Source organism: Muntiacus reevesi, chromosome 12, assembly GCF_963930625.1.
Source record: "Muntiacus reevesi chromosome 12, mMunRee1.1, whole genome shotgun sequence".
Lineage (NCBI taxonomy): Eukaryota > Metazoa > Chordata > Mammalia > Artiodactyla > Cervidae > Muntiacus > Muntiacus reevesi.
The window spans coordinates 25,017,677-25,161,855 of record NC_089260.1 but is presented as its reverse complement, the minus strand read 5'-3'; the positions used below and the strand labels follow the sequence as shown (position 1 = coordinate 25,161,855).

The 144,179-nt window shown below is 40.0% G+C and overlaps 1 protein-coding gene across 1 annotated transcript; it reads right to left on the bottom strand.

Moving 5' to 3' along the window:
* Positions 1-67,828: 67,828 nt before the first annotated feature.
* TRHR (thyrotropin releasing hormone receptor) lies at positions 67,829-117,807 on the bottom strand. Its single transcript, XM_065903640.1, has 2 exons — positions 117,019-117,807; positions 67,829-68,236 (listed from the first exon to the last, which is right to left on the bottom strand). Exons 1-2 carry the CDS (start codon positions 117,805-117,807, stop codon positions 67,829-67,831), a joined length of 1,197 nt encoding a protein of 398 aa, XP_065759712.1.
* Positions 117,808-144,179: the final 26,372 nt, after the last annotated feature.

The window sequence follows — 144,179 nt, the reverse complement described above, 5'->3', positions numbered from 1 at the left end:
AATAATCAACACACTCCTGAATAAAAATGGGAGCTGAATATTGGATTCTTAAATGTTCACAATTTATATCATATACTGAAAACAAAAATTAAAAATCTAGTGAAGAGGCTAGACTCTTAAAAATACTATATTAAAAACAAAAACCAAAACACACAAAAAAATTTTTAGGAATATATATGAAGTTCGGTTTAAAAATAGGGCTTCTCTTCTTTTTTTTTTTCCTGTAAGGTTATAGTGTATTGAAAATGAAAATTAAGGAGTAGTAAGAGGAGTACTAGAGGACTTTAAAAGAAATAAGAGAAAAAGAAAAATAGAAAATAGAAGAGAAGAAGAAAAAAGAAAAGAAAAAAAAAGAAGAAAAAGAAAAAAAAAAGAAAGAAAAAAATTGTTTTACCTAATTAAAAAAATCATAAAAAAGAGAAAATAGAAAAAAATATTTTTTTTTCTTATTAAAAAAAAAAAAAGAAAAGAAAAAAAAAGTAAAAATATATCTAGGAATTTCTCTGGAGCTGTTGCGGTCAGTGTGGGTTCGGCTCAGTTTCAGATAGCTCCTCGTTCCAGCTTACACTTCTCGATATCTACAAGCCCTTCCGGTGTAGTCGGTGTTTTCTTTGGGCATTTTAATCTGTTGCACTGGTCCCTTCTGAAGTGGTTCCCTTTGTTTATTTGGCTTCTGTTGCTTTTCTCTTCAGGGCCTCATTTCCGCCCTGACACAGGCGGGCGGAGGTGGATTCTTATTCAGGTAGCTAGTTCTGTCGGGTTGCGGGGAGGGGTTGGCGCTATTTTCTCCGTCTGGGCTGCTCAGGCTCCCGGCTGCTCTGCATGGAGCGCGCCCCACGCTGCGCGTGGTTCCAGCCCTCGGGTGATTCACAAAAGCGCGGAACACAAAGCTGCGCCTGCGTTTTGTCCCTACGCTGCTGGAGTGGCTCAGGCAGCCAGGCGCTTGACGGGCGCTCTCTCCCCAGGTGCGGCGTGTCTTCTGCCCTCCGCGTCCCCAGCCCCAGTCCCCGCCCGCGCCGGTCAGGTGCGTGTGCCCTGTGTCTAGCCGCGACCCTCCCTGTGGATGTCAACCATCCAGAACCTCGGGAGGTCTTTTATTAGAAGGTGGAGGCCTGTTTGCAGTGCGGCAGGGGATGCGGTCCTTGGGGCAGAGCCTGCCCCCTTCCCCTCCCCCCTGCCTCCTGCCTCCGGCGGGGCTGGGCCAGTCCGCAGCCTGCGAGCTCTTCTCAGGACTTTCTCGGTCCCTTTGTTCTGCGAACGGCCGGCAGTGTGTTCGGGCCGGTTAATTTCCTCTCTCTCTTTTGCTCTCCCACAGTTCAAGTTGGGAACTCATGAAAGCTCCCTCCGATTGTCCTCAGGGCACTCAGGCCTGGACCCTGCCCCAAGCAATGCCGCCCGCTCCTCTCCGTTCCGCCCCCACTTGCTGGTTGCGGATGCGGGCGTCTGGGGTACTTTTCTGCTGGGAGTTGCTTTTAGGCTCGTAGTCTGTGGGTTTTATTTATTGTTTCCCTCCCAGTCAGATTCAAACTCCGAGATTCAAACACTTTCCCCAGGCCCGCCAGTGCGGGGGTTTCCCGGTCTCTGGAAACGTCCTCTATTAAGACCCTTCCTGGGACGGATCTCTGTCCTTAGCTGTTTTGTCTCACTTTTTATCTTTTATATTTTGTCCTACCTCCTTTCGAAGACAATGGGCTGCTTTTCTGGGAGCCTGATGACCTCAGCTAGCGATCAGAAGTTGTTTTGTGAAGTTTGCTCTGCATTCAGTTATACTTTTGATGAATTTCTAGGAGAGAAAGTGGTCTCCCTGTCCTACTCCTCCGCCATCTTGGTTCCTCCCCCCAGGTTTTAATTTCTTAAGCAAAGACCAACCTTCTAGTCCCTAAGTAGTAACTGTGTGGAGACAATAATTTTGTTTATTGAGTTGTATATTTACTATTTATAATCTGAGATTTCTGTGCACAGATTTAAAATTCCTCATTCCCAATATTGATTTAGTAGTGTGTCTTGTTCTGTTGGGGAAGTGTTTGAAAAAAGATTCCATTTTAGGAGAAAAGCAGTGAAATTCTCCAAGTTTCAAAGAAATGCCATTTTCCCCCTAGAATAAAGGTGGCAGAAGTTGCCCAACTGGCAGTTTGAAGTCTCATGTGGGCTTTCGTAGGCTTGCCTATTTTATCACTTCTTCTTATCAAAGGAAACAAGATGGTTGAACTAACTTTAAAAATGTCTATTTTTATATCTGAGATAATTTGTTAATGTCATAGGTTGCAAGCAATCAATTTAAGACATAAACAGAACGCTCTCTGACATAAATTGCAGTATGATCTCTTTGATCCACCTTCTAATCAGTTCAGTTCAGTCGCTCAGTCGTGTCTGACTCTTTGCGACCCCATGGCCTGCAGCATGCCAGGCTTTCCTGTCCATCACCAACACCCACAGCTTACTCAAACTCATGTCCATCAAGTCAGTGATGCCACCCAACCATCTCATCTTCTGTTGTCCCCTTCTCCTCCCACCTTCAATCTTTCCCAGCATCAGGATCTTTTCCAATTAGTCAGCTCTTCGAATCAGGTGACCAAAGTATTGGAGCTTCAGCATCAGTCTTTCCAATGAATATTCAGGACTGATTTCCTTTAGGATGGACTGGTTGGATGTCCTTGCATTCCAAGGGACTCTCAAGAGTCTTTTCCAACACCACAGTTCAAAAGCATCAATTCTTCGGCTCTATCTTTATAGTCCATCTCTCACATCCATACATGACTACTGGAAAAACCACAGCCTTGACTAGACGGACCTTTGTTGACAAAGTAATGTCTCTGCTTCTTAATATGCTGTCTCGGTTGGTCATAACTTTTCTTCCAAGGAGTAAGCATTTTTTAATTTCATGGCTGCATTCCCCATCTGCAGTGATTTTGGAGCCCCCAAAATAAAGTCTGACACTGTTTCCACTGTTTCCCCATCTATTTGCCATGAAGTGATGGGGCCAGATCCCATGATCTTAGTTTTCTGAATATTGAGCTTTAAGCCAACATTTTCACCCTCCTCTTTCACTTTCATCAAGAGGCTCTTTAGTTTTTCTTTTACTTTCTGCCATAAGGGTGGTGTCATCTGCATATCTGAGGTTATTGATATTTCTCCCTGCAATCTTGATTCCAGTTTGTGCTTCGTTGAACCAGCATTTCACTGAAGCTGCATATAAGTTAAATAAGCAGGGTGACAATACACAGTCTTGACATACTGAGAGTAAAAACAGAAATAAGCAAAGGGGACCTAATTAAACTTTCCACAGCAAAGGAAATCATAAATAAGATGAAAAGACAACCCTCAGAATGGAAGAAAATATTTTCAAATGAAGCAACTGACAAAGAATATCCAAATAATCTCCAAAATATACAAACAGCTTAAGTAGCTCAATATTAAAAGAAATAAAAATTTTAAAAAATGTGTGGCAGATCTGCTCCTTCTGTGTTCTGCTTTGATTTCTCTAACATACAGTGTCTGCTTCTAAATAGACATTTCTCCAAAGATGGTATACAGATGGCCAACAAACACATGAAAAGATGCTCAACATCATGAAATATTAGAGAAATACGCATCAAAATTACAATGAGATATTACCTCATATTGGTTACAATGACTGTCATCACAAAATCTATAAACAACAAATGCTAGAGAGTGTGTGGAGCAAAGGGGGCCCTCTTGTTGGTGGGGATATAATTAATAAAGCCATGATGGAGAACAGTATGGAGGTTCCTTAAAAAACTAAATATAGAACTACCATATAACTCAGCAATCCCATATGGCATATACCCAGAGAAAATTGCAATTCAAAAAGACTCATGCACCCCAATGTTCACTGCAGCACTATTTACAACAGCTAGGACATGGAAACAAACTAAATGTCCATCAACAAAGGAATGGATAAAGAAGATGTGGTACATATATACAAAGGAATACCACACAGCCATAAAAAGGAATGAAATTGGGTCATTTGTAGAGACGTGGATGGATCTAGAGAGTATCTACAGAGAAAAGTAAATTGTAAAGGGAAAAACAAATATTGTATATTAACACATGTATATGGAATCTTAAAAGATTCATACAGGCAATCTTATTTATTAAGCAGAAATAGAGACACAGATGTAGAGAATAAAGGTATGGATACCAAGGGGGAAGGGGAGGGTATGGGATGAATTGGCAGATTGGGATTGACATGTATATACCATTGATACTATGTATAAAATAGATAACTAATGAGAACCTATTACTGTATAGTTTAGGGAATTCTACTCAATGCTCTGTGGTGAACTCAATGGGAAGGAAATCGAAAAACAAGGGGATATATATACATGTAACTGATTCACTCTGTTATACAGTAGAAACTAACATGATATTATAAAGCAACTATACTCCAATAAATTTTTTTAAATATTAAAAATAATTTAAAGTCATACTTAAAAGATGCATGAAAAGATGGTACACAATCAATCAGTCAATCAAACAAATTAACCATAGATTTTTGCTAATGGTTTTGTGTTTAGTGGGGTACCAGAAGATGAAGTTGCAATAGAAGTTCTAATGATCATAGTAAACAGATCCTTGATATAGCAAAAGCTAACTTCATTATAAATGCATTTCATTTCTAGAGGATTTATTGTTGTTGCTACTCAGGAAATTCTTCTGGCCAGACTCATTTGTCTCCTTTGATCAGGTAGAGAATCGATAATGGCCTAGAATCTTTAATATCAGTAAATCCAATGAATCCTATGCTTTGACACATTCCTAGACCAATGAAAATTTATGGTCGCAGTGATGACCCTGATGAATTCAAATTCCCTATGTGTCTTTTGAATTAGCAAAGGAAAATTAAATGGTATGCCTTATGCTTTCTCAGATGTAAGGAGTTTGAGATTTTATAGTTCTTCAAAAATTATCAATCCATGTATGCAGTACATAATCATTCCAGAATGAACAGTTGAATAACCAGATCATTTCATTTTGGTACCATAATATATACCAAGTTTACTGTAAAAACAAGAGGATTAAAAATGAGAGGTTTCTCATACTATCATTATAACAGAAAGTGGAAATGTCCTTTAATAAGATCTAAAATTGAGGGGTTTTAGAGAAAATCTTTTTTAGGGGAAGTGTTATTCTTTTTCTTGTACTCATTACCCCTGTCAACAATTTATTTTCATGTACATTTATCTGAGCCTCAAAAGTGAAAGAAACCAGTTGAAAAAAAGGATGAAGCCTACTGTGCTCTGGCATTTAATCTACTGGACACACAAGGGATATCTACAAAGTAAAACATTTTTTTCCCTTGAAGAGCTCTTTCTTTCTTCTTGCTTCTCTAACCTTATGTAAATAATTTCTAATCAGCAGTTGGTTCTGATTTCTCTCCTGGGCCAAAGAACTCTATTTCCAACTAACCAGTGAAACTTTGGCCATATTAAACAATGACCATATTAAAGCTCAGATGTTTTCAGTTGAATCCCCAAACTTCTAACCTACTGTTTCAATGGTATCATTCTTCAGCTTACCTTGACACAAACCTGCAAATTCACCCCTGAATTCTTCCTATTTCTTCTCACCTCTATCCATTAGTCAGCTGACTCTGCTGCTTCTTTAAGAAGTCTTTGCTTCTTGTTCATGCTGCCTTCATTCTAGCTTCAGCTCTTACCTTGCATGTGAAGAGAGACAATGATTCCCCATCTGACCTCCTGTAGTATGTGTTTTCCTCCTCCAGCCTATTGTATTACTTCCACCACAATTAATATCCTAAAATAATCAGGGGCTGGGCAGGGAGCAGGGGGAGTGGTGGAATGTAGGCAGTTTGAGATCAATCAGGACAAATCAGGATCAGAAAGGGTCTGGCAGATTCAGTGTTGCATACAGTCAGTGAGAGACCAAGTTCAAAGAGGCATAGACTGGGTAGAAAGATCAGTGGGTTTATCTCTGGGCTTTCTATTCTGTTCCATTGATTTATATTTCTGTCTTTGTGCAAGTACCATACTCTCTTGATGACTGTGGCTTTGTAGTATAGTCTGAAGTCAGGCAGGTTTATTCCCCCAGTTCCATTCTTCCTTCTCAAGATTACTTTGGCTATTCGAGGTTTTTTGTATTTCCATACAAATTGTGAAATTATTTGTTCTAGTTCTGTGAAAAATACCGTTGGTAGCTTAACAGGGATTGCACTGAATCTATAGATTGCTTTGGGTAGTATAATCATTTTGACAATATTGATTCTTCCAATCCATGAACACAGTATATTTCTCCATCTGTTTGTGTCCTCTTTGATTTCTTTCATCAGTGTTTTATAGTTTTCTATGTATAGGTCTTTTGTTTCTTTAGGTAGATATACTCCTAAGTATTTTATTCTTTTTGTTGCAATGGTGAATGGTATTGTTTCCTTAATTTCTCTTTCTGTTTTCTCATGGTTAGTGTATAGGAATGCAAGGGATTTCTGTGTGTTAATTTTATATCCTGCAACTTTAATATATTCATTGATGAGCTCTAGTAATTTTCTGGTAGAGTCTTCAGGGTTTCCTATGTAGAGGATCATGTCATCTGCAAACAATGAGAGTTTCACTTCTTTTCCTATCTGGATTCCTTTTACTTCTTTTTCTGCTCTGATTGCTGTGGCCAAAACTTCCAAAACTATGGACACCTTATCTTCGACAAAGGAGGCAATGATATACAATGGAAAAAAGACAACCTCTTTAACAAGTGGTGCTGGGAAAACTGGTCAACCACTTGTAAAAGAATGAAACTAGAACACTTTCTAACACCATACACAAAAATGAACTCAAAATGGATTAAAGATCTAAATGTAAGACCAGAAACTATAAAACTCCTAGAGGAGAACATGGGCAAAACACTCTCCGACATAAATCACAGCAGGATCCTCTATGACCCACCTCCCAGAATAATGGAAATAAAAGCAAAAATAAACAAATGGGACCTAATGAAAATTAAAAGCTTTTGCACAACAAAGGAAACTATAAGCAAGGTGAAAAAACAGCCCTCAGATTGGGAGAAAATAATAGCAAATGAAGCAACAGACAAAGGATTAATCTCAAAAATATACAAGCAACTCCTGAAGCTCAATTCCAGAAAAATAAATGACACAATCCAATAATGGGCCAAAGAACTAAACAGACATTTCTCCAAAGAAGACATACAGACGGCTAACAAACACATGAAAAGTTGCTCAGCATCACTCATTATCAGAGAAATGCAAATCAAAACCACAATGAGGTACCATTACATGCCAGTCAGGATGGCTGCTATCCAAAAGTCTACAAGCAATAAATGCTGGAGAGGGTGTGGAGAAAAGGGAATCCTCTTACACTGTTGGTGGGAATGCAAACTAGTACAGCCACTATGGAAAACAGTGTGGAGATTTCTTAAAAAACTGGAAATAGAACTACCATATGACCCAGCAATACCACTTCTGGGCATACACACCGAGGAAACCAGATCTGAAAGAGATACGTGCACTCTAATGTTCATTGTAGCACTGTTTATAATAACCAGGACATGGAAGCAACCTAGATGCCCATCAGCAGACGAATGGATAAGGAAGCCATGGTACATATACACCATAGAATATTACTCAGCCACTAAAAAGAATTCATTTGAATCAGTTCTAATGAGATGGATGAAACTGGAGCCCGTTATAAAGAGTGAAGTAAGCCAGAAAGATAAAGACAAATACAGTATACTAATGCATATATATGGAATTTAGAAAGATGATAACGATAACCCTATATGCAAAACAGAAAAAGAGACACAGATGTACAGAACAGACTTTTGAACTCTGTGGGAGAAGGTGAGGGTGGGATGTTTTGAGAGAACAGCTTTGAAACATGTATATTATCTATGGTGAAACAGATCACCAGCCCAGGTTGGATGCATGAGACAAGTGCTCGGGGCTGGTGCACTGGGAAGACCCAGAGGGATGGGGTGGGGAGGGAGGTGGGAGGGGGGATCAGGATGGGGAATACATGTAAATCCATGGCTGATTCATGTCAATGTATGGCAAAAACCACTACAATATCGTAAAGTAATTAGCCTCCTACTAATAAAAAGAAAGAAAGAAAGAAAGAAAGATCAGTGGGTTTTATGCTCTGCTCTGCTTAGTCACTCAGCTGCGTCCAACTCTTTGCTACCCCATAGACTTTTCTGTCCATGGGGATTCTCCAGGCAAGAATACTGGAGTGGGTTGCCATGCCCTCCTCCAGGGGATCTTCCCAACCTGCACTGCAGGTGGATTTTTTTACCATTTGAGACCACGGAAGTCCAAGAATACCGGAGTGGGTAACCTATCCCTTCTCCAAAGGATCTTCCCAAATCAGGAATCAAACTGAGGTCTCCTTCATTGCAGGTGGATTCTTTACCAGCTGAGCTACCAGGGAAGCCCTGTGGGTTTTACAGGTTAAGCAGGAAAGAAGTTGAAGTTCAAGAGTTTTCTGAGAAATAATCAGGTGGTCAAGTACAGTTAAGTCAAGAAAAGGAGGATTTTGAGTCTCAAAGTAAAATATGGTACAGGTGACCAGGGAGAAGAGCTGCTGTATCCATAGTAGATGGCCAGTTCCCTTATGGCTTGAACTATTTGCTAAAGATCTTGACACCGTCCTCTCTTATCTAGAGCATGACTCATATACATATAGGGCTGTCTTCCCATGGCAGAAGGTGTTTGTCTCAGCCCTGTTCACTTCTCCCAGCTGCTGCTGGATGCCCTGGACCTACTGCTGATAACCATAACCAGAGTAGTGAGAGAATTAGGCATGAACTCTGACCTTAAACAGATTAAATTTACTAGTTTTACCTAGAGATCACCCTCTCCATGGTAATTCCTAACTGACACCTTTCATTCGTTCTGACTCCAACCTAATTCTCTAGTTCCATCCTGCTATCAGTCTTTATGTCTAAACTCTCTGCTACTCTACTGTCAAAGCTTATCATGGTTATCTGGAGTCAGACTGCATGATTTGTTTTACCATTATCTAGCTGTGTGATGGGCTTTCCTGATAGCTCAACTGGTAAAGAATCTGCTGTGTGATATGACAAAAATCACTTAGCCTAAGTTGTAATTTCTTCATTGACCCTGGGTTAACACTGTTTGAAATGCACAGGTCCACTTATATGTGGTTCCCCCCCACACACACACTAAATACATACTACAATACTACACAATCTGAGGTGGGCAGAATGCCCAGACACAGAACTGTGGAAATAGAAGTCTGACCATAAGGTCATATGTAGATTTTCCACTAAGGGAATCCTTGCTTTGTTCAAGGGTTAACTATCATGATAAGAGGACCTACTTCATAGGGGGTTTGTATGCATTAAATGAGACAATATTTATCTGATATTGAATATTGGATCTGAGGAGGTCTGGGGTCACAAGCAGGTAGGTCAGACTCATCTGCTTCTATTGTTTGCTGCCTCTCTTTCAGCTCCTATCTTTGGCCTCAGAGAATTCCCAGGACTCACTCATGAAGGAGGAAAAAATGTGGGCCTGAGTCACTGATATATCTACTTGGGATATTAGCACCAGGCAGGGTTGGATATCACTGCACTACAGCTGCACTTAATGATGGGAGGCTCCAAGAGACAGTGGTGAAAGTGTATTGATATCAAACCAATAGGCATAACTGTAGGTGAAGCTGGTTGCTCACTTTGTCTGGAAAGAGACTCTACATCATAGATCCAAACTGATGTATGGGCAGGAGCCAACGGGCTGGCCAGGGAATCAGGCACTGGGAGACCCAATTGGAAAAGTGAAGAGAAGGAAATCTCTGTATATAGATCACTTGGAAGGGCTTCTTTCTCTTTCTGGTGTGTCCTTTCCCAGGATCTTACCATGATTTCTCATCCGCAAGATGAGAAGGACTGTGTTTAGAACCCTGGCAATTCCCTGGCAATGCCCATTAGCATTCCTTTGTTAGTAGTTCTGCTCAGTGGAAAACAGCAACAACCCCAAATGACAAAACCACCAAGTACTCAGATTCTGAAGGTTATCCTTCCACATAAAAATCCCTTTGAAGTTGAGGTGCTTTCAGGGGTAAAAGAAATGCGAACTGTGAGGGGGCAGAAGGCAATGTAGGCCTCTTGACCAACTCTAGGAATGGGGACTGAAGTAGCTGTCTGATGTTTGTTAATAATTTTATGATCTCTTTTTCATTCTACTCTCTTACATGAAAACTAGGGTTTTAGATTTCAGGTAGTAGGAAAATTGAATTGATATCAACTTACAATGGACGTTTACTCACCTAGGCTGAAGATACAAACTTTTCAACTAGCTGAATGTCAAAAGTAGAAGAGCAGCTTTTGATGCCCAGCACCCAGCATTTTGATGGGCAGCATCAGTTTTGCTTTTCCAGATCTACGCCTTTATGCCCCTGTTCTATATCCTAAGAGGCTGACCTGTCTGGGTTACATCCTCAGCCACAGTTTTAAGTGTCAGAGTCCAAAACCCAGCCTTTTATTCACCATATCATACAGGGTTGTATCTGCATGAAGATGGCTTTGTGTTCTTAGATGAAGGGTAAGAGACCTAAGTGATTTGGATGGAAGCTGAGGCGCTCAGGGTCGCTGTCCAGAAGCAGTGGTGTGGCAGCGATGGTCAAGTTCTGTGCTGGTATCCGGGCAGCCCTGGTGTGTAGCTGTCTGTTGGTGATGGCCTGGATCCTTATTCCTGATGCTTAGTGTTCACAGCCTCTGGGATCCAACCTAACTCCCCAGTCTGCTCCTCCAGCTTTCTATCAATTCTCCAAGCCACTAAATGCCTTTGAAATTGGAATCAATAAATCAATTATTTTTTCTAGGTTTCCGGATACACTTTACATTTCAGTGGGTTGAAGGGTGGGGCCAATAAACAAATAAGTAAGCAAAAGAATTATAATTGTATACAGAGACTGAAATAGGTTTACTGAGAGGTTATTTTACATCAGGTGTCCTGGGAAGACCTCACTGTGGAGATGACACTTATGAGGAGATCTGAAAGATAAGAAGGAACAAAATTCCATATGGAGGAAGTGGCCTCAAGGGCCTCAAGGTGGGGAATGAAACCAGCAAGTTTGAGGAAGCAAAGATAGAGTACCAGGGTCAGAGGAATGAGAAAGGGTGGGGAAGGCAGGATTAATATGGCTTGGGGACCATGGTGAGGAGGTTTTTCTAAAGCATGATGGGAAACCATTGGGGGGGTTTAAGAGGGCTGTGATGTGACTGCATTTGTATTTTAAGAATGACCACTTGGGCTACTGTGTGAAGAATGATTGAAGGGGGCTAAGAGTAGAAACAAGGAGATGATATGAATTAACATCATAGCCTTGTGATCTCTACTCGGAAGGTTCAAGAAACTATAAAGGCATTATTTGTAGAGAAAAGGGGAGATTCAAGGGTTCCACATTTCAGCTGTTCAAGAAGAATTAAGATTTCTGGCTGCAACTCAAGTATTGATTTATCACATTTAATCATAATTGTATTAGTATGCTTGTGTTACTAGTTGATGAAGGGCAGAGACTGGGTCTTATTTATCATTTTTTATCCAGTTGCTATCCCATTGTCAGAGTGGACACAGTAGGAATGGAATAAGTGCTGTCAAATGATCCTGCGCTGACTTTGAATAACAACACACAAGTACTCTTTTCTAGTTATAGAGGCAAGTAAGAGAGACCATTCGAACACCACTTTCTTTTATTCTCATTGATGTTTTCTCCTTTTTCTTTACTTTCATCTGTGTCATTTTGTAAGATGCAAAATAATTAAATGTAACAGGAGAGAAGAGAGTCAGATGTTAGATGGAGGAGAAGAAGCTTTCTTTTATCCTTGGCAGGACATCTTGGTTTTGTTATTTTGCTTTTTTCTTTAGACTGAGAAGAAAACAAAAAGAAAAATATGGGCATGGAGAGAGAGAAAGGAGCAGTGGGCTTGAAGTATAAACTACAGTGAAGAAGGGCATAGAGGGGAGAAGCGTGAGAAGGGAAAAGGGAAACTGGGATGAAGAGATGAGGACACGAGTAAAAACAACCCAAGAAGCTGTAGGAACAGGAACACCAGATAACAGGTCCCTTCTTCTTCCCACGACTCCACTCACACTGCTGGTCTACACCCACACCCATCACACAAACAATGTCCACCTAACACAGCAAGAACCTCTTCGGTGTGTGCAGGTGGTCTATCTGGATGAAATGACTAAGTTAGAATTAAGAGTCTTTCCATTTTGGTTTCATAGCTTTAATTTAAATGCTCCTGCTGTGCTTTATGAGGTCTAAATAGAGCCAGCATATCTGCTCCATAACTTCTCAGCTATTAAGTGTAGATTTATCTCCCTGAGGCTATGCTACCAACTGTCTCCCTTGGGCACCCCGAGGAGGGTAATATTCATATATGTGGGAATGGAAAGAGTCACCCAAGACTGGTAGAGGCGTGAAGGTCACACACAACTTGAGCTTCTGTGGACCAGAGAGGAATCCTTTTCTCCCTACCCTGACGCTTTTGTTCCACTGGGGGGAAAAAAAGAAGCAAAAAGATATTTACAACCCAGGTAACAATGTAAATGGCTGTGTGTTGTTTGACGTTCATTTGTGTGCTCTGCTAAGTCACTTAAGTGTATCCAACTCTTTGCGATCCCATGGACCGTAGCCCAGCAGGCTCCTCTGTCTGTGGGATTCTCCAGGAAGGAATACTGGAGTGGGTTGCCATTTCCTCCTCCAGGGGACCTTCCCAACTCAGGATTGAACCCTGGTCTCTTCTGTCTCCTCTATTGGCAGATGGGTTCTTTACCACTAGCACCAATTCAGTTGTTGGGGAAAAAAAATTCTATCCCAGGTATATATCTAGAATCTGCTCTGGCTAAAAGATTATGTAGAAAAGTATTTATTCTAGGGCATCAAATGGCTTACACAACTGTTGGGTGGGATGAAGCAACAGATTCTATGTTGGGTTTTCAGGAATGAATCCCAAAGTCACATGCAAAACTGGGCTTTTAAAAATGCAGCTGGCTTGTCTGTGGTCAGTAAGCTGTTGGTTTCAGTCCAGCCGCCATTTCTGCAGTCAGGACAGCCTACAATCAGAAAGGTGTTGGCTACTGCCACCAAAGGTGGACCACCAGCAGCATCCTTCAATTTTTCTTTTTTGGTCATACCATACAGCATGGGAATCTTAGTTCCCTGACCAGGGACAGAACCCAAGCCCTCTGCAGTGGAAGCATGGGGTCTTAGCCACTGGACCACCAGAGAAGTCCCCAATGCCACTTCTTAAAATCTGTACCTGTACCTGGGAAATGGACACCCAGTATGTACCAAACAGGAAGGTAATGACTGCACACTGGAACCTTCTCTAACATAGCCAACAGAAAAACAAATGACTCTACAATCTTTGGTGACAGAAAAAACAAAAGCAACAGTAGGAACAGAGTAGGAAAGTAGGGTGACATGCTTCTCACTTTTGACTTCCAATTTTAGGCAAGTTCACTTTATTTCTAAAATTAAACCACCTCCAGGTCTTAGCAATAATTTATTCAGTATGACACCAAAAATACAGACGATAAAACTGAAAATAGACAAGTAGGATTATATCAAACCAAAAAGCATAGTAAAGGAAATGATCCACAGAGTAAAAAGGCAATGAATGGAATGGGAGAAAACATAAGAGGTTAATATTTAAAAAAAAAAATCAGAAACGATTATAATTCAACAAAAACCAAAACAACAAACAAAAAACACTAAAATAACCCAGTTTAAAAATGGGCAAAGAACTTGACTGTGTCCCCCTGGAGATTTTAACTCTCAGACTTGTCCATTCCCACAGTTCTGGTTTTCCTACCCTGGCACTGGCTCCAAGAAGGTAAAACAGCTCCTGTGTTTCTGCTAAGTTGTGATTCTCTGTATTTGCCTGTTGGCTTCAGTGATTTTGGAGGCAGCAGTTTGTCCTGTGATCTCACTTTTCTTACAGATCTAAGGAGAGTTGCTGATTTTTCAGTTTGTTCAATTTTTTACTTGTTATAAAGGAATGGTGATTTCTAAGTTCCTTTCATGCAGAACTAGAAACTGGAAGCTATGTGTTACTTTTTTATTGTTTAATTTCTACTAATGCAAAGTGGCACAGTGGTAAAAAAAAAATCCGCCTACCAATTCTGCAGCACAAGAGACTAGGTTCAGTCCCTGGGTTGGGAAGATCCCCTGGAGGAGGGAATGGCAATCCACTCTGATATTCTTGCCTGTCCCCATGGACAGAAGAGTCTGGCAGGCTACAGTCTGTGGGGTCGCAGAGTCAGATATGACTGAGAGACTGAACATGCAAGCAATGTGATGGATAGCTAAGATAAGTAGTCAAGAGGAGTATAATAAATCAAACATAATGTGTTTTTAAATTAAATGGGTTTTTAAGTCTATATTGTGTAAGTTTCAATACAGTGTTAAATAAAGAATTATATATAAATATTCAGAATTCTTAATTTTTGGATATTATGGTAGCATTTTTCTAGGTACCTTATGGAAGAAGAATATTTTTATTGCTAAATTTACCTGGCAATTGATATATAATTTCTTATTATATAATAGGGGATAGAAAGATATTAACCTCTTTATAAGATTAACTAATGTATAATTAGAATAAGTATTTTATGGTCTGATTTGATAATCTGTACTTTAATGTATCTCATTGAATATTGCACATTAAAAGAAATTATAAAACCTTTATTTGTAGATGTACTTTCCATTATAACTAAAAACAATGAATAGTCTTGGAAAGTATTCCAGTTACTCTTAAAAGACAGCATCACTGAGCTATACTACTTTGGCAAGAAGGTGCTTTTCTTCTATAAATATTATGGTATCTGAAAATATAAAGGCAATTTTTAGCTTTTAATGTTTCTTAACAATGCTCTCTTTACTTTGCTTTCAGCTCTGTCTCAGGGAGTGATGCATGTTTTGAAGAGAGTCTACAAAAGGGAAGCAGTGAAGACTGTCTACTCTTATTATATAAGGAATCGAGGAACATTCCTAGAAGGCCCAACATAGCACTCTATTTCTAATGCCATATACTTTAGTCTTATCAGATGTGTGTCATTCAAAGGAAGACAGGAAGATAGTGTCTTGATTAGTCAACAAAGGATATTCTCTACACTATTTCAGTTATCTTTGGCAGGTACCCCAGATGTTTTTACACCCTAGAACAATGACACAGATTCAGGATGAGTCATGGGGATGTCTGTCTTATGTAACATGGGAGAGAGAAGGGCGATTATAAAAAGGGAAGTTGGGGAAGGGAGTCTACTTGATGACAGGAAAAACTGGCCCTGAAAACTGATGATTTGAAAATAGATTCCCTCAAAATCAGACCCCAATTGAAGATCGCATCTTACGTCTCTCCTCTGGGTTACAAATGCAACCCCACCTTTGTCTGTCCCACCGAAATTCTGTTATCTTGACTTTGCCTTCTTGGTATGATACTCCAAACCTGCCCCCATATCTTGCTCTGTATATTTTAGCTTCATATTTGAAAAACAAGGAACAAGAGACCTAGCTTATAGTCACATTCTTCCTCAACAGATAATGTCCAGTACCTCATATTCAAGGTCTCTAGCAACATTGCTATTCTTTCTAGTTGTGCAACAGGCTGGCCCCTCAAGAGCACCCCAGTAGCAACTGGAAGTTGCAATAGGACCAAATCAGAGTACCACAATAATGGCTACAGATTGAGTACTTCTTGTTTTAAAAAATCATAAAATACACACACATATTAGCAAAATGAAAAAATATGAAAAGAAGGGATATATACTGCTACCCAGAAATAACTGAATATTTTGAATATTTGGGTTTTCCTGGTAGCTCAGTGGTAAAGAACCCACCTACAAATACAGGCGATGTGGGTTCAATCCCTGGGTCAAGAAAATCCCCTGGAGAAGGAAATGGCAACCCACTCCAGTAGTCTTGCCTGGAGAATCCCATGGACAGAGGAGCCTGGCGTGCTACAGTCCCTGGGCTCACAAATAGTCGGCCATGACTTAGCAACTAAACAACATCATCCCTATCTATATAATAAAACAAATAAATAAATCTTTGAAATTATGTAATACAAAATTTTTTGAATGTAAGATTTAACTTTTCAGCTCATTAAGAACACCTTTCCACTTTAATAAATTCACCTGTACAACATAATCTTTAATGGCTGCAGAATGTCCAACTGAATCACAATTTAATCAGTCAATATCATATAGCTGGATATTCAAGTTGCTTCTAATTTTTCACAATTACAAACAGTAAGTATGTGATGAACATCTTTGTAGCTTAATATTCTCCTACTTTGTTAGTTACTTCCTTGGAAGTTACTCCTAGAAGAGATAGTTCTGGGTCAATATTTAAGTCTTTTATACATAACCTCCAGAAAGGTCCTATCAATATACACTCCCACAAGGAACATATGAGTCTCCTTACAAGATTACGTGCTTCACTTGAGGAATGCTAACACACCAAGTTTTGGTAAAGAGTCTGTGTTAGAGTTAAGAGTGTGTGTAAATTACATATTGATTCGTGTACATGTAAATAATCTTTCTCTGGATGGAAAATTATAGAGACCTATGGTTTTTCTGCCTTGCTTAGTAGTTTTTTCATGGCTCCTCTATTCACAGGCTTTATAAACAGAGCTTTAAATATCTACTGATTTGTGGCAAACCAGGCAAGATATTTATTCCACCACATATGAAGGCATGTTTTGTTCTCAGCGTCTAGATTGTCTGAGGCTTTGATTAGCTACCCAAGCTGCCGAGTCCTGAAGTTTGGCTTATTTTCTTATTTGAAAAAAGTCTACCAACCAACTTGAATGTCGGAAAGTAGCAAAGCAGATTTATAAAGACAAACTATTTACACATTTCAGAGGAAAACTTGGTTTGTATCCTTTGTTTAAAATCATTATGAGGTCAAAGCACCAACGTTCCCAGTGAATCCAATAAATTATTATTGCCTGAAAACAATTACTAACAAAGTTGATAATAGATAGGCTACTGAGAGAGATTGTGAAATTTCCTTTTCCTAAAAAGGCACTGAATGATGACTTGAACTGTCGTTAATACAGTTTATTTCTTCCAATATTATAAGTATGTGAAAAGGGCACTGTGAACCAATCAATATGAATTGGTAAAAAGACTGTCTAATGACAGAGCAAGATCTGAGAGGTATTTATGGTGTAGAAGAAGATAATTGGACTTATATTTGAACTTGTTTTCCATCCATTTAACAAATATTTGTTGAGTATTTGGGCTTCCATGGTGGCTCAGATGGTAAAGAATCTGATTGCAATGCAGGAGACCTGGGTTTGATCCCTGGGTTGAGAAGATCCCTTGGAGAAGAGAACAGCAACCCACTCCAGTACTCTTGCCTGGAGAATTTCATGGACAGAGGAGCCTGGTTGGCTACAGTCCATGGGGTTGCAAAGAGTTGGACATGACTGAGTGACTAACACACAACACACATTTGGACCGGAAGTTGAAATTGGTGCTTAAATATAATGGTGAGCAACACTGACACAATCTTTTTCTTTCAGACATGCAGAAAGTGGACATTAAAAAGTGAATATAAGGACTTCCCTGGTGACCCAGAGGCTAAAACTTCTTGCTCCCAATGCAGGGGGCCTGGGCTTGATTCCTGGTCAGGGAACTAGATCCCACATACCAGGACTAAAGATCTGCATGATGTAACAAATATAGAAGATCCTGCAAGTCACAACTAAGACCTGGGACAGTCAAATAAATAAACAATTTTTAAAAAGTAAATATATTTTTAGCTCCAACAAAAAAGAACTTGACAGTCTTCACTCCAATCACTACAACAAGAAAAAGCTGAATAAACTGAACATGAATAACGTTTCTTGAATCTATCAGAGAAGCGAAGCCACAGGGCTAGGTGTCATGCTGAAATATGGAGAGACGGGTGAATTTGGAGAGCCACTGCTAAAATTTACTTACTGATGCAGAAGTTAACTGGTGTGAATGTCTATAATGGTGATTTTGACAATGTATTAAGATGCATGAAAATCTAAAGAAATCATTTAGGAGGTCAGCAGATCCCAGCATATAATGCAAACTCTAATTTGTAATATATGAAACAATTTCACTGAAAGGATTGGGGGGAAATGCTGATCTAAGCAGCACGGAAAATGAGTGCAATCTGAAAGATTGAAGGCAAAAACAACTGAACATAAGCACTGTACTCCAGTTGATAAAGTTGCTTCCCACAGGGGCCTGAATTAATAATTTTGATACCACTATACATGCCTATTGGAATTGAACACTTAGGTAAATGGATGGCAGATGGGGGGGGGATCCAGGTTCCTCACTGTTGGAGTGGAGTTTATAGATGAGCAAGCAGAATAGACTAGAATGATCCATGTGGTAATGGATTAGAGTTAGAAACATCACTATGAACTCATGTTTAGTTGCATATAGATACAGAAGGCTATATGTGTGTGTGTGCGCATGTGTGTGTACATAAGCTAGTAGATATGCAATTATACCGACTTACATTTTCTTATTCTTTCAACTGAGATTGCCTAGAAGCAATGATACCCCAATATCATAAGAACATCTAGCATCCAAGTCTTGGGTTTCTAATACAAATTTCCAATAAAAAGGAAAGGACTCCTTAGAGAAATGGCTGGCTCTTGACTAGGGCAGGAAATATACATAGTAAGCCTGAAATTTCTTTTGATGTCAGAAATAAGGAAATTCTGAGAACTCCTGTCTTTCCCTAAAACACACATTGGAAAATCATTGAAGGTTTGTAACCAAGACAATGACATCCACTTTTTGAAAATATCCCTGGCTGAAGTATCAGTTCAGTTCAGTCACTCAGTCATGTCTGACTCTTTGTGACCCCCTAGGCTGCAGCACGCCAGGCCTCCCTGTCCATCTCCAACTCCCGGAGTTTACTCAAACTCATGCCCATTGAGTCAGTGATGCCATCCAGCCATCTCATCCTCTGTCAACCCCTTCTCCTCCTGCCTTCAATCTTTCCCAGCATCAGGGGCTTTTCTAATGAGTTAGTTCTTCACATCAGGTGGCCAAAGTATTGGAGTTTCAGCTTTGGCATCACTCCTTCCAGTGATTATTCAGAACTGATTTCCTTTAGGATGGACTGGTTAGATCTGTTTGAAGTCGAAGGGACTCTCAAGAGTCTTCTCCAACACCACAGTTCAAAAGCATCAATTTTTCGGCGCTCAGCTTTCTTTATAATCCAACTCTCACGTCCATATACAACTACTGGAAAAAACATAGCTTTGACTAGGTGGACCTTTCTTGGCAAAGTAATGTCTCTGTTTTTTTAATATACTATCTATGATGGTCATAACTTTTCTTCTAAGAAGTAAGCATCTTTTAATTTCATGGTTGCAGTCACCATCTTCAGTGATTTCGGAGGTCCCCCAAAATAAAGTCTCTCACTGTTTCCATTGTTTCCCCACCTATTTGCCATGAAGTGATGGGGCCAGATGCCTTGATCTTAGTTTTTTGAATGTTGAGTTTTAAGCCAACTTTTTGACTCTCCTCTTTCACTTTCCTCAAGAGGCTCTTTAGTTCTTCTTCACTTTCTGCCATAAGGGTGGTGTCATCTGCATATCTGAGGTTATTGATATTTTTCCTGGAAATCTTGATTCCAGCTTGTGCTTCATCCAGCCCAGCATTTCTCATGATGTACTCTGCATATAAGTTAAATAAGCAGGGTGACAATATACAACCTTGACGTATTCCTTTCCCTATTTGGAACCAGACTGTTGCTCCACGTCCAGTTCTAACTGTTGCTTCCTGACCTGCATACAGATTTCTCAAGAGGCAGGTCAGGTGGTCTGGTATTCCCATCTCTTTAAGAATTTAAGAGGTGGCAAGAATACACAGAAGAACTGTACAAAAAAGATCTTCAAGACCCAGATAATCATGATGGTGTGATCACTCACCTAGAACCAGACATCCTGGAATGTGAAGTCAAGTGGGCCTTAGGAAGCACCACTAAGAACAAAGCTAGTGGAGGTGATGGAATTCCAGTTGAGCTATTTCAAATCCTAAAAGATGATGCTGTAAAAGTGCTGCACTCAATATACCAGCAAATTTGGAAAACTCAGCAGTGGCCACAGGCTGAAGTATGGAGTGTGAATTAAAGGAGGGCAAGAAGATATGTAGTGAGGGTTTCGGATTAGAGGATGTAAACTATTTTAGACTGGATAAACAACAAGGTCCCACTGTGTAACACAAGAAACTAGATTCAATACCTTATAATCAATCATAATGGAATGTAATATATACATATAAAAGAATGTCTTTGTGTGTATAACTGAGTCACTTCCTGGAGCACAAAGATTGGTATGACGTTGTAAATCAAGTATCCTTCAGTTAAAAAAAAAAAAAAAAAGAATGCATGTGGGGTAGAACAGTGAAGAGGTCCAGATGAGGGATGACCTGTTTTAGCCTAAAGGTGGGAGCAGGTGAGAGAAGAAGATGGAGTTGGAATTCCAGCTCCGACACTAACGGGCATGACAGGGCAGTCTGGATGTGAGTAAGCCACGACATTTCCTGCCTCTTAATTTCCTCTCTTGCTTCCTCTCCTGTTAGAGATGTGATATTTACAACAGGATCCAATTCATAGTTATCTCTTAAAAATATTAAATTTCTGTAAATTATCAGTGTTTGTTGTTTCAGAAAATAACATTGTTGGTTATGTCATAAAAATTTGAGGAGTAATTTTCATACTGACTAAAGCTTCATGTTCTGTTTTGATTTTCACATTTTAAGAGAAGCTTTTAGTGCTGAGAATAAAAAACAATGAGATCTTAGATAGGACCAGTGAGGAAAGGTTAAGTGAACTGAAATCATTTAGCTTACGCAAAAAAGATTCAGTGGTGATTTGATGACAATTTTCCAGTGAAAGAAACATTACAGAAAAAGACATAGCTAATTATTCTCTCCTTTTGTAAGGATTTTAATGAGAAGAAGTGGCTTAAATTGCTAGGAAGGGGCTAGGAAGTACTGTTGACTGTCTCTGTGAGATGTACTAGCATGAATTATAAACTTTCCATGACTAAATCTATAAAACTAGGTCAGGCAATGATTTGCCATAAGTATTGTGAATTTTCCTTCATAAAGACAGGTGGTTGGACCAGAAAGGCCCTGGAGGTCTCTTCCAACCCTTTCATTCCACCAGAGAAGGGATTAATATCTGTTGATTCTTGCTTGGTGACAGCCGCTTTCATGATGTCCATTAATCCTTCCAATAATACTATGAATTGGGATAATTACTCCTGCTTTAGAGAAATAGACACTTCCTTCTCCTTCTTTCTTTCCGACACCTTGGAAGAAGCATCTTTTTGCATGCAAAGGAAATAATAACTGGGCCCTCAAACTGGGCATCTTTTCATGTACTGAAGTTAGACAGTTTATAGTCACAGAGTAAGGGGTACAGGAAATGAAATTGCATTCCTCATTTCTGCTTGGTGGTGAAAAGCATCCTTTTCCAGGCTGAAGAGATTCAGTCATTCCCACTTAATGCTCAGCCTCTCTTGTCTCCTCCTCCCCATCTGAGATTAAGTAAAGTCACTCAGTCATGTCCAACTCTTTGTGACCCCATGGACTGTAGCCTACCAGGCTCCTGTGTCCATGGGATTTTCTAGGCAAGAATACTGGAGTGGGTTGCCATTTCCTTAGGGCCTGTGTAATGCCATGGAGCAGGGTGATGTGGGGATTTCATGATCATCTTCTGACCTTGCTCTTCCGTCCTGATGGGTTTCTGGACCCAGCAGGATCCATGGGGGTCCAACATCTGTTCCTGCTGCCTCGGCTGATGGCGTTATTTCCTCCACAGGCCTCAGTTATCTGGCCACCACCATCTGGGTTAGCCTATGTCAGTCATGAGCTTTCTTCAGTTTACTATTAATTTTTATGCTTTCTCGGACCAAGGGCCTGTTCGATGCTCTGCCTTGTGGCTTTAGATCTGGAAGAGTTTCAGGGGGATGTATCAGGCCCCCTTTCTATACTACACCCATTGCTCCTCCACTGCCTGGTACTGTTTGGATCCGGGGCTTCTCTCAGAGACGGGCAGTCTCTCAGGGCTGAGCCCTGGACAGAAAGGCCATACCCCTTGTACTGCAGAGTTCCTCTAACCTGTCTGCCATCTGGGACTGGAAGAGGTGGAGTGTGGCAGAGGCGTGGGTGTTTCAAGGGCACATCTAACTCTTTTGCTCTCCTTTTTTGAGTTCTTGCCAAATTCCCCTTCCACCTTGGCCCATAACAGGTTCTAAGCTCCTGTCTGAGTGTTTGGAAATCTGCTCTTTTCATTGTATATTCTTTCCTGCTCCATATTTTGACTTTCCCAGGTTTTGCTTTTAATCAATAAAAATATGCTTTTAAAATTTCCCCCAATCCACCAGCAACTTCCCACAGAAAAACCAAGCCACAACAAACTATTTTCTCTTTCAATGTTCTGGCTCTTGTGATGGAAAATCGTCACTTTCAAGACTAATTTGGGATTTTTGCTCCAGAATTGACACTTCCCCCCACCACTCGATTGCTTTATCTCATTTCTTCTAGGACAATAAACCTCAGCTTTACAGTCTATGTTTTCTGTTTCAAGTAATTTTGAAACAAACATAGAGAAGAGTGCAAAAAAACAAAACAAAGTACAGCTTATTGGTTTACTACAAAGTGATTACTGTGGATACCACCACCTATATCCAGATACCAAGAATTGCCAGCACCCTGGGAACTCAGCCCTTCTGAGAGACTATTCTATTCTACCTTCAAAGGTCACCATTGATCCAACTTCTAATACTATAGGTTAATTTTGTGTGCTTTCAAATTTTATAGAAATGAAATCATAGATGATGTGTAAATTATGTCTGACTTGTTTAGTTCAAACTTATATTTGTGAGAATCCTTCCTATTGCTCTGAAGCGCAGCCCTTCGTCCCCTCTCACTGCTGAATACTCCACATTGCACGTATATCCCATGCTATGTTTATCCATTCCATGACTGTTGGAGATTTAGGTTGTTTCCAGATTTTTGGCTATCGAAAACACTTTTCAAATCACGCTTGAAAATTTCAGGTGGCACGTGATCTGCATGTCTGTTGCAAAAATTCTTTGAAGTAGCAGTCTTTACCTTTTAACTGGAGTTTTTAGTCCAACTACATGATTATTATTTTAGCAGCTTCTTATCCTGTCTTCCTTTAATGCCTTTTCTATTCTGTATTCTGTCTAAAAATTCACAAGCTCCTGTCATTCAGATTTTTAAACCACTTCATGTGTGAGCTATTGCTCTGGGAATAAATTACAGACTCTACATGGTCTGTAGGATCTCCTATCACGTGGTTCTGCGTCCTGCACCTTTAGCTCTGCTCTTGCCAAACCTGTCCACCTTTCCTAATTGTGCTCTTTCATGAGCTATTTCCTCTGCTTTACGCATTCCTTGTCCATCTCCCTTTCCACCCCTGACCGTGATTTCACCTGGCCAACTCGCACTTATTTCTGAAGTCCCAACCTACCATTTCTAAGACAACACTGAAGGTTGAATTGTCACATTCAGAGCACAAAATACTCAAGTGAAATATGCGATAGTCTGACTCCATCAACAAAACTACTCAAGTCTGTTCTTCCCAATTCAGATGTATATTACAGCATGCAAAATTCTCAACGGTGCTTGGTGGATATGCACAAAAGAGCCATTTCAGTTCTGAAACAGCTCCTTTATACACCCCATTAATATCCAGCTTACATGACATTTTCTAGTAAAGTTTAGTGACAATAAGGAAACTAGATAGACCATCTCTTAGAAATGACTCCTCTACTCCCCCCTGGAAAATACCAGGAGGTCTCCTGTTTACAAAGGGATTTGACAGTGGTAACTGTTGCTAGGCATCTTGAGGAGGAACAGAGATTTCAGACTTGGGGCTAGTCCTCTCCTTTCCAACTTCCTCATGTAAGCGTTTCCGTCCCTCTCCATCTGGACAAGTGTATCAATGCTTTCGCGGTTTCTTGTGTTTCTCCCATCTAAGTGATTTCTGATGCAATGCCTGCAAGCCCTTCAACACTGTGAACTCCATTAAAATGGGAATTATACATATTTTATTCACTGTTGTATGTCTGATACCTGGCACCATTGCTGGGACATAGTAGGGTCTCACCAACGTTTACAAATTGTTAAATTGTTTAAATGTATCTGCTCGTTTAAAATAAAGTTTTTCTGTTTACTCAGTTTGACACTGTTGGTTTTTAAGCTTGTTTGAATAAAGTTTATACATAGTTAACTCTGATGAATGATTCTGACATAGCAGGAAGAAAGATTCATGGGTTTCTTGTACAAAACTTGTCATAATAATTAGATTATATATTTTCATTGAATATAAAGCATAATATGGCTCTGACCTTTCCAGAGATGTATTATTTATTTCCAGATACATTTCTGCTGACTTGCTCTGTTTTATTGTCTTCTTTCTTTTTGTCAATTTGAAATTTCTTCTCCATTTTTCTATTTCCATCCTCATCTGTTTGTAATTCATATTTCCTTTTTGTCTTTCTTTAAAATCCATTCCCTTTCCTTAACTTTTGTCACCTCAGAGAATTTAAAAAATTAAGTTTCCCTTGTATTTGAATTTAAGGTTGAAATGTAAGTGTCTCCTTTGGAGAGCTAGTGGTTTTGATCTACCTGTGTTTCACAAAGGATGACCTCTGGTTGACTGGTAAGGTTATGCTAAGACTGAAAAGATTATGGGTTCTGGCTGCTTCTAAGCTATGTCAAAGCATCTCAATGAAAAGGGATATATCCATGCATTTACCTGAATTCAAATACCTCACTCTAGTGTAATTCATAATAATAATATTGTGTTTATGTGAAAACTGGTCTTTTCCTAAAGCTAAGGCAGCCTTTGTGAAGGGACTACTATACTGGCTTAAGTTCTTTTGAATTCGGCCCATGTGTTCTTTCTTGTGTCATGGAACAGTTCACCTGTTTTCATCCTTTGCTCTAGCACATTTCTCTATTCAAACTACTGCTAACTCTCTATCCAAATAGCACTTATAACTTATCCTGGTCTTTGCTGAATAAGAACGCATCATTTATGCATTTACTCCTCTGCTGTTAGCCCATTGCATGCTAAGTCGCTTCAGTCATGTCCTACTCTTTGTGATTCTATGGACTGTAGCCCGCCAGGCTTCTCTGTCCATGGGATTCTTCAGGCAAGAATACTGGAGTGGGTAGCCTTTCCCTTCTCCAGGGGATCTTCCCAACCCAGGGATCAAACCCAGGTCTCCAGCATTGCTGGCAGATTCTTTACCATCTGAGCCACCAAGGAAGTATGTGCCAGATACCCTGTCAAAAGCTGGAGATACAAAAATAAATAGAACTCGGTGCCTGCTCTTCTGTAATTCATGGTCTACGGTGTGGCCTTCATGTATCAAATGACTGCAGGGCCGTGAGATAAATAATAAGATACAGTGGTGACACATACAGCCTGTGCTGAAGAGTGAGGGGGAACATATGTTTTCATCTGAGAGAGTGGTATGAACCGAGCTCCCTCTCAACAAATCCATTTAAGTGTGTGCTATAGAATGATGAAAAAGAGCCATGCTGAGGAGTCTCCCTGAGGACTAAGTTGAACGTATTGATCCCTGGGATGAGCATATGGCTGAGATCTTCCTTTCATTTTCAGAGCTGGGCGCATCAAGTCAGTGAAGGCTTGAGGGCTTTTGACTCCCTTTTTGAGCGTTATCAGTGAAATTTTATACAAGTTATTCTCCTGTCTGTGTATATTCATGTCTCTGTATATTCTGGCCAGTGTATGCATAACATAAAGGCAAAACAGAATGCAAGAGGCCAAACAAAATAAGCAAAGACATATTCAGCTGTCTCAGGGAAATAAGTTAGGTGGTATGACTTCTGGGGCATGAGTCTGTTTTCAGTCTCATGATTTCCTTTTTCTTTAGGACTGGGGGCATGTTGGCAATTATAAAAGAAATAACTACTCTCTCAAAGAGCTGCAGTGCAGGGTGATGATTCATAGCGCGGGGTCCAGAATCTATAGGGTCTGGTCTCAACCCAGCCAGGGCCACTGACCACTTCAGGGATGCCAGGTACAATATTTAACTCAGGAAAGCCTTAGTTTGCTCATCTGAACAATGGGGTCATAAATGCAATTGTTTTTTTTTCTCTTCATAGTATTATTGTGAGAATGACGTGATGCTTGCTAATGGCTTAATGTGTGTGATGACAGTAATGACGATGAAAAGCCGACCATGTTACAGGAGTGGGGTCTGGCCAGGGGAACCCCTTGGTCCAATGTTGTCAAAGTTTTTAGCATATTAGCTGTCAAAGTTTGTAGCATATTAGCATCATGTAGGGCAGGCTTCATGGATGTGTCCCTGTATGAGGCTGTTCCCAAAGAGGAGGCTCCGCTTGGAGTAGTGCTCCGCTGTTGTCATATTAACACTCTCAAATTTAAATAAGTCCTGTATTTTAATTTGAAAATGGACCTTGCAAATGACATAGCTGGTCCTCACTGGGCAGCGTTTAAAAATCCCAATGCCTGAGCTCTACCCTACATCAATGAAGTCAGAATCTCAGAAGCTGGGATCAGAGATTCTTCTCATCTTTTAAAGTTCCACAGAGGAGTCTTCTACGTAGCAAAGTTGAGGAAACAGTGCCTTGATTTTCTAGCTGATTGCTGGCAGTCCAAGGCGGTTTTTGCTTCCATGGCATATGTCACCATACTGGGGAAAACTGTTTTAGGTATAAATTTCTAATTCAAGAGAATTCACATATATTCCTTATCTTTGAATCATATCTATATCACACTGCACACGCCCATCCATATAGCTGAGTGATGCCTGGCCCTGCAGTCAGATCACAGGAAACTTACTCGCTTTAATTTGTTAAGTGGGCCTAAAATAACACATCAGGATTTCCCTGGTGGTCCAGTGGCTAAGCCTCTATGCTCCCAATGCAAACCTGCTCCCAGGTTTGATCCCTGGGCCTGGCTTTGATCCCTGGGTCAGAAAGATTCCCCTGGAGAAGGGAATGGCTACCCACTCCAGTATTCTTGTCTGGAGAATTCCATGCACAGAGGAGCCTCGTGGGCTATGTTAATGGGATCACGCAGAGCTGAACACAACTGAGAGATTAACACTTTCACTTTCTTCAGGGAACTAGATATCACATGCTGCAACTAAGAATTCACATTTTGCAACTGCAACTAAAGATCTCTTACGCCACAGCTTACGGCCTGGTACAGCCAAATAAATAAAGAAAAAAAAAACACATCACGCAATTGTTATGAGAATTAAGTGAGACAATTCATATTAAGTTCCTACTAGAAAGCCTGACACAAAATAGGCATTCAATATATGTGAGCTATTCTTCATGTTACAATGCCTACAGGCTGTTTTGGCTTGATCATTAACAGGAAACTTTGATGACCTGAAAGACTCCTGTCATGAGAACATCCCTAAGGTACTTGTTTCCAAGTCCATGGTTTGTTATTCTTTAGAGCGTACAAGGCATTTAGTCTGAGGAAGTACAGAGGCTTGAGGCAAGCCTTGTCACAGTGTATAAAGGCAAGCTGTGAATAATTTACTCATCCTGCCAAGCTGTCAAGTCTGAAGACTTTTCCAAAGCACCATCTGACCCAAAATCTCAGACCTCTGCACCTTCAAGAAGACATGGCTAACTGGAAGAGAAAAAACATTCACAACCCACATGGCCTGAGCACGTCAAAACATGCCATCTGTCACTCCGATGCTCTTAGTCATCACCCCAGCCAACAAAAATCTATCCATCATCAATGAACTTATATTTGTTTGTTGATTACTGATCATTATTTTCTGTTTATTCTGATAGCTTTCATTTTTGGTATAAAGATGAGAGAATGGTTGCTGCAATACATTTTTAGAGCCCCAAGTATGCAATGATGCACATGGATAGGTTTTAAGCCTTAGAGGGAATGAGGACAAAATGAAATAGAGATGATGTTTGAAGGCATAAACAAACCATGCACTTACAGCCTTAATTTTGCAGTTTGCAATTTTAATTTCCTATTTTCCTCCTTGTGAGGGATTACTTGGCATGTTGCTAGTATCACAGAGGGCAAAAATTATGATTGCCTTTTGGTAGAGAATTGCAAAGAACTGTGTAAATACTAATTTAATTAGAATTCAGCATGAAAGCCAAAAGCCAGAACTTATTTATCTGCCTGACACCTGGTTGACATGCTTACTTGGCATGGTGGTTCTCAACCTGGCAGTACTTCAGGATTGCTTGGTGAGCCTCAGTGAAATCACCCCAAAACTCTGGCCCTGTTTTTGACCAGTTAAATTTGAATCACTGGGGATGGGGTCTGGGAATCATTTTTTTGCCTTTTAAGTAGACAATGTAAAAAAAAAAAAAAGTAGACAATGTTTCTTTTTTGGTGCCTGTGTTAGTTGCTTAGTCTTGTCCAGCTCTTTGAAATCCCAGGGACTGTGGCTCCCCAGGATCCTCTGTCCATAGGGTTCTCCAGGGAAGAATACTGGAATGGGTTGCCATTCTCTCCTCCAGGGAATCTTCTCAACCCAGGGCCTGAACTTGGGTCTCCCATATTGCAGGCAGATCCTTTACCATCTGAGCCAACAGTTTCAGGCTCACAGAAAAACTGAGTAGAAAGTACGGAGTTCCCAGCCAAGCCCTGCCCTGCTACAGCCACCCCCGCTAGCAACATCCGGTACCACCGTGGGACAGACATGTGTTTTCATTGATGAGCCTATACTAGCACATCATTATCACTCGAGGTCCACAGTTTACATGACAGCTCACTCCTAGTGTTATACATTCTATGATGTGGACAGATGTCTAATGACATGCATCCAACACTGCAGAATCATACATCACTGTCCTAAGTGTAGTCAGTGCTCTGATTAGTAACCCCTTTCTCACCCTCTAACCCCTGGCAATCACTGATCTGCTTACTGTCTCCATAGTTTTGCCTTTTCCAAATGTCATATAGTTGGAAGCATATTATAAATTGCCTTTTCAGATTGGTTTCTTTCACTGAGTAATATGCATTTAAGTTTCCTCTATGTATTTTCAGAGCTTGATAACTCTTTTTAGCACTGTATACTATTTCCATTGTCCAGATGTACTACAGGTACTTATCTTTTCACCACCTGAAGGGCGTCTTAATTGTTCCAAGTTTTGGCAATTATGAAGAAAGTTACTGTGAACATCTGTGTATGGGCTTTTGTATGGATGTAAATTTTCAACTCATTTGGGCAAATATCAAGATGCAGATTGCTGGATTGTGTGATGAGTGTGTTGAGTTTTGTAGCTGTCTGGCCATCTTGAAAAGTGGTTGTACCATTTTGCATTTCCACCAGCAATGAGTGAAAGTTCCTGCTGCTCCACGTTCTTACCATCACTTGGAGTTGCCAGTGTTCTGGGTTTTAGCCATTCTAACAGGTGTGTCACAACATCTTATTATTCTTTTAATTTGTATTTCCTGATGAAATCCAGTGTGAAGCATCTTTTTTAGATGCTTATTTGCATTTGTATATCTTCTTTGTTGAGGTGTCTGTTTGTGTTCAACTGTTTGTGACCCTATGGACTGTGGTCCACCAGGCTCTTCTGTTCATGGGATTCTCCAGGCAAGAATACTGGAATGGGTTGCCATTCCCTTCTCCAGGGGAATCTTCCTGACCCAGAGATCAAACCCAGGTTTCCTGCATTGCAGGTAGATTCTTTACCACTGAGCCAGTAGCCTGTTTGGGTATTTTGCCTATTTTTAAATAGGCAGCTTGTTCATTTTCTTACTGCTTAGTTTTAAGAGTTCTTTGTATATTTTGTATAATAGTCCTTTATCAGATATGTCTTTTGCAAATATTGTCTCCCAGTGTGTGGTTTGCCTTCTCTTTCTCTTGATGGAGCATCATTTTTAAAAAATCTCCTTTGGTGATTCTACTATGTAGCAGAGTTAAGAATATGGAGCCCCAGGAGAAATGTGAGGGATCCTTATAGAACCCTCAAGCGCTGCATGCTTTAGGAGTTGAGAAGGCACAAAAGCAGTTGAAAAACAAAAAAACACCACCACCCTATTTGATTCTGGTTGGACTGTACCTGTAAGCAAACAATAATGTTGATGTATCGTTTAAAAAGAAAAGCGCACACAAACATACCTTCACCACAGTAGGAATAAGGATTTTTTCATGCTAAAAGCAACTTTAGTGCTGGTAGTTCTCTGGCCCTGAGGGCATCATGGCAGCAGAATAAAATCAGTGCAAAACACAGCGTGGCTTTTCTCTTTAGCTGCCTCTCACTTTTAGGTTTTCTACACTTAGGCATTCCCCTGGCATACCACAGTTAGACCTGAGCCTCCCTGACAGGCAGCCACACGAGCTGTCCACATTACCCAACGGAGCACAGGGAGTGTTTCTCACTGTGGTCTCTGCAATACAGCCCACCCTCCTCACTATTGTGTTCAGGTTCCTGAGGAAGCAGATACTGCGCCCCGCAATGAATGCCATTCCACTTCTGAAAGACTTCTGTCTTGAATTTCTGCCTTTACAGAAGTTCCCACATAATACAGAAGGAACTGCAAAAGGTCTCCTTTACTCCGGGGCTTCCCTGGCGGCTCAGATGGTAGAGAATCCACCTGCGATGCAGGAGACCCGGGTTTGATCCCTGGGTTGGGAAGATTCCCTGGAGGAGGACATGGCAACTCAATCCAGTATTGTTGCCTGGAGGATCCCCATGGGGATTCCCCACCAGGCAGAGGAGCCTGGTGGGCTACGCTCCATGGGGTCTCAAAGAGTCGGACATGACTGAGCACACACAGAGCTATACTCCTTTGCTGTAATGCCTAAAAGCCTACATTAGTCCAGGACCCGCCTGCCTCCTCTGGGGCCCTGACTCCTGTTTGATTCTGAAACCAAAGGGTCCCCTAAACTACAAAGGCCGCTCTTCTATGCTGACTCTATATAGAGAGGAACTCTACAAAGAGACAGAGGGAAGGGGAAAGGATAGAAGTAGAGAGCATTTAGTTATCTGATAACCAGTCAGAGTGAGCTGCCCAATATAAACGATCTGTATTAAGCTGTGTGAAGTCTCTTCTTCACCAAGGAGCCAGTGATCCTTAGTTATACAAGTCAGATCATGTCACCCCTCTTAGGAATCTCTCATGGTCTCTCAACTCACTAAGAAGAAAGTCCAAAGTCCTTATCATGGTCTCCAAGGCTCTATGGGGTCTGCACCCCACTGGGCTCTGTAGCCCTGCCTCCTGTAGCTCAGAGCTTCCATTGCATGGGCCTCCTGGCTGTTCTTAGGATGCACCAAGCCCCTCAGCATGTAATAGCTATTTTCTCGGTCAACTAGGTTCTTCTCAGGAGGTTGGCATGATCCCTCCCCTCCTTACAGGAGATATAAGCTGACCCTTTTATTTAAGACACCACCCCTCTCCACCTCTGTCACTCTCTCTCCTCTTACCCTGCGCTTTGTATTCCTTCTCATTATTTATATCCACTTGACACACCATGGAGTTTTTGCTTATTGTCTGTCTTCTCCTGCTAGAATGCGGGGGCTTCCCTGATAGCTCAGTTGGTAAAAAATCTGCCTGCAATGCAACAGACCCCCATTCAATTCCTGGGTCGGGAAGATCCGCTGGAGAAGGGATAAGCTACCCACTCCAATATTCTTGGGCTTCTCTGGTGGTTCAGCTGGAAAAGAATCCTCCTGCAATGCGGGAGACCTGGGTTCAATCCTTGAGTTAGGAAGATCCCCTGGAGAAAGGAAAGGCTTCCCATGCCACTATTCTGGCCTGGAGAATTCCATAGACTGACAGTCCATGGGGACGCATGGGATCACAAAGAGTCAGACACGAATGAGTGACTTTCATGTTAACTTTCCCACTAGAAATCAACCTCCCTGAGGGCAGAGTCTTTGTCTTGTCCACAGCTGCATTCCCAGCGCCGAGGTTGGTGATTGTTAGACCTGCACTGGTGTCTAGTAAAGTGTACTTGACATTTGAAAGAGGGATCTTTTTTTTGTAAATTTATTTTTATTAGTTGGAGGCTAATTACTTTAAAATATTGTAGTGGTTTTTGCCATACACTGACATGAATCAGCCATGGATTTACATGTGTTCTCCATCCTGATCCCCCCTCCCGCCTACCTCTCCATCCCATCCCTCTGGGTCTTCCCAGTGCACCAGCCCTGAGCACTTGTCTCACGCATCCAACCTGGGCTGGTGATCTGTTTCACCCTTGATAGTACACTTGTTTCAATGCTATTCTCTCAGAACATCCCACCCTCGCCTTCTCCCACTGAGTCCCAAAGTCTGTTCTGTATATCCATGTCTTTTTTTCTGTTTTGCATATAGGGTTATCGTTACCATCTTTCTAAATTCCGTATATATGTGTTAGTATGCTGTAATGTTCTTTATCTTTCGGGCTTACTTCACTCTGTATAATGGGCTCCAGTTTCATCCATCTCATTAGAACTGATTCAAATGAATTCTTTTTAACGGCTGAGTAATATTCCATGGTGTATATGTACCACAGCTTCCTTATCCATTTGTCTGCTGATGGGCATCTAGGTTGCTTCCATGTCCTGGCTATTATAAACAGTGCTGTGATGAACATTGGGGTGCACGTGTCGAAAGAGGGATCTTTCAATAACACCCCTTAGCAGAGGTCTTTCTCCAGAATGCTAAGGACAGCTGTCCAACATTTCCATTGAACATCTCAGCATGTTAGAAAACTGTAAGCCGCAGCACAACAAGGACTCTATTGTTTGTCCAGCAATTTCTCCCCAGCACCCAAGACAATGTGGGGCTACAGCCTGTGCTCAAAGTGTATTTATGAATGTTCAGAACTGAATACTGTCCCACAAGCCTAGCCGTAAACCTGGGAGACAACACTGACATCTCCCCATTCTTCATCTCGCACATCAAGTCACATGTCAGTCTTTGTGGATTGTATCCTATTTACATCTGTGAAATACCATAGATCTCTCTAATCCTATGGCCATTACTCTGGGCTTTGTAAGTTTCTCATTTGCATTATTACAGTAGTTTCCTACCTAATATTTCTATCCTTAACCTAGATTCCCTCTAATTCATTCTTTAGTTGACAGGCTAAAAGAGAACTTGTCTCTTATTTTAGGCTTAAACCTTGTTAATGATTTCACATTGTGCTCAAGATACAGTGCAAATTCTTTAATATGACTGCCACGGAGTATATGATCAGATCCTTGCTTTTCTCTTTCAAATCAGACTCTACACTCCAGACACAATGGCCCAGGGCCCTGTCTGAGCTCTGGACCTCTGCCCAAGGTGGGGGGCGGGTTGTGTTCTCACTGCCTGAAGAGCCTTATTCCCTTCTCTCCATTCATACAACTCACTCCTACGACTGTCTTCATCCCCCTTCAAGAGGGGATTACGTATCTTGGTTGAAGCACCTCCTCAAACACGTGCACTCGTTTGTACCCCCCCGTTCCCCATTGTGTCACCAGCACCTAAGCCATCCTGGGTTAAGATGACTTAGTAGAGATTTAGCAAATGTCTCTTGATCAGCTAAATCCTGTGACAGTGTAGTGATTAGGGTGTGGGGGGGCCAGAGAGCATACTGTGTTAAGTTTAAGCATCTAGTATTTAGAGCAAGCCCTGTATCTTCACAATTGTTGGTGTCTTCATATGGATGGTGGGAAACACCTGGAGATGGTGAGGGGCCGGGAAGCCTGCTGTCCTGTAGTCCGTGGGGTCGCAGAGGGTCTGATGTGACCTGGGGTTGAACAACAGCATGCACTGTGCAGGGCTCACATAGGGATCTCCGGGGCCTAACACTACGCCTGGCATCTTGTGAATAAACACTCGGGAAATGTTTGCAAAATGAAGGTTGCATATAGTATTGCAGCAGAGTTAAAAAAAAAGATACACTGTAGCTCAACTCTGGTAAAAAGGCAGGATAGCTCAGTTGGTAAAGAATCCACCTGCAATGCAGAAGACCTCGGTTTGATTTCTGGGTCGGGAAAATCCACTGGGGAAGGCATAGGTTACCCACTCCAGTATTCTTGGGCTTCCCTTGTGTCTCAGCTGGTAAAGAATCTGCCTGCAATGCTGGAGAACTGGGTTTGATCCCGGGGTTGGGAAGATCCCCTGGAGAAGGGAAAGGCTACCCACTCCAGTATTCTGGCCTGGAGAATTCCATGGACTGTATAGTTTCACTTCACTTTGGTGACAAGAATGAGAACTTAAAAATTCAAATAATTTTGGTTGCTTTAATGTGAACCACTCCTGCTTGTAGTAGAAAGGGTCTTAATGCCAACCACCAAATAATGTCCAATTTTACCAAATTTTTCTAAGATATTTGAACTGTTTTTAAGGGACATGCAAGATAAGTGTGAATGTGATGTTCATGGAATAACAATACACACACACACACACACACACATCTTGACTCTGAAGGAGGTAATGTTATAGTGGTTTCAGCTTGTCATTCATGTGTCATCCACAGATTTGGAAACTAATATAAATTAATCTCCCAAGTCTCAGTTTATTAGATTATAAAATGGGAATAATATGTAATTTTAAAATGATGTATTGAGATAAATACTGTATACAGCACTTGATGTAGCAAGCATAAACTATTTTAGAAATTGTATCTGATTATTATTGCTAAGTATTATTAAAGTTAATCCAGTCACCCATCACGTAATCGAATTCCTATTGAGCAGTAGTTCATCCTTTGACCCAACTCTGCCCTGAAGCTCTCTAGTCATCCTTTCATCATCCCTAACCTGTCATAATTCCACCTACATCAGGTCTAGTAATTTAAGGAGGCAAACGTGAAGGATGGGCCTACAATATCCCTAATCTACAGAATTTATGATACAAAAGTAGTCAAAGATTATGCATTCTGGAAAGAGAACTAGGAAAACTCTAAGGAGATATGTCTAATGGAAATAGTATTTAAAATTTTAATATTGGGGACATTATGGTGGGAGTTTCAGCTATTTTAACAAAAGCCATAGATGCAGACTTGTTTAGGGGCAAGGTAGATATTTTATGAACACTCCCTCAAAAGACAAGTATTGAGGACTGACCAGGGGACACATGTGTGCGAGTGACAGGATACAACATGCCATCCTGAACTTTTAGCCTATTGAGAAAACTAGGCAAAAAAACTACCAAAATTCTCCACATAAAACAGGTGTTAAATTTTCTTAATCTTAACAGCAGACAGCAAAGAAGCAGACTTACCAAAAGGTTTTCTCTAACTTTCCAGTAACGAGTGATTTAGAAAAAAGACATTTGTTGCATCTAGAAATGAACTATTGGGACCAAAACCATTCACTAGAAAACAGAATTTGAACCTACGTTGCAAGCAATTTAACAAACAGTTTCCAAGACTAAAAATAAAAGAGAGAATTTGATTCAACTCTCATGCCTACCAAGCCAATATTCTGTTGAATCATGCCAATTTTATTGTTTTTGTTCTATTATGAGTGCTGATCTTTAAAATCCTCCTGAGACAGAGTGCAATTCTGAATGTCATTCTCATTTGATTATGTGTCATCCATAAATGTTCTCTAAACTTGGTGTACTCATGTATTTGTTCTTCTAAATTGTAGTTCCTTTGAAAATTAGAAGACCGACCTGTCCAAGATGGAGTCTCAGTGGCATTATCATGTGATGAAAAGATAGTAGTAGGCTTTGTCATCAGGTCTATTTTGAATCCTGGCTCAGCCACTGATGAGGTGTGCGAATCTGGAGTTACTTCCCTTCTACTGAATGGAGTTGCCTCATATGTAACATGGAAAACATAATATCTTCCTTGTAGATTTGTTGTAAAGAATACATAAGTATTCGATGTGCTCATTACAGAATAGTGCTAAATGTTTTCCCTTCTAGCTTCCCAAACTGTGGGTTAACTCTAATACAGCCTCCTTATAAATATTCTAAAATGCTGCAGAGGGATAAACCATGTTGCTGATGGAAAGGGAAATTTAATTAGTCCTTGGAGTCCAAGGGAGACACTGTCAAATTCTGTTCTATGATGAAAGGTGTATCAGAAGAGATCTAGTGTACCTGATGATTAATTAACCCTTTGTTTGACAGCTGATGGGCTTCCCCTGTGGCTCAGCTGGTAAAGAATCCACCTGCAACGCAGGAGACCTGGGCTCGATCCCTGGGTTGGGAAGATCCCCTGGAGAAGGCAAAGGCTACCCACTCCCGTATTCTGGCCTGGAGAATTTCATGGAGTCCTTGGGGTTGCAAAGAGTTGGACATGGCTGAGCGACTTTCACTTTGACATTTGATGGTTCATAGAAAACCGAATGATAATCAAGTACTAATATGCCAGTTGCTTACTGACTGACTTCTATGACTGGCACTTCTTATACAATATTTCATTTAAACCTTAAAACAACTGGATTTAGTTTGCATTTTGATCACCCCTAATTAAAGAGGGAAGCCCTGAGATGCAGAGTTGTACTCACTGAAAGTGGAAAATTCAGTGTTTGAGTCTAAAAACTGGGCATTTTCATTTCATCACTCTGCCCCCCTCCCCGAATCATAGCATTTTTGAAATGTGTTAGTGGTTGAAGGTACAGTATTACTTTACACACTATGCTCAGTATATTCATATTGCAGTTTTAAGAATTTGCTTTCCTTTGCTCCCTTCTATGTTCATTTCTAACAATTATAAATTTTGTTACTTTAAAAATTTGATTTCAACCTGATAGCCTAAGTAACCCAAACTTACACATCTAAATTGTATTTCTCCCTGCATTCCTGCCTTTCTCCTTTGCCCCTTCCCCACCTTTTCCTCTCCTTCCTTTTGTCATGTCACCCATTTAAATATTACACATGCATGTACAAGTATACACATATAGAAATATATCAAAGAACTGCAGACGTCCAGTCAGAAAATAATGCTATGACCAATATGGCCGGCTTCCCAGTTTTATCTGTTACTAGTTCTGGGCATTCCACAGTCACCTGTAAACTACAGACATGCGTCTCTGATCTTGGACCATATTTCTTCCACAGCTTGCCCATGGTTAAAGTATGTCTGGTCTAGGTCAGGAGTAAAAACTCCTTCAATTTTAGATTTATACACTCTAAATGAAAGAAATGCTGTCCAGTACATTGATGAGCAGCTCTTTACTGCCTTTCTTTCTGTGCAAGCAGATTATTAATTAATTTTCTTATATCTGGAAATGTTTCACTAACCATTGAACCAAAGCCTTTGATCTATCAATAACGTACCACATCCAGACTTGGAAAACACTCTGGCTTGGGTCACCATAAAGGCCCAGAGGTGCAGACAGTTGTGGAATGGAAAAGAATGAAGAGTCAACATATATACAAATTAATTGTCCAGAAGTGATATGAAATGGAACTCCAATGAAAAATGGATTCCCATGGATATACATACATATTTTAGAACAAAGGAAACTAACAACCCTTTATAATGATACATAATTAAGGAAACTTTAAAATAAAAACTTGAAGAAATTACATTGCTAGTTAAAGGAATTTTCTCTTGCCCTTTTCCATGAGAATTTTTGCTTAAAGTGATTTAGTTGGCTTACTGTTTCCAAAGCTTCTTCATTTGCGTCTGGTTAGAGATCTCCTAAAATGATACACGAAAGAATATGTGTGCTATAAAAGTATTTACCTCAAAGTGAATATTAAAGAATATTATAAAGGACAGGTCCTCATGAAGATAATGCTTTAATTCATAGCATCAACTTATCCTAAAAATGATGGCAGTCATATATGTAATTAAGAGTAAAATCCTCAGATGCCATGACACATGTACAATGCCCATATTTCAGAAACAGTCCTCAATCTCTCCTATTCTGCTACCATATCAGATACCACATACATGTTATAAGTCATGTCTCAAGGTTTGGATATGCAAATAATACCAAAGCACACGTGGATAAAACAAGAGCTAAAACAACAACCACAACAAAATCCAGCCATTTCTTGTTTACAAGGGACTTACTCAAAGGAAAGAAAATCAGGACACAGAAAAACTGAAAATAACAAGATGACCAGAAGTACTAGGAAAATAACAACAAAGTAAAAGAAAGTATGGCAGTACTAATACAGAAAAACTATATGTCTATGAATTACTATACCGTGTCTTTCTGGGATGAGAGTATTAGATGAGACAAAGAGATACTGCATATATTAAAGGTAAAAGATACTTTATAGTAGACAAGTAGATATGGCTTATATACATCTAAGTGCATAGCTATAAAATATATAAGGCAAAATATTAGAAACACAAAAAGAAAGATGCATATCTACAATTGTAAAAAATTAACACATATTTCTCAGAAATTAAGTGATAAATAAAGGATAAAGCAGATTTGAATAATATAATTACAAACTATATCTAATAAACATATAGAGAACTTTTATAGCAAGGAACTGAAAATATATAGTCATTTTTTTAAATATATGGATGTGGAAAGTCTCACTAAGGAATTGCTAGCCTACTATTTTAGTATTAGTATGCATGCTTGCGTGCTAAGTCGCTTCAGTCATGTCTGACTCTGTGTGACCCTGTGGACTGCAGCCTGCCAGCCTACTAATTCACTAGCCCACTAATGAGTCTAAGGAAATATCAGCCCATTATACTAGTCCACTAACTAAATATAAAAAAATATTAAAATTAGTGAAATAAGGAGTATTGATCATAATATAATCAAATTAAATAACAGAAATTTATAGGAAAACTAATCACTTAGAAACGTAATCTTTCCTGAATTTTGGCTTGAAAAGGAAATCAAAAGAGAAATTAAAATTTATGTTATAAGCAAAGACAAATGAAAATATGATTTATATATAACTGTCTTATCAAGGCCATACAGCACATAGGCATACACATATACAAACCACAGAGTGCTAGACCCTAACAGAGAAAATGCATTTCTGTATTTAAAGATGATAGGATTGGAAAAGTCAAAAACAACAAAACTGTTAGTTGTCTAGATTCAGTGTCAACATACAAAATTGGCATCATTTCTATACATCCAGAAAAGGCAATTTAAGAAGTCAATAGAAAAGAATCTCATTCACAGTAACAAAAATCTTAAAGTTCTTAGAAAAAAATTAACATTATGTAAAAGTTGGCTTAAAGCTCAACATTCAGAAAACTAAGATCATAGCATCTGATCCCATCACTTTATGGCAAATAGATGGGGAAATAGTGGAAACAGTGGCAGACTTTATTTGTTCGGGCTTCAAAATCACTGCAGATGGTAACTGCAGCCATGAAATTAAAAGATGCTTACTCCTTGGAAGGAAAGTATGACCAACCTGGACAGCATATTAAAAAGCAAAGACATTACTTTGCCAATAAAGGTCCATCTAGTCAAGGCTATGGTTTTTCCAATAGTCATGTATGGATGTGAGAGCTGGACTATAAAGAAAGCTGAGCACTGAAGAATTGATGCTTTTGAACTGTGGTGTTGGAAAAGACTCTTGAGAGTCCCTTGGAGTGCAAGGAGATCCAACCAGTCCATCCTAAAGGAGTTTAGCCCCGAGTGTTCATTGGAAGGACTGATATTGAAGCTGAAACCAATACTTTGGCCACCTGATGTGAAGAACTGACTCACTGGAAAAGACCTTGATGCTGGGAAGGATTGAAGGCGGGAGGAGAATGGGACGGAGGATGAGATGGTTGAATGGCATCACCGACTCAATGAACATGAGTTTGAGTTAATTCTGGGAGTTGGTGATGGACAGGGAGGCTTGGTGTGCTGCAGTCCATGGGGTCACAAAGAGTCGGACACAACTGAGTGACAGAACTGAACTGATTCAAATCCTATCTGAACTAAGCTACATTACTTTAATGAAAGGCAGAAAGGGAGACTTGTATGAATGTAAAAGAATATGAGGGCTTCTCTCATAGTTCAGTTGGTAAATCATCTGCCTGCAGTGCAGGAGACCTGGGTTCGATTTCCAGGTTGGGAAGATCCCTTGGAGAAGGGAAGGGCAACCCAGTCCAGTACTCTTGCCTGGAGAGTCTCATGGACAGAGGAGCCTAGAAGGCACAGTCCAGGGATCGCAAGAGTCAGACTTAGTGACTAAACCATTACCACAAAAGAATATCATGGGGAGATTCAGCATTGGAAAAATTCACAATTTCATGATTTGATTCCTTTTCAATTAAAATCACAGTAGAAAATTTCATGGAATTTGAGATCCAGATCCTAAAATTTTTCTATAGGAGAATAGGTATAGAAAATTTGGTAAAATAAAAACAAGAGGAAAAAGTAGTAACCAATTTCAAAGTAAGCCATAAACCTAAGTACGGTAATTAAGGTAAAGTGGTGTTAGGGCAAGAAAGAGAGGAATGAAGATGGCAAATCCAGAGCCCATCCTGTATATCAAGGAATGTTTTAGATATTAGAGTGTCAATCCAATGAATTCTCCCTCAAAGTGCTCTGGGAGAGGCGTTGTCTGATTTCCTCAAAGTAGCACTAGAGAAACACACAGAGAAGCATTTTTACTGCCTTCACGTGGGCAAGACCTTCCTAAGCAAAGCAGAAAACACAGAAATTATAAAGGAAAAGGTTAACAAGATTTCCAACAGATGAGATAAAATATATTGTACAATAGAAGATATCATAAAACACAAATGACCAAAAGGGAGGAAATATTTGTTACAAATGTAACAAAGAACATTCAAAATATACAAAGAACTCTTATAAAGCAGTAATAAGTCAATAAATTTTTAAAAATGACAAAGACCATGGAAAAGCAACTTATAGAAGTAAATAATAGAAACAGATACAGAAAGAGAATGTTCAAATTTTTAGTAATAAGAAAACTGTAATTTAAAATAGTGTGAGTTTTGGGGGGACTTCCCTGGATGTCCAGTGGTTAGGACTCTGAGCCTCTAATGAGGGGGTGGGGGTGTGTGAGTTCAATCTCTAGTCCCTGCCGGGTCGTGCAGTCAAATTTTTTTTTTTTTTTAATTTTTTGGGGGGGATCATCAGTTTAGGAAAATCTTTAAGATTGATGCATTTAATGTGGGTGAAAGTGTAGAGGACTGATTATCTCCTGTATTGTTGATTGGAGTGTAACTAGGTTGAATCTTTTTGAAGGTCAATTTAGGAATATATTTCAAGTGTATGATATATATGCTCTTTGAGTCAGTAAATACTTTTTAGGGCATATGTCCTAGAATACTTCTGGAAGTTATGTGTAAAAACATCTTCATGATGGTGCTCTTTGAAGTGTTGTTTGTGACAGAAAAATGTTAGGAACAACAGAGATGTCATTGATAGACTGATGTAATTAAATCATGGTACGGATATATACAGCAATCATATGCAGCTCATCAGTGTTCTCCAACTGGAATCATATATGGATTTTTCCTAAAGGGATTTTTAAAAATTAATTACCAAGGTAGCATGAGGAATACAAGTACAGACTTTAAATATATAAAATTATCTTAAATGGAAAAGAATCAGCTTATGCAATTATATGTTTAAAACAACATTTTTTAAGAAAATAAATTCAAGCTATATATTTGTTCTCTCTCTGAATGCATAGAAAAGATGAAAAATACATGCCCAACTGTTAATATTGGTTGCTTTTAGGATTTGAATTGAGATGAAGAAGCATTTAGCAATATTTTAAAAAACTCCACATGACTGATGTGTTTTGCTTATATTTCAATCAGATTGTGTTATTTTTTTTAAAGTACAGAAAATGAAGAAAACACTATTATTCTAGGATTTACTTTAATCTTAAGCAATTTACCCTGGGATGGGAGTTATGGGATTTAAGAAGCAGACCAAGACACACTTAATCCAAATATATCAATGTAAAATGAATTTTTCATTAGTGATCTCTGAAACCAAGTAGTCAAAGCATTACATTCATGAGAAAAGTCAAACACTCCTTGTTAGTTTTTTGAAGTGCTATTTGTAACTCTCCCTGAAATATTCAGGTACTAATCTGCCTTATCCCCTGTCCTGCTGTGGACAGAAAACGTTTAACATTCATTTTATCACATAGGAATGTGCTCCATGAGAGAGTTTAATAGTATGAGCCACGGCACCTCAAAATCCACTACAGTTGAAGGACCAGGAACAAATCAAGAGAGAAGACAAGGAGGGTTACTCCATATAAGTCTACCTTCTGTTCTAATATAAACATTTCACACCTGGGTATATATTTGCAAAAAGGGAAAACACTAATTGGAAAAGATACACGCACCCTAATGTTCACAGACGCATTACTGACAATTGCCAAGACACAGAAGCAACCTAAGCGTCCATCAACAGATGAGTGAATAAAGACGACATGACACACACACACACACACACACACACACATATATATTCATACAATGGAATACTACTTAGTCATAAAAAAGATTGCATATTTCCCATTTGCAACGACATGGATGGATTTGGAGGGTACCATGCTAAGTTAAATAAGTCAGAGGAAGACAAACACTGAAAGATATCTCTTACATGTGGAATCTAAAAAACAACAACAAACTAGTAAATATAAAAAAATAGAAACAGATTCATAGATATTAAGAACAAACTAGTAGTTACCAGTGGGAAGAAAGAAAGAGGGAGGGAATTCGGTTCAGTTGCTCAGTTGTGTCCGACTCTTTGCAACTCCATGAACAGCAGCATGCCAGGCCTCCCTGTCCATCACCAACTCCCAGAGTTGACTCAAACTCATGTCCATTGAGTTGGTGATGCCATCCAACCATCTCATCCTCTGTCATACCCTTCTCCTCCTGCCCTCTATCTTTCCCAAAATCCAGGTCTTTTCTAATGAGTCAGTTCTTCACATCAGGTGGTCAAAGTATTGAAGTTTCAGCTTCAGCATCAGTCCTTCCAATGAATCTTCAGAACTGATTTCCTTTAGGATGGACTAGATGGATCTCCTTGCACTCCTAGAGACTCTCCAGAGTCTTCTCCAACACCACAGTTCAAAAGCATCAATTCTTCAGTGCTCAGCTTTCTTTATGGTACAACTCTCTCATCCATACATGACTACTGGAAAAACCAGAGCTTTGACTAGACAAACCTTTGTTGGCAAAGTAATGTCTCTGCTTTTTAATATGCTGTCTAGGTTGATCATAACTTTTCTTTCAAGGAGCAAGTGTCTTTTAATTTCATGGCTGCAATCACGATCTACAGTGATTTTGGAAACCAAAAAAGTAAAGTCTCTCACTGTTTCCATTGTTTCCCCATCTATTTGCCATGAAGTGATGGGACCAGATGCCATGATCTTAGTTTTCTGAATGTTGAGTTTTAAGCCAACATTTTCACTCTCCTCTTTGAATTTCATCAAGAGGCTCTTTAGTTCTTCTTCGCTTTCTGCCATAAGGGTGGCATCATCTACATATCTGAGGTTATTGATATTTCTCCCGGCAATCTTGATTCCAGCTTGTGCTTCATCCAGTTCAGCATTTCTCACGATATACTCTGCATATAAGTTAAATAAACAGGGTGAAAGTATACAGCCTTCACATACTCCTTCCCTAACTTGGAACCAGTCTGTGGTTCCATGTCCAGTTCTAACTGTTGCTTCCTGACCTGCATACAGAGTTCTCAAGAGGCAGGTCAGGAGGTTTGGTATTCTCATCTCTTTAAGAATTTTCCACAATTTGTTGTGATCCACACAATCAAAGGCTTTGGCATAGTCAATAAAGCAGAAATAGATGTTTTCTGGAAGTCTCTTGCTTTTTCAAATAATTCAATTGATGTTGGGAATTTGATCTCTGGTTCCCCTGCCTTTTCTAAATCCAGCATGAACATTTGGAATTTCACAGATCACGTATTGCTGAAGCCTGGCTTGGAAAATTTTGAGCATTACTTTGCTAGTGTGTGAGATGAGTGCAACTGTGCAGTAGTTTGAGCATTCTGTGGCATTGCCTTTCTTTGGGATTGGAATGGAAACTGACCTTTTCCAATCTTGTGGCCATTGCTGAGTTTTCCAAATTTGCTGGCACATTGAGTGCAGCACTTTCACAGCATCACCTTTCAAGATTTAAAATAGTTCAACTGGAACTCCATCACCTCCACTAGCTTTGCTCTTAGTGATGCTTTCTAATGTCCACTTATCTTCACATTCCAGGATGTCTGGCTCTAGGTGAGTGATCACACCATCATGATTTTCTGGGTCATGAAGATCTTTTTTGTACAGTTCTTCTGTGTATTCTTGCCACCCATTCTTAATATTTTCTGCTTCTGTTAGGTCCATACCATTTCTGCCCTTTATTGTGCCCATCTTTGCATGATATCTTCCCTTGGTATCTCTAATTTTCTTGAAGAGATCTCTAGTCTTTCCCATTCTATTGTTTTCCTCTATTTCTTTGCATTGATCACTGAGGAAGGCTTTCTTATCTCTCCTTGCTAATCTTTGAAACTCTGCATTCAAATGGGTATATCTTTTCTTTTCTCCTTTGCCTTTCACTTCTCTTCTTTTCACAGCTATTTGTAAGGCCTCCTCAGACAACCATTTTGCCTTTTTGCATTTCTTTTTCTTGGGGATGGTCTTGATCTCTGCTTCCTGTACAATGTCAGGAACCTCTGTCCATAGTTCTTCATGCAGTCTATCAGATCTAATCCCTTGAATCTATTTGTCACTTCCACTGTATAATCGTAAGGGATTTGATTTAGGTCATACCTGAATGGTCTAGTGGTTTTTCCCTACTTTCTTCAATTTAACACAAAATATATATAAATTCCTAACTTGCAGTGAGAAATTAATATCTCCATTTTATGGCTGAAACTGAAATTTAGAGGACTTTAGTGCATTAATGAACTGAGTTGCTTATCCCACCAAATAACATATTAGTTTATGGTTTCTTATTGGTGCCAAAAAGCAGGAATCAAGGGAAGGAGTGCAATGTATTGAAAAAGAGTGCTTTTGCTGGTCTGAAAAACATTCAGTTCAAACTAATGGAATAGCAATTCATATAGTAAGAATCAGGTTGTATCAAGGAGTCAGTCAATTTTTCAGGGCAGGCATGGTTAACATTGGTAGTGCTGGGGTGGGCATCTATCAACATACTATGACAGATGGGAAACCAAAGATCTTCCTGCCCAAAGAGTCTTCTCCCATCCTTTCTGAAAATTTCTCTTGGAGTCACTTGTATTGTCATTGTCTCCAAGTGGATCTGGCAAGTGAAATAATGGTTCATTGGATTGTGTGATACCTTAAACTCCTTTGCAAAGTAACAGTTTATTTTGATTTGAGGTCTGTCTGGTGGATCTAGAACAGGGGGTCTCCCTGCTACAGCATGATCCTCTGGTAAAGCAGTTAAGGTATATTAATAATCATAATCTACAGATAATTAAAGGTTAAGTGGCAAAATAAGGGGTCAAACCTGTGTCTTATAATCTTGGTCCTGTCCTTTATGGATTCTTACATCACTTATCCACTCTCAACTGAAATCATCTTGGCAATTTTTCAGCCTGTTAATATTCTTTGACATTTTGGAGGAGCGAACTAAGATGGCAGAGGAATAGCATGGGGAGACCACTTTCTCCCCTACAAATTCATCAAAAGATCATTTGAAGGCTGAGCAAACTCCACAAAACAACTTCTGATCGCTAGCAGAGGACATCAGACACCCAGAAAAGGAGCCCATTGTCTTCAAAAGGAGGTAAGACAAAACATAAAAGATAAAAAGAGAGACAATAGAGTTAGGAATGGAGATCCATCCAGGAAGGGAGTCTTAATAGAGGAAGTTTCCAAACACCAGGAAACTCTCACCGGCGGGTCTGGGGGAAGTTTTCAAATCTCGGAGGGCAACCTAACTGGGAGGAAAAATAAATAAAACCCACAGATTACATGCCTACAAGCAACTCCCAGCAGAAAAGTACCCCAGACGCTTGCATCCGCCACCAGCAAGTGGGGGCGGAATGGAGAGGAGCAGGCGGCATTGCTTAGGGTAAGGACCGGGACTGAATGCCCTGAGGGCAATCAGAGGGAGCTAACCTGAGATAGCAACTTAAACTGTGGGAGAGCAAGAGAGAGAATTAACCTGGGAAAACTTAGGCACTACCCGCCCCATTCCCAGAACGAAGGACTGAGCGAATACCAGAGAAGAGCTAGCTGGCTGCTAGCTAGAGGCAGGAGGCAGGGGAAAGGGGCAAACTCGGCCCTAGAGACAGCACCCCCTACCAAACTGCAAACAGGCTTCCAGTCTCTAACCAAAGACTTCCTGAGATTCTGGATGGTTGACATCTGCAGGGAGGGTCGCAGCTAGAAATCAGCTCCCCAGAACAGATACAAGGCGTACCCGACTAGCGCGCCTGGAAACTGATGCTGGGGCCGCGGACGGGAGAAGGCGCACTGCACCAGGGGAGAGTGCGCCCGTCAAGCTCCCGGCGGCCTGAGCAATTCAGGCCAGGAAGGCACAAAACGCAGGCCCAACCGAGTCTGCACTTTTGTGGAGTACCTAAAAACCTGAATCTGAGCGCCTTAGGCCTGGGAACTGCACGCAACTCAGGGCCCACTCCCTATAGAGCAGCCTGGAGCCTGCGCAGTGTAGACGGGGCCAACCCAGTGTGGCCGGAACACTGCGAGTGCTCCCCATGCGCCAGTGACATTTGTCTGCAGCGCCCCTCCTCCCCGCAGCATGACCGAACAAGCAAACCTAAACAAGAGACCACCTCCGCTCATCTGTGTCAGGGCGGAAATTAGACACTTGAAGAGACCAGCAAACAGAAGCCAAAGAAACAAAGGGAAAGTTATACTTTTCTAAGAATTTGTCCATTTCATCCAAGTTGTCCATTTTATTGGCATAGAGCTGCTGGTAGTAGTCTCTTATGATCCTTTGGATTTCAGTGTTGTCTGTTGTGATCTCTCCATTTTCATTTCTAATTTTGTTAATTTGGTTCTTCTCTCTTTGTTTCTTAATGAGTCTTGCTAATGGTTTGTCAATTTTGTTTATTTTTTCAAAAAACCAGCTTTTAGCTTTGTTGATTTTTGCTATGGTCTCTTTAGTTTCTTTTGCATTTATTTCTGCCCTAATTTTTAAGATTTCTTTCCTTCTGCTAACCCTGGGGTTCTTCACGTCTTCCTTCTCTAATTGCTTTAGGTGTAGAATTAGGTTATTTATTTGGCTTTTTTTCTTGTTTCTTGATGTAAGCCTGTAATGCTATGAACCTTCCCCTTAGCACTGCTTTTACAGTGTCCCATAGGTTTGGGTTGTTGTGTTTTCATTTTCATTCATTTCTATACATATTTTGATTTCTTTTTTTATTTCTTCTATGATTTGTTGGTTATTCAGAAGCGTGTTATTTAGCCTCCATATGCTTGAATTTTTAACAATTTTTTTCCTGTAATTGAGATCTAATCTTACTGCACTGTGGTCAGAAAAGATGACTGGAATGATTTCAATTTTTTTGAATTTTCCAAGGCTAGCTTTATGGCCCAGGATGTGATCTATTCTGGAAAAGGTTCCGTGTGCACTTGAGAAAAAGGTGAAGTTGATTGTTTTGGGGTGAAATGTCCTATAGATATCAATTAGGTCTAGCTGGTCCATTGTGTCATTTCAGGTATGTGTTTCCTTGTTAATTTTCTGTTTAGTTGATCTATCCATAGTTGTGAGTGGGGTATTAAAGTCTCCCACTATTATTGTGTTACTATTAATTTCCTCTTTCATACTCGTTAGCGTTTGCCGTACATATTGAGGTGCTTCTATGTTGGGTGCATATATATTTGTCATTGTTGTATCTTCTTTTTGGATTGATCCCTTGATCATTATGTAGTGTCCTTCTTTGTCTCTTTTCACATCCTTTATTTGAAAGTCTATTTTATCTGATATGAGTATTGCGACTCCTGCTTTCTTTTGGTCTCCGTTTGCATGAACTTTCCAAAACTGAACCAGGAAGAAATAGAAGATCTTAACAGAACCATCACAAGCAAGGAAATCGAAACTGTAATCAAAAATCTTCCAGCAAACAAAAGCCCAGGACCAGATGGCTTCACAGCTGAATTCTACCAAAAATTTAGAGAAGAGCTAACACCTATCTTACTCAAACTCTTCCAGAAAATTGCAGATGAAGGTAAACTTCCAAACTCATTCTATGAGGCCACCATCACACTAATTCCAAAACCAGACAAAGATGCCACAAAAAAAGAAAACTACAGGCCAATATCACTGATGAACATAGATGCAAAAATCCTTAACAAAATTCTAGCAAACAGAATCCAACAACATATTAAAAAAATCATACACCATGACCAAGTGGGCTTTATCCCAGGAATGCAAAGATTCTTTAATATTCACAAATCAATCAACGTAATACACCACATTAACAAATTGGAAGACAAAAACCATATGATTATCTCAATAGATGCAGAGAAAGCCTTTGACAAAATTCAACACTCATTTATGATTAAAACTCTCCAGAAAGCAGGAATAGAAGGAACATACCTCAACATAATAAAAGCTATATATGACAAACCCACAGCAAGCATCACCCTCAATGGTGAAAAATTGAAAGCATTTCCTCTGAAATCAGGAACAAGACAAGGATGCCCACTCTCACCAGTACTTTTCAACATAGTGTTGGAAGTTTTGGCCACAGCAATAAGAGCAGAAAAAGAAATAAAAGGAATCCAGATAGGAAAAGAAGAAGTGAAACTCTGTTTGCAGATGACATGATTCTCTACATAGAAAACCCTAAAGACTCTTCCAGAAAATTACTAGAGCTAATCAATGAATATAGTAAAGTTGCAGGATATAAAATTAACACACAGAAATCCCTTGCATTCCTATATACTAACAATGAAAAAACAGAAAGAGAAATTAAGGAAACAATACCATTCACCATTGCAACAAAAAGAATAAAATACTTAGGAGTATATCTACCTAAAGAAACGAAAGACCTATACATAGAAAACTATAAAACACTGATGAAAGAAATCAAAGAGGACACAAACAGATGGAGAAACATACCGTGTTCATAGATTGGAAGAATCAATATTGCCAAAATGGCTATTCTACCCAAAGCAATCTATAGATTCAATGCAATCCCTATCAAGCTACCAATGGTATTTTTCACAGAACTAGAACAAATAATTTCACAATTCGTATGGAAATACAAAAAACCTCGAATAGCCAAAGTAATCTTGAGAAAGAAGAATGGAACTGGAGGAATCAACCTGCTTGACTTCAGGCTCTACTACAAAGCCACAGTCATCAAGACAGTATGGTACCGGCACAAAGACAGAAATATAGATCAATGGAACAGAATAGAAAGCCCAGAGATAAATCCACGAACCTATGGACACCTTATCTTTGACAAAGGAGGCAAGGATATACAATGGAAAAAAGACAATCTCTTTAACAAGTGGTGCTGGGAAAACTGGTCAACTACTTGTAAAAGAATGAAACTAGAACACTTTATAACACCATACACAAAAATAAACTCAAAATGGATTAAAGATCTAAATGTAAGACCAGAAACTATAAAACTCCTAGAGGAGAACAGAGGCAAAACACTCTCCGACATAAATCTCAGCAGGATCCTCTATGACTCACCTACCAGAATAGTGGAAATAAAAGCAAAAATAAATAAATGGGACCTAATTATACCTAAAAGCTTTTGCACAACAAAGGAAACTATAAGCAAGGTGAAAAGACAGCCTTCAGAATGGGATAATAGCAAGTGAAGCAACAGACAAAGGATTAATCTCAAAAATATACAAGCAACTCCTGAAGCTCAATTCCAGAAAAATAAATGACCCAATCAAAAAATGGGCCAAAGAACTAAACAGACATTTCTCCAAAGACAGACAGACAGATGGCTAACAAACACATGAAAAGATGCTCAACATCACTCAGTATCAGAGAAATGCAAATCAAAACCTCAATGAGGTACCATTACACACCAGTCAGGATGGCTGCTATCCAAAAGTCTACAAGCAATAAATGCTGGAGAGGGTGTGGAGAAAAGGGAACTCTCTTACACTGTTGGTGGGAATGCAAACTAGTACAGCCACTATGGAGAACAGTGTGGAGATTCCTTAAAAAACTGGAAATAGAACTGCCATATGTCTCATCAATCCCACTCCTAGGCATATACACCAAGGAAACCAGAATTGAAAGAGACATGTGTACCCCAATGTTCATTGCAGCACTGTTTATAATAACCAGGACAAGGAAGCAACCTAGATGTCCATTACCAGACGAATGGATAAGAAAGCTGTGATACACATACACAATAGAATATTACTCAGCCACTAAAAAGAGTACATTTGAATCAGTTCTAATGAGGTGGATGAAACTGGAGCCTATTATACAGAGTGAAGTAAGCCAGAAAGAAAAACACCAATACAGTATACTAACACATATATATGGAATTTAGAAAGATGGTAACCATAACCCTGTATGCAAGACAGCAAAAGAGGCACAGATGTATAGAACAGTCTTTTGGACTCTGTGGGAGAGGGTAAGGGCAGGGTGATATGGGAGAATGGCATTGAAACATGTATATTATCACATGTGAAATGAATCACCAGTCCAGGTTCGATGCATGATACAGGGTGCTCGGGGCTGGTGCACTGGGATGACCCTGAGGGATGGGATGGGAGGGAGGTGGGAGGGGCGTTCCGGATGGGAACACATGTACACCTGTCATGGATTCATGTCAATGTATGGCAAAACAACTCCAATATTGTAAAATAATTAGCCTCCAATTAAAATAAATAAATTTATATTAAAAAAAAAAAGAATTTACCACTTATTCCATGTGATTCCAAAATAGTTTGCAGATCTCTAGGTTAAATAGTTTCTCATTGTAGCTGTACATATGTCAATTCACAGTTGAGAATGGGGGTTACATTGACCTTTCACAGGGCACACTGTTAGTAACAAATTATTACTTAATAAATGAGCTTTCATTATGTATATAATTCACCGACTGCAACTGGCATGGGTCGATAACTTGGAGAATGTGCTATCTCTTGGGAGATAATGCCTGCACACAGACAGCTGACACCTGAAGTATTTATAAACACTAATCATTACCTTAGATCACAAAGTTTGATTTAAAAAAGCTGGCCTTTGGAGTTCAACAGGCTCTGCTTCAATCAGATCACATTCATTCTTTCATTCAGTGAAATGGATTTTAGCCTGAACAATCATTTATTCAATCATCCATAGAGGACAGCTTAGACTTAGATGTATGCAGGCTATTTGGTCATTCAGGTTGCAATCTGTTTTTGATGCTGGAGGCTGCTCACACAGTGACGTCCCAGCTGGAAAGCTACATGTGCACCTGCAAGGTGTTGGGACCAGGTAAGTCCAACTGCATCTGACTAGCTGACAGGGAAGAGTCACTGGCAAATGATCTTTCTGGAGGTGATCTAGAAAAGCCTCACTGTGAGGAGCTCACCCACAAAGAAGGAAAAGTTAAGGAAGGAAATCTTGGTGTGAGAACAATGGGGCATTTTGAATTGGGTAGGAGTGTGACTTCTGGCCCAACCCTCCTGATATCAATTAAGCTATCTGTGAACCCAGACCACAACCACTTTCCTTTTTGGGGCTACTTGCATCTGTGGATAGAAATTACCATAGACTTTTAGAGAGATGCTTTTCCAAGTTGCTCAAAATATAATTTCCCTATAATTTCCTAAGTGTGTAAGCTACCCCCAGGCAGTTCTTGGTCCCTAGCTCCTCTCTTTCCTACAACCACTTCCTCAGATAAACAACCTCCCCACATGCCTCCTAAGCCCAAGCCTGCTGGCTGCCTGCCATTCATCACGCCTTCCTCCTTCCAGCTCAAATCCTGATTTTGCTTGGGTATTTACCCCTGGACCACACAGTGTACACAATTAGCAGGAGAATGACACAATCCCTGGTACCAAGGGTGGATAACAATTAGTCTCAGAGAACCATCACATGGAATTCTCTTAGCAACAGTTACTAATGCAGGAGTGGACTTCTGACTTCAGTTGGCTCCAGCAGCCTAAAGTGAAAGACTTAGATTCCTTCCTTGGGCAGTGGTTTCTCTCTCTCCCTTCTTCTAGATGAGAACAAAAGACTACATGGCCACAGGTGCTGCTGCCAGTCATCTCAGGACCAAAACAGGAAGCACCCTTAGGATAAAGCAAACACTCTAGAGTGGAGCAGAAAGATAGAACAATCTGGTCTCTGGCATCGTAGCTTGAGCCATGAATCAAATCACCCTGCAGTCGACTGCTGTACTCTGTGCTGTGTGAAATAATCCAGTTCCTTGTTGTTTAAGTCCAGATGAGTCATGGCTTCTCTTAATGGCAGTTGAATCCGTACCAATGGATATATTACACAAACAAGTAATTACAAAATTGTGAGTTCAGAATTTTGTGGTGTACTCAAACAAAATAAAGTTAACCTGACCCATTTAGTGATTTACGTAATTGTTACACTCCATAATTAAATGTAAATTATAAACAATGTGCACAAATGACTACTTTCCCAGGGAGACAGCCGGAGAATGGGACATGGAGCAATAGAAAACTTACCTTGTTCAGAACTATGGATGGAAATCTTCTATCCCGCTCACTTCTAAGAAAAGGAGCTACATATACATTTGTGATCAATAATCAGCTCCCAATTGGAAAGGGGCTGTTGCTTATTGAGTGCTTACTGGAGGCCAAGCAGTGTCCCAGGTGCTTTGTATACAGTTGGAGTCCTGCAGTTATTGAGCTCAGCAGATGTGGAGTCACTAAGAACTGGTTCCCTATAATGAAATGAAAGAGCAGATTGAGTACACGTCTTCCCTCTGCTTCACCCCAATTCTGCACACTTGGATTCCCAAAGATTACTGTTCTCTTAGCAAAATCAATTTTTCCCAACGTACAACCAAAGGAGCCTGTTCCAGAGGAACTTCTGAACTATGGTATCAACATCAGCCCCTCCACACAAACTCTTAGGTTCTGGAGTTAAGGCTTGGTCAAAAGCCGAAACAGCTACCTTTTTTTGGCAGGGCAAATTTATTTTAAGTGTTCCTTTTTCAGAGCAAACACTACCCATGGAATGGACCCTAGTCCCTCTTCCTTGACTGCTTCTTTCCCTCCTGGTGTTGGGCCCCATTTGCCTCCCACATTGACTTCTTCAGCTTTATTGTCTGCTTTCCCCCAGGAGACCCTTGGCTGAGACCTCCTTCTGTTTCTGCCAGCTAGGCATTGGGTGCTCCAGGGACCCCAGTTGCATGCCTCTCTGCTTTATTCCTCACCTTTCTTAGAACTGACTGCTTGCACCAGCTCTGCTCTCTGTGAAGCAGGAGGTGACCACAGGAGGGTTTTAAATCGTTTTAAGTAGGGCAGGAGATAGGGGAAGGATGAAGAGCAGTGCTGAGGCCAGGGAGTGGAAAACCCAGGGGAAACCCACCATTGGGCTGCGCCCTGCAGGCCTGCAACGCCTGTACTTGACCCACTTTAAACAAGAGCCCATAGTCAGTTAGAGACATCAGTGGCTTAATGGAGGGGGGCGCTTACTTGTCTGAAGCGAGGTCCTGGAGCAACACCCCAGCGTGTGCAGCAGAAGGCGAACAGGACATGGCGGCGGTCTTCTCTCTCCATGGAGATTGCAGGTTATGAGGGGAATTGATATCAGGTGGGTTCATTAGCTACCAGGGGAACCAGCAGAGGGGCACGCCCCTCCCCGCCCCTTTGACGAGAACAATCACCAGCTGGGGCCTGGGACAAGTACTCGGAAGGTCGGTTGGGGAGAGGGGTTAGGGTATAGGGGAAGCAGCCACGGGTCAGTCAGGGGACGGACAGAGATCAAGAGAGCAGCCATCTTGAGTGGCCTGACTACATGCCCGCTTTCAGAACACAGAGCCCCTCCTTTCCCTAGGGGCATGTTAGCCCTGATACTCAATTTTCTACTTAATGTCCTTTCTGAGCCAGGCTAATGTTTCAGCGACTGCACCTGAACTGCAAGTTGCTTGTATTTTTATCTTCTTTTTGCAAGCAACTGGGTTCCTAGATTTTGCAATGCATTGACTTCTGATTCTTGTAGTCCTTCTAGCCCTGCTTGGAGCTCCTGGAGACGCAGGTGCTTCCCTTGCTCCTGCTCGCAGTTATTAAGAGGCCCATGCTGCTCAGTCATTTAGTCACTCATTCGTATTCATAGAAAAGCATGAAGGCAATTTGCTTAATTACAGTGCTTGATGCTGCAAAGTGTCTCCCAACTTTCTGTGTGTGGTTTCATCTCTGTAACAGGCTCTCTGCATGAATTCAAGACCTTTAATCGCTGGGGAACTTTCACCCGGAGAAGTCCTATGCAAGGAGGGAAATTGACTTCCAGGATTCCATCTAAAGGGTGCTTTTTTGACTCTGGTCTTTCTGGGTTCAGGAGGCCTGGCTGAACTGCTGCTTTGTTATTTGAATGTGAAAACCAGAATTAAGCTTCTGGTTTACATTCTTCATCTGCTAATGAAAGTTCTGTTTTGTACCTGCAGGTGAAGATTTAGACTTTGCCCTCTCTGGAGATCACTGCAAAAGAAGGGGATGAATAATTGGATGGTCTCGAAAACATGGGAAGAGAAAGGCTGCAGGCTTTCATCATAAAACTGAATTTTCTGAATCTGTCAGTTAATGTTTACAGATTGTGGGGAAATAGTGTGGCCTCCCTCCAAATGCACCGAACAAATCCAGCCGGTCTAGACTTGTTGAGTAGAATGCTTTGTGACCTCCGTGCAGAGTCTATAGGTTTTCAAAACAACAGCTGGGAAGTAGAATAAATATCATCTAATACACTTGCTTTTGGCATCTTAAGAACTAGATCCTCCTGTTTGATTTTAAAAAATTCCACTTGTATTGGATGTCAGTTGGTCAAACTAAGCAGATTTTTTTTTTCTTTCCAGTCATGTACGGTCTAATGACAGACAAATACATTTCATTCTAGCTCTGCCCCCCACTTATGCCCCCTGAATGCTTGAGGCTACTGTTGAGATATGATCATGAAGCCAAGACTGATCATGTCTGAAGCTACTATTAGTGTTCCTTGTTTGGGTAGGATTGAACTCAGATCTGAAGTAAGCTAGGGATCCCTTGAGTTTTTCTTCTTCAGCATTTGCTCATAAAAGTTCCAGAAAGAAGAAATAAAGTAGCATATCTATTTTGTTCCTCAAATCTAATCTGTTTTCAATACGGCTGTAATTATTATGGACCCTAAACTGGGATTTGGCTTCCCTGGGGACTCAGTGCTAAAAAATCTGTCTGCAATGCAGGAGACATGAGCTCAGTCCCTCCCCTGGAGAAGGGATTGGCAACCCACTCCCATATTCTGGCCTGGAGAATCCCAAGGACAGAGGAGCCTGGTGGGCTACAGTCCATGGGATTGCAAAAGAGTCAGATGTGACTGAGCAACTAAACAACAAACAGATTTAGTCTCCACTCTTGTGGGTCAATGCCTTTCATTATTTACATTTATGAGTGGATTCATATTAAAGGACAAAAAGACATCAGAGGTGGAAAGCTTTGTGATGAGTGTCTGAGAGGAGAGGTGGGGAGAGGCAAAGGATTATGGTGATTTGTTTTGGCCTTGTTTCCAGGCTGAATCTGATCTTCCTGGTGAGAGAATGCTCACAGGTGGATACTGAGAGCTTATTTTTATAGGAATCATTGCTACCCACAGAACAAAAGCAGTAGTATACAGAACCAAGATTATTTCAAAACTTGGTATAAATTAGGGGAAAGATGGGGATTTTATATAGATCAGGAAAGAAGTGGAGGTTTTTTGTTTTGGTTTTTTGGCAACTTCCTAATTCTTTATGTCTTTTGAAGTCAGAAGAGATGTTTCCTTGGGCAAATCTGCATAGTCATGACGTGAACTGGCAGCCACATCAGCTAGGAGATGCTATCTCTTTGTTTTGCGTCATTAAAGAGGCTGAAGTGGAAGACACATAAGACAGGTCCTGAGCAAAGTGACACACTCCCAGGTCTGCAAGAAATAACTGAAGGGGAAACTGAGGCATTGGTGTTAGGACAGTTGACCAGCCAGGGAAATTATGTACTAATGTTACTGTGACTTCATTTGTATCCTTTGACTGGTGAAGCCCAGGAAAATCCAGAATACATTTGCTTCTATTTTAGACATAAATGCCTATTTGGGACACCAGATTCAATTTGTTTGGAAACTGAGAGGCTGTACTCGCTTTAGGGCTCTTTGAGTTAATGTCACATTACTGGCAGACAAGATCATTCTTTTTTGCTTCATTTCCATTGTTTCAGCATATCTGCACTCAATGTCTTTTTCTAAAATCTGATGAGGAGGACTTTTCTACTTGTTTTGTATCACAATAGGAGATTGTACAAAGTGGTATCCTCCTAAGCATGGTAGACTGAAGAGGTCTAAGACTTAGAGTCAACATGCAATCTATACTCTTAGAGGTTATTCTCTGTGGTATAAAATGCTTTCTGTCCATTAAATTTAATTATTCAGTAAACATATTTATTCACATCCCTTAGCAGTTACTTTTGGAAGGTCCATTTTGTGCCAGTTAGTGTGCTGGTCACTACACTTTACTTGATCATGGTGAGCAAAAATGTGTCTTCATTTATTTTCACAGCATTTTTTAGGAGATTTGGGAAAGAGGACTAGGCTATTTGGTAAAATCCCACTAAACTATTTACCTGGGGGGATTGAGGAAAATTTACATTGCTGAAGGTGCTGCACCTCATGATATAAGAACAAACATTTTGGAAGGTAGATAGGGGTAGAGGTGGCAAGGTTGTTTTACTCTTGAATAAAGATGATTTAAAGAACCTACTCTTGTTCACTCAATGTTCAGTGCTTCAAGTGGTGTTTTTTATTTTTCTCATATTCTCCAAGTATGAAAGACTGAGGTCATTAAAGCAAAGTTTGAGATTTACTTAAGCAAGCATTTTCTTGTACATGGCAAGATAAGCTTTATCAAATGGAGTCTGTATGCTAGAGCAGTGGCCCCAGGAATGATTCAAATCCACTTCTATAAGAGTTGAACTTTATAGTCTGTGTATTTTTGCCCTGCCTCTTCCAGGTAAAGTTGGCCATCACTTGGACCAACAAAGGTAATGGATAAATTTGCTTTGCAATTATGTACACAAGTATCTGAGTTTATTTTGTTATTGTTCAAAAGGGAACAGACACCTGAATCAATTAGTTCAGTGTTGTCCACACCTTAGTCACTTGTTTAAATTGCATGGTTTTTTGTCTTATCTAATATCAACCCTGGGTTGGGAAGATCCCCTGGAGGAGGGCATGGCAACCCACTCCAGTATTCTTGCCTGGAGAATCCCCATGGACAGAGGAGCCTGCTGGGCTACAGTCCATGGGGTCACAAAGGTAGGACACAGCTGAGTGACTAAGCACAGTATTGATGTCAAGTCAATACACTGACATCAATGACATTGTGAATTTGATGAGCTAGTCACATTTTCTCCAATACACATTAAACTTACTATTGAAATGGAAAACATCTATCTCTGTGTTACTTACAATCATCCCATAAAACCACACTTGTACATGTTGGGTGCCACTAATGTTTTTCTGAGCAGGTGGTTAAGAGTCAAATTGCATCAAAATGAAATATTTGGAAGACAAAGAAAACTAAAGAGCCAGTTCTTTGTCTGATGCTTTATTGCTCACAACACACAGATTGGAACAGACACACAGTTTCTCACAGCAGAGCACATAATGCTGTACTTTCTTAAAGAAGGGCCTTTGTCCCACCAGGACACAGAAATTAATTCCTGGGTGATGAAATGAGTCAGCATACAACATTCTAAAATTGATAGGAGGAGGTCAACACATCCAGGAGCACATCAAAAGCAACATGCAAGTCCACGATGTTGTCACAAGTAATCTGAAGCTAATCACTACATGCTTGTCAATACAAATGTAATCTTGAAGCTTAAGTTCATGAAGGGTCTAGGTCCCTGAGCTACCTCTGATGTCTATGGTTGGCATAATTGGATAAATCCAGAGTTGTTAAGGACCCCTGAATAATATACACAGGTATAAATATTTAAAAATGAATGGTGATATTATGATATAGATTAGAAACAAAGATATATATGTATATACATATATATATACACATATTTTTCACTTCAAAAATTAAGACATAAGAATACCTTTAGAATTATAATGCTTACAAGACAAATAGTGTAATATAGCTTCTATACATAATAAACAAAGCTGACCTGTATGTGTTTTAACTCTATATTCTAGTGTACAGTTGACTATTTCCTCAAATATAAGCACATGTAGGTCCTTGACTTCCTTTATTTTCCTTTCCTTGGAGCTTTATTGGTGGTGGCAAATATTAAAGGACAGGCTGCTGCTTTACTCTCTCATGAAGTGGACTTTGGATGCATATCCTTAACATCCAGAGCCTGGCTCTAAAAGTAATTTGTATCTTCCTGGGCTCATTTAGCTTATTTCTCTCCCATGAACGGTCTTTCCTTTAACTACTTAAATCAAACATATCCTTGAAACAAGTCCTGTGTTCTCTACAAAGTCTTCCTTAATGATGCCAAGTGCCAAAGATGCCACTTTTCCTCTGAAGAGTTCAATTGTTTGTAATCTGAAATCACACAATTTGGCTTCCAAATATGTATTCTGTATTTATTACATTTCCATGTTAATATGTTATCACTAGACTATAATCTTCTTGAGGGCAGAGACAATGTGTCAGTCTTGAATTATCAAATTAGGATGTGGAAGTGCCATTGAAATTGCCAAGCACTATGCATATGTAAGAAATTGTTCGACTCTCATCTAGCACACTTAATGTGGTACCTTTCACTGAGCTTGGGAATGGATGGATGGCCTGGGTGCTCAGTCATGTCCGACTCTTTGTGACCCCATGGACTATAGCCCACCAGGCTTCTCTGTCCATAGGATTTTCCAGGCCAGAATACTGGAGTGGGTTGCCATTTCCTACTCCAGGGAATCTTCCTGACCCAGGGATCGAACCCATCTCTCCTGTATCTCCTGCATTGCAGGCAGATTTTTTACCACTGGCACCACCTGGGAAGCCCCAAGAGTTGTTTAAAAAACAAAAACCAGACAAAACTAGTTCTCTTATTGTGTAAACAAATCTAGAGGCAAATTGGACATCAGCAGAAAAATTTTAAATATATTACATAGCTTGAAATTCATTGGTTCATTCCTACATTTAACACTTAGGGACATTATCCAAGCTTAGATGATTTGTGGAATACAACAATGATAGACGTATTCTCGAAGAGTTTTTCATATAATTTGTTTTTTAAGAATTATGTTAAATAAGAGTCTTGAAGATCTCCACTGGGGACATGACTCAATGGCTCTCTTTTTTTAAGTATATTTTATTATTATTATTTTTAATGTTTTCAGGTGTGGTCAGAGGACCACAGACTTCAAAATTACCTAATAAATAAGAATTTGGGGGCAAGGTCAAATAAAGCACATTTTAAGATAAACTTTCAGATAATCCTTCTGTATATTAAAATGGGAGTGGTTTCTTAATCTTGGCTAAGGAATAAACATTTAGCCTCCTTATTAGGGCATTTTGTGCCATCTCAGGAACATAGATGTTCTTACTGGCTTCTGAATTAAAAACTGTGGTTAAATGAAACCTATTCTACTGCCATGCTATATTTGTTTTGCTTTTTTGGAAAGTCTCCATCTTTATCAATATCAGTCCATAACATTCTTGAGAAAGTTCATCCTCTCTTTTTCGCAAGTCAGAGAATAGCCACATGGACAAGAACTAAGGTCATTGTTCTGTGAGGAATGAAATAATCACGTATGGGTGTTGCTTCAGGGCTCAAGTAAGTTGCAGGAGCTTTAGCCAACTGAATTGTTTATCCCATTCATTTAACTTGTATAATTTTCTGAGTGCTTTTATTTCCATTGTATCAGTTGAGAAAGTATAGTACAGACTTGACACAGATGCTCCCCACAAGGATATATAGGTGATTTTGCTGTGGATTTGCTGTTTATTGGCCATAAAGCTGTTTTCTGTTTTCTTGCAGGATCCAGATTTGACAGCTCTCACAATGTGTTGTCCCAGGTGAACCATTTCATTAAGCTTTTTAATTTTTCCAGACGTAATTTCTACAATATAAATCAATCACCTCATATTGGATTTACCATAAATGTGCTCAGTGTAGAAGAATGTAAACGAGTCTGAAAACATTCTTGGCAACTCTTTTCAAAGAGTTTACTTGAATATTAAAATCAGAACAATATGATTTAGTTTATATTAGAATAGTCCATTTGGTTCTAATCATCTCCATAACAAACTATTCCCCAATGGGCACTCTTGTAAATGAGCTTTTCTGCTGAATAATTTGAGATTATAGACCAAACATAAAAACAAAAATATTACAGGGCCATACCTAACCTTTTCCCCCTTGTGATCAATGAAGAATTACATTCATCAACACTCCCAGTTATAGTTCATAAAATAGAATCACAACCTAAATTATCTTAATTGCTTCTTTAAAACACTTCTGATGTCTCTAATTCATATTCTAAATATTGCTAGACTGTTCTATCTTGAGATGATATCATATTGATTTGTCATGGAAGTCAATATAGTTTCCTCACTGGGTTGTTAAATTCTTAGAAATGGGAAAAGCCCTTTATTTTCTTAAATTACTGTGGCAGTTCATCACATGTGGAGTATTCTTTTATTGGTTTCTCAATGAAGTTCTGAAATGCCTGACTTCTACTTTAATCTGTGAGGGAAAAATCTATATCAAACAGCTCGAATCTGCACATGACTCCTCACCATGAAAATGAGGACATAACTTATATAGAAAGTTTAGAAGCCTCAGTTTTTTCACAGTTTGAACCTGACTTCATGAAACATAGAAGTGTTCAGAGCAAATAGAAAGATTTGAATATATATCTTTGATACACTTTTACTTAAGACAGTTCATGTCCAGGTTTAGGCTTCAATGAAGTCAGATATAACTGACTGCTCTGAGGAAAACCATTATTTGTGGAAAGAGAAGAGTTTGATATGGGAGGTGGAGAAGGAGAGAAGAATATATTTATTACTACAGAATACAGTAAGACTTCTTCATGTGTATTACTCTAAAAACATACTCACTTGGCCAGATCTTGGTTCTGATGGTTATTTACTATGGACAACTACAGATAAACAGAAAACAAATTGCTAAAGATGTTCATCCTCTGCTTCTTTCAAGAAGAACAAGTAATTCAAATGCTAGAAATAAATGTTCGTAGAACCTGGATGGATTGATTGTCTGTGGTGACTCCATAACTTACACCCAGTTCTCTCAGTCCATGAAAAAACATTCCAACTCCTTTGTGAGTTGCAGTTGAGAGTGAGTTGCAGTTGCAATATAATGTTGAATATATTATTTACAGAATTCATAGAGCCATGGGCAAACTATTTAAAATTTCTTTTTTCTCCAAAAATTAATCTTTTCCCTCTTCTTTAATGTCTATAAATTTAATATAGTTTAGAGTGATGTATCTCTTCATGGACCACAGCCTTGTTGTGGCAAAGGGCCATGTGTAGCTCAATGAAACTATGAGCCATGCCATGCAGGGCCACAAAAGATGGATGGGTCATAGTGAAGAGCTCTGACAAAACATGATCCACTGGAGGAGGAAATGGTGACTCACTCCAGTATACTTGCCATGAGAAGCACATGACACTATGAAAAGACAAAAAGATATGATACTGGAAGATGAGCCCCCACCTCCTGCCACAAGATCCGAAGGTGTCCAATATGCTACTGGGAATGAGCAGAGGCCAATTATTAACACAAATAGCTCCAGAAAGAATGAAATGGCTGGGCCAAAGTGAAAATGATGCTCAGTTGTGGATGGGTCTGGCGGTAAAAGTAAAGTCCAATGCTGTAAAGAACAATATTTCATAGGAACCTGGAATGTTAGATCTATGAATCAAGGTAAATTGGATGCAGTCAGGCAGGAAATGGTAAAACTGAACCCTGACAGCTTAGGAGTCAGTGAACTAAAATGGACAGGAATGGACAAATTTACTTCAGATGACCATTATAGCTATAACTGTGGGCGAGAATCCCTTAGAAGAAAAGGAGCAGCCTCGTAGTCAACAAAAGAGTCTAAAATGCAATGCTTGGGTGCAATCTCAAAAATGACCGAGTTATTTCAGTTCATTTACAAGGCAAATCATTGAACATCACAGTAATCCAAGTCTATGCCCCAACCACTGATGCAAAGAAGCTGAAGTCGAATGGTTCCATGAAGACCTACAACCCCTTCTAGGATGAATGACAAAAAAAGATGTCCTTTTCATCTTAGGAGATTGGAATACAAAAGTAGGAGGTCAAGATATACTCATAAAAACAGGCAATTCTGGACTTGGAGTGCAAAATGAAGCAGAGCAAAGGCGAACAGAGTTTTGTCGAGAGAACACACTGGTCATAGCAAACGGCCTCTTCCAACAACCCAAGGGATGACTCTACACATGGACGCCACCAGAGGGTCAATACTGAAATCAGGCTGATTATGTTCTTTGTAGCCACAGATGGAGAAGCTCTATACAGTCAGCAAAAACAAGACCAGGAGCTGACTATGGCTCAAATCATGAGGTCCATATTGCAAAATTCAGGCTTAAGTTGAAGAAAGTAAGACAAACTACTAGGCCATTCAGGTATGACCTAAACCAAACCTCTTACAATTCTACAGTGGAGGTGATACATAGATTCAAAGGATTAGATCTGGTAGACAGAGTGTCTGAAGAACTATGGACACAGCTTAATAACACTGTGCAGGAGGCAGGAATCAAAACCATTCCAGAGAAAAAGAAATTCAAGAAGGAAATGTGGTTGTCTGAAGAGACTTTATAAATGGCTGAGGGAAGAAGGAAAGTGAAAGGCAAGGGAGAAAAGGAAAGATATAGCCAACTGAATGCAGCGTTCCAGAGAATAGCAAGGAGAGATAAGAAGGCCTTCTTAAATGGACAATGCAAAGAAATAGAGGAAAAAATAGAATGGAATAGACTAGAGATCTCTTCAAGAATATTGGAGACATCATGGGAACATTTCATTTAAGGATGGCCACAATAAAGGACAGAAATGGTAAGGACCTAGCAGAAGCAGACGACATTAAGAAGTGGCACGAATACACAGAAGTATACAAAAAAGGTCTTAATGACCTGGATAACCATGATGGTGTGGTCATTCACCTAGAGCCAGACATTCTGGAGAGTGAGGTCCAGTGGGCTTTAGGAAGCTTTACTATGAGCAAAACTAGTAGAGGTGACAGAGTTCCAGCAGATCTATTTAAAATCCTAAAAGTTGATGCTGTTAAGAGTGCTGCACTCAATATGTCAGCAAATTTGGAAAACTCAGCAGTGGCCACAGGATTGGAAAAAGTCAGCTTTCATTCCAATCCTAAAGAAGGGTAATGCCGATGAATGTTTAAAGTACCACATAATTGTGCTCATTTTACCTGCTAGCAAGGTAATCTTCAAAATTCTTTATGCTAGGCTTCAGCAGTGTGTGAACTGAGAACTTCCAGATATATAAGCTGGGTTTTGAAAATGCATAGGAACCAGAGATCAAACTCTCAACATTTGTTGGATCATGGAGAAAGCAAGTGAGTTCCAGAGAAACATCTACTTCTGCTTCACTGACTATGCTAAAGCCTTTGACTATGTGGATCACAACAAACTGCAAAATTCAAGAGATGGGAATATCAGAGCACCGTATCTGCCTCTTGAGAAACTTGTATGCAGGTCAGTTAGAACCGGACAATGGGCTGGTTCAAAATTTGTGAAAGGAGTACATCAAGGCTGTATATTGTCACCCTTATATTTACCTTCTATGCAGAGTACATCATTTGAAATGCCAGACTAGATGAATCCCAGGCTGGAATCAAGATTGCTGGGAGAAATATCAGCAATCTCATATATGCAGATGATACCACTCTAATGGCAGAAAGCAAAGAGAAACTAAAGAGCCTCTTGATGAGAGTGAAAGAAGAGAGTGAAAAAGTTGGCTTGAAACTCAATATCAGAAAACCTAAGATCATGGCATCTGATCCCATCACCTTATGGCAAACAGAAGGGGAAAAAGTGGAAGCAGTGATACATTTTATTTTCTTGGTCTCCAAAATTACCATGAACAGTGACTGCAGCCATGAAATTAAAAGACAATTGCTCCTTGGAAAGAAAGCTATGATATACCCGGATAGCATATCAAAAAAGCAGAGACATCACTTTGTTGATGAAGGTCCATGTAGTCAAAGTTATGGTTTTTCCAGTAGTTATGTACTGATGTGAGTGTTGGACCATAAAGAAGGCTGAGTGCTGGAGAACTGATGCTTTTGAACTGTGGTGTTGGAGAAGACTCTTTAGAGTCCCTTGGACTGCAAGATCCAACCAGTCAATCCGAAAGGAAATCAACCCCGAACATTCATTGGAAGGACCGATGCTAAAGCTGACTCTCCAATACTTTGGCCACCTGATGGGAAGAGCTAACTCATTAGAAAAGACCCTGATGCTGGGAAAGATTGAAGGCAAAAGGAGAAGGGGGCAGCAGAGGGTGAGATAATTAGATAGCAATACCAACTCAATGGACATGCATTTGAGCAAACTCTGGGAGATAGTGGACAGAGGAGCCTGGCATGCTACAGTCCATGGGGTCACAAAGAGCCAGACATGACAGACACTGAACAACAATAACAACAGTGATGCAACTCTGATTCTTTGAGTAGTTCAAAACCATGTGGATTCAGCATGACTAAGATATGTCCTCATTGTTATTTCATCATAAAAATGAAACAATTCAAGTATCCCTTTAGTGTTTAGTTACACTTAAGTTTTATGACTGTAGTTTCCTTTGATTTAACTAATTGTTTAGCTCAAAGCAGCCATTTGTTTTGGTTTATTGTCAAGTTACATTGTTTTATGCATTTGGGTTGTTTAAGAATAATTGCAGAGCTTATATTTTTCTCATTTCTCTTCATTATTTAGAATATTTCTGTTGGAGAGAAGTTCTAGAAATATACTCATAATACTGATGGAGAAGTCTGAAGTGGAAATTTATGTCTGTTTGTTTTATTAATCATCTGTGCCCTTTACCTAATTACCTTAGGTGCAAGATCTAACCAAAGACACTCAGCAATTAATGAAATTGGAAGTAATAAAATAACTCAAGGAATTTTATTAGGTGAGGCCTTAATAGCATTACTTCACTCCTTCAGCAACTTTTAATCTAGCTTTTTATTTTTCATTTGATTGTTTGTTAACTTTTGGTTATTTAAGGCAGTATTTTTGATTTAGTACAGTGTAATAAAGAATACCTTAAAAAGTTAGATTGGTGCTGTGTAAACCCAAATATCTATTGGATATTGCATGGGAACATTTAATTTCATAATGGCATTAGTTTTAGAGTGGAAACACTATTAACTGTGCTTTTCATAATGGCATTTGCTTTAGAGTTGAAACACTATGAACTGTGTTCTTTTGAATTTCCCATGTAGTCTAAAACTAACAGATTATTAGCAAATAAGTTTTTAAGCATTAAAACAAAAACTGAGCCCATATATTAAGCTTCCAAAGATAGGAAGAGTATATTATGTTCTGTGAATAGCATATAAAACTAATCATAATAGTTTTCAACATCTAATATTATCATTCTGCAAAGTATATATATATATTTTTAATTATGCCATCAGGTCACAAGAATGTTAATCAGCATGCTAGCTTGAAAAAAAGGAAAAGAAAAAAGAAAGACATTTCTTCATTTTCTCTCCCTAACATCTACACAATTTGGGGAATTAATCCCTGATCCCTGGTCTTATCATAAGAAAACCACAGCTGTAGTGAGACTGTGATGAAGACAATGTTGATTATCTACTAGCATGCCTGAGACATAGTAGATGTTCAAAGACATCAGTTCTTTCCTGTTATCAAAAAAATCTAGCATATTACAATCCCCCTTGTTAAGTAACTTATGGAAATACAAGCATGTGTCTGTATGCACCCACACACATGCATGTGTGATTTGGGGTTGGGTCACTCCAGTGCTCTATCTATATGATTCCAAATTCAATCTTTAATCCAGGATGGAAAGTCAGTTAAAATAGATTTCTTAGTGTCATGCATATAGACTTTTAGGGCATTTCCTATAAATGTTTGCTTGCATTTTTTTACTGCCACAATGACAGGATAAGAATGTTTTCATGGAGTAGATGAGGCCAATTTTCACCAAAGCATGTTCAGGATTGAGGTTTTAGATGGCAGAATCTCCATGAAGTGGCATTTAAAAGCTAAAGTTTCCCAAACTGAGTAGCATATTCCTCATAAACAAGGTATTTGTGTGGGTAATGATCATTAGCAATAGGTTTCAGAAAAAAAGCCACAAGGTAGGGATATACCCTGGAGAAGGAAAATGCGTCTTTCCGGGCACTTAAAAGTATTCAGTTCTTTTCAACCCAATCATTAAAATTCAGCTATTACTGAATCAACACCGAGGGCCATTTTGACACTGGGAGATATTGATTAGCCAGATCTTAGTAGATGAGTCAGCAGAAAGGGATTAAAGCAGGACCTAAGAGATTCACATTTACATCTCTCTAATAATCACTGGAATAGAAGAGCAGGCCTGTTGTAACTGTGAAGATATATTAACAGTGAGATGAAATCAATTTTAGCTCTATTGAACATAAAGCTGACAAAATTTTTCATTGCTTTGATTTAGAATCTGTAAACAAAATATCACAATCACAAGCATTTGGGAAAAAAAGAACCTACAAAAGACAAGCAGGCAGGCAGGAAAGACACTTGCAGACAAGTTAAAATCCAGTGATTACAATGCTCAGTGAGGTCTTCATCTGGAAGTGTAATAGTCAGTCTTTGGTCAACTTAGAATAGCAACTAAGCTTTTGAGAATATTTCAGACTTTTAAGCTAGATTCAACTAGAAGGATTTGCTTGACATGGCTCAGTAGTTTATACACAGGAATGCTCAAAACTAGGATTTTCTTCCTTAAAAGTTTCAGAGGAAAAAGTAAAACCTTGCTCTTGTCTTGGTTATATTTTTCAATATTAATTATGTGTTTGTATCTTCACAATTATTTAATCTAGTTGTTTCTCCTGTCTTACCCATCATTTTGAAGGCTTGAAGAGTATAGAACTGGACTTATTTAAATATCAAATCTACATGTCTTTCCAATTAGTAATTTTGGTTATGTTGAGGTTTTGGTTATTTCACTAAAGCTGAATAATGACCATCACTTTGTAAAATATAAAAAATCAACTCAGAATTTTATAGGCATTATGACATTTTTCAAACAGTGAATATATTTGTCTGAAATCTCATTTTTACTCAACAAATAAAATGTTTTTTCCTATATTTCAGTGTAGTTTCAGATATTCATCAAGATAGCACTGTACATTATTAAAATGAAATGCTAAATGAAAACATTAAACTTTTTCATGTTGCCAAATTCTCAAATGTATGAATAATCTTGAGGGGGTGAAAAAATACATTTGATAAAGTTATGTTGAATAGAGTAAATAGATGCCTTGATTTTATCTAAAATTCACAGCTCCAGAATATACAGTGAAAAGTTTCAAATGGAAAGTTTCCACCATCTGGATCTTTCACAGATCTGCTCAATTTTTTTTATGATGTATATTTTTTGATATGAGAATGAAACAGAATCATTCTCATGGGATAGAGTACCTTGGGTCGGGATTTATTAGAACATCAGCAAAGAATTTGTCTGCTCAGTCATCACATATGAGTATTGGCTGTTTCCTCTCTTGGGTTGATAACTGCACAGATTTTCATTTTCTTTATCATCCATTTTCTCTACTCCATCAATCAACTTTGGTTGAAGGTTATTTCAGAAGCCAAGCAGGTGTCATCAAAAGACACCTTTGTGGCAGACAAGTAACTGTCAGTGACGGTGATATCATCCAACTCTGTGCTGAAGTGGTCGGACTCCTTGATGACACTGTAATTTAGGGCCACGCTGTAGTTAGCTGGTTTCTCCATTGGCTTCTGCTTACAGTTGCAGAGCTTTCTGAAGGCCGCGCGAAATTTCTGGGACATGAGATTGTAAATCACTGGGTTGATGGCACTGTTGAGATAAATGCAAATTCTGCAAAAGAGCAAGAACCAATTTTCTTGGAAAGGGCTGGAGAGAAATGAGTTGACAACCACAAGGGTTCTGTAGGGCATCCATAAAAGGGCAAACAGGATGACAACCACTGCCAGCATCTTGGTGACCTATGGAGAAACAGAAATGCAGTGCAAACACAAATTAAAACAAAACAGAACCAAAGTATGAAAATAAGACGACTCCTTCTCTGCCCTCTTCCAAACTTTAGTCCCAAGGCAAGGACTTGGGTGAGGGCAGTTTATTTCGGAGATGAACCCAGGGAGCAGGATTAAAGGCACAGAGGATAGAGGGACAGAGGAGGAAAAACCAAAATAAGGTGTATTTTTGACAGCTCCCACTGGGGAAAACTTTGGGTCAAGTGATACATTTGGATCATTTGTCCAGCTTGGGAGGCATTTATTCACCAACTGCCCTTTGTTGAGAGATGCCTTATTTAAATTGCTCTGTACCTCCAGGATTCTCCTGCCTGGAAATTTCTGGGGGCTTTAGAGAGAACCTTGAGGCAGAGAAGAGGAGAGACAGTCAGAGAACAGTGGATACCTGAAGTGCAATGTTCTCTGCGAGCGGGGACCACCCACGATAGCCATGAAGTCATGGCTGAAATCCCAGTCTAACAGAATGTAACCCAAGGCATGAGAAGTGTCTGTGGTAAGCATTAGGGGACTTTGGATCCAATCCTATCTTTACTCACCTTTTCTTCAAGAGCAGCACTTTTCATATTTTAAAATCAGTTTTCAGTTATCTTTAGTCCCTTGCAGTGTTTGAAAAATTTCAGCTTCCTCAGTCCAGACTTTCTAGATGTTCTGAACTTGCAAATACTTGAAAGTAGGAGGGACTGATGCTTCCTCCTTTAACCTCCCAGCTGCTTTTCTGAAGCCCCCACTGCCAGCCTCTAGCTTGTTCTAGCATCAAGAGAGATCCTGCTGTGTAGAAATAAGGATTCCATAGCTAGACATCTACTCTGTCATTAGTATCCACTATAAATTCAACTCCTTGTACTTAATACTGATGACAGAATCCATCTTACTCTTCTCTGTTAGAGTACCTTCCTTTTCCCCACTAGTACTCCTTTTGATTCTGGGGCTCTGTCTTACCCTTTAACCATATCTTGTCCACTGCAGGCACTCCTACAAATCCTGCATTGTGGGGGTAATTCTGTCCTCTTGCTGTTATTTTATAGCAGTTGTCTCCTTTCTGAGCTTTCCAAATACCATTTTCTGTAAAACTTCTAATTTTTATCTGACTCTGTGCGACCCCATTGACTGTAGCCTGTCAGGCTCCTCGGTCCATGGAATTCTCCAGGCCAGTATACTGGAGCGGGTAGCCGTTTCCTTCTCCAAGGGATCTTCCCAACCCAGGGATCTAACCCAGGTTTTCCACATTGCAGGCAGATTCTTTGCCATCTGAACCACCAGGGAAGCTCACTTATGGACACACATAGCCTTTATAGCTTTTTGAGCTACTAATATCTTTTTTTTAAAAATAGTTCCTACAACTTCTCCACGATGGTACCTAAGTACTATCTATCCACCCAGTCTCAAGTGACTGTGTTTCCATGGCTCCCAGGGCCATTTGATGACTTTCTTGAAGCTCTCCCTGCCCTTGAAGAATGTCCCCCAAGCCCTCCTGCTTTCCTCACACCCTGGGTGATCACTTTTCACTGTTCTACTGACTCGTTGCAGGTAGAATAATTACATTTTATATTTGGCTTACTGGGGCACAGAAGTTGTTCAGTAGAAAGTGATATTCCTATCGACTAATATAATACCAAGTAAAACATTCCAGAGATCCTGCCTTCTTTCAGAGATCAGGAGGATCTATTCATTAACCAAGAGGTTAATGGAAGCCTGCTTTTTCTTAAGTTGACATTGAAGATTAGGAGTAAATACTTTAATTGATCCTAGGAAATTAAAAGCATAATTCAGTGATAAGTATTCCGAGCCTTGGAAGGAGCCATAGTAATTATTATCTTTGTCATCATCGTCATCACTCACATCTCTGTTTTGTCCACTGCCTGGTACTTCAGGTTCTCTGACATCAGGCCACTGCTTCACACTTGCCAACATCCTCCCACTCCTTGCCAAGGACTGAGCATCCTATATTTGATCCCCTGGCTTAACCTACAGTTGGAATGCCAACGTTACATTTGAGTCTTTATAATGGTCTGTCATAAAGATATGTAAACATGATCTTATTTAATGTTTATCAGTGTGTAAGCTAGTATTTTGCATATGAAGAAATTGAGGTTTAGAGAGTCTATGTGATTTGTCTAAAGACACATAGCTAGTAAAGGACAGCCATGATTCAAGCTAAGTCTGCTTAAGCCAAAGCCCATGCTCTTTTCTTTATAGTTTGCTCTCACTGTGAAACTCATTTTCATTAATGAGATTTCTACTATGTTATCCCCATATGGTGCCAAAAACATTCAACTTCTTCTAAGTATAATTCCAACTTACTTATTGCTGTTAAATTTCTGAACTTTAAGATTGAATTTTGTCTGTTTATTTTTTCCCTACAAAATTTTCAAGTAAAACACTAAATCCACATTTAATATCTACCTACATGTTTTTACTTAGTGTGAGTGAGGGAGCAACTTTCATTGTCTTAGAGGAAAGCAGTCAGTTTTTTGGTTAGCATCTCTGCCATGTGCTCCCCATGTATACTTTGGCATCACTCCCCACACTTTTTATTTCAGTGAGTTATATTTGTCCACCTGTCCAATAGATGGTGAACTTTCTTCAGGACATGAGTAAAGTTTGTTCATTTCTCTTTCTTTGGGGATTTAATTCAGTATGTGACATAAGAGAGGGCTTCTTAGGTGGCTCAGTGGGTAAAGAACCCGTGGGCAACGCAGGAGATGCCAGTAGATATGGGTTCAATCCCTGGGTCAGGAAGATCCACTGGAGAAGGAAATGACAACTCCAGAATACTCCAAGAATACTGCAACATTCTTGCCTGAGAAATCCCAAGGACAGAAGAGCCTGGTGGGCTACGGTCCATGGGATCGCAAATAGCACGACTGAGCACACACACACACACACACACACACACACACACACACACACGTGACATAAGATAGCCCTCAATAAATGCTGAATAAATTCAGATATAGAAATAATTATTTCAAAATATGTAAACATGATCCTTTTCTGTGTTTCAACACTCCCAAGTATTGGTAGAGAATTTTTGTAAACATTTAATTTTTTTAACATTAAAAATCCCTTTTAAATAGAGATTAGTTAATTAGTAAAATGAATCCTTAATACATTTCAGCTTTTTGTTTGAAATATATTTTAAAAAATTTTAAGGCATGTGGAATGAAACAAATACCAAGATGTTTCTATGATTGACCCAAAGGAAAAAATGTCCCCAGTGGGCTGATAGAGAATACATTTAATTTCACTCAGAACTATTTGAGTCAATTCCAAATATCTCTAGTTGCATTTAATCACTTTCTAAAATGTTCACAAGTGTTTAGTGTAGCCATAACTTGGATTTTAACAGTTTCTTAATATAGGAGCAAACACCTAGAAAGGAAATGTTCTGGAGACTGTCTTTCATACCCAATTAATTTCACTGTTGGTTGTTCAAGCTTTACTTTTGTTGTGATTCTAAATAAGTGACAAAAATGCAAATATGAAAATATCTTTGGGCAATTGTGTTTTTTTTGTGTGTTATTTTTTAATTTTTAATTAATTTATTTATTTTAATTGGAGGCTGAATACTTTACAATATTGTAGTAGGCCATTGTCTTTAAGCACTGACATTTTGCTGGGGAAATGCATGGGATATGCAATGAGTTGAAAGATTACTTCTTTACAGAAGCCTCTTCCCCAGGACCTACCGGTCTTTGAGAAATAGCATGAGACAGTTTTCAGGGGGAAATGATCTTATCATATATTTTTGATTGGGAAGGAATTTATTTATCCATTTATTTCAGGAGATTCATTTGCATTCCTGCTGGGTACCAGTTAATCTTCTGGCTCTTAAGGATTTGACAGTGACCCAGAGACACATTGCCAGTGGCTTCATGTATTTTGCAATCTGATACAATGCGATCATTGCTAAATGAGAGGAAAATTTTGGTTCTGTGAGAGCCCCTGATCTGGATTTGGGGTTGAGGATTGGTGAGTGAGGGTTTGGTGTCAGTGGTAGTTAAACCAAAATCTGAAGGTAAAGAAGACAGGACAAGTGTTACTGCAGAGATTGGGTGTGTGTGACAAGCTGGAGGCATGAGATAGGGAGGCAGGGCAGGAGGACCAGAAGTAATTCCGTGTGCAAGTTTCAACTGCAGACCATGGAAAGAAGTGGAGTGACCTCTTTCTCTAGGAAGCTTGAGGAAACCATTACAAAAGCCATCATTTTCTGTGGGGTACTTCGTATTCCCTCTCTAGGACAGCTGCCAAAGGAGATGCAGAGTGCTGAGTTCTAAAAACATCAGCTTCATGGAGCTAAGAAGTCAATGAAGAAACAGGCAGCCATTTTCGCAGAGTATATTGAGGATCAGGAAAAGAGGTCATAAGAATCAGTTAAGTAAAACATAGTGTTTAGCTTGAGAAGTTGCCTACAGAGATGGTTGGGGAGAGGAGGGTGGGAACAGGGGGTCTGAACTGGGCAGACCTCTGTCCTTGGCCACCATGGTGAAGAGCTGTCTTTTTCATGTGGACCAGCTTGAAACTTTAAAATCTGGATTTGGGGTTGAGGATTGATGAGTGAGGGTTTGGTGTCAGTGGTAGTTAAATCAAGCCCTGGCTATAGATATTTTGGGCTTCCCTGGTTGCTCAGATGGTAAAGAGTCCATTAGGCAATGCTTGAGACTGGGGTTTGATCCCTGGGTCAGGAAGATCACCTGGAGAAGGGAATGACTACCCATTCTAGTATTCTTGCCTGGAGAATTCCATGGAGAGAGGAACCTGGTGGGCTACAGTCCATGAGGTCACAAAGAGTCAGACATGACTGAGCAACTAAGTACATATGCATGAAACCTCCCCAACTAACCCAATAGATATTTTACTCTTTCAATATATTTAATTACATGGAATAAGTGGCATGTAATTCTTACAAGGAAGTTTTAACTCAAGCCTCAAAACCTCATTTTGTTATCTTTATAAAATCTCTAGATAAAAACTTATTCAGGTATTTCTTTTCTTCCTTTAAAATTTTTTAAACAAAGATGTGAACTGGATCGGTGTCTACTGATTGTTTAAGGTTGAGAGTACAGCTCCTTGAATGGATTCAAGCTTAACTTTGCCTATGTGTGCTGCCTGTGAAAAGCCAGAGGCTCTCTAGGTTCTCTATTCTAGGCTGCTGAGGAAACTGGTTTTCCTAATACCATCTTTAGTACTAGTACTATGACTCCTACTGCAAGTTCTAAAACTATTAGCTAACATTTGTATCTTGCCTTTAAGAAAACAGTGTTAGACTTATAGAAAAATCACAGAATGTCCAAATACTCAACACCAAGGTTCCACTATTACTAAGACCCTACACTAGTATGGTGCATTTATTTCTTTGTCACAATTAATGACAATTCTTACACAGAATTAGCTAACTCCATGCTTTATACAGATTTCATGCCCTTTTTTCTGTTCCAGGATCCCATGCAGGATACATTATATTTAGTCATCACGTCTCCTCAGGTTCCTCTGGGCTGTGACCATTTTTCTAACTTTCCTTCGTTTGATGGTCTTGATAGTTTTGAGGAGTATTACTGGAGAGGCATTTTATACAATATCTTTCAGCTTGAGTTTGGCTGATGTTTTCCTCATGGTTGAAGTGAAGTTATGGAGTTTTTAGAGGAAGGCCACAGAGGTGAACTGCCATTCTCAACACAACACATCAGAGGAATAGACTACCAAGTTGACTTATGACTGATGACATTAACTTGTACATTGCTTTATAGAGATATAATTTACATATAATTAAGTTCACCCATTTAAAGTGTACAATTCAAGGGTTTTGCAACCATTATCACAATCTAATTTTAGAACATTTTTATCATCCCAGAAAGAAACTCTATACCTATTAATAGTCACTCTCTACCTTCCCCCTACATTTCCCAGCCACTAATATCCTTTATATTTTCATAGATTTGCCTATTTGAACATCTCATACCGTTGGGATCATGTAGTCTTTTGTGTCTGACTGATGTCTTCCATTTAGCATAATGTTTTTTAAGGTTCATCCATGTTGTGGCATGTATTAGTACTTCATTTCTTTTATTGCTGAGTAATATTCCATCCTATGTATATACCACATTTTAATTATCCACTTCTGATGGTTATTACTATAATGCCTAGTAAAAAGTACTAACTGATTTTACAGATCAGGACTCGAGAAAGAGTAAAGACAAAATATAAACAGTTAAAACAACCCTCTTAGACCACTCCTGTAAACTTGGAGACCAACTACAAGAGAGAAGAGCATGAGTAAGAGGAAATGAGGATTTTTGGAGAAAAACATTATTTATTTATACAAACAAAAACTTTCATTTATCAGGCAAGCCTGTTTGGAGTGGGTTCAAGAGAAGATGGAAAAAATGGATAGAGGTTATAAGCATAACTTTTGAGAGTTTTTCTGGGAAAAGGAATAGAAAAGCAGAAGGGCTATCAGAGGGGGATGAAGAATCAATTTTTTTTTTTAAAGATGAGAGACTATAGCATTTTTGTTTGCTTAGGGAACAATCCTCTAGGAGAGGGGAAATTTTATGATCCAGATGGAGAAAGAAGACAATTGGAAGAGCTATGTTCTTGAATAGGGAACAGAGTCTAGTGCAGAAGTGGTGTGGTTGGCCCCTTCACAAGTGTAGACACAAAATTACTTTTTCAATATCTGTTTTTTGTTGTTGTTGTTCTTAGCTGTACTTGATCTAAACGATCAAGATAATCAAGGGAAAAAAATGCCACTTTCTTGTCAACACCCTGAATCCTGAGTGGAGTCCTGATAGCAGTTAATTGCTTAATTCCTTGGATTTAACAAAATACTTTCATTCCCCTTAAACCATTTTCTGTTCATGTCCCAGTGAGATCTGTGGAACAAGTGTTATTATTCCCATTTCATTGATGAATGGTAACTGAGCTCAGAGAAGCAAAGTAATAAGGTCATACAGCTCACATACAAAAGCAAAGCTAGTTATTAAACTAAGGTCTCAGGGGAGGAGCCAAGATGGCGGAGGAGTAGGACGGAGAGACCACTTTCTCTCCTAGAAATTCATCAAAAAAATAACTGAACGCAGAGCAAACTTCACAAAACAACTTCTGATCGCTAGCTGAGGTCATCAGGCGCCCAGAAAAGCAGCCCATTGTCTTCGAAAGGAGGTAGGACAAAATATAAAAGATTAAAAGCGAAACAAAAGAGCTAAGGACGGAGATCCGTCCCGGGAAGGGACTTAATAGAGGACGTTCCCAGACACCGGGAAACCCTCGCACTGGCGGGCCTGGGGGAAGTGTTGGAATCTCAAGAGTTTGAATCTGACTGGGAGGGATACAATAAATAAAACCCACAGATTAGGAGCCTAAAAGCAACTCCCAGCAGAAAAGTACCCCAGACGCCCGCATCCGCCACCAGCAAGTGGGGACGGAACGGAGAGGAGCGGGCGGCATTGCTTGGGGCAGGGTCCGGGCCTGAGCGCCCTGAGGACAATCAGAGGGAGCTTTTGTGAGTTGCCAGCTTGAACCGTGGGAGAGCAAAAGAGAGAGAAAATTAACCGGCCCGAACACACTGCCTGCGGTTCGCAGAACAAAGGGACCGAGATTCTGGGCGGCCGAAGTCCGCCGGGAGGGTCGCGGCGAGACGGAGGGCGGGGGCGCCCGACCGTCGCGGGCAGGAACTGGGGCTGGGGACGCGGAGGGCAGAGGGCGCGCGCTCCCGACTGGCGCCAGCGGGGACTGAGACTGGGACCGCGCGGGGCAGAAGACGCGCCGCACCCGGGGAGAGAGCGCCCGTCAAGCGCCTGGCTGCCTGGGCCGCTCGGGCGGCGTGGGGACGGAGCGAGGGCCCGGCTTTGTGTGCCGCGCTTTTGTGAATCGCCCGAGGGCTGGAGCCGCGCGCAGCTTGGCGCGCGCTTCAGACGGAGCAGCCCGGAGCCTGAGCATCGCAGATCGAGAAAAGAGCGCAAGCCTCTCCCTGGAGCGCCGGCCCCTCCCCGCACGGCCCCTCCCCGCACGGCCCCTCGGCGCAGCGCGACGGAACTAGCTACCTGAATAAGAATCCACCTCCGCCCCGTGTGTCAGGGCGGAAATTAGGCGCGGAAGAGAGACCGGCAACAGAACCCAAATAAACAAAGGGAACCGCTTCAGAAGGGACCGGTGTAACAGATTAAAATCCCTGAAGAAACCACGGACTGACTACACCGGAAGGGCCTGTAGATATCGAGAAGTGTAAGCTGGAACGAGGAGCTATCTGAAGCTGAGCCGAACCCACACTGACCGCAACAGCTCCAGGGAAACTCCTAGATATATTTTTTTTTTTTCTTTTTTTTTTTTTTTTTCTTTTTCCTTTTTTTTCTTTTTTTCTTTTTTTTTTTTAAGTAAGGAAAAAAAAAATTTTTTTTCTTTCTTTTTTCTTGGTTCTCTTTTATTTTCCTTTAAAAATTCCTTATTACTCCCCCATTACTCCTTAACTTTCATTTTCATAGATTTTTACGATTTTTTTTAATTAGGCAAAACAATTTTTTTTCTCTTTCTTTTTTCTTTTTTTTTTTCTTCTTTTTTTCTTTTCTTTTTTCTTCTCTTCTATTTTCTTTTTCTTTTTCTCTTATTTCTTTTAAAGCCCTCTAGCACTCCTTTTACTACGCCTTAATTTTCATTTTCAATCCACTATAACCTTACAGAAGAAAGAGAAAGGGAAAAAAAAAAAAAAAGAAGAGAAGCCCTATTTTTATACCAAACTTCATATATATTTCTAAAATTTCTTTCGTGTGTTTTGGTTTTTGTTTTTAATATAGTATTTTTAAGAGTCTAACCTCTACTCTAGATTTTTAATTTTTGTTTTTCAGTATATGATATAAATTGTGAACATTTAAGAATCCAATATTCAGCTCCCATTTTTTTTCACGAGTGTGTTGATTATTCTCTCCCAATCTTGACTCTGTTTTCTACCTCAGAACACCTCTATTTCCTCCTTTCCCCTTCTCTTCCCAATCCAATTCTGTGAATCTTTGTGGGTGTCTGGGCTACGGAGAACACTCTGGGATCAGACAACTTCGTAGATCTGTCTCTCTCCTCTTGAGTCCCCCTCTTTCTCCTCCTGCCCATCTCTATCTCCCTCCTCCCTCTCCTCTTCTCCATGTAACTCGGTGAACCTCTCTGGGTATCCCTAACGGGGGAGAAACTTTCCACCATTAACATAGAAGTTTTATTATCAGTGCTGTATAGTTGGAGAAGTCCTGAGACTATAGGAAGAATAAAACTGAAATCCAGAAGCAGGAGACTTAAGCCCAAAACCTGAGAACACCAGAAAACTCCTGACTACATGAATCTTTAAGTAATAAGTGACCCTACAAAAGCCTCCATACCTGCAACGAAACCAACCACCACCCAAGAGCCAATAAGTTTTAGAGCACGACATACCACGCAAATTCTCCAGCAACGCAGGAACATTGCCCTGAACGTCAACATACAGACTGCCCAAGGTCACACCTAACACATAGACCCATCTCAAAACTCATTACTGGGCACTCCATTGCTATCCAAAGAGAAGAAATCAAGATCCGCACACCAGAACACTGACGCAAGCTTCGCTAATCAGGAAACCTTGACAAGCCAATCGTCTAACCCCACCCACTGGGTAAAACCTCCACAATAAAAAGGAACCACAGACCTCCAGAATACAGAAAGCCCACTCCAGACACAGCAATCTAAACAAGATGAAAAGGCAGAGAAATACCCAACAGGTAAAGGAACATGAAAACGGCCCACCAAGTCAAACAAAAGAGGAGGAGATAGGGAATCTACCTGAAAAAGAATTTAGAATAATGATAATAAAAATGATCCAAAATCTTGAAAGCAAAATGGAGGTACAGATAAATAGCCTGGAGACAAAGATTGAAAAGATGCAAGAAATGTTTAATAAAGATCTAGAAGAAATAAAAAAGAGTCAATTGAAAATGAATAATGCAATGAATGAGATCAAAAACACTCTGGAGGGAACCAAGAGTAGAATAACGGAGACAGAAGATAGGATAAGTGAGGTAGAAGATAAAATGGTGGAAATAAATGAAGCAGAGAGGAAAAAAGAAAAAAGGATCAAAAGAAATGAGGACAACCTCAGGGACCTCTGGGACAATGTGAAACGCCCCAACATTCGAATCATAGGAGTTCCAGAAGAAGAAGACAAAAAGAAAGGCCATGAGAAAATACTCGAGGAGATAATAGCTGAAAACTTCCCTAAAATGGGGAAGGAAATAGCCACCCAAGTCCAAGAAACCCAGAGAGTCCCAAACAGGATAAACCCAAGGCGAAACACCCCAAGACACATATTAATCAAATTAACAAAGATCAAACACAAAGAACAAATACTAAAAGCAGCAAGGGAGAAACAACAAATAACACACAAAGGGATTCCTATAAGGATAACAGCTGATCTATCAATAGAAACCCTCCAGGCCAGAAGGGAATGGCAGGACATACTGAAAGTAATGAAAGAGAATAACCTACAACCTAGATTACTGTACCCAGCAAGGATCTCATTCAGATATGAAGGAGAATTCAAAAGCTTTACAGACAAGCAAAAGCTGAGAGAATTCAGCACCACCAAACCAGCTCTTCAACAAATGCTAAAGGATCTTCTCTAGACAGGAAATGCAGAAAGGTTGTATAAACGTGAACCCCAAACAACAAAGTAAATGACAACGGGACCACACCTATCAATAATTACCTTAAATGTAAATGGGTTGAATGCCCCAACCAAAAGACAAAGATTGGCTGAATGGATACAAAAACAAGACCCCTATATATGCTGTCTACAAGAGACCCACCTCAAAACAAGGGACACATACAGACTCAAAGTGAAGGGCTGGAAAAAAATATTTCACGCAAACGGAGACCAAAAGAAAGCAGGAGTCGCAATACTCATATCAGATAAAATAGACTTTCAAATAAAGGATGTGAAAAGAGACAAAGAAGGTCACTACATAATGATCAAAGGATCAATCCAAGAAGAAGATATAACAATTATAAATATATATGCACCCAACATAGGAGCACCACAATATGTACGGCAAACACTAACGAGTATGAAAGAGGAAATTAATAGTAACACAATAATAGTGGGAGACTTTAATACCCCACTCACAACCATGGATAGATCAACTAAACAGAAAATCAACAAGGAAACACAAACCTTAAATGATACAATGGACCAGCTAGACCTAATTGATATCTATAGGACATTTCACCCCAAAACAATCAACTTCACCTTTTTCTCAAGTGCACACGGAACCTTCTCCAGAATAGATCACATCCTGGGCCATAAATCTGGTCTTGGAAAATTCAAAAAAATTGAAATCATTCCAGTCATCTTTTCTGACCACAGTGCAGTAAGATTAGATCTCAATTACAGGAAAAAAATTGTTAAAAATTCCAACATATGGAGGCTAAATAACACGCTTCTGAATAACCAACAAATCATAGAAGAAATCAAAAAAGAAATCAAAGTATGTATAGAAATAAATGAAAATGAAAACACAACAACCCAAAACCTATGGGACACTGTAAAAGCAGTGCTAAGGGGAAGGTTCATAGCATTACAGGCACACATCAAGAAACAAGAAAAAAGCCAAATAAATAACCTAACTCTACACCTAAAACAAATAGAGAAGGAAGAAATGAAGAACCCCAGGGTTAGCAGAAGGAAAGAAATCTTAAAAATTAGGGCAGAAATAAATGCAAAAGAAACTAAAGAGACCATAGCAAAAATCAACAAAGCTAAAAGCTGGTTTTTTGAAAAAATAAACAAAATTGACAAACCATTAGCAAGACTCATTAAGAAACAAAGAGAGAAGAACCAAATTAACAAAATAAGAAATGAAAAGGGTGAGATCACAACAGACAACACTGAAATACAAAGGATCATAAGAGACTACTACCAGCAGCTCTATGCCAATAAAATGGACAACTTGGATGAAATGGACAAATTCTTAGAAAAGTATAACTTTCCAAAACTGAACCAGGAAGAAATAGAAGATCTTAACAGAGCCATCACAAGCAAGGAAATCGAAACTGTAATCAGAAATCTTCCAGCAAACAAAAGCCCAGGACCAGATGGCTTCACAGCTGAATTCTACCAAAAATTTAGAGAAGAGCTAACACCTATCTTACTCAAACTCTTCCAGAAAATTGCAGAAGAAGGTAAACTTCCAAACTCATTCTATGAGGCCACCATCACCCTAATTCCAAAACCAGACAAAGATGCCACAAAAAAAGAAAACTACAGGCCAATATCACTGATGAACATAGATGCAAAAATCCTTAACAAAATTCTAGCAAACAGAATCCAACAACATATTAAAAAAATCATACACCATGACCAAGTGGGCTTTATCCCAGGAATGCAAGGATTCTTTAATATCCGCAAATCGATCAACGTAATACACCACATTAACAAATTGAAAGATAAAAAACATATGATTATCTCAATAGATGCAGAGAAAGCCTTTGACAAAATTCAACACTCATTTATGATTAAAACTCTCCAGAAAGCAGGAATAGAAGGAACATACCTCAACATAATAAAAGCTATATATGACAAACCCACAGCAAGCATCACCCTCAATGGTGAAAAATTGAAAGCATTTCCTCTGAAATCAGGAACAAGACAAGGATGCCCACTCTCACCACTACTATTCAACATAATGTTGGAAGTTTTGGCCACAGCAATCAGAGCAGAAAAAGACATAAAAGGAATCCAGATAGGAAAAGAAGAAGTGAAACTCTCGCTGTTTGCAGATGACATGATCCTCTACATAGAAAATCCTAAAGACTCTACCAGAAAATTACTAGAGCTAATTAATGAATATAGTAAAGTTGCAGGATATAAAATTAACACACAGAAATCCCTTGCATTCCTATACACTAACAATGAAAAAACAGAAAGAGAAATTAAGGAAACAATACCATTCACCATTGCAACAAAAAGAATAAAATACTTAGGAGTATATCTACCTAAAGAAACAAAAGACCTATACATAGAAAACTATAAAACACTGATGAAAGAAATCAAAGAGGACACAAACAGTTGGAGAAACATACCGTGTTCATGGATTGGAAGAATCAATATTGTCAAAATGGCTATTCTACCCAAAGCAATCTATAGATTCAATGCAATCCCTATCAAGCTACCAACGGTATTTTTCACAGAACTAGAACAAATAATTTCACAATTTGTATGGAAATACAAAAAACCTCGAATAGCCAAAGTAATCTTGAGAAAGAAGAATGGAACTGGAGGAATCAACCTGCCTGACTTCAGACTCTACTACAAAGCCACAGTCATCAAGACAGTATGGTACTGGCACAAAGACAGAAATATAGATCAATGGAACAGAATAGAAAGCCCAGAGATAAATCCACGAACCTATGGACAGCTTATCTTTGACAAAGGAGGCAAGGATATACAATGGAAAAAAGACAATCTCTTTAACAAGTGGTGCTGGGAAAACTGGTTAACCACTTGTAAAAGAATGAAACTAGAACACTTCCTAACACCATACACAAAAATAAACTCAAAATGGATTAAAGATCTAAATGTAAGACCAGAAACTATAAAACTCCTAGAGGAGAACATAGGCAAAACACTCTCCGACATAAATCACAGCAAGATCTTCTATGACCCACCTCCCAGAATATTGGAAATAAAAGCAAAAATAAACAAATGGGACCTAATGAAAATTAAAAGCTTTTGCACAACAAAGGAAACTATAAGTAAGGTGAAAAGACAGCCCTCAGATTGGGAGAAAATAATAACAAATGAGGAAACAGACAAAGGATTAATCTCAAAAATATACAAGCAACTCCTGAAGCTCAATTCCAGAAAAATAAACGACCCAATCAAAAAATGGGCCAAAGAACTAAACAGACATTTCTCCAAAGAAGACATACAGATGGCTAACAAACACATGAAAAGATGCTCAACATCACTCATCATCAGAGAAATGCAAATCAAAACCACAATGAGGTACCATTACACGCCAGTCAGGATGGCTGCTATCCAAAAGTCTACAAGCAATAAATGCTGGAGAGGGTGTGGAGAAAAGGGAACCCTCTTACACTGTTGGTGGGAATGCAAACTAGTACAGCCACTATGGAAAACAGTGTGGAGATTTCTTAAAAAACTGGAAATAGAACTGCCATATGACCCAGCAATACCACTTCTGGGCATACACACTGAGGAATCCAGATCTGAAAGAGACACGTGCACCCCAATGTTCATCGCAGCACTGTTTATAATAGCCAGGACATGGAAGCAACCTAGATGCCCATCAGCAGATGAATGGATAAGGAAGCTGTGGTACATATACACCATGGAATATTACTCAGCCGTTAAAAAGAATTCATTTGAATCAGTTCTAATGAGATGGATGAAACTGGAGCCCATTATGCAGAGTGAAGTAAGTCAGAAAGATAAAGAACATTACAGTATACTAACACATATATACGGAATTTAGATAGATGGTGGCGATAACCCTATATGCAAAACAGAAAAAGAGACACAGAAATACAGAACAGACTTTTGAACTCTGGGGGAGAACGTGAGGGTGGGATGTTTTGAAAGAACAGCATGTATATTATCTATGGTGAAACGGACCACCAGCCCAGGTGGGATACATGAGTCAAGTGCTCGGGCCTGGTGCACTGGGAGGACCCTGAGGAGTCGGGTGGGGAGGGAGGTGGGAGGGGGGATCGGGATGGGGAATACATGTAACTATATGGCTGATTCATGTCAATGTATGACAAAACCCACTGAAATGTTGTAAAGTGATTGGCCTCCAACTAATAAAATAATATTAAAAAAAAAAAAAATAAATAAACTAAGGTCTCTTGACTCTAAGTCTCACTTTCTTTCAGATAATTACAAAAATCAACATATATGGTAAGCTGAAGCCTTCTAATTGCTGTAAATAATGTTTATGAAGTGTTTGAAAGGATAATATTGTGAAGGACAGGGAAGCCTGGCGTGAGGCAATCCGTGGGGTCACAAAGAATTGGATACAACTCAGCTACTGAACAATAATATCAGCAGGAATCAGTGGTAGCCCTGGAATTACATATGATTTTTGCCCCAAATTGGAGTGTTACATTTAGGAAGTACTGATTAGGGAAAAATTGTCATAACAAGGCAGACCATAATCCTTCATACTAATGAATTTCCTAGGGAAAAAACAAACAAGAAAATTTAAAATGCAAAAGTAATAAAATGGCAGAAAAAAATAAAATGGAAACTTCTGTCTTTTGGGGTTATAGCCCAGTTAGTGCTATATCATTTATGAGGATCTGGTTATGTAAAATCTAAGGAAATTTTGATTAATCAAAGATTAGTTTATTAGTCCATCTAGGAAGTCATGGGCAATTGATCGATATTTCAGAGTACTCTGGGAGATTTAGTTGAAACTCTTGTACTGATAAAGAAAAATTTTTTTCTGATTTTTGATTCTGTGTATGATTCAGAAAAAAAATCCTGTGCTTGGTCATGGGTCTTGCTATTATCCAGACATTCCCTCCTGGGAGATAAAGGCTGTGACACAGTCCTTCTGCATGTGAGTGACGAACAAAGTTCAGTGGGATCCGCCATCTTGGTTTCACAGTCCACCTCCGAGCTCTGAGGAGACTGGACAGGTCACGTGACATGTTTGACCCTCATATTCTGAGCCAGTAAATAGACAATCTGGCTTTCTCTCAAAAATCTCTCCGATTTGAACATTCCACACAAATCTAACAGATGTTACTAATGATGAGACAATATTCAAACATGTTTGTGGTCGTTTTCACGTGACTGGGTTTTGTTAGTGGGGGTTCTGCAGCCAGGCAAAGGGAAACAGCCCCTGGGGCATATGTATCCCTCCATTCAGCTCCTAACCACGTGATTGTTGATAATCATCTTAATCGCTGCATTCAGAGAGGTGATGCAGTTTCTTGAAGTGTTGAAGAAATGACTAGAATTTATTTTAATATCCTGTAGCTAACTAAGAACGCAGTGCTTCTTAGACTCAGGACCCTGGCTTCTACACCTACTACTGTTTCTCTTCGAAAGTTCATCATAACTGAAATATTGTTGAAGACATGGCATTATAGAAAGATATACCGGTGTCACTTGGAGAAGAAAGCTAATAATCGAATCCTTTTTCAGGAGTACTGTCAAGTTAAAAACCGAATCTATAGAAGTTTTAAAAAGAATGGTTAGACAAAAATTACTCAATAAAAGGCGCACTGAAACACTTGCTGTCATTTAGTGGCAGGATATCTAAATTGCAGGGCAATTTGAAAAACCTTTCTTAGAACTGAAAAGGCAAAGTCATATAACAGGAGATGACAACCACATCAGCAAATGTATTTGAAGAATATTTACCACTTTTCTTTTATAATGAATGATTATCAAGAGCGTCATAACAGGTAACTTTAACTTTTAAATAGGCTCTTTATCAGGTTGGATCCCACATTCTATAATGCTAAAGCTCTGTTTTAGGCTTTATGAACAAAGTAAATCAACAACTAACTTCCGTAGGATTGTACAACAGGTTGGGAGAAGCCCTTCGTACACATGCCTTTGATGTAATGTGTTCATGCACAGCTGAATTATTACTGAGTAAATATTTTTTGCAAATGTTAAAATATAACTGTGGAGGTCTGTGTGGGGGTAGGGCTCTTTAAATTAGCAAAGTGCTCGAGTTCTTGCTCTTCTGGCTGGAATACTCTTATTTTCAGAAGTGTACTTCCTCTGACACATTTGTTGGTTAATGGATATAAAAGTTAGCCTTTAATCTTCTAATGCCATTGTTTGAAGGGTAACAATATGTTCTGTGTTTGGAACTTATCCACATTCTCCTGTATAGCTGCATATTAACAAAATGTTCTGTTACTGGGAATATTTTTCCTCCCAGATGACCTGTGATCAATGTGATTGATGATGCTTTGCATTTCGTGACATTAATTGGCACAATGGAAGGAAAAACTTGACTAGACAATTATGCAAATCTGAATTTAGCCAAGCCTCAATATTGATTGGGGGCCCCTGGAATTTTCCACTTTTGGCCTGTTCTGCTTTGTTTTGACTTACTGTCTTCACAGACAGTTTAAAAAAGACAGTTATCCTCAATGTGGATGTTTCATATCTTGGAGTGAGATCATTGATGGAATTTAAAAATTGAATGATGGGGCTGGAGAAGGGGTTGGAATCAACTCAAAATCAGCAAAAGTATAATAAAAGTGAATAAAGTCTGAGTGGTGATTCATGGTGGAGAGGTTGACAGCCATAACCTGTGTTGTGGATTACTTGCAGATTTCTTGACAAGAAGCCACACAGGGATGCTAAGGCATAGGCTTTTTGACTCCACCTGTCAAGTACTGTATCTAAATGTTCCCCTCAGAATAGCCATTCTGGTAAGAATTTTGAAGCGTTTTTGGTCTCTCCTCTGATTTTAAAGGTCCATGAAAGTATCAGCAGGGGTTCCCAGTAGAGACACTGTGGTTGTCTTTGGTGATGGCTGAGGGTGGAGAAGGAGAAATTAAGTGAAAAAAATGGTGATACAAGACTTTTCAAGTGTAAATCTGTAAGTGTGGTATATCCAGTGAAATTGAAGAAAAGTTTTTTTCTTCAGTGTTCTATAGGTGTTGAGGACTTCTTCAGCTCTTTTAAGCAGACCTATTTCCTGAGTGAGATGATTGTGGGGACAGAAAACCAGACTCTACATCCCAGGGGTGCTGTGTGTGCCAGCAGAGCCTCGAGTTGGCCCTCTGTGGGGGAGATTCAAGAGCAGCGGTGACAGTTGGTGTTACCGGGTGGCACACCTCTGTGTATAACATGATGTGGCCTTTCTGCTGTGACTCCTCCAGTTCTCCTGAATAATCACGAGCATCTCCAAATACCAAGTGTGAGTCACCTCTTGTGGAGAATACTCAACACTCTGCACCCAGCTTTGATGTGGGATGAACCCTCAAAGCTTGTACTTTCTCTCATGAGCAAAGATAGGGAGAGGCATGGACACATGAAGAGTGGGGGAAAATGGTGGGAGGTTGAGCTGTTCCAGTTGGTAGAGCCAGGGCTCAGGGCAAAACTATACCAATGCCTCTCAGGATGAGAGAGACCTGAGTGGTTGTAAGCCTCACTTTCTGAGCATCTCTGAGAGGCTGTGTGAGAAGAGAACTGTGCAGTATTTCTTCACATGTGTCAATCTGGAATGAAGAAAACTGGATGAAAATGAAAGGTATTCCAATCTAGCAAAAGGAATTGGCAGATGAAAGAGAGGAAGAGAATGAAGATGTATGAAGTGCCTACTGTATAGCAGGAAACGTACTTGGCGCTTTCTTCACAACTGCCTTACTTTATCTGCATTTTACAAAGGATAAGACTGACGCTGAGAAAAGTCATACACTAAAGAATAAAGCCACACTTTAAGGAGGTGTATGTTTGACTTGAAAATCTCCGTATCCTCTTTAATATAATGCCTAGAATTTGAAGAAGAAATATTTTTTTCCTTAACGTTTGCAAAAAAAAAAAATCCAAATGAATGAATGAATGAATGAAAGTTGCTTAGTCATGTCCGACTCTTTGAGACCCCATGGACTATACAGTCCATGGAATTCTTCAGGCCAGAATACTGGAGTGGGTAGCTTTTCCATTCTCCAGGGGATCTTCCCAACCCAGGGATCAAACCCAGGTCTCCTGCATTGCAGGTGGATTCTTTACCAGCTGAGCTACAAGGGAAGCCCAAAAATACTGGAGTGGGTAACCTATCCTTTCTCCAGCAGATCTGCCAAATCCAGGAATTGAACCAGGATCTCCTGTATTGAAGGTGGATTCTTTACCAACTGAGCTATAAGGGAAGTCAAATTAAACAAACAAACAAACAAAAAACCCAAAACATGTGCTTAAAGGTTGGAACTGATGAAGGCTCTATGTGTAGAAGAGAAGGGAGGATGAAAAACTAATTCTTAAGGGAACCCTCCTTCACTGTTGGTAGGATTGCAGACTGCTGTAGCCACTGTGGAAAACAGAATGGCGGTTCCTCAAAAAACTAAAAAGAGCTACCATATGATCCAGCAATCCCAGCAATTTGGGGGCATATATCCAGAAAACATGAAAACTCTATTTCTAAGAAATACATGCCTTCCAATCTTCATAGCGGCACTATTTACAATAGCCAAGACATGGAAGCAAACTAAATGTCCAATAACAGGTGAATGGGTAAAGAAAATGTGGTATATAACACACAATGGAATATGAACCAGCCCCGAAAAAGAATGAAATAATGCCATTTGCAGCAACATGGATAGACTTAAGAGATTATCATACTAAGCAAAGTAAGCCAAATAGACAGAGACAAATACCATATTATATCACTTCTATATTATGTAGAATATAAAATATGATACAAATGAACTTATTCATGAAACAGAAATAGACTCACAGATATAAAGAACAAATTTACAGTTACCAAATGCTGGGGAGGAGTAAATTAGTAGCTTGGGATTAGCAAATATTAACTATTATATATAAAATAGATAAACAGTAAGATCCTACTGCACAGCACAGAGGACTGTATTCTATGTCTGATAATGAGCCATAATGGGATAGAATATGAAAAAGAATGTATATGTTCTTCAATATATGTTCTTTATATATCAGAATCACTTTGTTGTACACCAGAAACTAACACAACATTGTAAATCAACTATACTTCAATTTAAGAAAACAGCCCAGATAAGGTTAAAAAAAAAACCCAAACCCCCAAACTAATCCTCAGTGCTATCCAGGGTTTATCAGAACTTAACAAAGATATTCCTATTCATACTGTGATACCAAGTCTTGATGGAACATATTTTTGGAATTTTCTGATTTCAGGCTCTTCTGCTAAGAGTAGAAAGCAGCTGTGTGCAGGTAACCTTTGCAGCTAGACCTGAGGATTAGCTGCAAAGCTTGCCACAGTACTAGCAGCTATTGTAGGGGGAAGCTTGGGCCCTGATAACCGTACATGAGGAAAAGCAGGCTTCCCTCCTGTTGCTTGTATGTTCCCTTGCTCAGAGGAGGTGGGTATTGGGAAACATGCTGGGAAGGGAAAAACTCAGCTGGCACAATTGGGATTCAAATTATAATGACATCTCAATTTAGAGAATAAAATGTCAGTGAATTCTTTTATGAGCCATGCTTGAACAATGGACCAGTTCATCTGCCAGGGGTTGAGTGTCCTATTTGGTCTTTTCTGAGTGTTTTCTCTTCCAGGTAAATTACTGGTGAATGGCTAAGCATGTGGAAAAGCTTATCTTAATAAGTCTTACTTTGGTTTCCTTACCTTTGTGTCGAGGGTGTGTTTATGAGACCTTAGAAATTCTGCATGAGGCATCTTGGCTGGGTCTGAGTTGGGAATCCAGTTATGGGCTATCTCACTTCTATGAAGATATTGATCCTTTCTGAAGAAGAGATTCGCAATCTTATTTCCCTCATGCTTCTCTGGCCCCATATGGGTGACACTGTAGACTGTAATACAGACAAGTGATCCCTCAGCTGCTCACCCGGCAGGGATGGGAAATCAATGAGAATGTCTTAAAATGTAAAGTGAGTGATGGAGGGGAAGAGAGGTGGTCTCTAAACAGCAATTAAGCTCTCAGGGCTGCCAAACTTTGAGTGGCCATTTTGTTGTCTTGTTCTTAAGGTCTTGGACAAAGTCCCTGATTACAGGGTGGACAGCACCTGTAAGGCAGCCAACTCCTTCTCTACCCGTTCTCCCTGGAGAGACAGCCTGCACCAGGCTTGGGCCCCTCCGGAGTTACAGTTACTTATCTAGCCATCCTAGAAGAGCCCATAGTGACAGCCAAAATGGGGGAGGCATAGCCATAAATTCAGCTTTTTCATTGACTCTTAACTTTCTGATATGTTAAATATGGGACTTAGAGTGAGAATCAGAAGATGTGGTTTGAAATTTTAGCTTCACTAGTCATTACCATTCAAAGCTTTCTGAGCCTTGGTGTCTGCATGTAATATAGGAAAATGTATGTTTGAAGATTAATTGCAAGAAGGTCATGGAAACTTGTTGTAACATATACTATACCTTCCTAACATAGGGGAATGTTGTATTCCTTGTCCTAACTTGAAATCTGCATCCTTGGTAAGGGTTGCTAGTTTTATCACCAGGTGTTAACCTAACTTGACCTTTCCAGGTGGCCAAGTGGTAAAGAACTTGCCTGCCAAGCAGGAGACACTTTGATCCCTGGGTCAGGAAGATCCCCTGGAGGAGGAAATAGCAACCCACTGCAGTATTCTTGCCTGAAGAATCTCATGGACAGAGGAGCCTGGCAGGCTATAGTCCATGGGGTCACAAAGAGTTGGACATGACTTAGCAACTTAACAATAACAGCAGCTAAGCTAACTGAATGGAGCCACTTTACATTTATCTGCTTTCTGTCATTTGACTAGAAACCCATATGAATCTACAAAGTATATGAGGCAAACCGTGGCATACTGGCCCTGTGCTATGAGGCCCATGCTTTCGCCACAGATTATTACATCTTCAGATCCTTTTTCAATGATATTGCCCAGGAAGTGCTGGTATAGTGGTTAAGAGAACAGGTTATGAAGCCAGATATAGCTGGATTCTGATTCTAGTTCTGCCTCTTTCTAACTGTGGGGCACTGAGCAAGACATCCCAGGCTTCTAAGCCTCAGTTTACTCAACTGTGAAATGGAAGTAAGTATAAAGGATGAATGAAATAATTTACATAAAGGACCAGCAGTCCTCAATAAATAACAGCCAATTTTACAATTAGAGTGGTGAGATTTCCCATGTCTTAAGCATAATATGGGGGACTTTATTGAATAATTTTATAGTATTTATGAGGTAGGTATTCCCTTTATAGATGAAGAGACAGAGATCCAGAGAAGTTAATATTTTTAGAGGGAGTGGTTAGTACTAACCCTTCCCTAAGTCACTTCCATCTCTCCCCGTTTATTTCCTCTGCACTAATAATCACATTCTGAAAGGATTCTGTTGCTTCATTTGGTTGAAACTAAACAAATAACAAACCTCCTTAGAATGATGATGGCTCCTTGTACATGCAAGGAACAACACGAAGGTCTCCACCTGGTAGGTGCAATAAATGTTCAGAAAAGAAGCGACTCTATAAATAAAGAAAAAATTTACTCATGCTTTTTCTACATGGAATCCATGGAGTTCCACTTGGTTGTTTGATACTTCTAGCCCTAATCACAAACGTCATTCTTATTTTGGATCTTTTTTCTTTCCTGGTCCACAAGGTCTTGATGGTGGGAATAATGTGAGTACATATTTTTATCTCTAGCTCCTCAGGCAAGGTTTGGTATTAAAAAAAACACTTGAAATTAAAAACTAAAATCAGTGTGTAAAAATTTAGTGTCCAAGAGATCAATGACAGATCAGACTGGAATTATGCTGAAGAAAAATTTCTGGGGAATAGTCTGTAGAATTAAAGAAATGTTGGATATGTGGTTATGAAGAACTTAGGAAATGTAAAGAGCTAAAGAGATGCTAACTCAGTATGATTCATGCTGAGTTCATTTCCCATTACTGGATGTTGATTGATACTCTGCTAATGTTCAGCAAAGTAAGGTGAAGGTCACCTCCAAAAGATATAAATCTCATTTTGACAGCCATTCTTGTTCTGTCTTATCTCCTGCTGTCAAAGTTAGTCATCTGTGGTTTCTCTGTCACTTATGAAACTGTAGAAAACTGTTTCTTTAGATGTCATTCTGCATCTTAACTTTGCATGTTTAGAGCCTATTGAAATCAAGGATTCTCCCATGGAACAGGCTCAGCATGTTCTTCACTTGATCTTAGCCAAAAGGCCGAGAAGCGATCAGCATGTTCTTTAAGGGGATACAGAGTCAAGATGAAGGAGGAAATGTGCTAACTGCTAACTTAGCCTGTCTGTGATAAGCTTGAACTTTTCTGCTTTGAGTAATTTTGTGGAATTCAAACATACTTATTTACTAAGTATTTATCACTTATTTTTCAACATCTGCCATTTACCAGTGCATACTAGGTATATTGGGGCTTTCCCGGTGGCTTAGTGGAAAAGAATCCACTTACAATGCAGGAGATGCATGAGACACAGGTTTGATCCCTGGGTTGGGAAGATCCCCTGGAGTAGGGCATGGCAACCCACTCCAGTATTCTTGCCTGGAGAATCCCATAGACAGAAGAGCCTGGCGGGCTACAGTCCATAGGGTCACAAAGAACCAGACATGACTGACATGACTTAGCATGCTTACTAAGTATAATATAGTTTTAAAGATAAACTTTTAAGTAGGAATAGTTTAGGGGTCAGCAATCTTTTACTATAAAGGGCAAGAGAGTGGGCCATATAGTCTCAGCTGCTTAACCTTACTATTGTAACACCATAAACAGCACCTAATGACCAGCACTGCTGTGTTTCATTAAAACTTTATTTAGAAAATCAAGCAGCAGAACTAGATTTGGCACTTGACTGTAGTTTACCTAGCAACTGAAGAGTTGAACACTTGAAATAAAACAATAAATGGCATATGGCCTATTTCAAATTATTATTGTAATTTGTGACTAATTTTTTAAAGTTCTTCATCTAATTATTGATGAGCTTATGAGAAATATTAGCCAAATAATGCCGGCTCTCAGCTCATGAACCAAAGATTTAATTTAAAATTTGATGTCTCTTATGACAAAGGTCCATATAGTCAAAGCTATGATTTTTCCAATAGTCATGTATGGATGTGAGAGTTGGACCATAAAGAAGGTTGAGTGCCAAAGAATTGATGTTTTTGAATTGTGGTGTTGGAGAAGACTCTTGAGAGTCTCTTGGACTGCAAGGAGATCCAACCAGTCAATCCTGGAGGAAATCAACCCTGAATATTCATTGGAAAGACTGATGCTGAAGCTAAAGCTCCAATACTTTAGGCACCTGATGTGAAGAGCTAACTCATTAGAAAAGACCCTGATGCTGGGAAACACTGAGGGCAGGAGGAGGAGGGGGTGACAGACGATGAGATGGTTGGATGGCATCAGTGATTCAATGGACATGAGTCTGAGCTAACTTGAGGAGATGGTGAAGGACAGGGAAGCATGGTGTGCTACTGTTCATGGAGTCTTAAAGAGTAATACACGACTTAGTAATAGGACAACAACAACAGAATCACGGTTAGCATTACCTCTCTAAAAAAATATCACCTGGAAAATGTAATGTTAACACTGTATTTTTGGGTCTTCCCTGTTGGTCCAGTGGCTAAGACCCACACTCCCAAAACAGCAGTTCCAGGTTTGTTCCCTGGTTAGGGAACTAGATCCCACATGCCTGAAGGAAGTTAGAAGATCCTACTTGCTGCAGCTAAGACCTGGTGCAGCCAAATAAATAAATAAAAATAAGCATTAAGTCCCCCCCACATCCCCCCAAAAAACAACACTGTACTTTCAATAATCCTGGGAGTTATTTTTCCAGAAGATATGCACTGTCATGGGTGATTAAGTCAGGAGTGGTGTAGAAACCATCACAGGAGCCAGTTGGAGGAGGTGCATTTACACATTGATTAGTAGTTGGCCCTCCTGTCCCTAAGCAAGCCAGTCCTTTGGTTTTTATACAAAACTAATTTACTAATGCCAAAGAGTCCTCTTTTACAGTAGTTTCTCTGTGTTGGTGTCTTGGCCCCTCTACTTACCAACTGTTAGACTTTGGGCCCTATTGATACTATTTATGAGTCTCAGTTTTTTCTTTAGTGAAATGATGAAAGAAATTTTTACCTAACTCCCAGAGTTTTTGTGTGAATACATGAGACAATGTATATCAAGTGCTAGTGCTAGTGATTGGGACATAGCAAACGCTAGAAAAGCAAAAGCTGTTTTTAAAACTAATACAGCAAACATTCCTTACTATCCATCAAGTCCTGTTCTAAGCACTTCATTTACATACTAGCTCTTTTGATCTTGACAATAGCATTACGAGGAAGGTACTCTCATCTCCCTTGTGGCTCAGAAGATAAAGAATCTGCCTATAATGCGGGAGACCTGGGTTTGATCCCTATATCAGGAAGATCCCTTGGGGAAGGGAATGGCACCCCACTCCAGTATTCTTGCCTGGAGAATCCCATGGACAGAGGAGCCTGGTGACTACAGACCATGGGATCACAAAGAGTCGGGCATGACTAAGCGACTAACATTTTCTTTCTCTCATATACCGCTTACCAGTGGAAAACTGGGATTTGATCCAGGCAGTTTGTCCCAATCTTCCTTTTAACCACTCTGGCTGCCACGAAGAAAATGGAAGTCTCATATTCTGTCCCTAATAAAAGGTGACTGTTTCTTCTTCCCAAATTGAGAAGGACAAGTAGAGATTGTCATACTTTCTTTTAAAAAAAATGAAGAGGCCTAACACTATTTGGACACAGAAATATTTATCACAAACCTCCCTCAATCAATGACCTACCTAGAGGTCTTTATTTCCACCATTGAGAAATATTTCAATTCTGAATTAGAACATAGAATACATTTCCTTTTGGAATAAGTGTTATACAAGTTTATGAAATATAATTAAATAGTATCACTAATGCTATACTTCGTGTGCATAAAAGCCAAATGACTAATATAGGCCAGCCTGTTTTAATATTTCATCACTGGGAAAAAACCCTGTTGTTTCAGGCATTGATTTACAAATGACATTGACTAATGCCTGCATATAGAATCAAAATAACACTATACTCTAAAAATGGTCTATTCATTTGATTCCTCTGATTGTCCTATTTAAAATCATACCCCTCCTATTTCAGCATTTCATATTCTCCTTATCTGCTTAATTTTTCTCTGCGTTCTGATATATCACAACCTGATATATTATGTCCATTTATTTATATACTAAGTAAGTGAAGTCGTTCAGTTGTGTCCAACTCTTTGCAATCCCATGGACTGTAACTTACCAGGCTCCTCCATCCATGGAATTGTCCAGGCAAGAGTACTGGAGTGGGTTGCCGTTTCCTTCTCCAGGGGATATTTCCAACCCAGGGATTGAACCATTGCAGGCAGACATTTTACCATCTGAGCCACCAGGGAAGCCCTATTTATATTGCTATATGTATTTATTCCCTGATTCTAACCCCGCTCCTTAGATTAGTAAGGTCTATGGGTCTGCTGTGAAAGAAAGTCTTTGACCTTAGTAAATTACTTGTCTTATTTACTCATCATCTTTCTCAAGGTTTTTTTACCTTGATTCTGAAGGTCTAAACAGTGTCTAGAACACTCAATCAGGTATTCAACAAATTTTACCTACCAATAGTATTACTTATCAGAAAGGTCAATAAACCACTATCTAGGCAAGTGGGATAGACTACTTGCCTGGTTACATTGGTGGGAGGAAGATAACATAAGTGGCCTGAGGGCATGATACTAATTGAAGAATCTAAGGTAGCATTGAAGAATCCCATGGATGGAGGAGCCTGGTGGGCTACAGTCCACGGGGTTGCAAAGAGTCGGACATGACTGAGTGACTGAACTGAACTGAACTGAAGGTAGCATTATACACACAGTGACTCTGGACCTCAAGTGGAGAGACTTTGAGGAGGGTTGTAAGAATCTCTTGGAATTTTTAGAATCCCCAAGTCTCCTGGAGAGCTGGTAAAGTTGCCTTCCCTTTAGAATTTGTGTTGGGATGTGCTTCTGTTATTGAAGGGAAAATGTCCTGCTTTTTAGGGGTTTTGAAACCCAGCGGGATGCTACGAGGCTCCTGGGCACAAAAGTCTTTCTGGGTCCCCATTCCTTGTTTTCAGGAAAGGGGCTTCATCTAGCCTCTGTGATCGTCCTTGAGCTCCTACAGGCAGGTTCAAACAGGTGCCAATCAGGGAAGGGAGGAGATGCAGAGACAGACAGGGGCACACAAGAAATAGTAATGCAGTCTGGGGCAGGGTCTTGGTCCCCCCTCAAGGGATACACAGAACAATATCTTTGAGCTGTTTTGCAGATATTAAAACTCCTACCAAGTGAAAGAAGTTAACTGTATGCTGCCCACAAGCACACAGACCCCTGACCGGTTGGAACCCACCCAAACTCCCCCCAAAAAATAAAGCTATTTTTTTTCTGTGTGTGAAGTTGCTTCAGTTGTATCCGACTCTTTGCAACGCTATAGACCAGAGCCCACCAGGATCCTCTGTCCACGGGATTCTCCAAGCAAGAATACTGGAGTGGGTTGCCATTCCCTTCTCTAGGAGATCTTCCCAACCCAGGGAGTAAACCAGCTTCTCTTACATCCTGCATTAGCAGGCAGGTTCTTTACCATTAGCACCACCTCACCCAAAAGTCTGTCTCTGAGACTCAAATTGGCACAGGCTGAATTCTGGCTACAGACTTGGAGTGGAAAAAAAGGTTGATAAATTTACAATACATTATTAAGATATACTGGCTTCCCTGGTGGCTCAATGGTAAAAAAAAAATCTGCCTGGCATTGCAGGAGATATAGGAGATGTGGGTTCAATCCCTGGGTTGGGAAGATCCCCTGGAGGAGGGCAGGGCAACCCATTCCAGTATTCTTGCCTGGAAAATCCCATGGACAGAGGAGCCTTGTGGGCTACAGTCCATTGGGTTGCAAAGAGTTGGACACAACTGAAGTGAATGAGCACACACATTAAGATATAATATGTTAAAATCTTTATGATGATAATGGTAAACATGGAACATATATGAAATATAGGCTAGTTAGTACATAGGGTAATCACTCATTACAGAGGCTTCTGTGCACACTACTTCCCCTGGCACTACTACATAACTGTTTACCAAGATGTTTTACTTATAAAAGCAGAAACTTCTATTTCTCTTTACGGAAAATGACTTTGTGAATTTTAGCTTTGCTAATCACCATAATTTATTTTCATGATAAAATTACTGGTATTTTTGAAAGAATACTTTATATTCCTCCATGTTACTAAATAACTTGACTCTATCCCTAATATTTGGGGCTTCCCTGGCATCTCAGTTGTAAAGAATCCACCTGCCAAAGCAGGAGACACAGATTCAATCCCTGGGTCAGGAAGATCCCCTGGAGAAGGAAATGGCAACCCACTCCAGTATGCTTGCCTGGGAAATCCCATGGACAGAGAAACCTGCCAGGTGACAGTCCACAGGGTCACAAAACAGTCAGATATGATTTAGAGACTAAATAACAACTATCCTTAATAATGGGATTGTACTGGGTCAGTTTAGCTAAGGCAGGAAGGTGGCCTTATTGAATAGAATCCTAATAGCTTTACTCTGTAAGGCTTCAAAAAAAGATAGCAGCAGCATCTGAAAGCAGGTCTACATTTGCAAAACTTAAAGGGCAACCAAGAGTTTCTTAATGGCCATTAAAAATTATTTGAAAATTAATTCATACCATCTCAGCCTAGAAATGTCTCTCTTTTGAATGAGTTTAATAGGATTGTGAGGTTTTTTCTTTGTGTATGCCTTAGTCTTCATGATTTTTAAAAAAGTTCCAGAGTGCTTTTTCTATTTGTGGTTTATGCATGGATAATTATCTATTTTAAAGCATGTTTAGAAGGGGACCATAAGTCTGATGTGATTTAACAACCTCTTTTAATTAATTTTTCTGAGGATTTGGGTGGAGTTGGGGAGGAGCCAACAACAGAAGCTTTTATTCATTAGCTTAAAAGCCATGGTGAATAACAGCAGTTCCCACCTGTCTGAATTTGGGTCTGCATTGGATTTTGAGTGGCTGGCACAGGCTTCTTGAGATGGGAGAGCTCCTCTGAGAAATAAACAGACTTTCTGCGTGATGCTAAAGTGTGAAATGTAGCACTGATATTAAAAAGTGTCATTATGTGAAGCCTCTCTGGTTTTGCCTTTAGCATCTCAAGGGTCTCAGTGAGGCACAAGAACCAGGTATACTTGCATTTGAACAAGAAGGGTCAAGCACCCTTGATCATGTGGATCCCTGTTTATTAAGGGTATCTGTCCTTCATTATACCCTCTTTCTTTGAGATAAAGTCAAGGACTGTGTGCAAAATGGAGTGTGTTGGTCTTGTCCCAAGGCTAATCACCTTTAAGTGTGTTTCCAAAATTCTCCAAAGATAAAGTGGACAAATGCCATGTGATATTGCTTATATATGGGATCTAACAAAGAAAAAAAAAAAAGGTACAAACGAACTTGTTTACAAAACAGAAGTCACACGTGTTGAAAGCAAACTTACGGTTATGAGGGGATGGGTGCAGTGAGAATTCGGGAGATTGTGATTGACATATAGACGCCGAGGAGCTCTGTAAGGTGCTCGGCCATGTGCAACTCTATGAACCCAGGAACTGAAGCCTGCCAGGCTCCTCTGTTCATGGGACTTCCCAGGAAAGAATACTGGAGTGGGTTGCCATGCCCTTCTCCAGGGGATCTTCCAGACCCAGGGATCGAACCTGCATCTCTTATGTTTCCTGCACTGGTAGGTAGACTCTTTACTACTAGCACCACTTGGGAAGTCCATACACATTACTATATGTAAAATAGATAACTAATAAGAACTTTTGTGTGACACAGGGAACTCTACTTTATATTCTTTGATGATTTATATGCAAAAAGAAAATAAGAAAAAGGGTGGGCATGTGTATATGTATAACGGATTCACTTTTTTGTACACCTGACACTAACACAATGTTGTAAATCAACTATACTTCAATAAAAACTCAGAAGTATATAAAGTGGAAAGAGCCAAGACGTTTGAGGGGAGAGAACAGACTGAACACTAGGCATGTCAGCGGAGGATGCTGATAAAGGAGAGGCGAGGAAGGAGTTACTGCCCATGAACTCATCCTGTCCACAAGGTTTTTGATGAAGGGGTTTATCGAGGCACCTGGCTCCTATCAATTTGGAGGCAGAGCTTCCCATGGCAGTTTGGTAAACGTGAAAATGCCTGCCCTGTGGCAATGCGCCACATGTGGTCTGATCTGACCCTCTGTCTTCAGACCTTTGCCTCAGTGAAAGGGAACGAAGTGGTACCTGTGAAACTGTGCCAGTGTGGGGGTGCCACTTGCTGCAGCTAAAAAGGAAACAAGCCTTGAGGACAATGAAATGTCTAAACAGGGCACCGTGAGTAAAGGCCTCTGATTGTCCAAAGGGATGAGTTTTCCTAATTTGCTGGAGATGTTTATTGGGAATAAGTCTTAGATGAGGTCCACTGCAAGTATTCAGATGTCATGAAGAAATCAGACTGCCTGTAATTTACTATTGGGCTTCCCTGTGGCTTAGTGGTAAAGAATCTGCCTGCCAATGCAGCCGACACGGGTTCAGTCCCTGGTAGATTCCTTAGAGAAGGAAATGACAACCCACTCCAGTATTCTGAACTGGGAAATCCCATGGACAGAGGAGCCTGGTGGGCTACAGTCCGTGGAGTCTCAAAAGAGTCAGACACGACTTAGTGACTAAACAGCAGGAACAATGTACTAGTGCTCTGGTTCACCTTTTCTAAACAAGAATGGGACTGAATCCTGTTCCCGTTCTCCCTGTCACTGACCTTTCCCATTTTCCACAATGAACTTTGTGGGAACTTTCCCATGTTCCTTCTCTCTGCCATCGCTTCTTCATTCTCAGTTGATACTGTCCATCCCATCACTGAGAAAAGAGAGTTCTCACAAGCTGGTCTTGTGAGAACTCACCGCTTGTGAGAGCTCACCACTTCCTGCCCCTGCACTTAAAACTAATGCAACATGGTCATCCTCATCTCTTTTTTTTTGTATTTTATTCATTCCTTCTTTCATTCATTCATTTATCCACTTATTTATTTAATGAAGACCTAGTGGATACTTCTATGTGCCAGACATAGTGCTAGGTGCTGTAAATGGGTCAGTGAATTAGACACAAACCCTACTGACAAGGAAAACAAGGATACCCCCTTTCCCCTCCAAGGTGATAGCTTTGCCTACACTCTTTATGGTTTCCCTTCTTGCATCCTCAGAAACTGGGCTCTACCAATACTTGGTCTGGCTTGTGTATCTACAAATAAATCCTCCCATTCAACTACCTCTTTCCCATTATGATTTAAACAGGCTCGGGGTTCTTCATCTTAAGAAATAAAAAAATAAATAAATAAAAGACAAGTAAAACAATTATAAAACACCCTGCCTTGTTTCTCACTGTCATTATTGTTGTCTGTCACAGTCAAGCTAAGATAGCTATTTATTCTCTTTTTCCAGTTTTCTTCATCTCATCAATTCATTCACCAACTGCATGAGATCTGATTTATTCTTCTTCCCTACACTTTTATGGAAATGCTACTCACAAAGATTACCAATACCTATTTTAGGTATTTTTTCAGTTCTTATCTTTGCCTCTTTTATTGATCCACTATTGAAAATTCACTCCTTTGGCTTCTGTGACTCTTCTTTTCCTATTCTTCCTTCTTCCTCTTTGGAAATTTCTCTTGTTAATTTTGTGAGCTGTTCATCCTAGTCTCCCTATAATAAGCTACTCCAGGGTTTCCTTTCAATTTCACAAAATTTTCTCCTATAATTACACTTACTCCAGAGTCTTCAAAAACCTGATTTGTTCTCAACTCTATATCTTTGGGTCAGATGTTTATTCTAGCTCTAATTCTGTGTTTCTGACTGTGCCTGTGTATTCTATCAGCACTTCAAACACAATGAAGGCACAACTGAATTTAACATGCTCACCCTCCTTGAAATATGTTCCTCCACTAATTGTCTTCATTTAAACAAATTACACTATTCAATTAATAATAATGTTTATTACATTCATGGTCCAGGCACTCACATGGGCATGAGATCCAGAATGAGGCTCTCAAATGTCACACCACTTTTTATCTCAGTGGTTCAAGTGTTGGAGTCGTCTCTCTCTCCCTTTCTACATACCTAGATCTATCAAATCTCTATGGATTCTATTTCAAATATATCTCTTTCTATTTTCACTGCTATTTCCCTCAATGTATTAGACCTTTGCAGAATTATTCAGATTATCTTATTCATAACATTCAGCACTCTCCCAACTAATGTCTTTGACTTTGGTCTAATCTTTCGCCAACTGAAAACAGTGATCATCCTCAAGCATAAATCTAACTAAAATACACCTTGCCTTGCAGTCTTCCAATGACTTTTCATAGCCTTTAGAATGTTGTCCAAATTCTCAGTATCCTGTGAAAGTATTAGCCGCTCAATCTTGTGTCTGGCTCTTTGTGACCCCGTGAACTGCAGCCTGCCAGGCTCCTCTATCCTCGGAATTCTCCCAGCAAGAATACTGGAGTGGGTTGCCATTCCATTCTCCAGGGGATCTCCCTGACCCAGAGATAGAACCTGGGTCTCCCGCATTGCAGGCAGATTCTTTACAATCTGAAGCCCTCTCAGTATCCTAGGCTAAGACTTCATTCTTGGTTGTCTCCCCTTTTGCTGCTTGGCGTTAATGAACTACTTCAGTTCTTTGGACTGATCCTGTTCTTTCTGGACTCCTGGCCTTCACCTCTATGGTTACCTTTGCATAAGTCACCTTCTTTCCCTTCTTCACCTAGACAGCTTTCATTAATTTCCATCATCCATTCAGTTTAGGAATTTTCTTTTCCAGAAAGCCTTTCTGATGCTCACCTTTCCCCAAAACTATCCAGATCAGGTAACACTAATCTGTGCTTTTCTCCATGATAACACTTGTGCCTTTATGGAATTAGTGATCAGTTTACTTCCATGTTTTTCCTATTAGACTATGATATTTTTGTGAGTAGGAACTCCTCTTCATTTTATATCCTAGTGCCTAACTCAGTGACTGACATACAGTAGTCATGTCAGTCATTTCATTTATGATTTCAACTGAATCATAAATGAGTAGATGAAAATCTGTCCTTGTGTTTGTCACTTAGTCATGTCTGACTCCTTGTGACCCCGTGGACTGTAGCCCACCAGGCTCCTCTGTCCGTGGGATTTTCCAGGCAAGAATACTGGAGTGGATTGCCAGTTCCTTCTCCAGGGGATCTTCCTGACCTAGGGACTGAAACTTAATCCCACTATTTTCCCATTCCATATAATAATGAACTTGAAGGGATTATAAAAATTGAACAAAGCCATCCTTAATTCCAGGATAATATCTCCACTGTGTACTGCAGTTGGTTTACACAAAAGTATTGACTCGATTGCTTTTAACGTCTTCAGAGACATGCCAAATGGATTTGTAAAGAAACTCCTGGTGGTCCACTCTAGCACTTTATAATATCTAGTTAAATATTTCTCCTGTAAATTCATCCTGAATCCGAGTCCCTTTCTATCTTTTCCCCGTAGAACAGAAACTGGCTCAGTGCACTCTTCCCTCACTCTTCCCTCAGATTTTTCTACATGCATAGTATTTCAAATGTTTGTCAGGCAGAATCAGTCACAAAGTGGAACTCTGATCAGAGGAAACGTGGCAGGATGTCAGTCCTGCACATGGGGGCTTTAGTCACCTGACTTTACAAACGATCTTTACAGATCCATGGGGTGCGCTGCATTTACTCTGCCTCTTTCCTTTCTCACTCTCCCAGTGGTGCCAACACTCTCCTTATTTTCCCAGCCAAGAGCTGCTGCCTGCAGAAAGGATGCTGAATTCTCCCATAGTCATAAATCCCCATAAAACTCAAACAACAAAGGCAAAGAATGGAAAGGCATAGGATGCTTTACTTACTTGCAGCTAATTTATAATTATGCTCAGGCAATCTATCTGAGGGATATAGATTTTGGCTAAAAGTCACCTGTGTTGTTTATAAAAGGTTGCATTATTTTCTTTTCAAAAATAATATTATCTATTTTTATTGCAACTAAATATGGATGTCAGGCGCTTTATATTATTCATCCTATCCCATAAGCACATGTATTTAGCTTTATTTAATCTTCAGAGCTAATTTAATTTTTAGCTTATTCAAATTCTTTTTAGGTGCCTCCCATGCAGCTCTGGAGAGCTGTGTCTGACTCTAGCGTCAAGGCCATGACTTCCCAGTTTTAGATAAATCCACTGATTTATTTAACTGAAACTTCTCACTCTCCTTGGCTCGTTTGTCTTTCTTTTCTTTCCCTTATAACTGGAATCACCCACTACAAATATGCCTTTGGTCCTCTGACTGTTCCAAGAGGGGGGAACTGTGTGTTTTTTTTAATCTCTAGCAAAGAACCCAACCCTCTTCTAGCCTCTTAAGTGCAGTCATTGCTCCAGAACTCGGATTTTGTCCGTCTGTCCTCCCCTTCAAAAAAATTTACCTCTAGTCAGAGTCGGAATCAAGACGGTGGAGTAGGAAGATTCTGAGCTCACCCCTTCCCAGGGATGTTCCACAACTACATACACAGCAACCGTCTCTGAAGACAACTTGAAGATGAGCAGAAAAGCTTCTCTACAACTCCGGACATAAAGAAAGGGCCACGCTGAGATGCGTAGGAGGGGCCGAGATGCAGTCTTGTCAGACCCCCCACCCTCGGGGCAGTGATCCACAAGTGGGAGGGACGGCATTCATGGAGGATGCCCTTCCCAACCTGACGAGCGAGGGGTCTGACCGTTTCCTTGGGCTCCCCAGACCCAGGGCTCCTGCACCAGGAAGATGATTCCCCCCATAACATTTAGCTTTGAAACCCAGAGGGGCTTATGTCCAGGAGAGCTGGAGGGCTGTGGGAAAACTGAGATTTCATTCTTGCAGGGCTTGCACATAAAACAACTCCCTCCGAGTCCCAGCACACAGGTAGCAGCTTGAAAAGAACCTGGGCCATACACAGAGGAGATCACTGGCATAAAGACACTGCCAGAGGCACCGGGATCTGGTGGCACTTTCTCTGGGGACAAAAGCACTGGTGGGCCCCAAATTTCTTTCACTCTCTTTCACTAGCTGACTAAGGGCTGGCACGTGCCATGTCTGTCCCACTCCATCAACCGAGCTAAAACCGTGTACCCCATCCTGGTGCCCCCTGGGACCCATCTCACTCAACCCACCTGTCCCAACTGGCCCCTCCAAAGTGGCTCTTGTCCCGCCCCCCCACCTGTTACTCAGCCTTAAAAAAGAATGATGCCTTGTCATTTGTAATATGTGGATGGACCAGAGGGTAAATATATGCCAAGTTCAGTAAGTGGGACCAAGAGACAAATACTATATGACTTCATGTACACAGGCACACCTCAGAGTAACCGTGAGCTTGGTTATAGACCGTGGCAATAAAGGGAATATCACAATAAAGTGAGTTACATGTATTCTTTGGTTTCCCAGGGCATATAAAAGTTATGTTCACACTATACTGTGGTCTATTAAGTGCATAATAGCATTTTGTCTAAAACAAACCAATATACATACCTTAATTAATTCTTTATTGCTAAAAAGTCCTATCATCCAACAACACAGGGTTGCCACAAAATTTCAATTTGCAAAAATTGCAGTATCTATGAAGTGTGATAAAATTAACTGCATTTGCATGTGAGATCTAAAAAACCAAACAATAAAAATAAAAAACAAACTCATAGATAAAAGAGAACAAATTGGTGGTTAGCAAGGGGTAGGGTGATGGGGTGTTGGGTGAAATAAGTAAAGAGGATTAAGAAGTATAAATTTCTAGTTATAAAAATAAATAAGTCATGGAGATAATTACAATAATAACTTTGTATGGTGACAGAAGGTTACTAGACTTGTGGGGATCAATTCATAATGTATATAAATGTTGAATCAATTATGTTGTACACGAAATGAATATAATGTTAACTGTAGTTCAATAAAAAGAATAGAAAGAAAGAAAGAAAGTGAAGTCGCTCATTCATGTCTGACTCTTTGCGACCCCATGGACTGTAGCCTACCAGGTTCCTCTGTCCATGGGATTTTCAAGGCAAGAATACTGGAGTGGGTTGCCATTTCCTTCTCCAGGAGATCTTTCTGGGTAGGCAGATGCTTTACCATCTGAGCCGCCAGATAAATATATAAATAAATTAAATCCTAGGCATACTTTCTTTCTATTATTCTACTGGTTCGTAAATGCACATGTCTGTTCCTGACTACTCACTTAGAGTCTAACTTTTTCCAAATCCTAAATACTTAAAATCTAAAATTTCCATATCCTTATTGTAAGCTGAAGATTTCTGACAATGTTTTTTAACATCCTTCCTTTAACATTTCTTTCGACAATGTTACTAATTTTTGGTCTCCTGGAAAAGCTATGCAGTCACATTTGATCCTTCTATCTGCAACATACTTTATATTCAGTCCTTACTAGTTCAGTCATTTATCAGCATGTCCCTAGGTACCATGACAAGCATTGTGGACACAGACATGAGCCGCGTAGTTTCTGCCATCGTGGGGCACACAGTCTGGTGGGAGAGACATATGAACAAATGACTCCAGCAATGTGGAGCGTGCAGGTCCTCATCAGACCTGTTACTTCCAATCCACCGTCTCACAGACCAGCTTTCAGAGCAGGCTTTCCTTCTCTCCAGGGGCAGGGATTGGTGCTTCTCCCTTCTGTCTTAGCACTCTGTTCTTGCACCTGTTTGGAATGCTTGCCGCAGGGGGAGTCTGCACACTGGCTTGGGGGCAGGAGCGAGTGTGGCCAGATAAGGACACTGCTTGTGCAAGGGTATGCTGGGGACAGAAAGGAGATGAGCTTGAGGAAGTAAGCAGGGGGCAGAACTGAACTGTCCCAGTGTGCTGTGATAACCCTTTGGATGTAAACCTACAGGAAATGAGGGTATTGGAAGGCTCGGGCAGCATAGCGATACTATCTAGTGTGTGTTTTAGTTGATTCTGGCAGCACACTGGGGGCTGAATTGGAAGAGGGCAACTAAGAGGCAGAGGAATGTTTAGGAAAGAAGCTTATGCAATGGTTTGGCCAGGCAGAGAGACTGGCAGAGAGGACATGATGAGGCTAGAATAAGGGAAGCAGCATTAGAGAGGAGAGGGTGGGTGCTGGGGGGATTTCAGAGGAAAAAAATTCCAGGTGTGACGACTTGAGGAGAGCAGAAGGTTTTGAAACAGGCAGTTATGACCCAGAAGAACTGGTGATGATCCTGCACAGGGATGAAAGTGAAGGTCGCTCAGTCGTGTCCGACTCTTTGCGACCCCAGGGACTATACAGTCCATGGAATTCTCCAGGTCAGAATACTGGAGTGGGTAGCCTTTCCCATCTCCAGGGGATCTTCCCAACCCAGGGATCGAACCCAGGTCTCCCGCACTGCAGGCGAATTCTTTACCAACTGAGCCATCAGGGACATGGATAGGCAGAGGTTCACAAGGGCCCATTGGAAGGGAAACTCCGAAGCTGCGCCCTGTGGAATGTCACTTCCCTGGCCCTCTTCACCAGGCTGATGGGGGACTTGGGAAGGCAGGTGGCGGTGGGGGCCCTGTGCTTGGCTTTCTGGCCTCACTGATCCAGCTCCAGCCTGCAGGTCCTCCACATTTATTTCCCATAAACTTTTGGCTCATATCTAGCTAATTGCATTACTACTCCTCAGACAGAGCATGCTTTATAATAAAATTCTGGGCTTTTTCTCCCATTGATAATACCAAGAGATCCTCCCCATCTCCCTCCTTTATCTGGAATGACCTCTTTCTGCTCAGTCTCTCCAGCTCCAGGAAACCCTTACTGATCTCTCCTTTGATTTTTCTCTTACTCTATTGTTGAAATGGAGCAGATGAGCTGGGTTAAAGTCTTGGCTTTGCCACAACTGGCACATCACTTTGTATTCCTATGCCTCCAAATCCTCTTTACAGTTAGTTCCCACTCAGGATTCTGGTGAAGATATATTGAATTAGTTCATATAAACTTAATGTGCTTACTGTATTTCTCTCTGGGAATAGAGCAGAAGACTGAGAAATACTAATTTGATCTTATGAATATGCTGTTAGGTGAGCCTGGAAGATCTATCTACTATAACCTCTAAACTTTGTCTTCTTCAGGAATGAATTACTAGTCTAAAATTTTTGCTATTTCATGAATAAGGTGGGGATAAACAATATTCTAATTATGACATGTAATTTCAGTATAGTAAACAAGAATTATGGAATGCTTATTATGTACCAGGTATTTCCTCACAGCAACCCTATGAGTGGGTATCACTAGTATCCCATGTTACCCTTGAACAAATGAGTATTACGAAGTAAAACAACTTATCTAAAGTTAGACAGACAGGAAGTAGAATTGAACTTACATTTTTCTAACTCCAGAGGTCATGCTGGACTCTGCCTTTGGGTAGATGTTCAACCTATGGGAGTCCTTGCTCTGACTGCAGCCTGAACTGGGACCTTCAGCTTTTCAGAGAGGTGGGAGGTATTGAGAGTGGGGAGGGCTTTACAGGTGGGAAAAATTACACCAGCAAGGTTGCAAAGTTAAATCAGCTTGGTATACATGGGAGAATCTAGTGGAAACACCTGCATCTATGAAGAAGGAATAAATATAGGTAAAGACCATTCTTCCTCTGTATTCTGTGCCATGCTTCCTAACACCACTGCCTGTCCACTCATTCCAGCTGAAAATCTGGGACTCGATTTAGGAACTTCTCCCTTTGTCATTTGACAAATTAGTAGTTAAATCCCACTGATTTTGCTCTTATACATCCATCTTAGCCTTCTGTACTCTTTACATCTTAATGCAAGTCTTTGCTTTCTTGCTTGGATTACAAAAGTGTCATTTTTGTTTCCCAGGTTATGGGCTGGATTCATTATAAAATTTCGTGAGTAAAGTTTCCAAAAGTCAAATCTAGTTTGCCACTGTCCTTGTTAGGGTCCTTCAGTGGTTCCCTGGTGCCTTAGAACCAAATTTAGATACTTTCAGTGACACAAGGTACTTCCAAGGTCTTACCCTGGGCTGTTTGGCTACATAAGTGATGAATTCTGCTGGTTTCATGTCAGCCTGGTGAATGCCTACTTGTTTTTCAAAAGTGAAGTGACTCTTCCCTGTTGGGGGGTGCTGCTGTCCGGCATTATGTGTGGTGTTCACCACCCCTTGTGTCTCTTCTGCACATTGTACAGCCTAACTTTGTATTTTCCTACTGTTTTGTTCAACTTTTTAAAAAGTTATAGTTGATGCATAATATTATATAAGCTACAGGAGTACCATATAGTGATTCACAATTTTAAAGGTAGCAGAGACATCACTTTTCCAACAAAGGTCTGCAAATCAAAGCTATGGTTTTTCCAGTAGTCATGTATAGATGTCAGAGTTGGACCATAAAGAAGGCTGAGCACTGAAGAATTGATGCTTTTGAACTGTGGTGCTGGAGAAGACTCTTGAGAGACCTTTGGACAGCTCGGAGATCAAACCAATCATTCCTAAAGGAAATCAACCCTGAATATTCATTGGGAGGACTGATACTGAAGCTGAAGCTCCAGTACTTTGGCCATCTGATGTGAAGAGCTGACTCACTGGAAAATACCCTGACACTGGGAGGGACTGAAGGCAAGAAGAGAAGGGGGAGATGCAGGATGAGATGGTTGGTTGGAATCATCAACTCAGTGGACATGAGTTTGGGCAAACTCTGGGAGATGGTGAAGGACAGGGAAGCCTGGTGTGCTGCAGTCCATGGAGTCACATAGAGTTGGACACAGCTAAGCAGCTGGACAACAACAGTAATTACAAAGTATCATCTATATTCCTGTGCTGTACAATACCTTTGTAGATTATTTTATACATAGTAGTTTGTGTCTCTTAATCCCCTAAGCCTAACTAGCCCCCCTTCCTTTCCCTCCACCACTGGTAACTGCTAGTTTGTTCTCTGTGTCTGTGTCTGTTTCTTTTTTTGTTATATTCACTAGCTTGTTTTCTTTTTTAGATTCCACATACAAGTGGTATCATACAGTATCTGTCTTTCTCTGACTTATTTTACTTAGCATAATACTCTCCAAGTCTATCCATGTTGTTGCAAACTGCAAAATTTCATTCTTTTTCATGGCCGGGCAGTAGTCCATTGTATAGATGTACCATACCCTCTTTATCTATTCAACTGTTGATAGGTGCTTAGGTGGCTTCCATATATTAGCAATTGGAAATAATGCTTCTATGAACATTAGGATACATACATCTTTTCAAATTAGTGTTTTTATTTTTTCACACCTGTCAGAATGGCTATCATCAAAAAGACCACAAATAACAAATGTTGGCAAGGATGGAAAGAAAAGGAAACCCTTGCGCACTGTTGGTGGGAATGTATGTTGGCACAGCCACAGTGGAAAACAGTATGGAGGTTTCTCAATAAACCAAAAATAGAGTTATTATATGACCCACTTCTGGTTATATATCTGAAAAATCAAAAATACCACTCAAACTGCTTTTGAATTATGATACAGAAAGTTCCATAAGACAGCGACTATTATTTATTCTCCAGAGTAATGGCTGGCATGAGATTGGTGCTCAGTAACTGTTCATTGAATTAAAGAAATAATGGCTGAACAAAGCCAGAAAAAAGATGAAAAGGTCAGATTTTAGAGGGCTTTGAAAGCCAGTCAGGGGAAATTGGGGATATTTCTCTTTGAAATAAGATGATGTGTGCAAATTGTTTTTGGAAAATTAGTCACAGAGGAGCACTCAGATAGATTTATTCTCATCTTAGTACTTCTACTCACATTGTTTCCTTTCCTAAGTTGCCATCCCTCTGCATCTCTGCATATTCTGTCCAGTGTAGTTCTCTTATTGGGAAGGATATTTGAAAGGCTTGTTGGAAAGCCAACAGGATTTTGTATAAAAGCAAATTATGATTGGAGTATGCCATGTTTCTAAGTTTAGCCTGTTCTGTCTGAAAGTGGGGAAATCTTTCAAAATTCTTATCTAGCAAAACAAACTCATTATTATACTAGCTGGTTGCTAGTTTTGCTATTTTATAATTCAAAAGACAGTCAATAAAAGAAAATAAATTTTAATTAAAACCAGAGAAGGATATGGAATGGCAAGCAATACTTTTTCAGGGAGCAAAACAGAGTGCTGGATTTGACTTAGTCCCAACTCTGCATGTATGTACTCTTTTACAATTCATTTATTATGCATGATACACATGCACACACATACACAGAAGTGTGTTGATCAATAATTAACAACTGGCTCTCCACAAAAAGGGAGGGGCCCTGAAATGTCATATTTGCTGATTTCTACAATATTAGTACTCCAGTCATGACCAATTTTAAGCAACCAGTGTGAAGTCACTGAACGTAGATTTGCGAAGAAGTGCTAGCCATTCACTCTTGAAAAGCCTGTATTCCCTGGCTGCAACACATGACCTGCCATATACTCTTTGGGGAGCTGCTGCAGACCAAGTTCAGTGCTGAGGGCACTGGGAGTAGGGGCCCTACCCTTAGAGATGTTAGTGGCAATGGGAAGACCAAGAGGTAACAATTATGATACATAAGAATGACTAAACCAGAAGTAAATACAAAGTACTGTGGAAACAGGTAGAATACGTAACATAATGATTATAGCTAGGCATTCAGTTATATAGATCTGCCTGAGAAATGCAGGGAAGGCTTGATGGGGTGTATGGGGGGACACCATTTGATCTGAGACTTGGAAGATAATTGGGAGCTTACCGGATGAAATGTTTTCCAGCTGAGAGAACATAGCAAGTTCAGAGAACTACAAATAATTCAGGACTGCTGGGGCATAAAGTGCACATTAAGAGAGCCATAAGCGATGAAGTTAAAAACATATAAAGGAGTCAGGATCATATTTGTTATGCTAAGAGGTTTAAACTCTAGGCTTCAGGGAACTACAAAAAGCATTTTGATAACATATTTGTGTATTAGAGAAACCTCCTGGTGAGCAGTGTGCAGGATGACCTAGGAGATGGTGGAATGGGAGAGGCTTGGTGAGGTATGTCCTGAAATGGAGCAGAAGAGAAATGGTGAACTAGGGCAATGGTCGTGTGATGGAGTAGACCAAATATGAGAGTTTAGGAGCTAGAATCACTAGCATCTGGTTATCACTTGGGGTGGGTAGATAGGACAGAAAAGTACCATAAGGTCTCCTAGATTTGTGGTTTGGGAATCTAAAATAGGAAAAAAGAAAAGTGATATGGATTTATGAAGGAAATAAATGGATTTAGATTTAGTCATATTGGTTTTGATGTACTTACATGATGTCCAAAAACCAGTTAGGTGTATGGGTCAGATGTCTTTGCAAGAGCTGTGTCCTGGGCTCTCATAGCGGGAGTTGTAACCTTGGGTGTGGATGTAAGTAGGCAGAGTGACAAAGGTCAGGGCTGGCAAAGAGCAACCACAGTCCGTTCAGGCTTCCGTAGATAATGCACTTCCATTGTCCCACTTCAATGATACTAGACTATTTTCTCCCTGAACGTGCCCTGTCTTCCCCTGTTTACTCCTCTCTCAGCTGAACTTTCTTCCTTTCCTCTCTGTTCTCCTTATTGCTGCTTTTAGACCTTCCACCCATCTTCACAGGCCCAGGTCAATGCCACATGCTCCACTGAGGCTTCCTCCACTCTTTCCCAGTTGATTGACTTTCCTCCTCATGGACGCTGCGTCCTCTATTGTGAAGCATAATATTCTACTCAGGATTATTGTGCACATGGCAGATAGTGAGCCCCTCAAAGGTGAAGAGCTTGCTTTTGAATACCCTGGTGGCCTCTATATCTAGGAGTGTTAGGTGCTTTGGGGTTATGAATGAATGTTTCATTAAACTGGGGAGGATATTGAATCTTCCTCAATATTGGACTTCCATGGTGGCTCAGACAGTAAAGAATCTGCCTGATATGCAGGAGGCCCAGGTTCAATCCCTGGGTGGGGAAGATCCCCTGGAGAAGGGAATGGCAACCCACTCCACTGTTCTTGCCTGGAGAATTCCATGGACAGAGGAGCCTGATGGGCTACAGTCCATGGGGTTTCAGAGTCGGACATGATTGAGCAACTAACACTTTCACTGTTTTCACTTTTCTTTGAGTATAAAATGATCTACCATGAAATTCTGCTTAATGTTGACCTAGCTTTAACTGTACACCTTTCACCTTCTCCTAACTCATAACAAAGTAAAGGAGACTAAGAACATGGTTACAACCCAGCCTCCTTCATCTATCTGGAAGTTGGACTATCTGCAATTTGAAGAATTCACAAGAGAATGCATAAAGAAATATAATTTTTCATTTTCAAGGTTAGCTGATTATAAGGGGCTTTTTGGTGTGTGGTCAAATTAAGAATTCTGTAGGAGTGTAGGTTTTATAGAAAAATTTATTTTTCTCTACCAGTGAAATTATAACTCAAAGCTGCAAGTATAAAATTGGGAATAAAAAAAAAAAAAAAAAAAAAAAAAAAAAAATTGGGAATAAACAATGTGTGTTCATCTAACCAAAGGACACAAGACATGAAACCACAGGGCACTTTCACTGAGGCAATTTATGGCAGATGGAGTTTTTCCTTATATTCTATGTGAATTAGAAAATGGAACACTTTTCTTTAATAATAAAAAATAAGATGGCACACTTAGATATCTCTGTGCTAAGTGACAAAAATTGCCCTCCCCCATCTTAGAGATCTTTATATTGTTAAGAATATAGTTGGGCCCAGACAAATGAAGCAAATAAGACAATTAAAAGCAAAAGATGGACCTGTGAGAATAGTATGAGAACCGTCCCAGTAAACTTGAGAAGCCTCTGATTGAGGCCCAATGCCGAAGAGTTTGGTATCATTAACTTGCCTTTGGAGATTAATCATTGATTAGGCTACCCACACAACTTAAGGAATTTCATGTTTGCAAATGTCAGCCCTGCTACCACTATTATGCCTCTCTTCCTTTGTGTTCTGTTTTCCTTGTTCAGGGTTTCTTCTTTAAAAAGGTAAGAGTTGGAGAGAGGCAGGCGAGAAGAGACACATTAGAGCCCCTTTTCTATCCAAGTTCATCATTTTCCACGAGTACATCCTACTCAGATTGCTCAGTCAGAGTTGGGGTCAGGAGGCTGCAGAGGGGATGGAGGTCACTGAGGAGGACAGGGCTGAGGGGAGGGTAGCTGATGGTACACGTGAGGAGAGACAAAACCATGGATTTTGTCTGATGCATCTCATTTGATTTAAGTCACTCTATGAGGAATTGTTAGTTTCATTTTATTAATGAGAAAAGTGAGGCTGAGAAAAACTGACCCACAATCTTATCCATTTTATTTTACTCTGTGCTATTCTTGGGAATATTAATTTCAACATTTTGTGTAAAAGCAGCACATAAGACTATATATCTATGAAGTGAAGTGAAGTGAAGTTGCTCAGTCATATCCAACTTTTTGCGACCTCATGGACTGTAGTCTGCCAGGCTTCTCTAGCCATGGGATTTTCCAGGCAAGAATACTGGTGTGGGTTGTCATTTTCTTCTCCAGGGGCTCTTCCTAACCCAGGGATGGAACTTGGGTCTCCCACATTGCAGGCAGATTCTTTACCAGCTGAGCCACAAGGGAAGCCCAAGAATACTGGAGTGGGTAGCCTATCTCTTCTCCAGGGGGTCTTCCCTGCCCAGGAATTGAACCCAGGTCTCCTGCATTGCAGGGAGATTCTTTACCAACTGAGCTATCAGGGAATCAGCAGTATATATATCTCTATATATATCTTACATCAGCTATGTATATATGTATATATATACACACACACATATATATATATATATATGTGAGTGAGTGAGTGAAGTCGCTCAGTATATATATACACACATATACATATTGACTATAATGATATAAAATAAAATCAAGTAAAAACATGAGAAAAATATTACTAAATGCTAATATATTATGGTTTTGAGAGGTAGGATACAGGATGATTTTTTTACGCCTATGTTTCGCATAATACATGATTACTTTTCTATCATCAGCAGCAATAGTAGCAACAACAGCAACAAATAAAGGGCATGTATTTCTTTGAAAGTAAAACTGCTGTTGTCTCTTGGGTGACCAACATTCCTCTTGGGAAGGTAGAAGGCTTTTAAGAAATTTATCGAAACAAAGACCGTCTGGCCTTTTAAAAACTTGTTCAGTCACACAAAACCCATAATGAAAATTTTGCCACAAACTCTTGGAGTTTCTATTCAGACTACGTTACACAGTTCCCCACTAGCTGTACTGTTAAAAAAAAAAAAAAAAAGAACATTAGAGTGACTCAACTGAAAATTAAACTGGTAGCCTGATCTATAAAATAGTCTGCAGACCCCTGTGTCCTATGGAAAGCAAATATTTGAATTGAATGTGTTTATTCACAGTGTTGTCCTTTAGCAAGATACTCCTGTGTCTCCAAAATGCCAAAAGATCCAATCAATTCCTCAGGCAATGATAAAGACATTTTATCTTTACAATGTTGAACACTTGAATTGATTGAACAGAGAGAGATTTTTTTGTATTGTGTAGATGGAACTGAAATGTGACAAATGTGATCATTTAAACTATAGCTCCAGCATCAAAACAACCAATTGTAAAGAAAAGATTTAGTCAATCAGATAATTCTTTTGTCTACACAATTCCAAGCTATTATTTAGAGAAATTTGTTTTATCGATGTGACCAAATATTTAGTTGAATCTGAATAACAGAAAGAAAGAAGATTCTGGCCTGAGTTTTCTGCATCAGAAATATAAGTTAAAGGTAAACAAATCAGCAAACACAAACCTCACACTTGTCCCTCACATTTAAGTATTCTTTCTGTTTCCTCTAAAATGTAGTTCTTCTAAGCTATGCACATTTGACTTTAATTACTTGGTTAGAAAGACCTGGTCCAGACAGAATATTTATTAAAATGTAAATTAAACTTGCCCAAAAGAAAAAAAACATTCAGAGAAAATAGTAGAATTAAATCCTGGGGCTAGAGGAGGTGGAGGTTAGAATCTTTTGAAGATTTAAGAAAAGAACCATTTCATAAAAGGAAAAAGCCAGACCAGAGGGTCACTGATTTTGGACAAAACTGACTCCCCTTCATGGCTCTCATTGCATTCATCGGGAGACACCTCTGTTCTTCCAGACTCAGAACCATCGAATTGTCCCCTCTTCATCCTTTGTATCTGACACGTTCACATCTCACCTCCTCTTTCTTGGAAACCCCTCCCTGGTTCACAGCTTACTTTAAATTCTGATAGAGAATCTTGCCACAATACTTCATGCATAAATTACTACCAACAGCTTCAAAAGTGGTCCTTCTGCTACCAGTCTCTCAGCCTCCAAACTGCCTCATCCACAGCTGTCAGATTTATTGTCCCCAAACACCACTTTCCTCACTGCTGCCTCCTGCTCACCACTCACTCTTGGTTGCTTCTGCACTAAGTTCAAACTTCTTCCTTTGCCTGATAGTTGGGATCCCCCACAACCCTTCCTCTCATGCTGCTCTCTCCCTTTCTCTCTCACAGATACACACACACTAGCGATCCAATCTAACTGCTGTTCCTCCAAAGACTTCATTTTACTCAAGCAAATCACTGCTGTATGCTTAGTTGCCCAGTCGTGTCTGACTCTTTGCAGCCCTGTGGACTGTAAATGCCAGGCTCCTCTGTCCATGGGGATTCCACAGGCAAGAATACTGGAGTGGGTTGCCATGCCCTCCTCCAGGGGATCTTCCCAATCCAGGGATTCAACTCAGGACTCCCACATTGTAGGCAGATTTTTACCATTTGAGCCACCAGGGAACCAAATCATTACAAACTATAAAAATTCCCCCATAGTACCCTGTCCTGGTCCCCTCTCCAAATCCATACCATTCTCCTTCCAGCCATATCCTCATGACAACCCCAAATGCTCTGAACACAATTCCAAAAGCCCTAATTATTAAAAGTTCGAGAAGTTGCCAAATCCCATACACACCTGTTCAACCAATGATCTTTGTTTAAATGGTGCATGTATAAAGAATAAATCTATTTCTCTTACAGTTGCCAACATATTAACAGACTCAGAATGAAGCTAATTAAACACTCAGATGAACCTACTTTCGGTGTCCTTCATCAGGTATTTCACTGAACCCTCACACCAATCCTGGTTGCTATTTATCCTCATGCTTAAAGATGAGAAAACTGAAGCTCGAAGAGTTCTGCTTACTCAGGGTCATACATCCAAGCTTATTAGAACCCTAGAATTTTAAAGCCCAGGGTTTTTTGGAGCCAAATCTTCGACTTTTTGTTTTTACCACTCGGCCTCTATGAGGACAGCCTATCTGTAACAGCTTTGAAATGTGAATGTGAACATGTAACACAATTAGCAATTTAAAGCACATTATTAATGCTGATAGGTACTAATGACTGTAACTGAAAGGGAAGACATTAGACCAGACAAACAATTTTTTAGAATTTATAACAAGAATATAAATGAGTCTAATGAATGAATTTACTTCCTGACCTTCTTTGCTACAGAAGTTAACCCGTGTTAGTCTCTGATTGAGATGTACATATTCTTCACTCTCTTATTGTATTTGTTAATGTTTGCCTTGGCAGGTGGCCAACAGACCTCTCTAAGTTTCCCTTAATCAAGTTTTGGTTAATAGATGGCCAAATATGCCTTGTATTAGGTAGCACTGCTAGATCCAAAGCAGCAGAAATCTAAGAGCTGGCAATAGTTTCTCAAGTCTTTCCTATCATCTAGGCACCTTTAATAGTAAATGTTATATAAATCAAATGTCATGATATCATTTAAAATGTTGTATATATTTCTTTTTAGTGATAGTTCATTATTCATTTCATGCATGCCTAAAACACCACTATTTATTAGTAACTTATTTTACTATGTGCCCAATGTTCAAAACAATTCTACATATTTTAGCAAATCCAGAGATTAGGAAGTGATAGTATGGATGATTCACCTGCATACTTTAAAAAGTACACTCAGTTTCTGTTTATGTACATAGGAAGAGCTAAATTCCTACAGGATCAAAAAAAAAAAAAAAAAAGAAAGAAAATTCAACCTATTTGAATGAGCAAGTCTTGTTGATCACCTCTTCTTTTTTCTGTTTAGCAAAGAAAGAAAAGGATCTGAAAGTCAAGTCTCTAGATAACTTAGGTGTGTAACTATAGGTAAACATGCACATGAAATAAAAGTTATTCCTGCACTGTCTTATAAACTATATCTACTGAAACACAGTTACACTTCACTCATATAAAACCACTATTCAACCGTAACCACCTGAGCATTCAGGTGATCTGAAACATAGCTATGCTTAACAGGAAAAAGACGTGTGAAAAATGCAATCATTCTTTGTAACAAATTAAGCTTGGTGTTAGCCTTTTTATCAGTACACTTCCTGAGCAGAGTGTATCGTGAGCCTCTACATGCTGGGACATTTTGTAGGGAGCTGAAGGAGAAAGTGATAGAATCTTTCTCCACTAAGACTGAAGAAAAAAAAAAAACAGTGCAGGAACCCCTCTCAGTTTCAGTATTGTTTTGACTCATCTTTTCTCAAACTATCTTGTCAAATATTTATCAGACGATAGAGTTCTTCAAAATATCCAGCTGCTCCCTATAGGAGGCAGAAATGGCCTAAATATACTGATAACATTTCTCAAAGAAGCACAAACATTTTAAAGTTAGAATTCTAGGGTTTCAGTTTATATTTCCTTATATTTTAACAGCACACAAACTGGTACATGCTGGTGTGCTGTCAACATTTCCCCATCTATTTTTAGATCCTCAGTTGTTTTAGAGATGGATTTAATATGTAAAGCAGAGGCTTACACCACTGAAACGTTTGTGTGACTGTGTTTTAGTTTTCCCATCAGCTAAGTAGGGCAAAGTTGATCCTATCTCACAAGGAACTCTCTCCCACATTTCCTCTGTGAACTTGGAGGCTCAGATTTGCTTACCTGCTTCCTTGAAGACACTGTGCTGTTGAAATATCTATTAGAGGTCTTTGAATTCAAATTCTTATTCTGATGGGTCGAGTCGTTTTTCCACGTGTTAGAGTTTTCTTTAGGATCTGAAGGAATGGGATTTAAGAAGAGGATCCTAGCTATGAATCCATAGAGGACAGTGGCTAGGATCATTGGCACGACATAAAAGACACCAAAGTCCATTAGGTAAATAGGTGAGTAGTAATTCCTGGAGATCTTATAGCCACAGGACACTACAATAGCATCTCTGTAGGTGCTAATATTGAGATCCAGTAGGAAGAACCAGAGCATACAGTAAATGGATGTGAAAGCCCAGACAAAGATGATTATCTTTTTGGCTCTGGAAAATGTGCACAGAAATTGGGCTTTGATGGGGTGACAGATCGCTATGTATCGCTCAATGGTGAAGGCTGTGATTGAACAAGAGGATGCATTAATGCCCAAGTACTGGAGGTAAGTAATGCAGAGGCATCCAGCATAGCCATAGACCCAGGAACCGTAGATGCTGTCCGTTATGTTGGGGAGGCCTGCGGCCACCAGGACCATGAGGTCAGCTACTGCCAGACTCACCAGGTAGCAGTTTGTGGGGGTCCTCATGTGCTTGGTCCTCATGACCACCAGAACTACCATGATGTTGCCCACGATGCCCAGACCACAAATAATGAGCACGAGTAAGATGGTGACCACTTGGTATTCGAGGGCCACCACAGCTCGCGGCTGAAGCTGAGTTTGGTTCAGTTCACTTCCTGTCTCGTTTTCCATCTTCAGTGGCTTGAGGTTTCTCTGGGACACTTCTCAACACATCTTCCTTCTGGTGCCCTGCCTTTACCACAGTGGTTCTCTCCCCCTGTGAAGAGTTATAGTCCATATTCATTCACAGAGTCACAGTCACTTACAGGAAATTCTTACGTCCTCCCCTTTCACCTTCCATTTTTCTCCAGTAATAGGGCTCACATGTACTCCTGAAAACTCCTCTTATTGCAATCTAGAGTAGGATGGAGTGACAGTTTTGACCACCTTACAATAAGAGGGACTGGTTTTTCTTAATGGACAGAAATGCTCAAGAAAAGAGACACAGAAAATGCTCCCTGTTTTGAAAGAATCCTCAATGGGGGGGTGGGGGGTGGGGGGAAGAAACAATATCAGCTACCTGAAAAATAAATACAAAGAAATCTCTCAGATGCTTGGGGAAAGTAAAATAAAGAAAAAGATACCAGGTAGGGGGCACAGTTGGGGGGAGCCAAAAAGCTTGAAGAAAATTAGCATCTGCCTCCTTGGCTCTCAGAGGGTGAGGTCCCTCTGCTACAAAATAGCAAGACTCCCCAGGCCCCCTGCCCTGCAGACCCAACAGAGAACAATTTCTCCTCTTACCTTTTCCTCTGTAGCGCTGCCTCTTCTTCCAGGTAGACGGAGCGGTAATAAGTGTGAGTTTCCAACCTTGCAGAAAGCCTCCTCCACTTTGTTTGGCAGGGAGACCACTCAGCAGGGCTCCGTCTTCAGAACTGCGGTTCCTCTAAACCCTCACAGCCTCTCCAACTGATGACAGACCATACAGCCGCAGCAGAAGCAGCGGCAGGAGCAGCAGCAGAGAGCCTGGCAAATCGTAGAGCGTCCCCTAATGAGAGCACGCTGGGCTCCCTGTCTCCCCCCTCCCCTCTCACACACACGCCCCACACTCACACTCACACATGCCAGTCAGTCCTCACTGATTCATGATCTCCCCTCTGAGGATTTTCTTATAAATGTGCTAACGATACAGTTGAAATCTGGAAGGCTGACGGTATCAGCCAGGGGGTTTGAAGAAGCTGGTCTTATAGTTGTTTATAGTCTAAGTTCTAGAGGAACTCAGGCACCTGGGTAAAGTCTCACTCCCCGGTGGGATAGGACTTAGGGAGGGTGAATCCATCTCAGTCCAGACACAGTCCTTGAAGCTTGAAATATCTGTCTGGGCTGAGAGCACACTTTTTTCTCTATGATGGAAACCTGACGACTATTTCTCTGGTGAACCAGTGAAGTCGGCTCCCTTCTCTCATGGCATATGAATGGAAAATGAGTTAAAATTGATTTCAAGCCATTTCAGCTGCAATCTTCGGAGGCTTATACAGTTTATTTTTTTTTAACCCATTTGAGATAAGAACATTGATTTAAACCTACATATGATCTGTGAAATTTGTTTTTCAACTCTGTTTTTGCATCACTTACTAGAATCTTTCGAACTGCCCTGGAAACCTCTCCCCTCTTCATGCACCCTCTGGACTACCAACCACATGTACTACCCAGCAAGGTTCTGTGTCAATTTATTTCTAGGTGGAAAACATACCCAGTGGAAATATGAACCGGGGCCACTCTGATAACACACCTCTGAAACAGAACTATATAAGCCATCTTTTTTAGAAAAGTGTACTTCACCTTGATTTTTATTTCTCTAAAGTAGCCTGGGAAACAGTGGAAACAGTGACAGACTATTTTTTTTGGGTTCCAAAATCACTGTAGATGGTGACTGCAGCCATGAAATTAAAAGATGCTTGCTCCTTGGAAGAAAAGTTATGACAAACCTAGGCAGCTTATTAAAAAGCAGAGACATTACTTCTCCAACAAAAGTCTGTCTAGTCAAAGCTATGGTTTTTCCAGTGGTCATATTTGGATGTGAAAGTTGGACTATAAAGAAAGCTTAGTGCCAAAGAACTGATGCTTTTGAACTGTGGTGCTGGAGAAGACTCTTGAGAATCCCTTGGACTTCAAGGAGATCCAACCAGTCCATCCTAAAGGAAATCAGCCCTGAATATTTATTGGAAGGACTGATGCTGAAGCTGAAACTCCAATACTTTGGCCACCTGATGCGAAGAGGTGACTCATTTGAAAAGATCCTGATGCTGGGAAAGATTGAAGGTGGGAGGAGAAGGAGACGATAGAGCATGAGATGGTTGGATGGTATCATTGACTCAATGGGCATGAGTTTGAGCAAACTCCGGGAGTTGGTGATGGACAGGGAGGCCTGGCGTGCTGCAGTCCATGGGGTCACAAAGACTTGGACACGAGTGAGCAACTGAACTGAACTGAAGTGAACTGAAAGTAGCCCATGGGCAAATCTTTATACTTCTTAATGGAATCTCAGAAAATATGTCTTTCTTCTTTCAGAACCTGCTGAATGCACCAAATGTTAATGTTGGTCCACTTTTATTTCATACTGACAATAAAAAACAGCACTTAACTTAATTTTCCATATGGTGAACAGGTTGATTCTCTATTTTGAGAAGTGTAGATACTCTTTTTCCTAGAAGATGTCAATGGAAGAATAGATTTGGAGTAGACAGGATCATGGAGGTACCAGAACCATGTTCAAGGTTAGGTAATAATGGGATGAAGGTGAAGCTTGGATGGCACTGAATGAATTCCACCCTCTGAACCACTGAGGGCTCCTGAGTATCTAACTTCTCCTTCCAAATCATCCAGAGTTACAAATTAGTGATGCATGACCAAGATTCAGGTTTCAGAAAGGTATGATTTGGCCTATACAATGAAGGCTCAAAGTTTGACTATTTAGACAATTTTTCAATATTGAAATGGAGATAGTTCAGTTCAGTCGCTCAGTTGTGTCCAACTCTTTGTGACCCCAAGAACTGCAGCATGCCAGGCCTCCCTGTCCATCACCAACTCTCAGAGTCCACCCAAACCCATGTCCATTGAGTTGGTGACGCCATCCAACCATCTCATGCTCTGTTCGCCCCTTCTCCTCCTGCCCTCAATCTTTCCCAGCATCAGGGAGGGGCTTTTCCAATGAGTCAGCTCTTCACATCAGGTGGCCAAAGTATTGGAGTTTCAGCTTCAACATCAGTCCTTCCAATGTACACCCAGGACTGATTTCCTTTAGAATGGACTGGTTGGATCTCCGTGCGGTCCAAGGGACTCTCAAGAGTCTCCTCCAACACCACAGTTCAAAAGCATCAATTCGTCTGTATGGATGTGAGAGTAGGATTATAAAGAAATGGAGATATTGCATACTAAATCTAGATTTCTACCTCTCATAAACATGGAAACATCTGGCAACCAAGAGTCCATATTCCTGCTAGAAATAATAACCATGAGGAGTGGTTGTAGGTAGCAGCTTGTGAGGTATAGGATGTGTCCTTTCCTAATTTCCTTCCTCTTTTCTGTCACATGCCAGCTTCACTCGGGATCACACACACCTGGCCTCTGTAGTCTCTGTATCACATGCAGTTCCTGAGACAGTGGAGGGTACCAGCCAAATGCACATTCCTTTACCCGGGATAGGATTTCTGTCCACATTCTAGTTTGTTTGACCAGCTGATTTAGCAGACTGGAAAAAGGACTCCCCCTTTACTTCTCTCCCTGCCTCGGGGGACAGAGATTACTCTGACCACCTTGCTCCTGGTGGAGTCCTCTCCATTTTGGAATAAAAAAATGCCTTCGAAGGTGAAAGCACTGCCTGCCTACCTCATCCCAACCCCACGACCTCCAATCGGAAAGACTCTTGAAAAGTCACACTTTGTAAAGCATTTCTTCCCCTCTCCCTGTCCCCAAGATTTTAGTCAGCTTTCAGGCCTCCTTAAAAGTGTGAAACTTCACTTCAAGTCTTACATGTGGGTAGTAAAGACAAAGGGAGAGGACGTCCATCTACAAGCTATCTGCCTTGGCATCTCCATCTCCTGGGAAATCTGATCACATTCTTCAGCATTTCTCTGCAAGGACGCCATTCTGAGTCTCCATTTGCCTCTGTTCATTTTTTAGAGCTTAATTGTTAAGCACTTACTACCACCAGGTGTTAGATGGAATCACCGACTCACTGGGCACGAGTTTGAGTAAACTCCGGGAGCTGGTGATGGACAGGGAGGCCTGGCATGCTGTGGTCCATGGGGTCGCAGAGTCAGACACGACTGAGCGACTGAACTGACTGGCTGACTAATGATGCACCAGGCACCTAGTACACAACATTTTGTTTTATCTTCAGATATATTGTGGTCTACTGGGAGAAGCTGACTCACGAACAGTTACAGACAGGCACAGATCTGTCAAGAGGGTTTATGAAGGGAAAGCATTCATAGGTGGTGGGGGCAACGGGCTGAGGGGTCAGAGCGGGCTTCTGAGGCCAAGTAACATCTGAGCACAGTCTGAAAGAGAAGTACAGCTTCTTTTCGAAAGGTGGGCTGAGTGAAGATATTCTGACTGGAGGAGATAGAATATATAAGGCCCAGCTGTGTAAGATGGCAAGGATTGTGTGTGGGGGAGGGTGGTGTGGGAAAGTAACTTTATAGTTCTGCTTTGGCTGAGAGGTGTATGAGCTGGTGTGAGACAACCGCTGATGACCAACAGGCAGCTTCTCTACTAAGGAGGCTCCCATCTCCTCTAACTGGACCATCCTCAGCTCGTCCTTCCCTCCCTCATAACTAGCTCTTTCTCCTCTGCAGAGGCCAGACTTCCGCCTTCCCCATACCAGACTTGCCATCCATTACAGTCCTGTCTGTCTTCAGTCTAATTCATTCCCTTTGCGAAATTGTATTTTCAAAGTATCTGTGATTTTATAATGGAGGTTTTTTATTTGTGAACCTCAGTTAGATAATATCTAATAAATGTTCCCATGTGTAAAGAATGGCACAAAATAGTGTACAACTAGATTACACAGTTGGGTTGAGATTTTCCCTATGCTATCTTAAATTCTAACCAGCTCTGCCCTTTCACGTCTTTTGAGTAATTCTGACTAGAGAAAAATGCATCCTTTGAAAATTGTCCAGTGGCATCTGTTTTGAAACAAGGGTAAGTCATGGCTACAGCAAGCAGACTGGCGCACACACTCCTCACCACCCACTTTCAGTCTTGCCCTGTGTTCTCTGAGCTTTAGTCAGGCAGGCCTTCTCACTCACTTGGCTAGCATCAGTAAAAATTAGCATCACACTCACAGGCTTCTTTGTAAGAAGGTACTTGGATTCCAGGCTGGGCCTTTTTTTTTTTTTTGGCTTGGACACAGACTTGACCCTTGAGCTTGAGGAAAGATTTAGCACTTCCGCCTCCCACCCCTGGCATTCCCAATCGGACAGCTTGCTCTCAGTGTCTGGCGTTCCCTCTCCTGGCTACCCCAGGAAACCATCTGCTTGGCCAAGTCTCTGTCCCTGCGACACAGTGGCTGACTTGGTTCCACATACACTTCATTCTACACAAGGGGAATTCTACAAGAATTCTACTCAAGTGGAATTTAGGAAAATCCTGTGCTGGCCTCTGACAGTGATCTCAGCTGTCTAGGTAGTAGGTGGCTGATCTTTGGTTGTCATGAACCCATTAGTAGAAAGATGATTAGTTATGCCATCAACATTTCTTACATGTTAGCATGCATCTGGATCTCCAGGGCCGTGTGTTAAAATCTGGGTAACCCCATCCCCAAGTTGCTGTTTCAGTAGCTTGAGGGTGGCACCTGAGCACATGCATTTACTATAAACTCCAAGTGATGGTGGTGCTGCTTGTCCGTGTACCAGTTTGAGAAACACTGTACAGGACAATCTAGGTCAGTGATTCTCATGTGGGAGGTGGGAACAATGATGAATCTGAATCACCTGGAGAGAGTTTTAAATATGTACGTGTCAGCTTAGCTCTCCTAATTATTTTGAGGTTTGGTATATTTCCTCAGATTGGACGAGGGCCTGAGAAAGAGACTGGGGTTCTGGAAAAAAGCAACTGACTTGTTCTAATCCTCTGTAGCTATTGTTCTCTCTCATCTCTATCGTCATACCTGGAGTTTGGTTCAGCAGATGGGGGATTGTTGGGAAAGAGAATATCTGTGTTCACTGTGGTCAAGTGGCAAGTGGCCCTGGGGTCAGAGATACTACCGAGCATCCAGCTAGGTCCATGGTTTGCAGGACCCTGGCCAGGGTGAGGGGAGGGTAAAATTTAAGGGGTTGCCAACAACCTCACTAATTAATACCATTAATATTTTAATGTAATATTTTAAGAATTAAAGTTTATACAAAAAGCCTATGATGAATAAAATATCAACATTTTAAATAGAGACAGATTCATCATTATTATTATGAACTGTCCCTTTCACCTCAGGTTCCAAGTATGGATTCTTTACTTCAATTTTGATCTTTTGTTTACTCTGGATTATTTTTTGCATTTATTTTGAGTTTTAAAAAATATTGCATTAAATCTATATCCTGATTATTGTTTTTTTGGAGCCCCCTGAAACTTTGTACCCTCCCTTGCTTCTGTCTATTCATCCCTGGTTGAATTTCAGAATCAATACTTTAAAAAAAATGTATAGATACTCAGGTCCCTTTCCCAGATATTCTTATTTAATTAGGCAGGGAGTGAAGCCTAAATTTGGTATGTATGGTGATGACTAAGAACCATTGAGCTACACCCAAAAACCACTGGTCTCTAGAGAGGTGGGGATAGGGGTCCATGGGGGTCCAAGCTGTGGGGGCGCCAGGGAGGTGAAGTCAGCTAGATGCAGATAACCCGCCAAGCTGTGGAAAGGTTGACGACATCAGAAAATGCTAGCAACAGAACACTGGCATAGACTCCGGTTCCTGAGAGAAACTGTATAACCGTGCAGGTTTCTTGGTTTAGAGAACAGAGTGAGGTGCAGGCTATCGAGATGACAGATACATAAAGACCTGGTCACTGGGATTGGGGTAGAAGATCTGGGCTCAGGAAGTAGCAAAAAAGTCAACTCAGGATGTGATGCTGAGTCATCCAGGTGCTGGGCTAAGTACCCTTCAGAATTTCCTCTATTCAGAAATGAGCTTTATCACAGAGCCTGGAGTAGAAGAGGGCGTTTGGCAAACTTGATAGAGAAGAAGTCAAAATTTATTTTGGCTGAAATTTATATATTAGCTAGAGAAGACTGTTAACTTTTGACCAACAAAGAAAAATACTTTATGAAATGGGATTATGAGTTGTGTTTGTGCTCACTGAAAAAGGCACAGAATCTGAAAGGTAAAAGAAAGTTACACAGTAGTAATGTGTATTTTTTTTTTTTTTTTTGCTGAACCTTCTTGGCTCAGCGGTGAAGAAACCACCTGCAATGCAGGAGATGTAGGCGTGATCCCTGTGTCGGGGAGACTCTGGAGAAGGAAACAGCAACCCGCTCCAGTATTCTTGCCTGGGAAATCCCATGGACAGAGGAGCCTGGTGGGCTACAGTCCACGGGGTCACAAAAGAATTGGACGCGACTGAGTGACTAAACCACCATCACAACAACAAGGTGTATTTCAGGCACAGGTGCACTGCCTTTCTATTGCTCAACCATACATCCTCTTATTTTTCTATTTCCTAGTGTCCACATTTGTGGAGAAAATAAGACCTTAGATTTAAAAATGAAGTACAATAGAAGTCAACCTAAAAATATTCTTTTAAAAAAAGTAGAAACACATACATACACTGAGCTTCTTACCTTCTGCAGTCTACCATTTGTTACCTGGTTGAGTGAAACATGTTCAGGAAGAGTTAACATCGGTTACTAGAATTTCCCAAAGCATCATGGCCTACACAAAAGATTGAAGAGTAAGAATTTTAATCTAAACTTCTAAGCTTGTAAATCAACTACACTTCAATAGAAATAAATTTAAAAGTTCATATAATATAAAAAAGTTACTGCAATTAAGTTTTTATAAAATTCCATTTTGTAAGCTGAATATAGCTTACTCTGGTTGCTAGGAATTTCAAGTCCAAGTCTGTATCCTTACATAAATAGTTGTGTAAGACTTTACCAATAAAATGCTTTTTTTTTTGCTAACTAAGTCTGTCAACTCTGTATTTGACTTTCAGTTTCTTCTGCTCTTATTCATTATGTCAGACAAACAGATACAGACATATAACACTGCTTCTCAGCTACGTATATACCATTAAAAAAATCAATTTCATTGAGATACAGTTTACATAAAATAATTCACTTCAGCTGTAGAGTTTTATGAATTATAACAAATATATAAAACCTTGTAGCAACCATCATAATTGAGATACAGAAAACATCATCACCACAAAATGTTTCCTATGTTCCTTCCCATTCAATTCTGTATCCTCTGAATAATTCTGAGTTCAGGTAAATGTTGCTCGGCTTTCTAGTTCTAGACAATATTCAACTTTTGAAGAGCTTTATATAAGTGGAATTATACAGTATGTACTCTTATATACACATAAATCAGCATAATGTTTTTTATACTTACCCATTTTGTTGCATGAATCAGTAGTTTGTTCCCTTTTATTGTTACAGTATTCCATTGTATGGCTATATGAATATATCATATTTTATCCAATCACCTGTGGATATTTCAGTTGTTTTCAAGTTTTGATAATTATGAGCAAAACTTCTATAAATAGTATGTAAATACAAGGTCTGTGAAAACATTTTGTCATTTTTCTTGGATAAGAATTACCAAATTCCAAGAGTGAAACTGTTGGGACATAAATGTAATAGATGTTTACATTTCTAAGAAATCACCAAAGTATCTTCCAAAATGATTGCATCATTTGCATGTGAATTTGCATGTTTTATTTTCACACAAACCTACATAATGGCTACCTGTAAAAAATTCAAAGCTTCAGGAAAGTAACTGTATACATTTAGGGTGAACTCTGCTTTATGCATTTGTGCATTTCCTCAGTATGCAGCAGAGAAAATATACAGACTATGCAGAAAAGGTAGTTCATGTACAATACAAATTTGGCATTTAAACGAGTGAATTAATTTCCCCAAATGATTGACTTAAAATATAATTCATAGAACAGATATGATGAATAAATGACCCAATATATATCAAGCACTCAATCCAGTACTTGGCACATACTAGAAGTGTTGTATATTTATTATTCTATAAACACAATGTGCCGTGGAAAATAAAACTGGTATCATCAAATTTGCTAGAACACCACACACCACCTTTAAAATTTCTAAGTTGTAAAATATGTCTTACTGTATCCAAAGGGATTTTTTAGTGGCTAAGATATATTTCCATGGAGGCTCCTAGTACCATATCACTTTTATTCTTCTAAAACTGAGTAAATGTGAAATACAATAGTAAATGCTTTCATACCTCTGTACTTTTATTAATGAATTAACAAAATGCAAGCATTTGCTCAATCACCATAATTATGTCTATAACAAATGAGAGAATTTATAGAATCAAAATTCTTACCGAAGCTTTTGAAATTATAATGACAGTGATAAAGAACCTTGAAAAAAAATGATTTGTTTTAGTTGCAGGAATTGTTGGGTTTACATAGTATGCCAAGATGCAAAGGAGGGCACGGGATACTCAAACTGTATATATAATAATTTTTTTTAAAGAAAGGAAGACAGTAAGTAGTTAAGAATAAAATCTAGTCGCTTAATTACTAGGTTGCAGTGGCAGTTAGCTATTTGTTGTTCCTGATGTCATTATCTGACAGCAGTGGTGTGCAGAAGGGGCCACATCTCCCTGTGGAGATGTTTCCTGACATTTCCACAGGTGGCCCCAACCTCGGGAGAAGTGCTGGGGCTTGTTGGGAGTGATAGAGATAGGAAATAGGGGTTTGTTTGAAGGAGATAAATGAGACTTGCCAAAAATCAAAAGTATAACACTTTAGAGAATCAAAGGCCACCTCAATACAGGAACTGATTTGTTTTTTTAAAGAGAGGCATTAAAGTGGAACAAATTTTCAGTTTGTGATGTCATCATAGCAATTTCCTCTAAGGTGAGACATTTCTGAAGTATTTTATTATAATTTTTCTTAAACTTTCCAGTCTTCTGGGAAATCCTTTTCAAAGAAGAATGGCAAGAAAGAAGTGTGGTGAATGAATTAAAAGGCAACATTACAGAGCAATTTCTCACCTTCACTGAAGAGGTGCATTTGTCCATCCACCTGTTCATCCGTTCACACTTGTTAAATGTTCCCTTACTGAGTGCCAGTTATTTGACAGGCTCTCTGCCAGACACTATGGACAGAAATGTGAACATGAAAAGCACAGAGGAGCTCCCAGCCTGGTAGGGGTGACTCATGCAAACTGCCAATTATAATGCCGTGTGTTTGTTGTTGCTGTTCAGTCACTAAGTCGTATCTGACTCTTTGCGACCCCATGGACTGTAGCATGCCAGGCTTCCCTGACCTCCACTATCTCCCGGAGTTTGCTCAAACTCATGCCCATTGAGCTGATGATGCTATCTAACCATCTCATCCTCTGCTGCCCCCATCTCTTTTTGCCTTCAGTCTTTTCCAGCATCACTGTGTCAGCTGCTATAATTGAGCTATGCACGCATTTTAAAAGGTGAACAGTGTTAGGTGTGACTAATTCTATGTGAAATGGTATGGAGTAAACTCATAAGACCAAGGAGAAATTCAACAGGATTCAGATCCAGGAGAAAAAAAAAAGCTATAAACTGTTGGATAAAGAGTCCCTGATCAACAAGCTGGGATACAGGGAAGGTACCAAGCATGAAAAGTTGTCAGTGGATAGCAGTAGGTGCCACGTTTCTCTCTGAGGTTGTCCCAAGGTGAACACTACTCTATTACACACCCATGCTGTGCTTGACTCTAGAAGGTATGAGGTACATGGTGATAATGTAAAATTCACATCTTACCGTGAGTCTGGGCCAAAGAGTTTGAAAGCCACTCTGATGAAGAGAAGCTGTGCAACTCCAGCATCCTAGCATCTCTGGGCAAAGGCACTAGCTTTGTAGACCTTCCAGCCTCTTGGCAATCACAGCCAGTGTTAATGTTCAGGTTACTTCTGAGTTTTAGCCAAATGATTTAGTCAATTTAAGAATGAAAGAGGAAGGTAAGTGTATGCAAAAGAGTAAGATGTCAGTCTTCAAGGGCAAGCTTTTAGGGAGAGAAAATGAGATGAGATGTGCAGATTACAAAAAATTCAGTTAGTATCATATGCACAAAACACAGAAACTAAATCTTTACTGTGCACCTCCTTATTCTAAGCATTGTGGGGAGCAAAGATAAAGAAAACAGGGTCCCATGTTCTCAAGTTTATAGTCCAACGGGTGAGACAAGCAAACACAAATTATGAGTTACAATATGACCTTGTAAGTTCAACAACAGAAATGTGAAGAAACACAGAGAGCTTCTCAGTTGTACATAAGAGTGGCCATCCGCTTGGCCTGGAAGATGAAGAAAGTTCATGGAGGAGTCAATCCTGGACCTGAAACTTGAGAGCAGGAAGAGAGAGGATTTTAGCTGAGGCAAGACTGTGTCTAATGAAGTGAAGGGGTGGGAGGGTGGAGCGTGTATACAGAACTATGGGTTTTTCCACCTTACTTGCTACCACATTTCCTAGTAATAAGAAAGCCTTTGGGAATCAGCATTCTATTTTTTTTTTCCTACAACATCCTAACAATTGAAGACATGCTGAACATTGCCAAAATAGCTGTATTCTCCTAGGCTGTATTGCGTATGTGTAATTGAATACTAATGCAGCTGGAAAAAGAAGATTTCTACAATATTATGCTTATCCCTAAAATATTCTGGCTGTATCGGCTTACCTAAGGGCTTAATGTACCTCAAAGATCGAACCTTCAATTGATTGATCTTTTGCCTTCTGTGGGAGATGCTACAGGCAGCGACTTTCCTTGGTTTTGTCTCAGTTAGATTAGGGCAAGTGTTTGCCTCCTCTCCAGGGCAGAACAAGCCCTGGGGTTATCTTCTCCTCATCCTAGACAGACGGTTTTAACAGCTTGTTTCAACAAGCAACATTAGCTTCTGGCAAACCAGGTTCAGCTTAATATGTAGTGATCCAGTGTCATTTTTAAAAATAATTAGTTTCATGCTCAGAGGAGCAGAGAGGCAAGTTGTGTGTGTAATGGAAAGGAAAGCCTGGAGTGTCCCATAAATCAGCTGGATGATCCTGGACAATTCATTTCAATTCTCTGAGGCTCAGTTTCCTCATCTGTAAAATGAAGGTGTGGGAATAATTGACATGTTCTGATTTTAAATGTTTGATTTTGAGGGTACTTTAGACTCTTCTTGAGAATCAAATGATGTTTAAGGTTCAGGTAGCCCAGAGTCTTATTACAGCGTCTCTCCTATCCTGACATCCAGAGAGAACCAATATGGAAAAAGTGGCTTTTCTCTCTGCAGTTGGACAAAGCTCTCCTCTGGACCAAGGCTGGGAAGTGAGACCCTCTGCTTGTGTCCCTGATATTTTATCCCATCAGTAAAACTGCATTTACTGGCAGCCTACAAGGCTGCTCTATCTGGCTTACCTCAGCGTGGAAAATGTCTAGGTTCTTGTGCATCACACACAAGGCCACTTGCTTGCAGAGATTGCAGAGGCTAAGAGCTGCATAAGGAAACAGAGAGGAAAAACCCACATGATGTCAAAGATTCAAGCCCTTGGGGATCTGTAAACCCACTATACACACGCAGATGAATCCCCTTAAGAGTACAGTGTAATATCCCCTCTTTGGAGATAATCAATAATCATTATATTTACTTTCTTTGCTTTCTCTTCTTGTGGCATGCATATTAATACAAGAGAAAACCAGAGCTCTGCTAATCTAATAATGTATATTTTAGGGATCTTTTGTTGAAAGTTCACCTCTTTTATAGTTTACCTCCTTGACTGTGGTTAAGGAAATGCCAAATCCTGCTCCTGTCCTGTTGCTATAGCGATTATGAGAGATAAAAGCCAGGCATTAAGTATTCAGGTGCAATTTTTATCAAACTAATGTTTAAATTAAACATGGATTTTAATTTATTTATTAAAATATTTGAAATCCGGTGAACACAGAGGCTGAAGCACTATTTTCCCAATTACCTCTGCCTTTTCCTCCGTGACTGCTAGTTCACGCACACGGTGCTTGCAGAGAGTGACTCACTTGCATTTCTTATTCTCAGGCGAGAACCACTGAGCCACAGTGAGGGCAGTTGAGTGACTGGATCAGCAGAAGGGACTATCTTTTTTCTTTTTCATTTTGCACTAGTGATGGGGGCCATATAATTAATTTTAAATATTTTAAAATGCTTCTTTCCCTTCCCACTTGAGTTAGTCTCTCAGTTGTGCCTGACTCTCTGTGACTCCATGGACTGCAGCTCACGAGGCTCCTCTGTCCACAGGATTTCCCAGGCAAGAATCCTGGAGTGGTCTGCCATTTCCTTCTCCAGGGGATTTTCCCAATCCAGGGATCGAACCCCAATCTCCTGTACTGTAGGCAAATTCTTTACCAGCTGAGCTATAGGGGAACCCACTTAAACACTGGTTCAAACAGTTTTAAAGTCACTATAACTATACTTTGGAAACTTGGTTTTGTTTCTAGTTCCATGCCCCCATCAAGCTTTGCTGATTGTGCCATGCTAATGTTTCTAGCCATATATTTCAGGGTAGAATAAGTGAACCTATTGGTGGTAGGTCAGAAATGTGGTCCTGGGTCAACTTTACACACAGGAGCAAAGACTGGAGAATGAAACAGATGGCAGTAGGTGGCTTGGAAGGTTTGCTTGGACAGCAGGTTGTCACTTGGGTATGGCAAATTTGGAAATTCCTCCCCAGCCCCTTGCTCCGTATCACATAGATATTTTTGGCTTTGTAGGCCATACAAGCTCTTTTGTAACTGCTCACCTGTGCTGTCATAGTATGAAAGCAATCATAGGCAATGTATAAGTGAATATTCATGGCTGTGTTCCAATCAAACTTTTGTTTATGAACAATCAAACCTGAATTTCATGTGTCACAAAACATTATACTCCTTTTGATTTTTTTCCCAAACATTTAAAAATGTAAAAACTATACTTAGCTTATGGCCACTAAAATAAGAGGCTGTGGGCTGATCTAGCCAGCAGGCTACTGTTTGCCGTCCCCTAGCATGGAATGTTAAGACGGTGGAATCTGGGGTGAGATTGTCTTTGAATTCTAGACTCTTCCATTTTACCTGTTTTACCTTAAGTGTTTAATTCCTCCCTGTCTTGGTTTCTTCATGTGTACACTGAAGTTGGTAATAGTACCTACTGGTGAAGTTCTTGAGGTTTAAATAAGGGGATAGATAGAGAATGATCAGAATGGTTCTTAACACACTAGGAGCTCATGGATAGGAGTAATTAGCATCCACATAGGACCCCGGGGAACTAGGGGAGATGCTCTAATCTGGTGGGACAGGAACACAGTCAGTTGTAAGATATGATATCCATGGAAAGAGCCAGCATGACTTCCAGTGAGAGTACAATCGCCCCTCCTCTCTTCTGCCGTCACCAAAGCGAGAAGGCTGCCTTTCACTCACCTGCCTGGCCACCATCTATGGCCCATTTATGATAAATGCTTCCCTGTGGAAAGAGCTGTTGGTGTTTTGCATCCTGGCACCTTCTGTCACATAAAATTTAATCATTTTTATTTGCCTTCCACAGCACTTTCTAAGTGTTGACACGGTCATTTCAGGACTGGTCTCATCATTTTCAGATATTATGATGGCCATTTTTTATACCTCATAAATCTAGAGAGGCAGGTTTTGCTGAACATCACACAGCTGTTGGGTGGCAGAGAGTGCCCTCCCAGAGCTGTCTGTAACAATACAGAGTCGTTTTTACGATGTTTGCTGTGTCTCTCCTCATTTAACTATTTCCATTTATTTCCGGCTCCTGATCCTTTAGGCGAGCTTAGAGCTGAGGAATTTTTGAGAGGGAGGAATTTTTTTTTAATATCTAGAAGTTATCCTTTTGATGATTTTTCTTTTTTTGATGATGGTTTTCAAATTGTGAATGTCAGTTTTCCCCAGAGGCCAAACCATACTGTCAATTTTTCAGTCACTGAATCATGTCTGACTCTTTGCAACTTCATGGACTGCAGTACACCAGGCCTTCACTATCTCCTGAAGGTTTGCCCAAGTTCATATCTATTGAATTGGTAATGCTATCCAACCATCTCATCCTCTGCCACCCTCTTCTCCTTTTGCCTTCAGTCTTTCTAATTAACTTTATTTTAAAGACACAAGCAATAGAAGAAATGATGTACCATAATATTCTAACAGGAAAATCCAGGTGTCAATTTGGAGAATTTCATAATGGAGACCACTGATAACACATTTTATTGTTTCTTAAAAATGGTGTCAGATGTTTTCTACAGTTAATGTTTTCATGTGTGTGATTCAAATGAAAATTTTCTTTGGGGGAGTCTACTGAGTTGTGTTGTAATTTGTTCTGTTTCAAAAAAAATTATTCATTCAAATAATAAAAACTTGGGTTCTGGAGTCAGTTCTAATCCTGGCCCCATAATTTACTACTTTGTGACTCTAAATGAGTTATTTATGCTCCCTTTGCTCAACTTTCTTCTCTGTAAAAAATGTCATTAAAAATGGTAATAGTCATGCCTATCTCACAGAATTGTAAAGAATAAAAGTCATAATTCATAAAAAGTTCTTAGAATGTTGCCTAGCACAAAATAAGAATTCAAGAAGTGTTAGCTCTTTTTACTCTTTAATTAGTCATTAGGGAGTTCATTTGTCCCTGTTACGCTCAGACCTTGGCCCTGCTGACCTGAAAGAATAGAATGTCACATATGTTTCCAGCAAAGATGAGCTTATTCAAGATCAGCAGAGAATTGCAATTCAGGGTCTGCAAGCGTGGCAAGACACAAGCCAAGTACCCACAGGGCAAGGGAAAGAGCATGTTTTTATAGAGGGAAAAAGAGGTTGGGAGGGCTAGAGTAAACACAGAATCCATGGGTGTTCATTGACTGAGCTGTTGCCAGGAAAGAAGTCTTTCTTCTTCCTCTTGGGCTCTGCTATCCTCACAGGGTGTGAGAGCTCCCTCTTCTGGTCTCTCAGCTCTATTTTACAGAGGTTTCTGTTGATTCGTTGTTTATAGCCCCCTTCACTTACCTATCTGTGTGACCTTGGGCAATTTGCTGTACTTCTCTGAGTCTCAGACAGCTCAACTGTAACAGAGATATAAGTAATTACCTCACGCTGTTGGTGTGAAGAGGAAATGAGTTAATATACCTAAAGCATCTAAATCAAGATCATACACAAAGGAACTGTTTAACAGTATTGAATTTAAGTGAAAAGTCGCTCAGTTGTGTCTGACTCTTTCCATGGAATTCTCCAGGCCAGAATACTGGAGTGGGTAGCCATTCCCTTCTCCAGGGGACCTTCCAAACCCAGGGATAAAACCCAGATCTCCTGCATTGCAGGCAGATTCTTTACCAGCTGAGCCACAAGGGAAGCCCAAGAAGGCTGCAGTGGGTAGCCTATTCCTTTTCCAGTGGATCTTCCCAACCCAAGAATTGAACTGGGGTCTCTTGCATTGCAAGTAGATACTTTACCAACTGAGCTATAGAAATTTAGCCATATTAGGTATTATCATATTTGTAATTTTATTCTTCTATTCATGCTCTAAAAGTCAAAATATAATATTATGCCAGACACAAAAGTGCTCTTCACATCTTGTGCAACTTGCAGGACTCCTAGAGATTTTCCCTTGAACTCCCTACAGTGAGTTCATACCGAGCATCTCAAAAATTTTTTTAAGGAAATTTTCTCAATGCATCAGATTAACACTTTGAAACAGGAGGAAGAAAGCAAATAATAGGAAACAAGGAAAAGTGACAGTTGAAATCCATTGCAAAAATACACCCAAAAATAGTTTTTCATCTCAGATTTGAAAGAATTCTGTTTTGTGCAATAAAGGTTTCCCTTCAGTCTGATTCAATCTCATGATATGAATGACTTTCGGGTACTGCTTGTACAATGCTCATAATCAGAAAGAAGTGTTATACATGAGGCAGATGCAGGAATGTCCTGCCTGAAAGCAAACGTATCCTTTTGAAGAAGAATGAAGGGAACAGCCGTGGCCAAGGCCAGCCACGCCAGCACATCCTACCTGTGATCATGTGTTGCCAAGTGCGTAAACAGGCAACCAAGAGCCCACGTGAACTCTTCAAATCCTGGGCTACTTGAAAATAAAGAAAAATATTTTTGGTCAATCCTATGTTTTTCCATAGCTATTCACAAGTCTGAATTCACATACTCGTGCAAAACCCCAAATGCAAATGAACATTTCAAGAGCACATAGTAGTTCCCTGGCCGGCATGCTTGATCGGTCTGCGGTCCTGGGCTCTCGTGAGTCCTGGAGCCCAGGGGACCCATCTACACCAGGGCTTTGCGGCTGGAGCAGATGGTAGTCTTGTATCTAAATGGCGGTTTGGGGATAACCACTCTGTTCTTAATGGAGAATAAAAAGAGATTTAATAAATTCAGTAAAGGCTGTAATTAAATAATTTGAAGATCTTTAAAACTATCCAATAACTGATTCTACTTTTTCAATTTGTTCCCTCAAACTAAATTTAACCTGTCAAGCTGACTCAACTTTATGCATATTGGATTATTGAAGGGAAGAAATAAAATCATTCCAAAGCATAAAGCTTAGACTGCATAGTCGTGAAGGCAAGCTAATGAGAAACTAGAGATTGCCTTTAATTTCTCAGTAATCACGGTTGCTACAGTCTGTGGGGTCACAAAGAGTCAGACACAATTTAGCAGCCTAACAACAACAATAGCAACAAATTTTGATTTGTCTGTAAAACAGGAATGCTAATTTAGAAATGCCTTGTTGTGCTCTTTCTTTACATTATTGAGACTCTGTTATTTTTATTTTTTTTTTTTTTTTTTTTTTTTTTTTTTTTTTTTTTTAATATTATTTTATTAGTTGGAGGCCAATCACTTTACAACATTTCAGTGGGTTTTGTCATACATTGGCATGAATCAGCCATATAGTTACACGTATTCCCCATCCCGATCCCCCCTCCCACCTCCCTCCCCACCCGACTCCTCAGGGTCCTCCCAGTGCACCAGGCCCGAGCACCTGACTCATGTATCCCACCTGGGCTGGTGGTCCGTTTCACCATAGATAGTATACAAGCTGTTCTTTCAAAACATCCCACCCTCACGTTCTCCCCCAGAGTTCAAAAGTCTGTTCTGTACTTCTGTGTCTCTTTTTCTGTTTTGCATATAGGGTTATCGCCACCATCTATCTAAATTCCGTATATATGTGTTAGTATACTGTAATGTTCTTTATCTTTCTGGCTTACTTCACTCTGTATAATGGGCTCCAGTTTCATCCATCTCATTAGAACTGATTCAAATGAATTCTTTTTAACGGCTGAGTAATATTCCATGGTGATGTAAGACATTAATTACAAAGGTGCTACATTTTTATTTTTATAAAAACAGGAAGTACTTGGTTGTTCAGATTTAACTGAATTGCTTAAGACTATTTTGCAAGGTAAAAACAGAAGTTTAATGTTTGTGCTTATTTGTTTACCATTACCATAGTCCTCGTCTGGTTGCTCCCACAGATCTTACTCCCACAGTTAAAATTACTTAAACTCCAACTGAAGCTGCAGTCCTGACTTAGGCCCTGTGATGTAGAGCTATATTTAGTTCCTCCCTTTGCTGGTGAGAAACTAAGACAAGAGGATGGTAAGAAACTCACCTAGGATTGTCTAGCACATGTGGAGCAGGGTTTGGATTTGAACTTGAGGGCTCTGTCCTCAGAGCCTGGGCTCTTAACCATATTCTCTGGGTCTTTTCAAGGCCTAAAAGTGGAGAACAGACTCATTCTTTGGGTCCTTCTTTAACAAAGCAGGATGGAAAAAAAGAAGCATGCATGAAAGTGGGCAAAAAAAAAAAAAAAAAAAAAAACCCACAAAAATTAAGGAATGAAAAAAAAGTGGTACGGTCTCTGTTAAATTCTAAAACATGAACTCCCAAAATGTTTGGAACTGTAGCAGCCATCATGCCTGCCTTCTGACCCCAAGGCACTTTGAAGGGATATGGCATTCCCTGGGTTGCATAAATGCCACCACATCTGTGAGACATTAGTCTATGACACTGTAGTCACACTTCATATATAGTAATTAGCAGGGCTAAGTGACATGTAAATTTTGACAAACCAATTTTCTCTCTCTCTGTTTAAAATGCCTGAAGAGGATGGCAGTAAAAACAAAGACAGAACATTATATTGGTTTCATTAAGGTTATGCTTTGTCTGGTAAAACTTTCTTAATAATGAAGACAAAAAATGTTTGATGAAGTGTTTTTGTTAGGTGGATGAATAACTATCTTCTGTGGGTGGGTAGTTCAAGCTCACATGCTGTGATATTAAATAGACACTAATTCTGTGACCAAAGTCAAGCTTGCATAGCTTCCTCTATTTCTGCAGGTCCTCAGAATTCTTACCAAACTTTTCTTCTCAGAGCCCCTCCCTTCTATTAACTAGAAAAATGCCCTCTGGTAAACTAATGAACTCCTCTACTCTCCTACAACTTCCATGGTGGGAAAGCTATGGAGAGAATCCACCTGTTAACACAGGAGATGCAGAGACGTGGATTTGATTCCTGGGTCGGGAAGATCCCCTAGAGAAGGAAATGGCAATCCACTCCAGCATTCTTGCCTGGGAAATCCCATGGACAGAGGAGCCTGGCAAGCTACAGTCCTTGAGGTCACAAAGAATCAGACATGACTTAGTGACTAAACAACAGCAACAAAACTCTTCACAGTCTGGTTCATATGATGGTTTTCACTGGATCTCGATATGTCAGCCCATCCACAGTCCTGTTTGAATCAGCCTCCAGTTTCCACGGTGCCAGGCGCCTATATTCCCAATGAGTCTAACACTTTGCAAAACTTTCAAGTAATTAACATTCCATGAGTTTGATGGAAATATTTGGGTTTGTGTATTATCTCCACTGCTTCAGCTTAAGAGTTTGAGAACTTTCTTTGTAATAACCATATTGTAAGGGTAGAGCTTCAAATGTCTTTGTCAAAAACTTTGAATGAAGTCACCTACCACAAAATTAGCTGTTGTAAAGCCCACCATTATATTTGATAATATTCTCATCCCTAGGGAGGAAAGCTGTATCTAGTCTTGGTCACTATGCTTTGTGTAAGGAGAATTTCTTAGAAATTGTGGCAGACAAAGCTCTTTGCTTCCCAATATTCATTTTCCCTTGAACAACATGCTTAGCTCTGGGCTATGATTCTCAACTTCTGTTGAAGCTCTGAGATACAAGCAGAAATGACTTCTCAGAATTTCTAGGAATGTTTCAAGGAAGCTGTAAGGGATCTAGAAGATAAACCCTTTGAGTTTTATTTCTTCCTGAAAAGTAAGTGTGATGGTTGGAGATCTAGAAGCTTTCAAGGGTCATAAAGTAATTTGGAAGACGCTAAGACTTATTGATAGAAAAAGCCTGGGTTTCTGATGACCATGGACCAGTTCTAGACTTTTTGCTTGTTTTGTGAGAAAGAAAAATTTTTATTTTATTTAAGGCATGATTTTGTTTGTTTGTTTTGGTTAAAATTTGCAGACAAATGCATTTCTAACCAAGAGAGAAGTTAAGTGAATATCTAATTAAATTTTAAGTGGTGTGGTACAGCGAGAAGTTAATAGGAATTCAGCAGTACTGTCACTGTCTTTATAAAAGAAGGAAACATTGTTCCTCAAGTTTCTAGTCTGAATTAGGGTGGATTGTTAATAGCTGACAAAATAGGGATGCAACTCAAAGTTGTCATGACCAGTTAATTGGAAGATATGTGAGGAAGATTTGTAATGTATCAGCTTGCCCAGGGTAAGCTATATTTCTCAGATTCCCTTTTCTGTACATTTGTAGACAGGGTGGGCCACAAGAAAGAACCTGTAGGGTATGCGGAGGACAGAAGTGAAGCCATAGCTATTCTGTAACTTATACAGTGTGTCACATACCTGCTAGTTCACTTTATTATTGTGATGCAGCCACCAGACCTAGAGCTACACCTGCTACCTCTGGATCCTTTTTCAGTGTCTCTGAATCCTGAACCAGGCTTGTGTATTCAACTCCATGATGAAAGGCCTAGATTTTTGCAGATACCCATTCCATCAAGGTCAAAGGCAATAGGAAATGATATAGGTTTCAGTTCTTCTTTGCGGATTCCAGGTTATACTTATAGATTCCAACTTTTTTTGGCTCTCCCACTTTATCTCCATCTTCTCTTCCTGGTTGGCCAATGAGTGGGCTTTGAGCTCTAATATCAGATGCAAAGACAGAAAACCTTACAGGAACCACTTAATTTGCTCTCACAAATGTAGAAGGTCAATTTCCTCTGACAAATGCCTTCATATTATGGGTTCCTCTAGTGGTTCTGTTTCGGAGAAGGCAAATAGCACTCCACTCCAGTACTCTTGCCTGGAAAATCCCATGGACAGAGGAGCCTGGTAGTCTGGAGTCCATGGGGTCTCGAAGAGTCAGACATGATTGAATGACTTTACTTTCACTTTTCACTTTTATGCACTGGAGAAGGAAATGGCAACCCACTCCAGTGTTCTTGCCTGGAGAATCCCAGGGATGAGGTCGCACAGAGTCGGACATGACTGAAGTGACTTAGCAGTAGCAGTGGTTCTGTTTATCTGATTGAATTTCAACTGATGCAGTGATATCAATATAATTGGTATCAGTACATTTCCAAAATAGCCTGAAATTTAAGAAGAATAAACAATGAAAGGTGGACCAATTAGGGATGAAATATGAAATATAGGATATAACTAGACAGAAGTAGAAAAGGAGTCCTGAATGCCATTCTTGATTTCATTAATTAATTCAACAAATATTTATTAGGTGACAGATAAGTGTTCTAAATTAAAACAATGGGCAACATATTTGGTCCTTGCCAACCTGATACCTGTTCTGGGAACTAGTGATACAGCAATGAGCCTGACAAATATCCCTGTCTTCATGAAGCTTACATTCAAGTTGGTTGAGGCAACCAATAAACATATAAATAAATTAACCAAATATGCATATGTTGTATCATATTAAGTGAAACAAAAAAGCCAAGAAGAGGTAATAAGCCCTTCATTGCATGGTGGGAAGTAGCAAGGATTTAGAGATAATACGGGCAAAGTGCCTGACCCATGGTAGAGCTTTTATAAACTATAGTTATTGTTGTTGGCCTTATTAGAATTGTGGCATTTCATACATACATACATATATATGTAATCTAAAAAATACAACAAACTAGTGAGTGAATATAACAAAAAGGAAGCAGACTTACAGATATAAAGAACAAACTAGTGGTGAACGTGGGGAGAAAGGAAGAGGGAGGGGCAGATGGACCAGGGGAGTAAGAGGTACAAGCTACTAGGTATAAAACAAGCTACAAGGATATATTGTACAACCCAGGAATATAGTCAATATTTTACAATGACTATAAATGGAGTATAACCTTTAAAAACTGTGAAACACTGTATTATACACCTATAACAAATAATATTGTATAGCACCTATACTTTAATTTAAAAAATGTTTTAAAAAAGAAGGGGGAAGATGTGATAAAAATCCATGGAAGGGGAGTCATTAGAACTCAGTAGTAACTGATTACTCCTGTTGTTTAAAGGAGGACAGAGTAAAGGGATTTGAATTTTGGCCTCCAGAATATGAGGAATTTAAACAAAATAAAGAAACAGTTCTCCTATTGGTAAGATAGTAAAAGAAAAACTTCATTAATTAAGAGAACCAAACATAATAAAGCTGCCTGGAATGTGGCAAGAAGAGTGTATATGAGCAAAGGGAGAATGTGAGAACCTCCATAAGGTAAACCCAGGGTACATCTCAGATCACTCAAGAGCCCTAACAAGAAATTTAAACAAGGTGAAAACTGACTGACTGAATCACTTTTGTTTGGACAGACTCAACTCTAAGCCTGTATAACTTCATGATCTTCTGATTCTTGGATGATGCTTCTACTGGTGTCTAGATTGGGCCATGAAGGAAATCAGGGAGGCAGCCTGGGTGTGGTGGGGCTCAGCTGAATCACAGCCCTGGGGCAATGGAATAGTGTGTGAGGCTGGACATGGGCACCAAGCTTCGTATTTGCCTTGTAGGCTTCCCTGAAGCAACTGCACCCTCCTAAGTAGTTGTCCTTATTTGCCCTTAATAAATATATAAATAAGGTAGAAGAAAGGGAAAAGATCTAATTACTGTCTTTAAGACACTTATTTTTCCAATAAAGAAAACTCAGTGGTAGGTGCTGTGTTGTTAAGAGAATTAAAGAAAACGTTTAGCAATTAATAAAACCAAATGAGATATGATGGGCTTCATTTCAGCAGGAGATATAATAATGATTGCACTTTCAATAATTGCACAGAGCAAGAAGTCACTGATCATCCCCTCTTGTGTGGTAGAAGTTGACTCTCACTGCAGAACTAGAGAGGGGATGAGGCGAGGGTGGGAAGTCAGCGCTGGCGGAGACTGGAGCTGGGGCCTGCTGTCCCACGTGGTCACCACGACCACAGGTGATACTGTCAGGTGTCTGAGTGAGACATCCTCAGTTATACTCACGTTTTTGCTGAATTATGTGGAAACCAATTCTTCAGCTTTCTAATGGAGAAACTATTGATGTTCTGGTAACATCCTTGAAGAAGACAAGCTGTGGAAAGGGTCTGAAGCACTGAGGAATCAAATTATTAACTCAAATCGTCAGAATAGAAGGCATTGACGTAGAGCAGAAGCTATTTTCACTGACCCTGGTGTGTAGTTGAAATGTCAGAAGTCCTGATGTTCAAACTAGGAGGAGAAGTTATTGAAGACAAAACACATTAAAGACCTGGAAATGACTTGGGATTAAGGTTTTCAACAGGCAAACCTACTAAGCTTAGATTAGAACCTTTCCTTGAGTTAAAGGGAGAGATTAAGCATAGTATTCTCTAGAATAGCCTTGCCTGACACTATGACTGGGTCCCTACCAAAAGCACTTATCATACCCAATACCCTCCTTGAGGGCAGTAACTACCTGTATTCAACAGCTCGTTCTTAGCGCCTAGTGCTGTGATTTACTGACAGTCATAAGGATGGTAAACTATTGACAATTTTTAGAATACTTGCATTGTGCCAGGTATTGTTCTACACTCTTCTCCCGTTGCCAACCATGTGGTCCTCATAACAGTCCTATGTGGGAGGTGCGATTATTACTCCCATTTTACAGATGCAGGGTTATAGGCATGGTGAGGCTACGTAACTGGCTTAAGCATACAACTCATAAAGGGATGGTCAGAAATCAGTTTTCAGAAGCTTGGTGCCTTACCGGCATATCATTCAGCTTATGGAAAAATGATTGTCCTAGAAAAACGTCTTTTATAAGTATATGTGAAATTCTCACTGGCAAGAGCAGTACTTAAAACAATCTCTTCTAACTTATCCTTTTTGAGCTGAGAAGATATTTGTAGTCCAGATGTTAAAAGGATGGTTTGGGGTCTCTTATGACAGAGTATTCTAATACCAGAAGAGATGTGAATTCTTACTACTGTATTGATTAAACATAAAGTTGCTTATAGATATGGTTGGATATGAAATATGTCTATGAAAGAACAAAAATTTCATGTTTATAACTTCATTTTTACTTCTGAATTTTAGTAACCATCATGAATTCATAGGAGTACCATTTAGAACTAAATTTTAAGATCAGAAAAGATAACATACATAGAATTTTCTTCATCAAGACTCTGTCTGCATGACCATTACTACATTTGACCTTCATAACAGCCCTAATATAATGAAGACCAATATTTCAATTTCTTTTTATAAATGACAACCTTGCATGTTTGATTAACTTGCTGAAATCACAGAATGGAAGGCAAAACAGGATGTTATCGGGAAGCTGCGATTCTGAGTCCAATACCATTTTCATGGCACTTCATTTTCTAATGGTTTGGAATATTTTAAAGACAACTGCAATACATTTGTTCAATATGAATGATGCAGAAATACCAACTGTCCCAATTTGTCTGGGATCAAGGAGTTCTGTGGACATGGGCCTTCCAGTGCTTAAATCTAGAAAGTTTCCGAAAAACTGGAACTACTGGGTTACTTTCTGTAAATCTAGTGGTTTGTATAATTCAGAAGAAACTGAAAGAACAGTTACTGCTTTAATGGCCATGTGTGTTTCTAGGGGAAAAAAAGCCATGGAAAGATTAGCATACCATTAGGTGGGCTGTGACTAAAAGTGAATTAATAAATAAATGAGAATATTATCCACATTAAAAGCTGGGAGAAAAACATGTGGCAAAGTGTGAATGCTCCTCTTTCAACTCATTCAAAACACATAATCATAAATGTAGGGGCATGGAAAAACTTTGAGTAGAGGGAAGTTAGTGACCAGCGAGATCTGACGTATTGTTCAGAGGCCAAATCCATGTGGCAGTTCTACCTCCTCACCCCAGTTTTCTTGAAAAAAAATCTGTAATTTATTCCATACCTTATTCTTTTTTGAAAGGAATTTTGTTGAGGTAGAATTTCCATATAGTAGATTTTCCATATAGTCAAAGCTTTTTGACTATATGGTTTTTCAGTAGTTTCAAAGGTTTTTCCAGGAGTCGGGTATGGATGTAGAGTTGGACCATAAAGAAGGCTGAGTGCTGAAGAATTGATGTCTTTCAATAATTGGAAAAAGGGAGAGGCTAAAGGTGAATTTATTATAGCAATAGCTACATTCCTATAGAAAGTTTCCTTATGATATTTGATATTCAAGATGAAGTGAGAGAATGTTCTCTGCCTTTGTGATTATATTAAGAGCTATTGGTGCCATTTGTTCTATAAAATGATATTTAAAAATGAACAGTAAATCCATGGCTGATTCATGTCAGTGTATGGCAAAAACCACTACAATATTGTAAAGTAATTAGCCTCCAACTAATAAAAATAAATGGAAAAAAAATGAACCATTATAAACAGAGCAAGTATATTCATTTTGATCTCTTCTGTTCAGAGTACTTTATGTAGACTTTTCTACATAATTAGATAATGCAAGACTTTTCCCCATGACAATGAAGTATCCTCTTTATTCTGAAGGAAAGAATAATACTTATGTATGAGTACTAGAAATAAAATGAAAATGTTAGTCACTCAGTTGTGTCTGACTCTTTGCAACCCCAAGGATTGTAGCTCACCAGGCTCCTCTGTCTATGGAATTCTCCAGGCTAAAATACTGGAGTGGGTTGCCATTTCCTTCTATAGGGATCTTCCCAACCAGGGATCGAACCGAGGTCGTCTACATTGCAGGCAGATTCTTTATCATCTGAGCCACCAGGGCAAACCCAACTAGGATTAAAGTTGCTACGTATTTCAAGCCACTAACTTCATGCTTTTAAATGCTTATATAGGACTTGAACTCTGTGTGTTTGTAAGAC

What these genes read in the sequence shown, in the direction of transcription:
- TRHR (XM_065903640.1), bottom strand. Translation starts at nt 117,807, where the DNA reads ATGGAAAACGAGACAGGAAGTGAACTGAACCAAACTCAGCTTCAGCCG. An exon ending in CAGTGTCTTCAAGGAAGCAG is followed by an intron (nt 68,237 to 117,018) that starts GTAAGCAAATCT and finishes GTTTCTCCATAG; the next exon opens with GTCACCAAGATGCTGGCAGT.